The following is a 121896-nucleotide window of genomic DNA, read 5'->3' on the forward strand; positions in this document are numbered from 1 at the left end:
TCATTCAGGACTCATTTCGGGGTCTTCAAAGGAGAATCGGGAGCAAAGGGGGGGGGGGGGCCGGGGCCTTCCACTGCCAAGCAAGGCCAAGAAACAGAGGAAAAGGCTCTCAGTTGGCAAAGCAGGACAGCCTTGGCGGCTGATGACCTCTCCGCTGACCGCTCTGGCTTGTCATCCAGATCAATGTACATACGGGTATCGTTGGGACCCTGCCTGCCGACTTTCTCCCTTCTTCGGCTCTGAGAAGGCCTTCCTCACAAGGCCTTAATATGGCAACATTCTGGCAATTGGGGACGAGCTATTTCTTTCCTTTCTTCATTTGCCATGTGCACCTTCCCTTCTTTCCTTCCTTCCTCTTCCTCTTCTTCTTCTTCTTCCTTCCTTCCTTATTTCCTTCCTTCTTCTTCTTCTTCTTCTTCTTCTTCTTCTTCTTCTTTCCTTCCTCCTCCTCCTCCTCCTCCTACTTCTTCTTCTTCCTTTCTTTCTTCCTTCCTTCCTTATTTTCTTCCTCCCTCCCTCCTTCCCTCCCTTCTTTCCTCCTCCTCCTCCTTCTTCTTCTTCTTCTTCTTCTTCTTCTTCTTCTTCTTCTTCTTCTTCTTCTCCTCCTCCTTCCTTCCTTCCTTCCTTTCTTCCTTCCTTCCCTCCTTCCTCCCTCCCTCCCTTCTTCTTCTTTCCTTCCTTCCTTCCTTCCTTCCTTCCTTTCTTATTTCCTTCCTTCTTTCCTTCCTTCCTTATTTTCTTCCTTCGTTCCTCCCTCCCTCCCTTCTTTCCTCCTCCTCCTCCTCCTCCTCCTCCTTCTTCTTTCCTTCCTTCCTTCCTTCCTTCCTTTCTTATTTCCTTCCTTCTTTCCTTCCTTCCTTATTTTCTTCCTTCGTTCCTCCCTCCCTCCCTTCTTTCCTCCTCCTCCTCCTCCTCCTCCTCCTTCTTCTTTCCTTCCTTCCTTCCTTCCTTCCTTTCTTATTTCCTTCCTTCTTTCCTTCCTTCCTTATTTTCTTCCTTCGTTCCTCCCTCCCTCCCTCCCTTCTTTCCTCCTCCTCCTCCTCCTCCTCCTCCTCCTCCTCCTCCTTTCCTTCTTCTTTCCTTCCTTCCTTCCTTATTTCCTTCCTTCCTTCCTTCTTCCCTTCCTTTACTTTGAATAATAGACTCCTAGAGTTGGAAGAGACCTTGTTGGCCATCCAGAACTTAAGAACAAACCTCCAAGACCAGTGTGTTGTCGAAGGCTTTCATGGCCAGAATCACAGGGTTGTTGTATGTCTTTCGGGCTGTGTGGCCATGTTCCAGAAGCATTCTCTCCTGACGTTTCGCCCACATCTATGGCAGGCATCCTCAGAGGCATCCATACCTCACAACCTCTGAGGATGCCTGCCATAGATGTGGGCGAAACGTCAGGAGAGAATGCTTCTGGAACATGGCCACACAGCCCGAAAGACATACAACAACCCTCCAAGACCAGTCTTGCCTGTCCCTTGGGCATTGCCTCCTCTATACATGGCAATGGAGGAGCTGTCCAAGGTGCTGGTCCTCTTTGACAATCCATTCCAGCACCAGCGCTCTTAGTCTGGCCAGGCCTCACCTGGACTAACTCTGGTCCAGGCCTGGAAATCAAACCTTTATGAGGAGCAAACTGGACAGGAGACAACAGTGAGACATAACAGCTTAAAAAGCCCACGAGGAAGGTTTTGAAACCAGGAACAAACCAAGTTCATCTCAGTCCCCTTCAGTGTTACGTTCCTTCAACCTTAATGGAGCTGGCTGATGCCCTTCTTCCAAGGGTTGCCACTTGTTTTGGGCTTGGAGGGTGTTTCCTTTTGTACAGACTGAAGAGAAGGCCAAAGCGTCCCGGGCTGTGGCGCAGGCAGGAGAGCAAGCCACTGCAATTAACTGCAATGAATCACTCTGACCAGAAGGTCATGAGTTCGAGCCCCGCTCGGAGCCTATGTTTGTTTGTCTTTGTTCTATGTTTAAAGGCATTGAATGTTTGCCTATCTGTGTAATGTGATCCACCCTGAGTCCCCTTCGGGTTTTTTTAATACTAGTAGCCAGATTTTGTTCATTTTCATGGTTTCCTCCTTTCTGTTGAAGTTGTCCACATGCTTGTGGATTTCAATGGCTTCTCTGTGTTGTCTGACATGATAGTTGTTGGAATGGTCCAGCATTTCTGTGTTCTCAAATAATATACTGTGTCCAGATTACTGTGTCCAGGTTGAGTTAAAAAAAAAACTCAAAAATCAGAACAGTAAATAAAAAGCAACACTCTGAAAACAGAGGAGTTCCAGACATGAATCAACCAGGGGCAACTAACGACTCTGAACAAAGGATGCCCCCAGGCAGGAAGAAGCCAGGAGATGAAGCTATTCAATGCTAATTAAGGTGATTAACTACAACATACACACTGGCCTCCAACTGACAAGAGTTCTTCTCTCACCCTGGACTTTCCACAGATACAGTAGAGTCTCACTTATCCAAGCTAAGGGGGCCAGCAGAAGCTTGGATAAGCAAATATCTTGGATAATAAGGAGGGATTAAGGAAAAGCCTATTAAACATCAAATTAGGTTATGACTTTGCAAATTAAGCACCAAAACATCCTATTATACAACAAATTTGACAGAAAAAGTAGTTCAATACACAGTGATGTTATGTTGTAATTACTGTATTTACGAATTTAGCACCAAAATATCACGATATATTGAAAGCATTGACTACAAAAATGGCTTGGATAATCCAGAACCTTGGATAAGCGAGGCTTGGATAAGTGAGACTCTACTGTATATATAAACCTTCCTTGCTTGGTTTCTCCTTACCTCACAACCTCTGAGGATGCCTTCCATAGATGTGGGCGAAACGTCAGGAGAGAATGCTTCTGGAACATGGTCATACAGCCCGGAAAACATACAACAACCCTGTGATCCCAGCAATGAAAGCCTTTGACAACACGTGCTCTTTGTATTTTGCAATGCTTCTTGCGTCTTGAAATGCTTACAAGGACTATGCAAGTTTGTTATACTATAGCAGGGGTCCCCAAACTAAGGCCCGGGGGCCGGATGTGGCCCTCCAAGGTCATTTACCTGGCCCCTGCCCTCAGTTTTATAATATAATATTTTTATATCAGTTTTAATAATATAATCTATTGTATATACATATAGTATTGATACTAATATTATGTTACACAATATAATACTAATAATAATACCATATAATAATATTAATTATATGTTATATGTTACATATAATATTACAGTATAGTGGTATAGTTCAATATAGTAATATATAATGCTAATATTGTGCTATGCTAATAATATAATATATTGTATGTACATACAGCTGCTCTGAGTCCCCTTCGGGGTGAGAAGGGTGGGATATAAATGTAGTAAATAAATGCAGTAAATAAATAATTAATTTTAGACTTAGGCTCGACCAAAGTCTGAAATGACTTGAAGGCACACAACAACAACAATCCTAATTAACTTGACTATCTCATTGGCCAGAAGCAGGCCCACATTTTCCATTGAAATCCTGACAGGTTTATGTTGGTTAAAATTGTTTTCATTTTAAAATATTGTATTGTTCTTTCGTTCATTGTTGTTGTTGCTGTTTTGCACTACAAAAAATAAGACATGTGCAGTGTGCATAGGAATTGGTTCATTTTTTTTTTTCAAATGATAATTCGGCCCCTCAACAGTCTGAAGGATTGTGGACCGGACCTCTGCTTAAAAAGTTTGGGGACCCCTGTACTATAAGATTTATGTTTTGATGCAACACTGCACGTTTATGTTTGGAGTAAAGTTTTACTGTTTCTTCCTTTTGCAACTGTGCAAAGTAATTGTCTCTTTGTTGGACTAGACTGAATTCCACTTGAAGCGTAAGAAGAATATCATGGGGATGGAACCTTCCGCTCCAGCGAAATGCCAGCAGCAAAAAGCGCAATCTGCCCGGATCTCAAAGGTGCAATGAGCAAGGGTTGCCAATCCCAGATGTGTGCAAACCAGGCCTCTGAGGGTGATTCTGCATTGTCCTTCCCTGGATTTTTCTCTGGGAGCCCTTCCTCCTCCTCCTCCTCAGCCCCGCCAAGGGTCACTCATGCCTCGGACATCCTCTTAGCGGTCAGTCAGGATGTGGCCCTTCAGAGCAAAGCAATCAGGCCGGGGCACCCGCCACCTGCCCGCCGTTTTGTTTACACGGTGACCCTTTCTAAAAGTCAATCAATAGATAATAATGCTGGAATAATATAGAGAGCTAAGGACTCCATTCAGTGCCCAGGATTAGGGATATTGAAGGGCAATTGGCCCGAAAATCGCCCTCAATCCTGCGTTAGTGATGCGATGATTCACTCGCCAGATTACCCGGCATTCCTCTGAGCGGCTGCAAATGACCTGCTTCGGATGCAAGGCCCGCCACGGAGCCACGCCGGCCTCTGTTTGCACAGCAGACTGCAATTGTAGCCAAGATTAGGGGCCGGCCGGCAAATAAACAGTCCAAATCCCCAACTCGGGATTCCGAGGGCATCTCGCAGACACATTTGGCAATGACGTTCTGGACTGGACAGATGGACCCCTGCCCGGGACAGGCCCCGGAGGTGTTGCAGGACAAAGGGCAGGGAAGGGCATCGTTGGGCAAGGAGGAATGGGGCTCAGGGGGTGGCCGTGGGGCCACGGAGCACGTTTGGGGTGCGGCCCCAGAAGTGCTTTCCTTGCCCCCTGCACATCTGTTGGGTTCAACACCTGGCCTGGAAATGCGCACCTGGGCATCATTGTATTTGGATGCAAAGGGTTGGGATGTAAACCCAAACAAGAGTCAAAGAACATGAAAGGCACTGCAGACTCACTCAACCAGAGAAATCAGCCATAGCAGAGCATTTGATGAACCAGCCTGGACACAGGATATTATTTGAGAACACAGAAATGCTGGACCATTCCAACAACTATCATGTCAGACTACACAGAGAAGCCATTGAAATCCACAAGCATGTGGACAACTTCAACAGAAAGGAAGAAACCATGAAAATGCACAAAATCTGGCTACCAGTATTACAAAACTCCAAAATCAAAACAGTAGATGGGAACCAACACTTTGAGGGCTTGACTGAACAAAGGATGCCCCCAGGCAAGAGACAAAACCTTTCCAATGCTAATTAGGGTGATTAACTGAAACATTAATGCTGGCTTTCCAGTGACAAAGGACTCTTGCCATACCCTGGATTCTACACAGATATATATTCTTTCCATTCCTTACTTAGTTTATCCATACCTCACAACCTCTGAGGATGCTGCCATAGATGTGGGCGAAACGTCAGGAGAGAATACTTCTGGAACATGGCCACACAGCCCGAAAGACATACAACAACCCTAAAGGGGGGGGGAATTTGGAGAGGCAGGAACCCCCCCACCAAAGGAGTGTGTGTGTGTGTGTGTTTATGCCTCATAAATTGGAAAGATGGAGGGGCCTGGCTTGACCTTTTCTCCCAGACAGACACCCAGAAAGCTGGGAATTGGAATATCGGATACTTACTTAAGCTGAGGATGATGGTCCTCCGTTTCTGGTGTCTTGGCAGTGAGTCCGCAGGTGGCTGAAGAGACCTATTATTGACCCACATGTTCTCCCTTATTTATTTATTTATTTATTTATTTATTTATTTATTTACAGCATTTATATTCCGCCCTTCTTTCTCACCCCGAAGGGGACTCAGGGCGGATCACATGACACATATAGGCAAACATTCAATGCCTTTTAACATAGAACAAAGACAAACAAACATAGGCTCCGAGCGGGCCTCGAACTCATGACCTCCTGGTCAGAGTGATTCATTGCAGTTAATTGCAGCTGGCTTGCTCTCCCGCCTGCACCACAGCCCGGGAGAGCTGTGAAGGGAGAACCACACCTGGAATCACACTGAGTCCAATTCTGGGCACCGCAGTTGAAGGGAGATGTTGACAAGCTGGAATGTGTCCAGAGGAAGAGGGCAACTAAAATGATCAAGGATCTGGAGAACAAGCCCTATGAGGAGAGGCTTAGAGAACATGATAGCCATGTACAAACATGTGAGGGGAAGTCATAGGGAAGAGGGAGCAAGCTTGTTTTCTGCTGCCCTGCAGACTAGGACACAAGGGAACAATGGCTTCAAACTTCAGGAAAGGAGATTCCACCTGAACATCAGGAAGAACTTCCTCACTGTGAGAAGGCAGTTTGACAGTGGAACTCTCTGCCCCAGAATGTGGTGGAGGCTCCTTCTTTAGAGGCTTTGAAGCAGAGGCTGGATGGCCATCTGTCAGGGGTGCTTTGAATGAGGTTTCCCTGCTTCTTGGCAGAATGGGGTTGGACTGGATGGCCCATGAGGTCTCTCCAACTCTAGGATTCTATGATTCTATAAGCTGATCTGAGTCTGTAATACAGGGTGGCCAAGCGCTTGGGATGGCACCACCATATAGTCCTAGAATCCTAGAAGGTAGAAGGGCCCTCAGAGGCCATCAAGTCTACTCTCGGCTCAAGACAGGATATCCAGCTTGGCAGTGATTCCCAAACTCTGGTCCTCTGGGTGTTTTAGGCTTTACCTTCCGGAATCTCTAACCATTGAAGCCTAAAACACCCGAAGGACCTGACTTTGAGAAGCACTGAGCTTGAACATCCCTAGCAGCAGGGAGATGTCCAGGCTCTTTTTAGAGATGTCCAGAGAAGGAGACCCCAGGACCGCTCTGGGCAATTGGTCCAAGTGCCAAACATTCACTTAAAATTTACCGCCCTCCCAAGTTTACATGCTATGCAGTTAGCACTGTGGGTTAAACCACCAGCTACAGAAAAACTTGTCAACCGGAAGGTTGGCAGTTCAAGCTGCGGGCTGGGGTGAGCTCCTGCTGTCAGCCCTAGCTTCTGCTTACCTAGCAGTTCAAAAACAGCAACGTGAGTAGATAAATAGGTACCGCCTCGGCGGGGAGGTAAACGGCGCCCCAGAAAACATGCTGGCAATTTGATCAGGAAGGCATCCATGGACAGCAGGCTCCTCAGCATAGAAAAATAGAACAACAGCACCTCCCCATGGCCGAGTGGAGCACAGCCTCCAAATGCCAGAAATGAAAAAGAGGGAAGCCTTGCTTCTGTCTATGTACTGCCTGTCTTTGTTGTTAATTGTATAACAGCATTGAATGTTTGCCATAAACATATGTATTCTGTAATCTGCTCTGAGTCCCCTCAGGGAGATAGAATGAAATAGAAATAAAGTATATTATTATTATTATTATTATTATTATTATTATTATTATTATTATTACAGTAGAGTCTCACTTATCCAGCACTCGCTTATCCAACATTCTGGATTATCCAACGCATTTTTGTAGTCAATGTTTTCAATACATCGTGATATTTTGGTGCTAAATTCCTAAATACAGTAATTACTACATAGCATTACTGCGTATTGAACTACTTTTTCTGCCAAATTTGTTGTATAACCTGATGTTTTGGTGTTTAATTTGTAAAGTCATAACCTAATTTGATGTTTAATAGGCTTTTCCTTAATGCCTCCTTATTATCCAACATATTCGCTTATCCAACGTTCTACCATCCCGTTTATGTTGGATAAGTGAGACTCTACTGTATTATTATTATTAATCTGACCATCCAGGGCAATAAAAAACAGAAATCCCCGCTCCCCTTCACGACGAGTTATTTAGAGGAAAATCCTGGTCATCACCCCTCAAAAATCTCCTCTTCTCCAGGATGCCCATGTCCAGCTTCTTCAACCTCTCCTTGTACGTTTTTTTCTCTGTCCCTCTTTACCTTTCTCTGAACCTGGCTTCATACATTCCTAGAGTTGGAAGAGACCCCAAAGGCCATCCAGTCCAACCCTATTCTGCCACAAAGGAAGACACAATCTAATCCTTCCCAACAGATTGCTTAAAAACTATTGCGCCAAATTGCTATGTGTGTGTGTGTGTAAAGAAATCCTTGCAAAGTTGCTTGCAAAAGATCTCTGCAAAAAGGGAGCTGAGCTTTTGCAGAGGCAAGCCACGCCTCAAACAATGTATCAGTTTGCTGGCAGATGGTTGGTTTTGTCAGTTGGGAATCTGGGCTTGCAGGGAGAGCACAAAAAAGACAGGCTCTCTAGCTACGGTCAAGTAGCAGTTTAAATATGCCATGCTGGATATATTGAATGCTGATTGATTAGTTATTGATCCTATGCAACTACAAGGACATTGTACGATTGCTGAACTGTTTATTTGACTTTAACTCAACAAGTGAAGTTTTCTTTGTTCTTTTAATTCCTCTGCCTGGTCTGAGTCTTTTCCGCATGGTGTTAACTGGACGCTGCTGGTTCCGCTATACTCACTCACTAATAAAAACCTCCAGAGGAGATTTCTGGTTGTGTGGCCTGTGCCTTTAGCATGCTGTTCTAAAGCTGTCTCCATGAGCTAATACACTTCAAAACCCAGCACAGATTCTCCAATATATCCAAATCCAAGGCCTCACGGTGCCCCTCATTGCGCCATGTTATGGCAGCAGCAACAACATGACAAGGTCCTGGCACTTTGGGGCAAATCAGTTTGGCTTCTCTGGCATTCCTTGGGTTGTCTTTTGATTCTTCCCTGCAGCCTCCTGGCTCCGCTGGGATACATTTGCAGGCAAATTGCACCCTCTGCTGGCATCTGCTTAGGAGACATGGGCATTGGGCAAACCCCTTCCCCAGGTGGGAGAGAATGAGGGGCTTAACCTGTATCAAGAGCAGCAGAGGAAACCAATCGAACCTGAACTCCCCTTAGACATAATGGGGGTCAAAGAAGACAATAAGGCACAGTGTTGTGACTCAGCCTTTGTGTGACTCTGATGATCAGCCTTTGTGTGACTCTGATGAGGATTCTGGGATGCAAGTGCATGATGATGGGATTCAGGTTCAGGATGAGTTTCAAGATAACTCTGATGGGGATTATGGGATTCAGGTGCAGAGTGTTCCTGCTGTGGGAGATGGGGAGCAGGGAGGCTTTCCCGCGGGAAGAAATGATGTTGTTACTGATGATGGTTTTCAGGTGCACGAAGCAGAAAGGGAGGGTAGCTCCCAGCTTGATAACACTAACGAGCAGTTTGGCCTTGATGATGCAGCAATTCTGGACCGGGCCAGCTGCTTGGAATTAGGGGGGTTCGCAGAAGTCTTCAAATAGCAAATAAGAAAGAGGTCAAAGGGCAAAGGAATGCCTTCATGTTATGCTATTAAAACAGTTTGCTGAGAGAGGAATCTTTGTCAAAGCAACGTCTCTTTGAATCCAGAAGCAAGTTCTGTTTTTCTGGGTTGTCTTGAAGCCTTGATGTATTCTCGCTCATGGGACTTTGTCATGTACTGAAAGGACTTCTTTTCATGCCAAGTGTTTATTTGGATTATTTCTTACAGCCCTGTTTTGCAACTATCTTTTGGAACTGAACTTTTGCCTTTTAAGAACTATCTTTTCCCCTATTTCCAATAAACTACAAAAGACTATATCCTGTGTACTGCCTGGTGTATTTTACCAAGTGAAGCTAACCCCAGCCTCAGCCTGATAACATTAACAAGCCCTGTGGCCTTGAAAGCGATAATGAGGCCACTTCAGATCGGGCTAGTCGTTTGGAATTTCGGGGGTTGTGCAGAAGTCTCAGAATAGCAAATAAGAGGGAGCTCAAAGGGCAAAGAAATGCCTTCATGGTATGCTATTAAAACAGTCTGCTGAGAGGGAAATCTTTGTCAAAGCAATTCCTCGCTTGAATCAAGAACCAAGTCTGCTTTCCTGTATTATCTTGTAGCTTGGATGTATCCTCGTTTCTGGGACTTTGGCTTCGTTTTAAGGACCTTGCTTCATGCCTAATGTTTCCATGGATTTGTTCTTACAGCCTTGTTTTTGTAACTATCTTTTGGAACTGAACTTTTGCCTTTTATGAACTTTTCCTTATTTCCTAATAAACTACAATCTGTGTGCAGCCTGGTGTCTTTAGCAAGGTGAAGCTAACCTGAGGTGCGACACACAGTAGTAACATGTAAGGAAGAGCCGGCGTGGTGTCATGTTTTGGGGGTTGGACTATGACTCTGGAGACCCGGGTTCGAATCCATGCTCAGCCATGGAAACCATGTGGGTGACCTTGGGCAAGTCACACTCTCTCGTCCTCTGAGGAAGGCAAAGGGCAAACCCCATCTGGACACCTCTTGCCAAGACACCAAGCCTTCACCTGGAAATGCACACAATATCAACAACATGGAAAGCCCTGGGGAAAAATGAAGACCGCTCTACAAATGGATGGGCGGAGTTTGTTCCTTTGAGTTTGCAAGGCCAGAGCAAGGCCGTGGGTGACCAGGAGGATCCTGGAATGCTTTATTTCATTGAGGTGCAACAAGTTGAACCAACTTAATATACATAGCACATGTGTGTGCACATCCACTCAAAGGGAAGGTTCTGAAATGAGGAACTTGAGGGTGCATCTACACTGTGGAATGAATGCAGTTTGATGCCACTTTAACTGCCTTGGCTCTTTGCAATGGAATCCTGGGAAATGTAGTCTGATAAGCCACCGGCACTCTCTTGGCAGAGAAAGCAAAGGACCTTGAAAAACTACAGCACCCAGGACTCCATTGATCCATGGCAGTTAAAGTAATGCCATTCATTCTGCAATGTAGATGCACTTAACGTTTCACCCAACTAAAACTCCCATGTTTCTATAGCAGCGAAAGTGGGATCAAACTGAATTAATTCTGCAGTGTAGATGCACTTGAGATGCAACAAAACTCTTTTCTAGAGTGCTTAAGGGGGCTATCCCTGTTTTATTCTAGTGCTGTCCATAAAATCAGAGTTAGGTTGAGATTAGGTTGGCTCCCTCTCTATCCTCCTTCAAGAAACAACTGAAGACCTGGATGTTTAGGTTGGCCTTTGGTGAGACAGTCACTGGATGACCAGCCTCAGTTGGATTGGAGGAGGGCGAATGTGGTCCCTATCTTCAAGAAGGGAAAAAAGAACGATCCAAACAATTACCAATGTCTGGTCAGCCTCACATCGATACCAGGCAAGATTCTGGAAAAGATCATCAAGGAAGTGGTCTGCGAACACTTAGAAACAAATGCGGTCATTGCTAATAGTCAACACGGATTTACCAAAAACAAGTCATGCCAGACTAATCTGATCTCTTTTTTCGATAGAGTTACGAGTTGGGTCAATACAGGGAATGCCGTGGATGTAGCGTACCTGGATTTCAGTAAGGCCTTCGACAAAGTCCCCCACGACCTTCTGGCAAACAAACTAGTCAAATGTGGGCTAGACAAAACTACGGTTAGGTGGATCTGCAATTGGCTAAGCGAACGAACCCAAAGGGTGATTCTCACCAATGCGTCGTCTTCATCATGGAAAGAAGTGACAAGTGGAGTGCCGCAGGGCTCCGTCCTGGGCCCGGTTCTGTTCAACATCTTTATTAACGACTTAGACGAAGGGTTAGAAGGCACGATCATCAAGTTTGCAGACGGGACCAAACTGGGAGGGATAGCTAACACTCCAGAAGAAAGGAGCAGAATTCAAAACGATCTTGACAGACGAGAGAGATGGGCCGAAACTAACAAAATGAAGTTCAACAGGGACAAATGCAAGATACTTCACTTCGGCAGAAAAAATGGAAATCAAAGATACAGAATGGGGGACGATGCCTGGCTTGACAGCAGTGTGTGCGAAAAAGACCTTGGAGTCCTCGTGGGGAGGAAGGGGAACATGAGCCAACAATGTGATGCGGTGGCAAAAAAAGCCAATGGGATTCTGGTCTGCATCAAGAGGGGAATAGCGTCTAGATCCAGGGAAGTCCTGCTCCCCCTTATTCTCTTCTGCCTTGGTCAGACCACACCTGGAATCACACTGTGTCCAATTCTGGGCACCACAGTTGAAGGGAGATGTTGACAAGCTGGAAAGCGTCCAGAGGAGGGCGACTAAAATGATTAAGGGTCTGGAGAACAAGCCCTATGAGGAGCGGCTTAAAGAACTAGGCATGTTTAGCCTGCAAAAGAGAAGGCTGAGAGGAGACATGATAGCCATGTACAAATACATGAAGGGAAGTCACAGGGAGGAGGGAGCAAGCTTGTTTTCTGCTGCCCTGCAGACTAGGACACAAGGGAACAAGGGCTTCAAACTACAGGAAAGGAAGGAGATTCCACCTGAACCTCAGGAAGAACTTCCTCACTGTGAGAAGGGCTGTTCAGCAGTGGAACTCTCTCCCCCGGGCTGTGGTGGAGGCTCCTTCTTTGGAGGCTTTTAAGCAGAGGCTGGATGGCCATCTGTCGGGGGTGCTTTGAATGCGATTTCCTGCTTCTTTGCATGGGGTTGGACTGGATGGCCCATGAGGTCTCTTCCAACTCTACTATTCTATGATTCTATGTTGGCATTATAACTCTATCCTGAATTTTATTAGGTCCCTTTTATTCTGGTATTTTAACTGATGATGTTATTTTTATATTGCTGCTGCAGTCCCCCCACCAATGAAGTCGACTGAATTGTATTTGGTGGTTGATTGATACCGCAGTATCATTGTTTTATTGTATTACAGTGTTTTATTTTTTGTATATTGGGCAATGTATTTATGCTGTTGTTTTTGTAAATTATGCTGGTCGGGCCTTGCCCCATGTGAGCCGCCCTGAGTCCCCGTGGGGAGATGGTGGCGGGGTATAAATAATGTTTTATTATTATTATTATTATTATTATTCCACATTAGCGCAAAGAAAAATAGGAATAGTGGAGACTGGTGGGCATCTAGTCTGACCGAACCGAGGCAACTGGATCCTATCAGCAAAAGGGTCCAAGCAGTAGCCCCATCCTGGGTTTCCTGAGCCTTAGTGGGGCCGCGAAAGAGGAAACCGTCCCAGGAGCAAAACTGGGCCTCTCTTTGCAGAAATAAAGCAACACTCAGGAAAGAATTGCTGCAGATGTTTCTCAAATGGGAACCACAAACACAAACACAAACCACAAGCACAAGAAAGGTTCAACGGCGCCACCTGCTGGCTACTGAAGGCTCCAAACAAACCACCTCTGAAAATGCAAACCTGTAGTTCAGATTGTTTAGATTTTGGGATGCTTGCCTATAGATCAAAATATATCTTGGAGATGGGACCCAAGTCAAAACTTGAAATTATGGTTCATGCACGCCTTAAGCCCATAGCCAAAAGCCACTGGGGCTGGGTGGGACTTTTTCCAGAGACCAAAACCTGTGGCCTTTTGCTGAGGCAGAGGTTGGCTCAGAATGTCATTTTGATCTCTTCCGACTCTACTATGACTCTGGGATTAATTTAAATCCACATTAAATCCCCATTCACTAGATTGCAGTGGCCACAGATCCACCGGCTGAAACCAGTTACAAAATGATAGTTGTTGTCTTATTTTCTTACATTGTTGTAATGCATTTTAATGTAATTACATTTTAAACTGTGTCATTCGGGCTTGGCCCCATGTAAGCCGCCCCAAGTCCCTTTGGGGAGATGGAGGCGGGGTACAAAAATTAAGTTGTTGTTGTTGTTATAGTGGGAAGGAGAGCCAAAGGCCAAGTGCCAGTTTCCTTGCAAACAGTCACCCAAGTAATTGCTCAGGGACTGTCCCCATAGAGGTCCACCCCTCTCCCCAATCTAGGATGTGACCCCTTGCATTGAAATGCACAAATCACCACTGTCCTGTGACAGTAACGTTTGCCTGACTCATTGTATCAGACATTTCCCCGTCCTTTGGGATGAGTCCCTTCCCCAGCTCACTCCAATATACTTTATACCACAAGTGGCATCCCAGTCATGGGTTGTGTCATTCCAGACTGTTGTCAGTAGCAGCAACTGAAGCCTGGAAGTTCTGTGCTTGTAGTGTATAAAAGGCACTAGTCTCTGCTGTGATGTGTGGCCGGAGGCAGCTGGGACTTGTACTTATTGACAGGTATGGAGAATGAGAGGTAACTCCGCTCAGGACACTTTATTGCCCCACTTCAATGCTGTTGTGGGGTGATGGTGGGGAGGGAAACAGTGGGTGACAGGAACAGGATCACCTAGATGTATGTATGCTCATGTCTCCTTGCAGCCTCCACAACTCTTCTGCTCCAGGGCAGCGTGGCCTCAGTGGAGTTGTGCAAGGTGGAGGTTCCCTCCGGCACCGGCCACGGCAAGCGTGGTCCCTCCAGGAGCCGATGCCACCACATGGACCGGCTTACTGGGAAGAAGGATCTCCCCAGCCACCTATAGAGAGACAGAGGGACAAGATAGGCAACGTTTCCAGTTCAAGGACCACATAGTCTCCTCTTGTCAACAGTTATACCGAGATCCCACCTCTTCGCCCAGCGCAGGAGGGCTCACTTTCTCACCCAAGCCTCACAAGAGCCGTGCAAGGCAGGCCAGGCTAATATTGGTGGGTGGGCCACGGTTGCCCCGACTCACCTTCCCCGTGCCGGTGTGGATGACGCTGGCCCCGCTGGTGCCGCTGCCCCCGGCCACCACCATGTCCCTTGCGCAGAACCGGGCGCCGTAAAGAAACTCCCCTTGCGTGGGGCTCCCGGGGAAGGGAAGGTCCTGCCACAGGCACGCAGTGCGCAGGTCCCAGAGCTGCAGTGCGTTGTGCGGGATCCATGAGGCGGTCAGGACCAGGTCTCCCTGCAAGGGAAGGGGAGAGAGGGGGGGGGCTTCATCTCCAGGCCAGCCCTGGAGCCCAGCAAGACAGCTGTGGCCTCCCCCTTGCTGGTCCCATATCTAAGGAGGGCTCCAGTTCCGCATGCAAGTTCAGTACCTCGTCCTATCAGAACAAAGGCGATTCAGGCCAAGATCGAAAAATCAGCTGATGACCCAAAATGCAGACTGTGCAAGGAAACCGACAAAACCATTGATCATCTCCTCAGATGCTGTAAGAAAATCGCACAGACTGACTACAAACAGAGGCACAACTATGTGGCCCAAATGATTCATTGGAACTTATGCCTCAAGTACCACCTGCCAGCAGCAAAGAACTGGTGGGATCACAAACCTGCAAAAGTATTGGAAAATGAACATGCAAAGATACTGTGGGACTTCCGAATCCAGACTGACACAGTTTTGGAACGCAACACACCAGACCTCACGGTTGTGGAAAAGAAAAAGGTTTGGATCATTGATGTCGCCATCCCAGGTGACAGTCGCATTGATGAAAAATGACAGGAAAAACTCAGCTGCTATCAGGACCTCAAGATTGAACTGCAAAGACTCTGGCAGAAACCAGTGCAGGTGGTCCCGGTAGCAATTGGTGCCAAAAGATCTCAGCCGGCATTTGGAAACAATAGACATTAACAAAATTAGGATCTGTCAACTGCAAAAGGCCACCTGACTGGGATCTGCACGCATCATCCGAAAATACATCACACAGTCCTAAACGCTTAGGAAGTGTTCCACTTGTGATTTTGTGATACGAAATCCAGCATAGACATCTCATTTGCTGTGTCATACTCTGTCTTTGTGTCAATAATAATAATAATAATAATAATAATAATAATAATAATAATAATAATAATAATACTTTATTTATATCCCACCACCACCTCCCAGAGGGACTCGAGGCGGCTCACAGAACACTCAAGGTGTGACATACAAAATACAAATGCAAAACAAAACATAGACAATAAATAGTCAAACACAACATGATAAATTCACAGTACCCCCTGGTAAAAACAATAAAATACAGCAATTGCTGTAGATAAAACAGCAGTATTCGATCTCAGAATTGTAAACTGTAAATAAAGAATCGAAAGGTCCTCATATGTATTATTGGAGAGTCTAAACATGATTGAAGGCTTGTCGGAAAAGCTAGGTCTTTAATTGGGTGCAGAAGGTTTGGAGGGTGGGGGCTAGCCTGATCTCCCTTGGGAGGGCATTCCAGAGCCAGGGTGCCACCACCGAGAAGGCCCTCTCTCTCATTCCCACCAATCGCACTTAAGACGGAAGTGGGACTGAGAGAAGGGCCTCCCCGGTAGATCTTAAAGCCCGTGCGGGATGCGGTCTCGAAGATAGGCTGGACCCGAAGCGTATAGGGCTTTATAGGTAATAACCTGCACTTTGAATTGGGTCCGGAAACTCATCAGCAGCCAGTGGAGCTGCTTTAATAGGGGCATGGTTTGCTCCCTATAACCAGCTCCAGTTAGTAATCTGGCTGCCGACTTTTGCACTCACTGCAGTTTCCAAGCCGTCTTCAAAGGCATCCCCACGTAGAGTGCATTGCAGTAGTCCATACTGGTGTAGTTTCGGTGGAATTGATTCATGATGTTGGGAGTTGTAGTTCACCCACATGCTTATGCATATACTAATAGGAGCATTCATAAAACAAAAGCGAACAATGACTAATGTGTTGTTGAAGGCTTTAATGGCTGAAATCACAGGGTTGTTGTGTGTTTTCCAGGCTGTATGGCCATGTTCTAGAAGTATTCTCTCCTGACGTTTCGCCGACATCTATGGCAGGCATCCTCCGAGGTTGTGAGGTTGTTTGGCATATACTCTTTGGCATATACTTCACAACCTCTGAGGATGCCTGCCATAGATGTGGGCGAAACGTCAGGAGAGAATACTTCTGGAACATGGCCAAACACACAACAATCCAACAATGACTATTATAAATAGTGTTGCAAAACACTTAACCCAAGCATCACTGGGTACCTAAGTTAGTGCTCTTCCTTGCACCACTGCCCATTTCCTTTCCCAGGAATCCAAACCAGATGAATTGAATCCTCAGGGACTCAACGCTTGTCCCGCTCAGGTGCAGGGAGGGAAGAGCCTGAGCCCATTGCTGCTGCTGCTGCTGCTCAGTCGTTTAGTTGCCTCTGACTCTTGGTGACCTCCTGGACCAGTCCAAGCCAGAGCTCCCTGTCGGCTGTCATTGCCCCCAGTTCCTTCAAGGCCAAGCCAGTCCCTTCAAGGATACCGTCCATCCATCTCGCCCTTGGTCGGCCTCTCTTCCTCTTTCCTTCCATTTTCCCCAGCATCGTGATCTTCTCCAAGCTTTCCTGTCTCCTCAGGATGTGGCCAAAATACTTTAGGTTTGCCTCTCATCTCCTTCCGTCCAGTGAGCAGCCACTGGGCCTTATTTCCTGGAGGATGGACTGGGTGGATCTTCTTGCCAAGGTCCAAGGCACGCTCAGGATTTTTCTCCAGCTCCAGAGTTCAAAAACCTCTTCCTTCGCTCAGCCTTCCTTGTGGTCCAGCTCTCGCATCCATAGGTTACTATGGGGAATACCATGGCTTTGACTCTGCGGACCTTCATTGCCAGTGTGATGTCTCTGCTCTTCACTATTTTGTCCAGGTTGGCCATTGCTCTCCTCCCAAGAAGGAAACATCTTCTGATTTCCTGGCTGCCGTCTACATCTGCAGTGATCTTTGCGCCTAGAAATATAAAGTCTGTCACTGCCTCCATATTTTCTCCTTCTATTTGCCAGTTGTCAATCAGTCTGGTTGCCATGATCTTGGTTTTCTTGACGTTTAACTGCAACCCAGCTTTTGCCCTTTCTTCTTCCTTTCCCCTTGGTGATAAGGCTCCTCGGCTCTTCCTCACTTTCAGCCACCAGAGTGGTATCATCTGCATCCCTAAAGTTGTTAATGTTTCTTCCAGCAATTTTAACTCCGGCCTTGGATTCCTCAAGCCCTGCACATATGTCGCATGATGTGTTCTGCGTACAAGTTGAATAGGGAGGGTGAGAGGATGCAGCCCTGATGTCCGCACTCCTTTCCCAATCTGGAACCCGTCTCCTGTTCCGTGGTCTGTTCTGACTGTGGCTCCTTGGTCTTTATACAGATTTCTCAGGAGACAGACAAGGGGACTTGGTCTCCCCAGACCACCAAGAACATGCCATAGTTTATTATGATCCACACAGTCGAAGGCTTGAGAATAGTCAATGAAGCAGAAGTAGATGTTTTTCTGGAACTCCCTGCCTTCCTCCATTATCCAGCATCCGGATATTGGCAATTTGGTCTCTCGTTCCTCTGCCTTTTCTGAGCCCATTACTGGCGAACCGCAATTGCGGAAAGCCTAGATGTAGTAGGGCAAGGGCTGTGGGTTCTGTCTGGCTCTCTTTTGAGAGACTGTGGGCTCCTGAAGTTGGGTTTCCAGCCGCTCCCCCATCCCCACTCCACCCCCACACAGGTTTTGTGACACCCTGTGTGTGGGCATCCCATTTGAGGCAGTTGAAAGACCGTGGCCTGAGCTGTTTTCCTCCCACTGCCAGATCTTCCTCCTCCTCCTCCTCCTCACCTTGATGTCGATCCCAGGGCCACAGATGTGGGGCCCATTGATCACGCTCTGGGCCCCTTTTGCCACACGCTTGTCCCACACCTGCCACAAACAGAAAAGCAAGGGTGAGCTGGGCCCGGCACCTGCAAAGACCAAGTTGCAAAGACTCTCATAAAGCAGATACTCTTCCAAGATAATGTCATCATGGTTTGCAAGACTACACACAACGGTTACTAAGGCCCCTTCTACATTTCCATATAATCTGGATTATCAAAGTAAATACACATTAACTGCTTTGAACTGGATTATATGAGTCTACACTGCCATGCAATCCAGTTTAAAGCAGATAATCTACATTTTATATAGCACTAGCTTTGCCTGGCCACGCGTTGCTGTGGCTTATGGGAATCATTTGTTGGCCAGGTGGAATAGCAGTGAATAGCCTTGCAGCCTCAAAGCCTGGCCGTTTTCTGGAGTAGCTGGAGTAGCACCCTTAATCGAAGAGCCGATTTGAAGCCTGGCTACTTCCTTAGTAGGGGAATCCTTGTTTGGCCAGCTTGAACTGCACTGAATAGCCTTGCAGCTTAAAGGCCTGGCTGCTTTCTACATAGGGCATCCTTGCTAGGCCAGTTGAATGGGACAGAGTAGCCTCGTGGCTTCAAAGCCTGGGGGTGTTCCACCTAGGGGAAATCTTGGTTGGCCAGGTTGAATAGCACTGAATAGCCTTGCTGCTTGCAAGCCTGGCCGCTTTCTACCTTGCAGAATGCAGTTTGAATAGCAATTAATAGTCTCAGTGTGGCAGATATGAATGCTGCAATTAGCCACCTTGATTAGCATTTAATGGCCTTCAAAGCCTGGCTGCTTCTTTTGTTTGGTGTTAGCTGGCCCTGATTGTTTCCTTTCTGGAATTCCCTGCCTTCAGAGTGTTACTGGTTTTAAAGAATATATTGTTCTGTATTATTATGCCACAGTAATTATTACACATTATATTTATAAACATATGCTATCTGCTTAGAACTGGATTATAGGAGGCCCCTTCTACACAGCTGTATAAAATCCACACTAAACTGGATTATATGGCAGTGTGGACTCAAGATAATCCAGTTTGAAGCAGACCTTGACATTCTGGGTAATATAGCTATGTGGAAGGGTCTTGAGTCTACACTGCTATATAATCCAGTTCAAATCAGATAATCTGTATTGAGGAGGGGGCAGGAATGGAACCAATTAAATCATATTGCAAAAGAGATTCCACCTAAACATTAGGGAGAACTTTCTGACAATAAGAGCTGTTTGGCAGTGGAATATGCTGCCTGGGATGAAATCTCTTCTCTGGAGAGGTTTCTAAGCAGAGGCTGGATGGACATCTGTCAGGAGGGCCTTGATGGGGTTTTCCTGCCTGGCACCAGATGGTTAGATTGGATGGCCCTTAGGGTCTCCTTCAAGCACCATAATTCTATGACTCAGTGTCCCCAGCGGAAGGGGTGCTCCCCAGCCGGAGGTACCTTGACCGAGTTGTCCCAGCCGCCAGTCAAGAAGAGGTGCAGCTCCTCCGGGTGGAAGCGCAGCGCAAAGACCCTCCGCGAGTGGCCACTCAGCGGGGTGAACTCATCCCCAGCCATGAAGTCCGGCGCCTTGATGATCCGGAAGAGCTGCGGGCCAAGAGGAGAAGGAAGAGGAGTGAGGGAGGCACCCAAGGGATTGATTCATTGGGGTTTGATTCAACGGGCTGATAGGTTTATTGAAAGCTAGCAGATTTATCAGAGAGGCCACTCTCCCCTGCACTCATCCCTTCTTCCTCTTTCCCTCCCCTCTACCTTTTCCCCTTTTCTTTCTCTTCCTCCTGTCCCTTCTTTTTCTTTCTTCCCTCCTTCCCTTCCCCTTATTTATCTCTTTCTTTCTTTCCCTTCTTCTGTCCTTTCTTTCCCTTCCTCTTCTTTTTCTTTCTTCCCTCCTTTCCTTCTCCTTTCCCTTCTTTATCTCTTTTTCTTTCCCTTCTTCTGCCCTTTCTTTCCCTTCCTCTTCTTTTTTATTTCTTCCCTCCTTCCCTTCTCCTCTCCCTTCTTTACCTCTTTCTTTCTTTCCCTTCTTCTTTCCTTCCCTTCCCCTTTTCTTTCTTCCCTCCTTCCCTTCCCCTTCTTTATCTCTTTCTTTCTTTCCCTTCTTCTGTCCTTTCTTTAGTCAGTTCTTTAGAGTGTTGTCTCTTCTAATATCAAGAAGACTTAGGGCAAGCACAGTTCTTAGTCTTTGATAAATTCCCAAATCAAATAGCAGTCTTACTTCAGACAAAGAAACAGCAATAAATCCTTAGGAGCAGTTTCCCTGATGCAGACTTGAAGCAGGCACAAGGGGAGCGAAGAGTCAGTTTGTTACCAGCAAGAGCTGGCTGCACCTACGTCAGTTTTATAGCCCTGAGTCCCCTCACAGCTGCTAGGGCAGTTCCTAATTACTCAGCTGCATTTCTGGCAGCTGTTCTAGCTGAACAACATCTCTGCTGTTTCCTTTCGCCTCTCCTGAAATGTGGGTACTTGCAAAATCTCCTCCTGAGATTCCAACTGCCCCTCTGATTCATGAACACTTTCCTTCTCCCCTTTCTCTTCTGAACACCCTTTTACAACTAAATCAACTGCGCTTGGGTGCTTGCTTTCCCAGCACTGCCCTGAAATCCCACCCACCCTACACATGCTCACTTGGAGGGTGCGGGTGTCATAGAGGCGGAGGTGGCGGTCCTTGCCGGCGGTGGCAAAGGTGCTCCCATCACGGCAGACGTCCAGCGCGTGGGTCTCGTTCCCCTCCTCAGCCAGGGAAGCCACTGGAGAGCGGGCCGGTGGGAGGAAAGCAGTGACGGAACCCTCGGCCCCCGCGGCCAGCAGCAGTCCCGGCTGAGCCTTCAGGAAGCAGACGGCAGTCACGGGACCCGCGAGAGGCCCGGTCTGCAAGGAGGAGGAGGATTCCGGGAGGCCTATCTCGGTGTCCACCAGCTGAGAAGGAGGAAGAAGACAAATGTTCTCTTCAAAAAGGAGGGAGGGAGACAGGGAAGATGACCCAAACAATGTGATGAATGGAATGAATGAAATTGTAGGATTTCTGGCAAGGGGTTATTAAGGCTTGCCAGGGCTGAAGACACCCTCCTAAGACATTTGGAACCTGGAAAACTGCATTATGGAGAAACAAAGGAGGTGAGGATTAACATGTGATATAAACCGTGCTGATGGAGGAAACTGCTGAACTGCTGACATAACGGACCTGAGAACAGGACATGTTGATCTGGCCAGAGACAATAACTCCTTAAGTAATAAGGAAATAAAAAACAATGGCCGGGCTGTGGCACAGGCTGGTAAACAGCTGCTGCAATAAATCACCATGAGGTCATGAGTTCGAGGCCAGCCTGTGGCGGGGTGAGCACCCGTCAATTAAAAATAAAATATAGCCCCTGCTCGTTGCTGACCTATAATAATAATAATAATAATAATAATAATAATAATAGTAATAATAAATTTATTCTTATATCCCGCCCCATCTCCCCGAGGGGACTCGGGGCGGCTCACAACAATAATAAAAACAGTGACAAATTACACATTGTAAAATCAAACATGAAAAGCAGTCATACAATCAATACATACATCACATGTTAAAAACAAGGAGATAAAACAGTTCTAGGCCGAAATAGAGGGCTTCTGTAGCTTCGTGGCAGAAGTATTCAGCAAGGTATCAATAATCATGGCAGAACACTCTCTAATTAAATTAAATGGGCAGACAAATCAACCCCCAAAAATTAGTCGTCGAAGGCCCTCTGGAAAAGCCAGGTTTTAAGGCTTTTTCGAAAGGCAAGGAGGGTGGGGGCCTGTCTAATCTCCCTCGGGAGTGAGTTCCAGAGGCGGGGGGCCACAGCGGAGAAGGCCCTCTCTCTCGTCCCCACCAGCCGCAACTGCGAAGGTGGTGGGAGCGAGAGGAGGGCCTCCCCCGAAAAGTGAAGAGATCGTGCAGGTTCATAGGGGGAGATGCGGTCTCTAAGGTAGGTGGGTCCCAAACCGTTTAGGGCTTTGTAGGTGATAACCTGCACCTTGAATTGGGCCCAGAAAACAAACGGCAGCCAGTGGAGCTCCTTAAACAGAGGCGTAGAACGCGCCCTGTAGTTTGCTCCTGTTAGAAGCCTGGCTGCCGAGCGCTGAACTAATTGCAATTTCCGGGCCGTCTTCAAAGGCAGCCCCACATAGAGCGCATTGCAATAGTCCAGTCTAGAGGTAACTAAGGCGTGGACCACTGTAGTCATATCAGGCTTCTCGAGGTATGGTCACAGCTGGCGCACAAGTTTTAGTTGTGCAAAGGCCTTCCCGGCCACGGCCGACACCTGAGCCTCAAGCGTCAGCCCCGAATCCAGGAGGACCCCCAAGCTGCAGACCTGCGCCTTCAGGGGGAGTGCAACCCCGTCAAGCACAGGTTGCCACCCAATACCCCGATCGGACTTTCGACTGACCTGGAGGACCTCTGTCTTGTCAGGATTGAGCTTCAGCTTGTTCGCCCTCATCCAGGCCAATACAGCGGCCAGACACTGGTCCAGTATCCGAGGGGCTTCCTTGGATTTTGGTGGAAAAGAGTAGTAGAGTTGGGTGTCATCCGCATAGAGATGGCACCGAACTCCAAAACCCCGGATGACCTCGCCCAGCGGTTTCATGTAGATATTGAAAAGCATGGGGGACAGAATAGAACCTTGCGGGACCCCACAGGACAATGGCCAGGGGTCCGAGCAGGTGTCCCCCAGCTTCACCATCTGGGAACGCCCCTCTAGGAAGGACTGAAGCCACTGCAGAACAGTACCCCCAAGGCCCATCCCGGAGAAACGTCCCAGAAGGATACCATGGTCGATGGTATCGAAAGCCGCTGAGATATCCAAGAGAACCAGCAGGGTCACACTCCCCCTGTCCAGCTCCCTGTGGAGGTCATCCACCAAGGCGACCAAAGCCGTCTCGGTACTGAAACCAGGCCTGAAGCCAGACTGCGATTGGTCCAGAGAATCCGTATCATCCAAGAATCCCTGGAGCTGAGAGGCAACCACCCGCTCCAAGACCTTGCCCAAAAATGGAAGGTTGGAGATTGGTCTGTAGTTATGTAAGTTGGTCGAATCTAGGGAGGCCTTCTTTAAGATAGGTCTCACCACCGCTTGTTTTAGATTAGATGGAAATCTACCCTGCTCCAAAGAGGCATTAATTTTCTCACAAACCAATCAACCAACCCATCACTGGCCTGTTTTAAAAGCCAAGATGGGCAAGGGTCAAGGGCACAGGTGGTCGCCCTCACCGCTCCAAGAATCTTGTCCACATCATCAGGCTGCACAAGCTGAAACGAATCCCACAAGATCGAACAGACAGAAGCCTCGGTTACCTCACCTGGCATTGCAACAAGGCCAGCATCTAAGTCGGAACGAATCTGAGCGACTTTGTCTGCAAAATGGTGAGCAAACTCGCTACACCGAGTTGCCGGGATGTCAGGTGCCCCCCCAGCCTGAAGAGGGTGGAGGAGCTCCCCAACAACCCGAAATAGCTCTGAGGATCTAGTTGTTGCAGACGCGATGCGGGCAGTCGAGAAAGCCTTCCTGGCTGCTCGCAACGCCGTGGAATAGGCCCTAATAGCGGCTCTAGACCGTGCTTGGTCAGATGCATCACGAGTTGTCCGCCAGCGGCATTCTAGTCTCCTCCTCGCACGTTTCATCTCCGCCAGCTCCCCAGTAAACCAGGGGGCTGGGGCAACTCCACATAGCGAGAGTGGACGTTCGGGGGCGATCATGTCTATAGCCCTGGACAACTCACTGTTATAGCGAGCGACCAAGGCATCGACAGGATCGTCAGGCTCCATGGCAGACAGATCCCCAAGAGACCTCAGGAATCCCTCAGGATCCATAAGTCTCCTGGGGCGGACCATCTTAATGGGTCCACCACCCCTGCGGAGGTTTACAGGTGTGGTGAGTCTTAAACTGATCAGATTATGGTCGGACCATGACAATGGAAGGATAGTTTGCTCTTCCACTCCAACCAAACCGTCGCCCGCAACAAAAACCAGGTCGAGTGTATGTCCAGCTTGATGAGTGGGACCCGATATCACTTGGGACAGTCCCATGGTCGTCATGGCGGCCATGAATTCCTGAGCTGCACCTGTCAAGGTGGCCTCAGCGTGAATGTTGAAATCTCCCAGCACCACCAGGCGCTGGGAACCCAGCACCACGCTAGAGACCACCTCTGCTAGCTCAGGCAGGGAGACTGCTGTGTCACGGGGTGGACGGTACACCAGCAGAATCCCCAAACTGTCCCGGGTACCCACCCTCAGGTGGAGACACTCAAACCCGGCAGGTTGCAAAGCGGCGCATCTGACCAGGGCGATGGACTGCCGAAAGACCACCGCAACCCCACCTCCCCGCCCTCCCGGCCTGGCCTGCTGATGCACCCCGAAACCCGGAGGACAAAGCTGGGAAAGACTAACTCCACCCAGTTCATCCAGCCAGGTCTCGGTGATGCAAGCCAGATCCGCCTGCTCATCCAGGATTAAATCCTGGATAATAGATGATTTACCCTTGACGGATCTGGCATTGAGCAGCAGGACCTTCAGCCCGAAGGGGCTGCCATCGAGGCTACCACACCTATCCTTCTCCAGGGTCGCAAGAACTCTGTTGCGCTTCTCCCTGGGAATCCGTCGACCGCAATTCCTCCTCCCCCACACGACCTCGATGGAACCAAACCCCACCCGGTTCCCACCCCCCAGGGAATCTGGCTCAGTTGGAACATCATTTGGAGAGTCTAGTCAACTCCCCAAGTCCAAATGACTGCTGGAATTTCCAACTAGCCTAGCTTCCAAGAAAGGGGACAAGTGGGGCCTACCGGAAAATCTTCGAGGAGTAGGGGGAGGCAACGATTGCTGGTAAGGGACTGAGAAAGATTGGGCCAGAACATCTAGATGCGACTTTTCTGAGGGAGGGGACCTACAGTGAGGATTGAACATCCTATTATCATTGGGCCTAGTTAGTGCTTGTGTATATAAAGACAAGTTGGCCACAAGAGGACGAATCACGGGGTCTACTATTACTTTTCTGATGGTGATGCCCCATAATAGCAGCCAGGACCTAAGGGCCCATAACTCCTCTATAATAGACTTATCCTCAAAGGTGGAAATGAGGCGTATAGAGCGATCGTGCGATTGATAGTCCTTCTGGAGCCACGTAATGGTCTTAATCTTGACTGTAGTCAGGCTCCTTGATAAAATTTGGACCAAGGACCTCTGGATCGCTCTTTTCGAGGTCCATCTACCCCTATTCCATGTGGAGTCTCTAATTAGAAAGGCCAGTGGTTTCGTTTGCAAGGTATGGCCATGGCGGCACTCAACATGAGGAGGAGAGAAATCCCCCTCCAATGGAGCCTTCGTTGATGACTTCGCCACTCCCAAACCTATATCCATATCCATATCTTCCCTTCTCGGGCCAGTTTGTTCAGCACACATATCATCCATTCCCTCGATATTCCCATTATCCAATATTAACTCCTTGCTGCCCTTTTGAAACCCAGATATTCCCTCCCCCCCAAAATCTAAATGCCAACTGGATTCCCTCGAGTTATATCCAATATTATTCTCATCCTCAGGAACATCTTGATGTCTAGTGGCATTTGCCAGTTGCGAAATTCCCTTGATGAGATAATCTAGTTTCTCATTCACAGTTACAAGCTGTGAAAAAACGAGGTTAAAAGATCTGCCCATAAGGTGGCATAGCTGGGACAGTTCGCAGATCCCATGTGTATCCAGCTGATTCATTTTCCACTAAAATATCAAAACCGTAGAGAGAAAAAAAGAAAGAAAAAAAAGAATACTAATGGCCCAGAGCAATTAAAAAGTGTAGGTTGAGTGTACTCTATATACTTACACAGCTAAAATAAAATAACATAGAATTTTAAAAGGGACGGGAGAGAACAAAAAAGAGGAGAAAAGGCCAAGTGGCGGCAGCAACCGGTTCGTCTGATGAGGGAAACACTCATACAAGGACAACAGGTTCCATGACAAAGTCAGCAAAAAATAATCAATGGAAGGCCTCCGGACTGGCGAAGACTTTCCGAGTGGATCTTCTAGGGTGGTAAAAGTGCTGACTCCAATGGATGCAGCTTCTCCCTTGCCTTCTCTCACTGAGGCCCAGATGATATTCAGTCCAACAGGAGAAGGGAGGAGGGAGTGGGAAGGAGCTCTCACCTCCAGAAACGCTGTAACTTCTCCCTTACCTAGCAACCCGAAAGATAGTTGCATCTATCAAGTAGGAAATAAGGTATCACTTATAAAAGTGGGGAGGCAAGTTTAACTAATTTACAACGTTGGAATGAGGAAGTGAGGAAGTGCCATCAGAGTGGATGATGAAGCAGCTGCTCCCCCCTGTGGCCAGAATCGAACATCCCCTCAGGAGAAGGTTAAATTGCCTCTGCGTCTGTCTCTGTCTCGGTTCTACGTGTTTATGGGCATTGAATGTTTGCCCTGTATGTACATAATGTGATCCGCCCTGAGTCCCCTTCGGGGTGGGAAGGGCTGAATAGAAATACTGTAAATAAATAAATAAAATAAACTTCCCACGTGATGCGGCACTCCAATGTCCCTTACATTAAAGAAGTAAAACAACATCTGTATGGAACTGATGGAGTGTCAGCAAGTTTTACCTAAATAACATCAATCAAGAGAACAACAACAGGAAAACTTGCTACATAAAGAGACACTTTCCTCTTTGAAAAGTGTGTCAGATCTGCAGGGGAATGCAGGGCCTGGTCACCCACTGGCTTTTTTCCAAGATGGCCTGAATGCAGAAGGTGGTGAGTATGGAACAATGCATGTGCAATGAATGCTGAGTAAATGTGAATGTTCCTCCTTTGTCTGTGTAACCAATATAGCTATTATAAAACCAGTACCGGGTCTGTGAGTCTACTTCTTTCTCTAAAAGTACCCATTGCAACCTGTACACTGAAAATGGATAAAAGCACATGTTTAAGGTTCAGAAAGTATTCATGACACAATGCCTACCCAGTCAGAAAGATTCTGCAGATCATTAAAAATACTTAGAAAGGAATGCCAAAAGTCAGTATGGGTTCCCCAAAAAAATTAATGTCAGACAAATCATTTTTTTTATAGAGTTACAAGCTTGGCAGATGCAGGGAATGCTGTGGATGGAAATGATCTTGATATCACCAAGGCCTTCAACAAGGTCTCCCATGACCTTCTTGCAAACAAACTAGCCAAATGTGGGCTTGGCAATGCTACTGTTAGGTGGATTTGTAATTGGTTAAGCAGCCGAATCCAAAGAGTGCATCTCTGCAATGGTTTCTCTTTCTTCATCCTGGAGAAAAGTGACCACTGGGGGGCACAAAAGACATGTGGGATTTCAAACCATGGCTAATGGACAAAGTCTGGCCTGCCAATGCTTTTTTTTTTTTTTTTTTTGCAACTCCCAGCTGTAGGTTTGTATGATTCTATTCTATTATCATTATTTATTAAGTAGAGCTGGATGGTCATCTGTCTGGAGTGCTTTGACTGTGCCCAGTCCCGCAACAGTCTAAGGATCCACGAACTGGCCCTTTGCTTAAAACGTTTGAGGACCCCTACCCTAAGCCTTCTGGTGCTATTCAAGATCTTTATCAATGACTTGGATGACAGAAAAGAAGACATGCTGATGACATTTTTGCATAGGCTAATACACCAGAGGACAGGGTAAGGTAAGGATGGAATCCATCCCACAAGGTGGGAATCCAAAATTACTTCTACAGATGAGAGCCGATTGGCCAAAACAAACACAATGTATTTCAACAGGAAGATCATCTGGGATCAGATCCTGAGATACAGGGCAGTGTGGATCCAGCCTTAGTGGAGCACAAGCTGAACATGAACAGAGTGTGATGCGGCAGCTAAAAAAGAGGACAGTGTCCAGATTGAAGGAAGTTATGCTCCTATTCCCTTCTGCTTTGGCCAGACCTCTTTACCTGGAATAGTAGTTTCCAGTTCTGGGCAAAAGAAATTCAAGAATTTCACAGCTCAGGCTGTGGCGCAGGCTGGAGAGCAGCTGCAATGAATCACTGCAATGAATCATTCTGACCAGGAGGTCATGAGTTCGAGGCCCGCTCAGAGCCTATGTTTGTCTTGTCTTTGTTCTATGTTTAAAAGGCATTGAATGTTTGCCTATATGTGTGATGTGATCCACCCTGAGTCCCCTTCGGGGTGAGAAGGACGGAATATAAATGCTGTAAATAAATAAGTAAATAAATAAGAAAGTTATTGGGTCAAAGATGGGAGATGTCCAGAGAAGGACAAGCAATATGATCAAAGGTTTGGAAGCCAAGTCCCATGAGGAGCAGTCAAGGGAGCTCTATATGTTTTGCTTGGAGAAAAGGCGGCTGAGGCTGGATCTACACTGTCATATAATCCAGATTATCTGCTTTGAACTGGATTATATGACAGTGTAGATACATATAATCTAGTTCGTAGGAAATAATATGGATTATCTGCTTTTATAATATGGATTATATGGCAGAGTAGAAGGGTCCTATTTGGAATCTCTTTCCCCACCATTTGAATCCATGGCTCTATTGTGTCCCAGTGTCTGGAGCCACAGGAAACACACTACTCTTTTCATCAGCAGGACCCCCTTTCAAATATTTAAACATGGTCCTCCTGTCCCCCTTCTCTCAGACTTCTCTTCTCCAAGCTAAACATTTTCAGCTCCTTAAGCCACTCCTCAGACGGATTCACAGCTCCCAAACTTTTGTCCCTTTTGGTGACCCTTCTCAGAACACATTCCTTCTTGTCCAACTCGTTCTTTTATTTATTTTTATTTATTTACAGTATTTATATTCCGCCCTTCTTTCTCACCCCGAAGGGGACTCAGGGCGGATTACAATGAACACATATATGGCAAACATTCAATGCCAACAGACAAACAACATACATTAGACAGACTCAGAGGCATTTTTAACATTTTTCCAGCTTCACGATTCCGGCCACAGGGGGAGCTGTTGCTTCAACGTCTAGTAGTGGCTGTACTTCCTCATTCCTTTCCTCGTGTTTTGCTGGCAGTTTTATGGTGTTGTAAATTAGCCTCCCGCATAAAGCGTCCCTAAATTTCCCTAATTGACAGGTGCAACTGTCTTTCGGGGCTGCATAGGTCAACAGCAAGCCGGGGCTATTAATGGTCGGAGGCTTAACCCGACCCGGGCTTCGAACTCATGACCTCTCGGTCAGTAGTGATTTATAGCAGCTGGTTACTAGCCAGCTGCGCCACAGCCCGGCCTCGTTCTTGAATTGCTTTGCCAAGAACTGGACACGTGGTTCTTCTTTCAGGTGAGGTCTGCCCAAAACAGAAAAAAGTGGGATCCGGGCCCCTTCTTCTTCCTTCTAAGCGATTTTCCCATGAAGGGGTGAGCACCACAGTTTCCACCATTTCCTCAGTTTCCACCTGCAATCCAGGTCAAATCGCCTGTCTCATCCCATCCTGCACCTTAGGCTTTGCCGGCCAGCTACCGCATTTTGGCAGCTTCCACTATGGTTGCTTCCACTATTGCAGCTATCACTGCTATTGCAATGTAAATTGGTAGAAAGGTAGGTAATGACAGTGCAAATAATCAAAATGTGGTTGAGATAGTGCTTGTAGTTCTGGAGGGACTCTAATGTTTGCTTCTTATAGACTTGGCAGGATTTGGTTAACCAGTGAAAATTCAAGAATAAACCAGGTTTTCTTTGGGTTGCTGTGAGTGGCCATATTCTAAAAGCATTCTCTTCAGATGTTTTGCCCACATCTATGGCAGAGGTTGTGAGGTCTGTTGGAAACTAAGCAAGTGGGGTATATCTGTGAAATAATGTCCAGGGTGGGAGAAAGAACTCTTGCCTGTTGGAGGCAAGTGTGAATGTTGCAACTGATCACCTTGATTAGCTTTTAATGGTCTTGCAGATTCAAAGACTAGCTGCTTCCTGCCTGAGGGAATTCTTTGTTGGGACGTGTTAGCTGGCCCTGATTGTTTTGTTGTTGTTGTTGTTTATTCAGTGAGCAGCCGGGCATTATTTCCTGGAAAATGGACTGGTTGGATCTTCTTGCAGTCCAAGGGGACTCTCAGAATTTTCCTCCAACACCACAGTTCAAACGTTTCTCTCTTCCTTCGCTCAGCCTTCCTTATGGTCCAGTTCTCACATTCATAGGTTACTACGGAGAATACAATTGTTTTAACTATGTAGACCTTCGTTGCCAGTGTGATGTCTCTATTCTTCACTATTTTATCGAGGTTGGTCCTTGCTCTCCTCTCAAGACGTAAACATCTTCTGATTTTCTGGCTGATTGTTTTGCAGCACCATAAAAGAAAAAAGATCAGAAATGCCAGTGACAAAGAGCCAGTGCTCTTTGTCACAGAGAAAGGAGCAAAAGCACCCCCGTGTGCTGAATCCGAGCACAACCTCCAAGTCACTGAAGCTGGACTTCGACACAACATTCCTCCTTTCTGTCTGTTCTGTCCTGTCTGTCCAAACGGCACTGAATGTTTATTGTGTATGTGTACTGTGATCTGCTCTGAATTCCCTTGGGGAGATAGGGCAGAATATAAATAAAGTGTTGTTGTTGTTGTTACCATATGTTCCAGGCCTTCTCAGTGGTGGCCCCTCAGCTTTAGAACTCAGCTTTAGAACTCCCTCCCCAGTGAAATCAGATCAGCCCCCTCCCTCCTGACCTTCAATAAAAAGACTAAAGATGTGGATGTGGGACCAAGTATTCAATTAGTAACCCATCAGTGAAATAAGAAAATATTGAAAAGTGCAATGACAATTTGGAACTGCAGAATATAAATAAAGTGTGGTTGTTGTTGTTATTATGCTGGGAATTCTCCTGTTTTCAGAGTGTTGTTCTATATTTACTGTCCTGATTTTAGAGATTTTAAATGCATGTTCTTCTTTTTTTACCTTAAAATCTTCAGTGGTGGTTTGAACCCCTAAATCACCCATTTGGCTATGGGCTTGATACGAGGATCTGATCCAGATTATCTGGGAGTGTAGACTCACATAATCCAGTCCAGAGCAGATTAAATGGATTATCTGCTTTGACGATTTATTTATTATTTATTTAACACATTTATATCCCACCCTTCTCACCCCGAAGGAGACTCAGAGTGGCTTACAAATTAAATTTACATACAATATTATATTATTGTATTATAAATTACCATATTGTACTAGATCTATTCTATTATATTGTATTATATTATATTGTACTATATTCTATTCTATGTACAATATATATTCACTATTATAATTGTATATTTATATTTATATTATTGCAATATAGTTGTATAATATAATATATTGTATGTATATATACGGCGCTCCATGCAGTCATGCCTATGGCCACATGACCTTGGAGGTGTCTACGGACAACGCTGGCTCTTCAGCTTAGAAATGGAGATGAGCACCAACCCCCAGAGTCGGTCAGGGGAAAGCCTTTACCTTTACCTATGTATATATACAGTAGAGTCTCACTTATCCAAGCTAAAAGGGCCGGCAGAAGCTTGGATAAGCGAATATCTTGGATAATAAGGAGGGATTAAGGAAAAGCCTATGAAACATCAAATTAGGTTATGATTTTACAAATTAAGCACCAAAACATCATGTTTTACAACAAATTTGACAGAAAAAGCAGTTCAATACGCAGTCATGTTATGTTGTAATTACTGTATTTACAGAGATACAGTCATTAATTAATCAGCCCCAGAGGGTTTTTAATAATCTATCCTGTTTTTACTACGATTTTACCATTTATGTGTTTTAAATGCAATTTTTTATCCTGTATTTTTGTTTTAATTGATATATTGTATTACTGTTTTCTTTTTATAGTGTGATTCGTATTATGTTGTTTATGTTTTGTTCTATGTTGTTTGGGCCTCTGCCCCATGTAAGCCGCCCCGAGTCATAGAATCATAGAATCATAGAATCATAGAATAGTAGAGTTGGAAGAGACCACATGGGCCATCTAGTCCAACCCCCTGCTAAGAAGCAGGAAATCGCATTCAAAGCACCCCCGACAGATGGCCATCCAGCCTCTGCTTAAAAGCCTCCAAGGAAGGAGCCTCCACCACGGCCCCGGGGAGAGAGTTCCACTGTCGAACAGCCCTTCTCACAGTGAGGAAGTTCTTCCTGATGTTCAGGTGGAATCTCCTTTCCTGTAGTTTGAAGCCCTTGTTCCCTTGTGTCCTAGTCTGCAGGGCAGCAGAAAACAAGCTTGCTCCCTCTTCCCTATGACTTCCCTTCACGTATTTGTACATGGCTATCATGTCTCCTCTCAGCCTTCTCTTCTGCAGGCTAAACATGCCAAGCTCTTTAAGCCGCTCCTCATAGGGCTTGTTCTCCAGACCCTTAATCATTTTAGTCGCCCTCCTCTGGACACTTTCCAGCTTGTCAACATCTCCCTTCAACTGTGGTGCCCAAAATTGGACACAGTGTGATTCCAGGTGTGGTCTGACCAAGGCAGAATAGAATAAGGGGGAGCAGGACTTCCCTGGATCTAGACGCTATTCCCCTATTGATGCAGGACAGAATCCCATTGGCTTTATTAGCAGCCGCATCACATTGTTGGCTCATGTTTAACTTGTTCCCCACGAGGACTCCAAGGTCTTTTTCGCACACACTGCTGTCAAGCCAGACGTCCCCCATTCTGTATCTTTGATTTCCATTTTTTCTGCCGAAGTGAAGTATCTTGCATTTGTCCCTGTTGAACTTCATTTTGTTAGTTTCGGCCCATCTCTCTAGTCTGTCAAGATCGTTTTGAATTCTGCTCCTGTCTTCTGGAGTGTTAGCTCTCCCTCCCAGTTTTGTGTCGTCTGCAAACTTGATGATTGTGCCTTCTAACCCTTCGTCTAAGTCGTTAATAAAGATGTTGAACAGAACCGGGCCCAGGACGGAGCCCTGCTGATGGCACTCCACTTGTCACTTCTTTCCATGATGAAGACGACGCATTGGTGAGCACCCTTTGGGTTCGTTCGCTTAGCCAATTACAGATCCACCTAACCGTAGTTTTGTCTAGCCCACATTTTACTAGTTTGTTTGCCAGAAGGTCGTGGGGGACTTTGTCGCAGGCCTTACTGAAATCCAGGTACGCTACATCCACGGCATTCCCTGTATCGACCCAACTCGTAACTCTATCGAAAAAAGAGATCAGATTAGTCTGGCATGACTTGTTTTTGGTAAATCCGTGTTGACTATTAGCAATGACCGCATTTGTTTCTAAGTGTTCGCAGACCACTTCCTTAATGATCTTTTCCAGAATCTTGCCTGGTATTGATGTGAGGCTGACCGGACGGTAATTGTTTGGGTCGTTCTTTTTTCCCTTCTTGAAGATAGATCGGGACCACATTCGCCCTCCTCCAATCTGCTGGGACTTCTCCCGTTCTCCAAGAACTCTCGAAGATAATTGCCAGTGGTTCTGAAATAACTTCCGCTAGTTCCTTCAGTACTCTTGGGTGTAGCTGATCTGGCCCTGGGGACTTGAATTCGTTTAGAGAGGCCAAGTGTTCCTGGACAACTTGTTTCCCTATTTGGGGTTGGATTTCCCCCAATCCTTCGTCCATTCCATGTTGCTGAGGTTGAAGATGGCTTTCTTTTTGTGAAAAGACCGAGGCAAAGAAGGCATTAAGTAGTTCTGCCTTTTCCCTGTCCCCTGTCGCCATCACCCCATCTTCTCCTTGCAATGGCCCTATCGCCTCCTTTTTCTTCCTCCCCACGGGGAGATGGGGGCAGGGTATAAATAAAGTTTTATTATTATTATTATTAAAATATCACGATATATTGAAAACATTGACTACAAAAATGGCTTGGATAAGCGAGGCTTGGATAAGTGAGAATCTACTGTACTTGTAAACCGCCCTGAGTCCCCTTCGGGGTGAGAAGGGCGGGATATAAATGTCGCAAATAAATAAATAAATAAAATAAATATCTATATATTGTAATATTATTAATAATATTACATGTAATATATAATATATAATGATGTGGATTATATGGCAGTGTCGAAGGGACCTGAGAGAAGGGGGCGTAGGGGCTACGTTGGAATGTCTGAGGGCAAGCTTGGGATCTCAAGAGGCCATCTAGCCCAACCCTAATGTGCCAGGATGCCGGGAGAGCACGGCCCAAGCGACCCCGACAGAGGCCCAGGCAGGCCCTGCCTCCAGAGAGGCCTCTCCGCCCTCCGTCCCACCTGGAGGGCGCCATCGCCGAAGCCGACGGCCAGCTGCCTCCCCGCGGGGCCGAAGCCGAGGCTGAAGATGCCGTGGGGGTCGTGGGCGAGCGGGACCCTCCGCGGGGCCACATCCCTGCCTGCCTCCGCCGCCTCCTCCTCCAAGCGGGAGGCCTGCAGCGCCTCCTCCAGGCGGCGCCGGGCCATGCGGACGCTCCCTCGGCCCCTCGCGGCGTTTGCAAAACGGTTGCCGGGGCAACGGACGCGCAGCCGGCCCTCGCCGATGACGTCACACAGTTCTCATTGGCTTGCTAGAATGGGATAGTTCCCCGATTGGCCAAACAACGCCTTTAGTTCCGCCCTCAAAAGGAACCGCCCCCTATCTCTCATAAGTAAATATTCGCCTCATTTGCCACAACATTGCTGCATTCTCATTGGCTGGGTCACAATTTTTATGCATTCTCATTGGCTGGTTCACAACTTTGCTGCTTGCTCATTGGCTGCGTCTCTCTCCCTCTCTTTCGCAGCCAGAGATAAATAATATTCGCTCATTTGCCACAACATTGCTGCATTCTCATTGGCTAGGTCACAACTTTGCTGCACTCTCATTGGCTGGGTCACAATTTTTATGCATTCTCATTGGCTGGTTCACAACTTTGCTGCTTGCTCATTGGCTGCGTCTCTCTCCCTCTCTTTCGCAGCCAGAGATAAATAATATTCGCTCATTTGCCACAACTTTGCTGCATTCTCATTGGCTGGGCCACAACTTTGCTGCATTCTCATTGGATGATTCACAACTTTGCTGCTTGCTCATTGGCTGCGTCTCTGTTTCTCAGCTCCTTGGCTTAGATGCCAAAAGCCCAGACCGGATGTCGCTGGAACTTCCGGCCAGAGAGAACAGAAAGAGGGAATTCTTGGAGGAGCGTCACAACAGGCCGCGCCCAGGCTTCCGGTTGGAGTACCCCGGAAGTGAGAAATTAAGAAACGGCCTTTCACAAATGGAAGATAATCAGTTAGAAGGGACCCCTAAAGGCCATCTAGTCCAACCCTCTGCCATGCAGGGAGAGCACCATCAAAGCAGCCCCGATAGATGGCCATCCAGCCTCTGTTTGAAAGCCTCCCAGGAAGGAGCTTCCACTAGACTTGAAGGCAGGGAGTTCCAATGCTGAACAGCTCTTCTTACGGTCAGGAAGGTCTTCCTAATGTTCAGGTGGAATCTCCTCTCCCGTAACTTGAACCCGTGGCTCCATTGAGTCAATTGAAAACAATCCTGCTCCCTTTCCCTTATGACACCCTTTCAGATATTGATACATGGCTCTCATGTCTCCTCTCCACCTTCTCTTCTGCAGGCTAAACATGCCCAGTTCCTTAAAACGCTCCTCAGAGGGATTATTCATGGTCTTCAGACCTTTGATCCCTCTATTTCACTAAGATCATCTGGAGAGGCCCTGCTCTCAGTCCCACCTGCCTCACAGGCGCGGCTGGTGGGAACGAGAGACAGGGCCTTCTCGGTGGTGGCTCCCCGACTGTGGAACGCCCTCCCTGGAGATATCCGACAGGCTCCTACCCTGCTGGGATTCAGAAGGGCCGTGAAAACATGGTTATGTGCCCAAGCTTTTGATGAGTAAATGACAAAGTTGACATGGCCTGATTTAAGGATGAAGCATGAGGATCTTGGATGAATGGAATTAATTATATATATGTTTTTAAGGTTTTTATAATGTGTTTTAACAATGTTATTAACAGATCTGTTTATATTGTTTTGTTTTTATGATTGCAATTTGGGCATTAAATTTTGCCAATTTTTGTAAGCCGCCCTGAGTCCCCTCGGGTGAGAAGGGCGGGGTATAAATGTTGTAAATAAATAAATAAATAATAGTCGTTGTCTTTCTCTGGATACCTTCCAGCTTAAGAGTCAATATCTCTCTTAAATTATCGTGCCCAGAATTGGATACAAAGTTATTATTCCAGATAAGGAGCTCTGACCAAAGCAGACTAGGGAGGCACCAGGACTTCCCTCAACCTGGACACTAGACTCCTTCTGATGCAGCCCAAAATCACATTGGTTTTTTCAGCTGCTGCATCACACCTCTTGGAGTGGCACAATGAGTTAAATCCTTGTGCTGGCTGGACTGCTGAACTGAAGGTTGGGGGTTCAAATCCGAAAGACGGAGTGAGTTCCCATCTGTCACCTTTAGCTTTCCATACACTTCACTTCACTTCTTAATTAGTCGCTCTCCACCAGAGTGCTCCGAGCGACTTACAATTTAAAATATCATTCCACAATAGAAAACATTCATCATAAAAACATTCAACATAAAAACATTCAACCTAAAAACATTCAACAGTGACTATTTAGCAAATTAGATCTGATTTACTTAAATGCACAACCAAACAGCCAAGTCTTGAGCACTTTTCCAAAAGGTCGCAACTCAGACATTGCTCTAATATATGGAAACAATGAGTTCCACAGAATTGGGGCATAGATCGAAAAGCCTTGTAGCTTCCAGGTGTACCTCCCTAGGGCCCAGTACGTATAGGAGATTTTCCTGGGAGGATTGAGGTGACCACTGATGGGGAAAAGGAATGAGGCGGTCCCCAAGATATAATGGTCCTTGGCCATTTCGAGCTTTAAATGTCAGGACCAGTATCTTGTAAGATACTGGCTTCAATCATGTCCCATACAGGGACATGAGAGAAGCCCCCCGCAAGATGGTAACACATCCGGGCGTCCCCTGAGCAACGTTTTTGAAAACAGCCAATTTTCTCACACCAGAAGCGACTTGCCTCAATTCACTTCTGACATGATAAAAAAAATCACACTCTTGACTCATGGGTTGCTGTGAGTTTTCCAGGCTGTATGGCCATGTTACAGAAGCATTCTCTCCTGACATTTTGCCCACATCTATGGCAGGCATCCTCAGAGATTGTGCGGTCTGCTGGAAATTAGGCAAGTGAGGGTTCTATATCTGTGGATAACTAGGTAAGTGGGATTTAAATATCTGGATATTCTTTCTCCCACCCTGGACATTCCATATAAACCCCACTTGCCTAGTTTCCAACAGACCTCACCACCTCTGAGGATGTCTGAAACGTCAGGAGAGAATGCTTCCGGAACATGGTAATACAGCCCAGAAAATTCACAGCAACCCAGTGATTCCGGCCATGAAAGCCTTCAACATCAATCTTGACTCATGTTCATGCTGTTCTTCACGAAGGTCCTTTTTTTTTTTAACCAGGTGTCACCCATTCTATATCTTTGCATTTCATGTCTTCTTGCCTAAGTTTAGTATCTTTCATTTGTCCTTGTTGACATTCATTGTGTGAGTTTTAGCCGATCAGCTCTCTAATCTGTTAAGGTCCTTTTACATTCTGACCCTGTCCTCTGAAGTATTAGCTGTCCCTCCCCATTTGGTCCCATCTGCAAACTTGAGCAATACTGTATGCCCTCTAAACCTTCCTCCAAGTCGTTAATAAAGATATTGAACAGAACTGCGCCCTGGACCAAAACCTCTTAATGACACCCCAAATAGTCACTTCTTTCCAGAATGAAGAAGGGGAACCGTTGGAGAGAAGCACGCTTTGGGTTGTCACTTAACCAATTACAGATCCACCTAATAGTAGTATTTCCTAGCCCACATTTGACTAGTTTGCTTGCAAGGTCATGCGGGACTCTGTTGAAGGCCTTGCTGGAATCAAGATATGCTCCACCCACAGGATTCTCTGCATCTACCAAGCTTGTAACTCTTATCGAAAAAAAGAGAACAGATGAACCTGGCATGACTTGTTTTTTGAGGAATCCATTCTGACTTTTAGTGACCACAGCATTCCTCTCTAAGTGATTGCAGACTGCCTCCTTAATGATCTGCTCCAGAATCTTTCCTGGTATTGTTGTCAGGGTGACTGGACAGTAATTGTTTGGATTCTCTTTTTCCCTTCTTGAAGATCGGGACCACATTAGCCCTCCTCCAGTCTGCAGGGACTCCTCCTGTTCTCCCAAGAATTCTCAAAGGTTATTACCAGTGGTTCTGAAATGACTTCTGCTAGTTCCTTCACTACTCTTGTATGTAATTCATCTGGCCATGGAGCCAGTTCTTCGTGGATGAATTCTTTACCTATTTTGGGTTGCATTTCCCCTATTACCTCGTCCGCTCCGTATTGTTCAGGTTGAACCCCAATCTCCCTTTGGGAGAGAAGACTGAGGCAAAATCAACAAAGAGCCCCGCCTTCTCCAACAAGTCTCTTTAATACGTCACATGTTCCACAAGTGCAAAAAAAACAAAAACAGAAACACAACGAACACAACACCCGTTTCACAAAAGCCCTGCCCCAAGGCCAAGGAAGGGGCTGTGGGAGAGGGGGGACCCACAGCGGATGGAAGTGCCCAGAAAAAGGGGCCCTTCCGTCCAGAGCTCCTCAGTGCAGTTGCAGGGCTGAAATGGAGGCGGACGTATCATAGTAAACATTGCATGCTCCGCCCTTTGTTTGGCAAACCAACGTCAGACTCCCTTTGGTCACTTAACTACAAAGTCTCCTGGGAAACCCACCTCAGGACGGTGTCCAGTTCCAGGCAGAGCAGCAGCAGGAAGGGGTCACAACAGGCGGCCATGGGGCCCCTATTGTGGAGAGCAGCCATTCCGTATGGCCCACAAACCAGGTCCAGGGTCCACCAGTGCTGACCCCTCCTTTGGCAGGTTATTTGCAGCAAAGTCTTGCAGGAAACCCATGCTCGTCCTTTGCGGTTCCTCAGCATGGCTTTTCCCAGGTGCAGGAAGCGGCCAGCGCTCTCCAGGGGCCCATGGGGCCACAACAGCCAACCCTGAGACGTTTGGTGGTATTCCCTACGGCCACAAGAGACTAGCAAGGCCAGCCACAGGAAGCCTTCAGACCCGGGGCCGCACGGGAGCATCGGAGACCACGCGGAGAGAGACCCTGTTGTGAACAGGCCCTCTGCCAAGCTGCCCAAAACTGGCCCCTTGGACCTCTTTCTTCCAGAAACAATCAATCTCCCTCTAGATGGAGGTCTCATCGCACTTGGCCAGGGGAACCCCCGTCAAGTAGATGCGGGCCTGGTCGGCGGAGTCCATCTCGTTGACGTAGTGGGGGAAACCATTGAGGCCACTGCCACCATTCTTCTTGCCGGTGGCCAGTGGGTGCCGCTCATCCTCAGGGGAGCTGGGGGTCTGGGGCTCGTGGCTGCAGCTGGTGGCAGTCGAGGGCATGAGGTCTAGGCCGTTCCTCTCACGGCAGAGCAGCTCCCGCCGTAGCCGCTCCCTCCGCCGCCGTTCATATAGGAGCAGGCAGCCCCCACTGACCGCCACGCCCAGCACAAAGCACAGCAGGCCCACCAGCACGCCGTAGCTGCGCTCCGCTGACTTGACCGTGCTCAGGATGCCGGGGCTTCCGCTGACCAGATGGTAGGAGGCCACCACGCCGCCCACGCCGGACTCCACGCACCGGCACATGTACTCCCCCAGAGCGGTTGCTGCTCCTGCTGCAAAGAGCTCCAGGCCATCCCTGCGGATGACATAGGCTGAGGCGTCTTGGGAAGGCATTTGCCACTCACACCTTGACCAGGAGGACCGCGGGTTGCAGGGCAGGACCACCCGGGCAGATGGGAGCACTGGCACTTCAACCATCGAGGGCACCTCTGGAAGTTAAAAGAGGTTGTCACACCATCTTCTGTGCAGTTTAAATGGACACACATAAAGGAGGGAGGATCCCAACCAGCTACCTATAGAACACATGTTTCCAACCTCTGTGTCATTGTCTGTGGCTCTCTAGATGCTGGGCTACAACTCCCATATTCCTCATCATTAGACATCATAACTAGAGCTGATGGGAGTTGCAATACAGTGACATCTGGAAGGCTGCAGTTTGTTCTCTTCAGTCAGAATACTGGGGTTTGGATTAAGATCAGGCATGGGCAAACTTCAGCCCTCCCTCCAGGTGTTTTGGAATTGTGGGAATTAACGTCCAATACACCTGGAGGGAGGGCCAAAATTTTCCCATACCTGAGTTAGATGCAAGACCTTTGGGTATGATATTTAACTGTAAAATGTCCTTTCACTTTTCCTCAACCTCAGAGTCACATGTGCAGTTGGGTTGCAATTTCCATTTTCCCCAATCTGCATGGAAGATATAATCAAAAGTGATGGGACCTGTTGTTCAGTAACACCTGGGGCCCCAAATGGGTATAAACAAAAGAGCACCAATCACTATGTAATTTATATATATATATATATATATATATATATATATATATATATATATATATATTCCCTTGAATGGGAATTTATATATATATATATATATATATATATATATATATATATATATATATATATATATTCATATTCTCCCTTGAATGGAAACCATGAAGCGGATGTGGCCCGCCATGGAAATGAACATTTCGTAGGTTGCTGGCTAGTCTGACTTCTGAGGACAGGGAGTTCAACAGGTAGAACAAAAGGATGGGACCCATCCGTTGAGGACAGAAAAGGGAGTTAGAAGTGTACAATGGAGATTTGGGAGCAAAAGAGAGCAGGGTATTTGAGACAGCAACAGTTCTTGCCATTTATAAAAGATATCCTCAGTCCAGAAAGAAAAAAATATGTGCTGCGTTTTGGCACTCAGCAGAGGGGGGCATGGATGCCTCTCTTTAGCAAAAAATATCCAGAGGTCCAACTTCTGCTGTTGATATACAGTTATTACAAAAGAATGCCCAATTTCAAATATTCATGGTGAACATTCAAGTATGAAACCTACATCAATGTGAAGGGGAAGTCTTCAAGTTTTTTTCCACACTCATGTGTGCCACCCGGACGGGGTAACTGTACGACCACAAACAGGACTAGCCAGGAGATGGGGATACTTCAATCAATAGTGAGAAAGGTGCTCAGGAAGTGTCTCCGCATGCATATCACCTGCAGTTGGTGCAAGCTTTCATATGCAATGACCACATTGTGTGATGCGCCTTCTGCACTGCCATGCAAGAGTGGATGGAAGATGACGGCTTTGCTGCAAAGCTCATCCGGTTATGTTTCACCTTAGCAGTAAGGTGAATTGATGCGATTGACCACGACATTTTGCGCCATGTGTGCCAGGAGCTGGACTACTGTGTAACTGGCAGGAGGTATATTGAACATCTTTGAGTGTGGAAAAAAACAAGACTTCCCCTTCATGTTGATGTAGGTTTCATACATGTGCGTTCACTAAAACGTTTACCATGAATTTTTGAAATTGGGGCATCCTTTTGTAATAACCCTGTATTGGTAATGTGTATGTTGCAAGTATGTGAGGTGGAAGGTCCCAGGGCCGCACTGCCCATCCCTGGCATAGGGATGCCCCACTCTCCATCCAGTCCAGTCTTAAGCATAGCAACAGAGGAACAAAAGCGGTTCTCATCTCCAACCCCCACCCTCAACATGGTCATCCTGACTCCCCTCCACAGCCTCAGTGGGACAGAGGGAGCCCCCACAGCAGAACTTGCCTAATTCATCATGGGAAGGCTCAGCCCCCTTACCTTTCTTCCCTGTGGGACACAGTGTCAGCACATTCACTGCAGCCAGGTCTTGGATCAGCCTGAGGAGAAAATAATAAAATAAACAAAATTTTATCTTTTGCCTTATCTACTTCCCTAGGGGGACTTAGGGCAGATTCCAACACACATAAGGCAAACATGCAATGTCTTAATAAAAACAAACACGTAGCGGCAAAATAATCCAGAATAGCCTCACATTTAAATGTAAAATTAGAACCTAACATCAATAAATTAAGCAAAACTTAGGCAAACAAAACTATACAACGGCATAAAACCTACACATGAGACATCCACACTGATCAACAGGAACCAACCAAAGTTCACAAAGTCATGTGGGTTGATTATGTGGCCAGTGATGACCGCTGGGCCAACACGGACTAGCAGGGCCTGAGTACATACAATAGTTCTCAACCAGAGGTCTGGTACTGATCTGTCATTATCTAATCCTTCTCCTCTCTGTATGCTAATGAGCAAAAATGAGTCTTCTGTTATTTTTTGAAGGAGAGGAGGGAGGGGGGCATCTTTATTTCCTTCGGGAGAGTGTTCCAGAGGCGGGAAGTGCCCACGGGGAAGGCCCTCTCTGTCATTCCCACCAGCCTCACTTGAGATGGGGGTGGGACTGAGAGCTTCCTCCGCTGACTGCAGTGCTGAGCTGGTTTCTAAGAGAAGATTCGGTTTGCCAAATAGCCTGGGCCCGAGCCGTTTAGGGCTTTAAAGGTAATGACCAGCACTTTGTATTTAGCCCGGAAGCAGACCGGCAGCCAGTGGAGCTGCCGCAAAATGGGAATGGATCTCCTCCTATGTGGGGCTCCTGTGAGTAACCTGGCTGCCGATCTTTGAACCAGTTGAAGCTTCTAAACTATCTTCAAAGGCAGCTCCACATAGAGAGCGATGCAGTAGTCTGAGTGGGAAGTGACTAAAGCGTGGACCACTATGGCCAGATCTGGCATCTCAAGGTATGTGTGCAGCTGTCGCACAAGTATTAATTGTGGAAAGGCGCTCCTGGCCACCGCCGACACCTGGGGTTCCAGGGTAAACGATGAACCCAGGAGCACCACTAGACTGCACACCTGTGTTTTCAAGGAGAGTGTAACCCCATCCAACACAGACTGTAACCCCACACCCTGATCCGCCTTCCAACTGTCTTGTCTGGATTTAATTTCAGCCTATTAGCCCTCATCCAGTCCATCACTGACGAAAGAGGTGTGAATGGAGGGGCACCTGGGAAAGAAAGCCCCACTGCTCTCGGCAGGTGAGAGTGAGGACAATGCTCCTTCCTCAGAAGGGAAGCCTGCTTCACTGCCTTCCCTACCCTTTCCTGTCTGAACCAAGATCTGGACCAGTGTTCAAAGCCTTCCATCCCCAGAGCAGCACCACTTACCCCGCCTGTCCGTGGTGCTCCCGGCAGGCCCCCAGTTCCCGGCTCCAGGCACAAGCAGGGTCTCTGGAAAGGAGGCAGTCCTGGCAGGTCTTATATGCATGGCAGGTGGACGTGGGGATTTGGGTCACCTCTGTGTCGGACGCCACATAGAGCCAGTTCTGGAGAAGCCACCGAAAAGCAACAGGTCATTCAGGAGAAATAGCACAAGCAGAGATAGGAGAAATGCTGGCAGGCTCCTTCCTCCCCCCCCTCCCTCTTTTGAATGTGGAGGTGGCCTTTGAGCAAGGGCTTATCAAGGATGGCTGGAAAGGAGTTGCCACGGCCAACCTTGGAAAAGTGGGGGAGGATGGAGAAGCAGCCATCTGAGAACTGACATCCACTGAAACCTCCCCTGTCCTTGAGAAGCGGACGTGAGATCCATGTTTACATATTTCAAAGGAGGTCACATTGAGGAGTACACAAGCTTCTTTTCTGCTGCTCTGAAGACTAGGACACAACGGAGCCATGGATTAAAACACAGGAAAAGAGATTCCACTTAAACATTAGGAAGAACCTCCTGCCATGCAGGAAAATATACTCAAAGCATTCCTGACAGATGATAGTCTAGTCTCTGGGTTGTTGTGCATTTTCTGGGCTGTATGGCCATGTTCCAGAGCATTCTCTCCTGGCGTTTTGTAAACATTTATGGTAGGCATCCTCAGGGGTTGTGAGGTCTATTGGGAAAACTAAGCAAGGGAAGTTTATATATCTGTGGAAGGTCCAGGATGGGAGAAATAACTCTTGTCTGTTGGAAGCCAGTGTGAATGTTGTGATTAATCACATTGATTGGCATTAATGGCCTTGCATTCCAACAGACCTCACAACCTCTGCCATAGATGTGTGTGAAACGTCAGGAGAGAATGCTTCTGGAACATGGCCAGACAGACCAGAAAATGCACAACAACCCAGTGATTCCGGCCATGAAAGGCTTCGACCGCACAGTCTAGTCTCTGTTTAAAAACTTCAAAAGAAGAAGATTCTACCAGACTCCCAGGAAGCAGCATATTTCACTCCCAAATATCTCTCACTACCAGAAAGTTCTTCCTAATGTTTAGGTGGAATCTTTTTTTCTGAGATTTGAATCTATTGCTCCATTGGGTTCTAGTCTCCAGAGCAGCAGGAAAGAAGCTTAGCCCTTGCCGCAATGTGACATCTTTTCAAATATGTAAACAAGGCTCCCATGCCCCTTTCTTCCAGCCTTCTTTTTCCAAAGCTAAACATCCCCAGATCCTTCAGCTGCTTCTCAAAGGGTTTGGCTTCCTGCCGACATGCACTGTGGCTCAATAGCCTTTTGAGTGCTGGAATAAATATGACTGACAAACAGTAAATAAAACAGGGACAAGCAATGGGTTCACAATGGGTTCAAACTACAGGAAAGGAGATTCCACCTGAACATTAGGAAGAACTTCCTGACTACAAGCTGTTCAGCAGTGGAACTCTCTGCCTCGGAGTCTGATGGAAGATCCTTCCTTGGAGGCTTTTAAGCAGAGGCTGGATGGCCATCTGTTGGAAGGGCTTTGACTGTGCTTTTCTTGCATGGCAGAAGGGGGTTGGACTAGATGGCCCATGTGGTCTCTTCCAACTATTATGTTATGATTCTGAGTCACCCATCCCACCTGGTGGAGCTGCAGGTTCCGGACAGGCTGAGGCTCTGCAAAGAGATGGAGGTCCTCGAGGAGGGAGAGCCGGGGGCCGATCCTCACGGCCTTGTGGACGCGGCCGTCCTCTGGGTGGGGGGAGGGAGAAGGACCGTTAGAGTGGACAAGGAGCAGCCACGGTCTCCAACCCCACAGAGCCCCACAAGATTAATCCCCCGCTCCCGAGCCTCACCTGTCCCCAGGTAGAGGACGTGGTGCTCCTGGCCAGAGAGGGAAGCCACTCGGTGGATGGCCAGGCGCAGGTAGCGTGCCCCCGGCACGACCAGGACTGGCGCGTTGTCCAGGGGGAGGACCAGTTCGTCCATGAGGGGGTGGTCACGCACAAAGGTCAGGACACGGTCGGGGAGGGCCAGCGAGGACCCGATCCCCTCCGTGCTGCTGGTCACGCACTGAGACAGCAAGGGAAGAGAGGGTCAACAGGGCCTATCGCAAAGAGGCCTGCTCCCCCCCCCCATACACACACTTCCAGACCCTCCCTTTGTTGGAAATAGTAGCCTCCCAAGCCTTTCACTATTTATCGGTTTATGTATACATTTGCTATCCTGTATTGTATGGATATGTTGAGTTACCAGTTTGTACCAGTTTGACTGAGCATGTTCAGACTCAGGACTCCATTTTTATATTCAGTCTTCTTTACACCTCAGTGGAGGTGGATGCATGTGTTTGCATCAGACCTCAGTGGAAGTGGATGCAGGTTGCTGTTTGGATTTCAGTAGAGAAGAATGACTTATGGAGTTCAGTGAGTACAAATATACCTAAAAACTATGGACTATTGATTAAGAATGATACCCTGTGTACTCAACACACAGAGAGAACTACACCCTACCTATAACTGAACTTAAATAAGAAACGTGCCTGTATGGTGAATTAATACAAGATGTTTGTGAGTAAACAAGGTATGTTATTGTTAAAGAAAACTTTGTATTTATCTCTGAGTGAATATTTTAAACTAAGAGGTTTCAAAGGAGTGTATATCTTTGGGGCAACTTCAATTTCAAATATATTTTTGTCATGGCAGTGTTATGTCTTTGTCCTTGGCAGTTCAAAGACATGGTTCTTCAGTCTAACAGCCGAGTTCCCTGTGTGCCACTACATGAATGCTTGTGAATGTCACTTGTTCAAAGGGTTGACTTCTAACAAGGTCATGCTTTTCTTGACTAGCGGTTTCCAAAAGGTGCTCTCCACATGTTCGTGAAGATTCACATTTGCCGAAGAGATATGGCATCATTTTTCCTTTTCAATTAGGTTATGATTGCCATTTATTTCCAAAGGGATATGTGCCCAGAGACTGGGGGCAGTTATTTCCAATAACCTTACCGCTCCTGGGCGTGGATGGGGGACGTCGCTCGGCGTGAGGCGCGTCCACTTGTCACACTCCCTCCGGAACTCTTTGAAGTGTCCCTCCATGGCCCTCCGGACGGCCTCCATGCTGTAGGTGCAAACGGCCGAGCCACTCTCCTCTCTCCTGCAAAAGGGCAGGACACCATCATTGCTCAGCCCAGGTGTGAGAGCCCCCCCACCCCAGTGCGCTGCTCTTGAGGCTGAAGCTCAGAACCACCTTCGAAGGCAAGGACGGTCCAAAGCCCCCAACCCCTGAAGCTTGCCTCATGTGCAGATCTTCCTGTCATTTGGACCACAGGCAGGAAAGGAAAGAGCTGGACTGTAACTCCCATCCTCCCTCATGACTGCTCATGTGGGCTTGGGGAGTGTAGTCCCAAGAGCACAGCAGAGGACAAGTAAGGGGAAGCAGTCACAGCTGGCTACGAACCAAGGCAACTCAAATGTGTTGGAGATATGTGTGTATTAGGAAAAACATCCTCAGGCAAGTCTTGGCAAAAAGGCACCATGCCATTGAAGAGTTACGGAGATGCCTGAGCCTGGCCAGAGGGCACCTCTGGTCAAAAACATGTTGTGTCCAGAGGTGGGGAAACAGAGGAAAGGGTCATGCATAAAAGCTGGCAAAACATGGTCTTTCCTCCTGTTGTGACTATTCATGGAAGTTTTTGTACTGCCTGGCTGGGCTGAATGGCTGGAGTACAGTGTGCCTAAGTTGAAGGCCAGCAGGGAGAACAAAGAGTGAAACATATACTTATAAGCAGATGCTTTTAAGTTGCGGCATAGCTGTCCCACCAGGGTTTTGGGGACTCTTATTTACACTCACAAAATAGAGCCTCCATGTTCAGAAGCAGTGTACCCAGGGACAAGAGTGGGAAGGGCCTTTTGCTCTCCTTGCTTTTTCTTGGGGACTCTGGGGCACACTTTTGCCCCTGGGAAAACTGAAGCTCCTTCCCCATCACAAGACAGGAGGTCCCCCATGCTCCCCCTTTTCTCCTGCCAGCACAACTGATTGACATCTCTCTCATCTGCATTGAAGGGGCTTTCAGGATTGGGAAAAAATATTATCTATATATATATATATATTGATAATATTATGATGTAATACAATGTAATAATAAAAATAATACAGTATTATAATTGTATATTTATATTACATGTAATATTACTAATAATATTCCAATATAGTCGTATAGTACAATATAATAATATATAATGCTTATATTGTGCTATACTAGTAATATAATATATTGTATGTATATATAACTTGTAAGCCACCCTGAGTCCCCTTTGGAGTGAGAAGGGTGGGATATAAATGTCGCTAATAAATAAATAAATGAATAAAAAGGGGAGGAAGGGAAAGTGCACAAGCCCACCAAAAAAATACCCCTGGCTCTCACCCTTGGGCTGCAAAGACCCCGTAGAAGATGGTTGCATTCCAGGCACCGTCTAGAGCTGGCAGAGTGACCACGTCCCTCAGGATGTTGAAGACGGTGCCGCTCTTGGGGTCTGAGCAGTAGAGTTGTGCCTTCAGGAAGGTGGTCCATCGCTTCTGCAGAGTCTTCTGGCCCCCTAAGTCTCCCTGCGGGGACAACAGAAAGAGATGATAGCACTGTCAGAGTAATCCGCAGCGTAGCAGCAGTTGTTTGTTGTCAATGGAGCGCAGAACGAAGAGACGTCAGAAACGATGTTAAAAAGTATATACAAAGTTTTACTATACAAGACAAACAGAATTGCAGATGAACACAGGCTTGGCTTTCACTCTAGGCAGACACAAACTCAGAACACAGCAAGATCTCAACTGAAGCAATCAGTAATGTACAAACACACATGAGTCTGGATACTCCCCAGGTTCCAGCCACACATCAAGGTCAACACAGCTTCTCAGTCATTAACTCTTTACAGACTAGAGCATACTCTGGATGATGCAACCTGTATGCAATACATGCCAGACACAAATTTCATTTAAACACTACCAATACACAAATCCCACATTAACAGGCACTGCAATGTGGCCCATTGGGAGACGCGCAGGGAGATGGAAGGGTTCTGAAGGGGACATAGATGGCAGCCCTCCTTGCAGGTAGAAAAGCAGTAGCTCTAGAACACCAGCAATGGCCAGAAATCAGAAGGGCCCCCGGCTTCCTGCCCCGCGATGTGCCAACCCTTGCTCCCCAGGCCCACCTTGCAGACACGGGCCACACGGGCCACCTTGACCTTCTCATAAAAGTCGTACTCGCGCGCCGTCTCCGTGAAGAAGAAATAGATCTTGTCGTCTTCGCCGTCCTTTCCCTCTCGCACAAAGGCTGAGGCCACAAATTCTGGATCTGGACCAGGGAGGATGGGAGAGAGACCAGCAGAGGAAGCGTGAACTCAGTGGCACTGGGTCCAACCCATACCTTGTTGGAAATAGCAACCTCCCAAGCTTCTCACGATTTATTTGTTAATGTATATATTTGGTAACCTGTATTCTATGTGTATGTTGATTTGCCAGTTTAACTGTACCTCTTTGATGTGGCTGTAGTTATAGACATGAGATTGTACTCAGCATGTTCAGAATCAGGACTCCATTTTGTATTCAGTATGTGTTTGGCCTTCAATGAAAGCAGATGTATGTGTCCAGACCTCAGTGGAGGTGGATGCATGTATGTTGTTGTTTGGACTTCAATATAGAAGTATGCTTATGGACTTCAGTGAGTACGAGTATACTTAAAAGACTATGGACTATTGATTAAGAATGATACCCTTTATATTCAACACATAAGAGAAGCTACATCCTATCTGTAAGTGAACTTAAATAAGAAATGTGCCTGCATGGTGACTTAATACAAGATGTTTACTCATAAACATCTTTTTCAGAGATGTTTATGAGTAAACATCTTGTTATTTTTCAAAGAAGACTTTGTTATTTTTTTTTATCTCTGAGTGCATATTTTAAACTACTGGTAAGAGGTTTTTAAAGGGAATATGTATTTTTGGGCAATTACAATTGCAATTTCAACTTCAAAAAAACCACCATCCTTTGCTAACCAAATATATTTTGTAGTGGCATGTCTTTGTCCTTGGCAGTTCAAAGACATGGTTCTTCAATTTAACAGCTGAATTACCTGTGTGCCATTACATGAATGTCTGTGAATATCACTTGTTCAAAGAGTTGACTTCTAACAAGCTCATGCTTTTCTTGACTAGTGGTTTTCAAAAGGTGGTCTCCACATATTCATGGAGGTACACATTTACCAAAAGGATATGTGCCCAAAGACTGGGTGCTGTTATTTTCCAATATACCTCTATCGATCTAGACCACGTAAGGGCAAACTTGGGCCCTCCAGGTGTTTTGGACTTTAACTCTCACAACTCCTAACAGCCTACCAACTGTTAGGAATTGTGGGAGTTGAAGTCCAAAACACCTGGAGAGCCAAAGTTTGCCCATGCCTACTCTAGGGCTGCTTGGCATGGAGGGCAACCATTATACTTGGCTGCCTGTCTGGCTCACCATTCAGCCAAGTCATGGAGATGACCGTCCGGATGACCTCCGCGGGGTTCCTAGTGTCTCTGGAGATGAGGGGTTCCGTCCCCAGGAAGTTCCCGACTGTGGCCACGTAGAGGGCCCCATCTAAAGGGTGGGGGAGTAATGCATGACCGCTTGGTAGGGAAAGCATGAGGGGAAGCCCAAAGAGCCTCCTTGTGTTTCGCCCCTGAACCCCATCCTCTGACCACCCACCTTCCCGAGAGCATACCTGCCATGATAGCGGTGGAGGGCTGGAGGGGCTCAAAGGGGCAGCGCCCACGCCCGCTCTCCATGTGCTCCACGCTCCGGAAGTCGCTCAGCTTCTGCAAATAGACGGCAACATTGGAGGGAATGGTCACCTGCTGAAGGGAGGTGAACTGCCTTCCTTCTGGACCCCAGCCAAAAAAGGGTCTGCCCACACCCCCACCTCAGCACAGGGAAGAGGATTGGGAAAGGGCCACTCACAATGTAACCACAGCGAGGATCGAAGGCGAAGGTGCCACAGACTAAGAGGTGGCTCTGATTGACGAACTGCAAGATGCGGATGAAGTTCTGGCACTCGGCCTGCAGGCAAAGAAGGGAGAAAGGTGAGGGGGAAAGAAGGGTGTCTATCTGGCTGGTCAGGCAGAAGGAAGCGGGGGACTGCAAAGGTGAGGAAGGGTCCCCGTTGACGGATGGGTAAGTTAGGGGTCAAACAGTGTTGAGATTCTGGGATGCTCCCACTCTCCGCACCAGCAGCAGCACCTGAGCTACAATGCCCATTGGCTCTGTAGCTGAGATGTGGGGCATGGCATTCCTGGATATATGGGAACAGCATCTTTGCCCCTACCTCGTTTTAATATATTCATCAATGATCTGCAAGAAACCTTATCAGACCTCAATGGACATTTGCCCAAGCTTGGAACAAGGAGAATCCCCTTATTGCTCTATGCTGATGATGGCGCTATCATCTCACACTCCAGGGGAGGACTAAATTACCTATTAAGGACATTCCTAAATTATTGCTTACAGAATGACTTAAAAATCAATCATGGGTAATCTAAAATGGTGGGTTTTGAAAAAATATCCTCCCACACCAATGGTCCCTAGATGGGCATATTTTAGAACAGGTTAGAAGCTTTTGATATCTGGGGCTGCTTTTCCACCACACTCTGTCCTGGTTCACTCACATATCTTCTATTTCTCTGAAAGCACAAGTAAGCAGATCAGTCATTTTATCCTTCAGAATTACCAAAGGAGGTTGATATATATCATCGGCTATTGAAGTGTTCAATGTCAAGATAGCTACCCAGTCGCTGTGTGTGTCCAGCATCTGGATTGGTGGCTTAACACCAAAGATAGACCAGCACCAATCACAGTTCTTGAGGGACCTCTTCCAGTTCCCCAGATGTGTGCCATCTTGTATCTCGCTGTTATAATCCGGGGAAATCCTCCTATCAACAAGAGCTTAGTGGTGGGCCTTTAAATATTGGTTCAAGGTGTTTTCAGAGTGGGCTCAGGTCTGAATCACCATCTAGCAACTGGTTCAAGCTGAATTCTAAAAAAACCTCTTCTATTGGTCTCTCTTCATCCCTCTTATCTCATCTGGGTTATGACATGGCACTGAAATCTATTAAACAAAGACTGTGGGACATTGCAGTCTGTGAGCTGCGCTCTTACTCATATGTTTCTTGTTCCCCAAGCACCCTGAGCATACATTATGCCTGGCCTCTCCAAGAAGCAAATTATCTTACGAACTTGACTGTGGCCGAATATTGCTGCATATTCTTCAAGACAAGGTGCAATGTGCTTTGCGGCAGATTGCGGGTCTTTGCACATGTAGTAACCAGGATGTTGAATGTATGTATCACATCTTATTGTCCTGCAGTTTTTACAAACAGGCTTGGCTACATATGATTAATCTACTGAGCAACTTACCCTGTAGATCAGTCCAATTCCAAGTAAAGTTTTTACTAGGTGACAATTTCCAGCAGGTGACCTTGGCTGTTGCCAAGTTTCTCTCTGAGGTAGGCAGGATAAGATGACTTCCTGTATTAAACCCAGGTTGAAACTTGCCTTGTATATATTTGCAGTGTTTTTACCCATGTTCATATGCATTCAGCATTGCACTCATCCTGTTTTTAAGTGGTCTTATAAGTTTATGAATCTGCTGTGCACTTTTCCTGCTGAGTAAATTGGGTCTTTGAACCATAATAAAGACTGGATGAATGTGGGAACTGATGGTTCCCAAGAGACAGTTGCAGACCCCAACCCAGCTCCCAAAGAGAAGAGAACAACAGTGAGGTTGCCAGCCTTTGGGTCACTCAGGAATGAGGGTAGGAAATGGGGGGAATCAGGGACACGAAGCCCCTGTGCCTCTGGGAGGATAGTGGGCAATGGAGGCCTTTGGAAGGTCCCTCTCAGGCCTGGAGCAGGGAGCACTTTCCCTCTTCCCAAGGATACCCATTGCCCCATAGCATTCCTTGGGGCACAGAGGAGCTGGGGAGCAGGACTTGCCTCTTTCTTCCCTTTCTGGGTGCAGGAGTCCCGGTGATCCTTTAGCACCATCCAGGAGATCTGAAACAAGACAGGGAGCAAAGTCCAGGTGGGGCTTGTACTCAGCCCCATATCCACACAGTAACAACAACAACAACTTTATTTACTGTACATGGACCACCTGGGGAAATTATTTACATGGACCATCTGGGAAAAGGGGGGGGGATCACCTCTCCTGCTGGACCACAAACCCCCAGGCCTTGCAGAATTGACCTCAGCTTTCCCCCTCCTCCTGCTGCTGAAGCCCCCCTTCCCAACTCTCATAGGGCTGCCAGAAGGAAGACAGGTAAAGATTCATCAGATCTTTATGGCTGCCCAGAAGGGGAGGGACGTTGTCAGTGGGTGGTCAGCCAAGCAAACCACAAGCCATTGAAAAACACTAACAGCACAAAAGCCTTACTAGGTGTCCCAGTGGTGCCCAGAGACCCCCCCAACATAGTCAGGACCCCCAGCAAGGATGAGAGCCTCACCTTCTTTGGGCGCTGGCTGATGGAGCCCAGGGTCAGGGCATAGATGGCATCCCTGGCTCCCACGTAGAGTGTGTGCGCGTCCACCTGGAAGACGCTGAAGTTGGAAGCCCCTTCAGCAGAGAAGCGCTGAGCAGCACGGCTCACCTCTGCAAAGAGAGAAGAGGCCAGGGGTAAGTCTCCTCTTCACCTTGGCCGGGGAGGGGGGGATGCAGAGGTTGAGGGACCCCCTGGAATATGCTGCCAACCTCTCCCTGGCTCCCTTTTGGTTCACCCATTCAGTCCTCTGGCCTGGCACACCTCCAGCTCCAGGCGGTCTTGGATGATAAATACTTCCTTGACCCATTTCAAACCGACTTCAGAACAGGATACAGAGTTGAGACTACTATGGTCACCTTAGTGGATGATCTCTGTCTCAATACCGACAAGGAGTGTGTGTCCCTGTGGTAGTTCTAGACAAACAGGGATGTGTTATTGCCCCAACCGTATTTTCCATCTTCATCGCTATGATACGTCATCTTGTTGATGGGAAGTTTCCCACCAGAGTAGATATCATCTGTCGGGCAGGTGGCAAGCTATTTACCCTCAGCAGATTGAAAGCCAAAACCAAGGTCACAACAACATCTGTTATAAAACTTCAATATGACAATGATAACGTAGTCTGGTTGCATTCAGAAGAAGACCTACAAGCCACTCTAAAAACCTTTGCAGAAGCATGAGAAGCTCGGCCTCGCATTGAACATCAAAAAACCAAAGTGCTTTTCCAGCAGTCACAAGCCAATCCCTCTGCAATGCCAGAAATACAGCTCAATGGAGTAACATTAGAAAATGTTGACCCTTTCCACTACCCTTGGCAGCCACCTATCCACAAAAATCAACATTGATACTGAAATACAACACTGCCTGAGCTCTGCGAGAGCAGTGTTCTTCCAAATGAAGCCGAGAGTGTTTGAGGATTGGGACATCTGTAGGGACACCAAGGTGTTTATTTATAAATTCATGTCCTCCCAACCCTGCTCTATGCCTGCAAAACGTGGACCGTCTACAGACCTCACACTGAACTCATGGAAGGATTCCATCAGCATTGCCTCCAAAAAATCATGCAAATCTCTTGGGAAGACGGGCAGACAAATGTCAGTGTGCTGAAAGAAGCAAAGACTACCAGCACTGAAACTACCTGTCTTCACTCTGGCACCAGCTATGCCATCAACTCCGCTGAACTGGCCACGTTGTCCGAATGCCCGATCACCATCTCCCAAAGCAGTTACTCTACTCCCAACTCAAGAATGGAAAATGGAATGTTGGTGGACAGGAAAAGAGATTGAAAGATGGGCTTAAAGCCAACCTTAAAGACTGTGGCAGAGACACCGAAAACTGGGAAGCCCTGGCCCTTGAGCACTATAGCTGGAAGTCAGCTGTTGCCAACCGTGCTGTAGAATTCGAAGAGGCACGAATGGAGGGTGAAAGGGAGAAACGTGCCAAAAGGACTGGGACTGCCTTCCAACTGGAAACAGATGTCCTTACTATGAAAGAACATGCGGGTCAAGAATAGGGCTCCACAGTCACCTATGTATTCACCACCAAGACCGGCACTTGGAAGGCCATCATACTTGGAAAATGAGGGATCACCTAAGTAAGTGCTTCTAGACCTGGAGGGGATGGGAATCAGAGGCACTGTGCTCCAGTGGGTCCGGTCGTCCCACTGAGGAAGGTTCCAGGTGGTGGCGCTTGGGGATAAATAGCTGTTTCTCCAAAAAGGAGCTGTTATGTGGTGTCCCACAAGGTGCCATTCTATCCCCAATGCTGTTTAATATTTACATTAAGCCGCTGGGAGAGAACATCTGTAGGCATGGGACGAGGTGTTATCAGTATTTATTTATTTATTTATTTATTTACAGCATTTCTATTCCGCCCTTCTCACCCCGAAGGGGACTCAGGGCGAATCACATTACACATATAGGCAAACATTCAATGCCTTTTAACATAGAACAAAGACAGACAAACATAGGCTCCGAGCGGGCCTCGAACTCATGACCTCCTGGTCAGAGTGATTCATTGCAGTGATTCATTGCAGCTGCTCTCCAGCCTGCGCCACAGCCTGAGCCTGAGTATGCTGTTAACACCCAAATATATTTCTCCATGCCTTCAGATAAGGATAGCGTGTCTTCTTTGAATGAATGCCTGGAGGAAGAGGTCTTGGGCTGGATGAGGAAAAACACATTGAGACTGAATCCAGACAAGACAGAGGTGCTCGCATCAAGGGTCTTCATCTGGGGATGGAGGTGTATTAACCACTTCTGGATGGTGTTACATTCTCCCTAAAAGATTGTGTTCACAGCCTGGGAGTCTCCTATGTCCGTGTTTCCAAATGTCAGCCCAGGGAGTTGCGACAATGGTCAGGAGTGCTTACTATCAGCTTCGGCTGATATGCCAGCTGTGCCCCTTCCTAGATTTGGAGGACCTTAAGATGGTAGTGCACGCACTGGTATCCTCAAGGTTGGACTTCTGCAATGCGCTCTACATTGGGCTACCTTTGTACCAAGTTCAGAAACTCCCATTAGTTCAAAGCACGACAAACAGACTAGTTACAGCAACATCCAGGAGAGAGCACATCACACCTATCCTAAAGTCACTTCACTGGCTGCCAATTAGTTTCCGGGCAAAGTACAAAGTGTTGGTTTTGACCTTTAAAGCCTTATTTGGTTTGGGTACAGGTTACCTAAAGGATCGCCTTCTCCTGTACAATCCACCCCTTCAGATACTAGTGACCGTCACCCAGAGGACTTTTTCATCGGCCGCCCCAAGACTGTGGAACAACCTGCCGGAAAAGCTCAGACAACTAAATGAGCTGTCAAAATTCAAAAACCATGTAAAGACCTATCTCTTCCGGCAAGTATACCCAGCAAGTCTTTAAGCATGAATTTTAAATGCGTGTTCTTTGTTTAATCTGTTTTGTGTATTTTAATATGTATTTAATAGGTAGCTTTTATAGGAATACATTTTAATACTATATGAATATCTGTAGTGCTTTTGCAATGGTTATGTGTTTTAATTATCCTGTAACCTGCCTCGAGCCATGAGGAGAGGCAGGTAAGAAGAAAAATTATTTTTATAATTATTATTATTACCTGAGAGATACTAGCGCAGGCATGTGCAAACTTGGGCCCTCCAGGTGTTTTGGACTTCAACTCCCACAATTCCTAACAGCCTATCGGCTGTTAGGAATTGTGGGAGTTGAAGTCCAAAACACCTGGAGGGCCCAAGTTTGCCCATACCCGGCTCTAGATCTAGATCTAATGTTTAAGTGGAGTCTCTTTTCCCACAATTTGTATCTGAGTCTCTGGAGCAGCAGAAACCAAGCTGGCCTCCTCCTCGACATGACATCCTTAGTTTCAGATATTGAAACATGACTCTCAATCTCGTTTTTCTCCAAGCAAAACGTCAGGCACGGAAAGAGAGAGGCTGGCTCCCTTGTGCTGTGGGCTGTGTGGTTGTGGTGGCTGCTGCCAGGGCTAACCACAATGGCCTCCGCTTCCCATCGTGGTGGCTGCAGGAAGCAGAAATTTCTTGCCCATAGGGAATCCCCAGCGGCGTCCACTCCAAAGCCGGCACTGCCATAGTCACAGACCACAAGGGCCATGCAGTCCAGCCCTCTGCCAAGCAGAAAGGCCCAATCAAAGCACTCCTGACAGATGGCCATCCAGCCTCTGTTTCAAAACCTCCAGCGAAGGAGACACTACCAGACACTCAATCAGTCTATAACACTATGTAACACAATTTTTGTTCCTAGGTTATACATCTCATTTCTTAATTGGTTTTATCACGAAAACATGGAAAATGCTTATTAAACTGCAAAACTATGTTCTGCTCCTAGTTTGAAAGTATTACCCATAGATACTCGAGTATAAGCCGACCTGAATATAAGCCGAGGCCCCTAATTTTATCACAGAACTGGGAAAACCTATTGACTCGAGTATAAGACGAGGGTGGGAAATGCAGCAGCTACCAGTAAATTTCAAAAATAAAAATAGATACTAATAAAATTACATTATTTGAAATATCAGTAGGTTAAATGTTTTTGAATGTTTACATAAAATTGTAATTTATGATAATAATAAGACTAATAAGATAAGACTGTCTAAGTCTGATTACCTATATACTTGGGTATAAGCCGACCCAAACATAAGCCAGCCAGGATCCTCTCTCGAGTATAAGCTGAGAGGAGCTTTTTCAGCCCTAAAAAAGGGCTGAAAAACTAGGTTTATATTCGAGTACATACAGTATTTCTTGTGTTATCATCCGAAGACTTTCATGGCTGGAACCACTGCATTGATGTGAGTTTTCTGGGCTGTCTGGCCATGTTCCAGAAGCATTATTTCCTGATGTTTCACCCACATCGATGGCAGGCATCCTCAGAGGTTGTGAAGTATATTGGAAACTAGGCAAGGGAGGCTTATATATCTGTGGAAGGTCCACGTAGGAGAAAGAACTCTTGTCTGTTGGAGGCCAGTGTGAGTGTTGCAATTAACCTTGATTAGCATTGAAAAGCCTTGCAGCTTCAAGGCCTGTCTGATTCCTGTCTGGGGGAATCCTTTGTTGGGAGGTGTTATCTGGCCCTGATTGCTTCCAATATACCTCTCAACTTCTGGGGATGCTTGCCATAGATGTGAGCGAAACATCAGGAGAGAATGCTTCTGGAACATGGCCAGACAACCCAGAAAACTCACAGCAACCCACAGTTATTTCCTGTTTAATTGTGCGGTCCTAACTTTGTAAGCAGTTGTTCCACTCCAGAAACTTTGTCATTTTATGTCAAATTAGTTAAGACCCTAAGAGATATTCATTGAAAAACTATAGCACAATGTGCTACAGCAGGATGTGTTGTGTGGTTTCCTGGCTGTATGGCCAATATGTTCTAGCAGCATTTCTTCTGACATTTCACCTGCATCTGTGGCTGGCATCTTCTGCTGCTAGAACACCGCCATACAGTCCGGAAACCACACAACACATCCAGCTATAGCACATTTTGCTATCGTTTTTCAATTAATATCTCAGAGTCTTAACCAATTCAACGTAGCTAGCGGCAGCCACAAAAACAGCCAAGTTTCTGGAGTGGAACAACTTCTTTCAAAGTAAGGACCGCACAATTAAACAGGAAATAACACTTTCAAACCAGGAACGGAAGATTTTTCAGATAGATTTTTCAGATTCTGTTACATGGTGTAATCCACGGTCAAGCAGCTCTGTCCATCATGAAGTTCTTCCTAATGTTTAGGTGGAATCTCTTTTCCTGAATCCACTGGCAGCAAAAAATAAGCCTTGCTCCTTCCTCCTCAATGGGACATCCTTACAAACACCACTCAGAAACAGGAGAACTCCAGACAACAAGCAATCAAGGGCCAGTTAATGTCTTCCAAACAAAAGGTGCCTCCAGGCAACAGACGCCAGGCTACCTGTATGCAGATGCCCTCACTGTTAGCAATTTCATGGCTACACAATGCTATTCAACCTTACTAACTTGCTTCAAACAGACAAGGGTTCTTTCTTTCTCCCACCATGGACATTATTCCACAGGTATATATACACTCCACGTGCCTCACTGCCAACAGAACTTCTGAAGATGTCAGCCAAAGATGCAGGCAAAAACATCAGGAGCGAATGCTGCTGGAGCCTGAAAAACTCACAGCAACCTAGTGATTCTGGCCATGAAAGCCTTCAACAAGATCTCCTTTCAAATATTTAAACATGGCTCACATGTTTCTCTCAACTTTCTTTTTACTCAGGCTTCAGGTGGGCATGTTGGTAAGACCCCTCCCCAGCAACTGAGTCAAAGTTCTTCTGGCCAGGGCAACACATTCCCCACTTTATAGAGGAAGAGACCACATGGGCCATCTAGTCCAACCTCATTCCACCATGTAGCAAAAGCACAAAGGTAGCCCAATGTAAAGCACAATCAAAGAACCCACGGCAGATGTCCATCCAGCCTCTGTATAAAACCCCCATTGGTCCTGCCCTCCTAGAGTAAATGAGCAATGGATTGGTTCGGACTTGATCAAATATTCATAGAATCATAGAATAACAGAGTTGGAAGGTACCACATGCGCCATCGAGTCCAACCTCATTCTACTATGTAGGGCAGTTTCTCAAACTCTTCGCCTCCAGATGTTTTGGACTTCAGATCCCACAATTCCTAACAACTGGTAAACTGGCTGGGATTTCTGGGAACTGAAGTCTAAAACACCTGGAGAAGCAGTTTGAGAAACACTGATGTATGGAATGCACAATCAAAGCAACCGCAACAGATGGCCATCCAGCCTATGTTTAAAAGCCTTCAAGGAAACAGCTTCCACCACACTCCGAGGCTGCTAAACAGCTCTTCTTACAGTCAGGAAGTTCTTCCTCATGTGCAGGTGGAATCTCCTTTCCTGTCATTTGAACCCATTGCTCCTAATCCTCGTTTCAAGGGCAGCAGAAAACAAGTCTGCTCTCTCTTCCTTATGACATCCTTTCACATATTTATACATGGCTCTCATGTCTCCTTCTGCAAGTTGCTTCTGGTGCTTGAAATAATATCATACAAAAACTGGCTGGCACAGCCAGAGACAGTGAAGACATCTGCCCTTGCGTTTGTCTACCCTGCTGCTGAGTACACATGCCCAGTGTGGAATACATCTTACCACGTTAAAACAGTGGATGTGGTCCTTAAGGAGACATGACGCATTATCACAGGATGTTTATGCCCCATACCATTGGAGAAATTATACTGTTTAGCCGGTATTGCACCACCTAACATCCACTGGGAAGTAGCAGCCGACAATGAAAGGACCAAGGTAGTGACCTCTCTGGCCCATCCTCTGTTCGGATATCAGCCAGCATGTCAACGCCTTAAATCAAGAAATAGTTTTCTAAGATACTCGAAGGAACACCTCAGCAAGTGAGAGTCCAAAAGTGGCAGGCTAAAACCCAGAATCTCAACCCATGGCTGATACCAAATGAGAGGCTCCCTCCTAGGCACACAGAAGACAGGGCAATGAGATAGATGTCTCCCATTTGAAATCTATATGAATACAGACATTTATTCAGGATAGAGATAAGTTGTACCTTTATATTTTGTATATAAACAAATCGTACGATAACACAATTGATGTTTCAAAAATAACAATAACATAATACTTCACGTACCATGAGAAGCAGAGCCAACCTTAAGAAATGGGGACACAAAGTGGGGACCACGCCATGAGAATGTGGACAAGAGCAAACCACTTACTACAATTCAGCCTGAGCTCTGCCACGTGCACAATGGAGCACCTTCTAATAGCAACACCAGAGGCATTCCAAGTGGCCAGCTACTGGTCAAAGGATATTTAGTATAATGCCAAGTTTTCAACTTTGTGTTTTAAATACATTGCAACTGTACCCTCGGTTCGCTTCTGATACGATCAATAAATGGATATGTCTCCTTCTCTCAGCCTTCTCTTCTGCAGGCTAAACAGCTGTTTAAGACACTCAGAGGGCATGGAATAGCAAGCAGGAAGCGAGCAAGTCACGCTGCAAGCCATTTCTTCTGAGAAAGCACTCCAGAGCAAAGGGAAGCCTGGGACAATTAGTGCAACATGGAACCAGGCGCTAAAGGGTTTAAAGTGGGGGGCAGCCAGGCTGGAAGAGCTAAAGCAACCCTAGAAAAGAGCGCTATCGTCGGAGCGTTTCTCCGCTTACCAGAGTGACCTTAATCCATGGCAGGGACTGTCAATCACCCCAAGGAGGCTTTGCCCATTCCTGCCTGGTTCGAGACGTGACCCTGAAAGACTTGGCTCTCTCCTGCAAATGCAACCCCCCCCCCTCCAGCTCCACCTTTCCAGATAGACAATGATTTCAACTCACAATTATATGTTAATTGTTTAGATATTATGATTTGGTTTTTATACGTATGTTTGGCATTTAATTTTGCCATTATTATGATGTAAACCGCTTAGAGTCCCTGCAAGGGTGAGAAAAGTGGTATATAAATACAGTAAGTAAATAATAAACCCTCCCCAAAACAGGTAACTCCACCTGTGACCGCTCCCCACTCCTTCCACTCTCAACTGCCTCTCCTGACTCTGCAAATGTCCCTCTCTTGTTGCATAGACTCTTTTCTTGGGAGACCCCCAGGGCTCTGATCCAGTTCTCAAGTTTTCTGCTCTCTCCCCCCCTCCCCCCCCCCCCAAAAAAAACTCCACAGGACTGGGACATACTCATTTACTTTTATATAGCAAAGATTATTGTTTTTTTCTGATAGAGAAGTGTGTTATTAAAGCAAAAAGGTAGTAATAAAGTGATACTTAAAAGGGAGTAACAAATGAGAAGCCGAAATCAACAGGTTGCGAGAGGGAGGCTGGTAGATTAATTCAGCAGGTGTGCGTTTAGAATGCGTGTGGTAGTAGATAAAGGTGGGTGAGTTTATATAATACAGAAGTAAAATTGTTTTTGTTTTCTATGGGAGTGGCTTTTTCACCATCTTTCTTTATACTTTTAATTTCATTTGGTGGTGTTTGTTGGATTTTACAAGTACAGTAGAGTCTCACTTATCCAAGCTAAACGGGCCGGCAGAAGCTTGGATAAGCGAATATCTTGGATAATAAGGAGGGATTAAGGAAAAGCCTATTAAACATCAAATTAGGTCATGATTTTACAAATTAAGCACCAAAACATCATGTTTTACAACAAATTTGACAGAAAATGTAGTTCAATATGCAGTAATGTTATGTTGTAATTACTGTATTTACGAATTTAGCACCAAAATATCACGATATATTGAAAACATTGACTACAAAAATGGCTTGGATTATCCAGAAGCTTGGATAAGTGAGGCTTGGATAAGTGAGACTCTACTGTATGTTATATCTCTATATGTTTGGATATTTTCTATGGTGGTTTTTCTTCTTTCTTTGTACTTTTAATTTCATTAAAAATTAAAATTATTAAATTATTTATTATTATTATTTTAATAATCATTAAATTAAATTATTAAATTAATTATTATTAATTATTAATTTCATTAAAATTAAAGTTATTGTTGCATTTTACAAGTATGATATACTCCTTTTTGTTTGTATGTCTGCATATATTTTATTTAATATTTTAAAAAATATTTTAAAAATATTTAATATTTTTATTTAATATTTTTGTATATTTTATTTAATATACATTTTTTAAAAAGGACTTTGCTTGGGCTGCAAGTGAAGGGGGTGGGGTTAGGGTTGGTCACTCGTGGGTCTTTGCCTCTGGCCAGAGCATGGACTCAAGGGAAGCATTCAGGCGCCTGCAAACAATCCTGCCTTTGAAGGGAGGAATGTCATGGGAATAACAGCTCACTTGGGAGTGGGGTGGCCCTGGGCTCCACCACTGGAATAAAGTGGGACTACGACTTCCCTAGATTTAGAGCCAGGCCCTCCCTCCAGGTGTTTTGGACTTCAACTCCCACAATTCATAGAATCATAGAATAGTAGAGTTGGAAGAGACCTCATGGGCCATCCAGTCCAACCCCCTGCTAAGAAGCAGGAAATCGCATTCAAAGCACCCCCGACAGATGGCCATCCAGCCTCTGCTTAAAAGCCTCCAAGGAAGGAGCCTCCACCACAGCCCTGGGGCAGAGAGTTCCACTGTCGAACAGCTTTCTCACGTGATGAAGTTCTTCCTGATGTTCAGGTGGAATCTCCTTTCTTTCCTGTAGTTTGAAGCCATTGTTCCGTGTCCTAGTCTGCAGGGCACCAGAAAATAAGCTTGCTAACTCCTCCCTATGACTTCCCCTCACATATTTGTACATGGCTATCATGTCTCCTCTTAGCCTTCTCTTCTGCAGGCTAAACATGCCCAGTTCTTTAAGCCTCTCCTCATAGGGATTCTTGTTCTCCAGACCCTTGATCATTTTAGTTGCCCTCCTTTGGACGCTTTCCAGCTTGTCAACATCTCCCTTCAACTGTGGTGCCCAAAATTGGACACAGTATTCCAGGTGTGGTCTGACCAAGGCAGAATAGAATAGAGGGGGAGCAGGACTTCCCTGGATCTAGATGCTATTCCCCTATTGATGAGGCCAGAATCCCGTTGGCTTTTTTAGCAGCCGCATCACATTGCTGGCTCATGTTTAACTTGTTGTCCACGAGGACTCCAAGGTCTTTTTCGCACACACTGCTGTCAAGCCAGGCATCGTCCCCCATTCTGTATCTTTGATTTCCATTTTTTCTGCCGAAGTGAAGTATCTTGCATTTGTCCCTGTTGAACTTCATTTTGTTAGTTTCGGCCCATCTCTCTAGTCTGTCAAGATCGTTTTGACTTCTGCTCCTGTCTTCTGGAGTGTTAGCTATCCCTCCCAGTTTTGTGTCGTCTGCAAACTTGATGATCGTGCCTTCTAACCCTTCGTCTAAGTCGTTAATAAAGATGTTGAACAGAACCGGGCCCAGGACGGAGCCCTGCGGCACTCCACTCGTGACTTCTTTCCAAGATGAAGATGACACATTGGTGAGCACCCGTTGGGTTCGTTCGCTTAGCCAATTGCAGATCCACCTAACCGTAGTTTTGTCTAGCCCACATTTTACTAGTTTGTTTGCCAGAAGGTCGTGGGGGACTTTGTCGAAGGCCTTACTGAAATCCAGGTACGCTACATCCACGGCATACCCTGTATCGACCCAACTCGTAACTATCGAAAAAAGAGATCAAATTAGTCTGGCATGACTTGTTTTTGGTAAATCCGTGTTGACTATTAGCAATGACTGCATTTGTTTCTAAGTGTTTGCAGACCACTTCCTTAATGATCTTTTCCAGAATCTTGCCTGGTATTGATGTGAGGCTGACCGGACGGTAATTGTTTGGGTTGTTCTTTTTTCCCTTCTTGAAGATAGGGACCACATTCGCCCTCCTCCAATCTTCCGGGACTTCTCTTGTTCTCCAAGAACTCTCGAAGATAATTGCCAGTGGTTCTGAAATAACCTCAGCTAGTTCCTTCAATACTCTTGGATGTAGCTGATCTGGCCCTGGGGACTTGAATTCGTTTAGAGCGGCCAGGTGTTCCTGGACAACTTGCTAACAATTCCTAACAAGCCAGTAGACTGTTAGGAATGGTGGGAGTTGGAGTTCAAAATACCTGAAGGGCCCAGGTTGGCCCATGCCTGATATACATAACCTGCATATTACTTCAGCATTCCTTTTCAAACAGGGGCAGAGAACTGTTAGAAATATTAGGGCGGCATTAGCCTCCCAAAACACTGCAGTTCTACATGCCAAGCTGCTCCCTCTGAATGATGATGATGATGATGTTTTACTAACAAAATGAATGTCAACAAGGAAAAATGCAAGTTACAACACTTAGACAGAAAAAAATGAAATGCAAAGATACAGGATGGGAGACACGTGGCTCGACAACAGTCCATGTGAGAAAGATCTTGAGTCTTAGTGGACAACAAGCTGAACATGAGCCAAGAGTTTGATGCCACAGCTGAAAAAGCCAATGGGATTTTGGGCTGCATCCAAAGGAGTCTCTGCCTCGGAGTCTTGTGGAAGCTCCTTCCTTGGAGGTTTTTAAACAGAGGCTGGATGGTGATATGTCTGGGGTGCTTTGACTGTGTTTTTCCTGCACATAAGAAGGCAATTGGACTGGATGGCCCATGTGATTTCTTCTAATTCTATTTATTATTATTATTATTATTATTATTATTATTATTATTATTATTAATAATCATTAAGCAAAGGCTGGATGGCCATCTGTCAGGGGAGCTTTGATAGTGCTTTTCATGTATGGCAGACTGGGGTTGGACTAGATGACCCACGTGGTCTCTTCCAACTCTATTATTCTATGAATAATAACAATAGCAACCCTGGGCCTCTGCCTTTGGAGCTTCCACTTTGGGTCTCCTTGGGAGGAGCCGGTGCAGCCTTGCGACGGAGGCTCCCATGGCCGCATTCGGGGAGCTGCTGGCATTTTTGCGCCGCCACTGTTCCCACAGACACAGGGAATCCCTTGTCCATGTGCTGCTCCATGCGAAGCCCTCTGGCTATTCTCCTTCCCCCCTCCCACGAATACAGTGCTGCATTTGTCCAAGACTAAGGAAGAAGGGGGGCGGTGGTGGTGGGAGGTGCCAGGCCCCTTGGACCCATACTGAAGAATGCTGGCCTGAGACAGGGTCTGGTTTTGGTGATGGTGATGGCACGCGAGGAAAGGGTGGGGCCCAGGGATGGAATTTTTGAGGAGGGTCTGCACCTAGAGTTGGCCCATGCGTGCCCTGGGGTATAGAATCATAGATAGAATCATAGAATCGTAGAGTTGGAAGAGACCTCGTGGGCCATCGAGTCCAACCCCCTGCCAAGAAGCAGAAAAATATGAGCCCCAAAGGCAGAAACCCAGGGTTGTTGTTATTGTTATTATTATCATTATATTATTATTATTATTTTATAAATAGTTTTTATTAAAAAGAAAAATTTAACTACATAAAAAGTGGGAGAACACTTTAGGTAAAGAAAAGTAGGAAAAAAGAAAAAAAGGGGGGGTAAGATGGGGAAACAACTGGGAAGGGGGAACAAAAGGGAACAGTCTGTACTTCCATTCTTCTTCTTTGCAGTCTTTTGAAACTCATTTAGTTTTCTTCATTTTTCTTTATTAACCTGTCTTCACCCCTGTTCTTCATCTTTTCTATTGAATCTCCCTTTCTTAAATACATCTATACATTTGTGTGTGTGTATACATACATCTTTTTATTTCTTCTTCTACCAAATCTTTTCCTTTTCTTTATATTTTCATATATTCTTTAAAATAACTCCAGTCTGTAGCTCTAATGTAACCTCCTGTACTTTTTGCAGTAAAGAAGTTAATCTATCCATGTCCATAATTTGCACTATTTTGCCTAGTAAGTCATCCTTGGTTGGGACTTTTTCCTGTTTACATAATTTGGCGTAGACCATTCTTGCTGCAGTAGTCATATAAACAAATAAAATATCTTCTATTATTATTATTATTATTATTATTATTATTATTATTTTATTATGACACAGCAAACAAAATAGATATGCTGGATTTCATATCACAAAATCACAAGTCGAACACTTCCCAAGTGTCTAGGACTGTGTGATGTATTTTCGGATGATACGTGCAGATCCCAGCAGGGTGGCCTTTTGCAGTTGGCAGATCGTAATTTTGTCAATGTCTATTGTTTCCAAATGCCGGCTGAGATCTTTTGGCACGACACCCAGTGTGCCCATCACCACCGGAATCCACCTGCACTGGTTTCTGCCAGAGTCTTTGCAGTTCAATCTTGAGGTCCTGATAGCGGCTGAGTTTTTCCTGTTGTTTTTCGTCAATGCGACTGTCACCTGGGATGGCGACATCAATGATCCAAACCTTTTTCTTTTCCACAACTGTGATGTCTGGTGTGTTGTGTTCCAGAACATTATTATTATTATTTTATTTTTATTATTATTATTATTATTATTATTATTATTATTATTATTATGTTTATTATTATGTTTATTTACACCCTGCTTTATCTCTCCAGAAGGAGACTCCAAGAATTGGCTCAGAAAGGCACCACCTGGGAAGAGGGACACCCCCTTCTCCACCCCAAACTACCAGCTCCAGAGGTCAGAAGGGCTCTGGAGGAAGACAGTGTTGGCAGAATGGAGGAACTGGGAAGTCACGTTGGGAGCCCCACCCTGGGCAAGCACAAGCCTCCAGGGCAAGCAAGTGCAAACAGGAGCACGCCTCTTCTGCAAACAGCCAGCCAGAAGGAGAGGCGGAGGCCCTTAAGAGCGGCTCAGGTCTCCGAAAGGGTCGCTCTCGGCCGGCAGCTGCATCAACCGAGACAGACTCTGTTCTGGTCCACGGCCACCTGGCCCGGTGCCATGAGGAGGAACGCGCATGAGGCGCTGGCCGTTTCCTCCTGCTGTCACGCATGCGCTTACTAGCAAGGAAGACCCTCTTGAGTCCTCCTTGGCTGCTATGGTTCTGCCAGAGAGTCCACCAAGAAACCCTGTCTGCACTGACCATCATGCGCATTCTGTGGACACACACCTGGCACCTCTCTGCTTTAAGCACCACGAATCATTGCCATTAAACCTGGCCAACTCAATGCCAGAACACACCTTGGGTTTTTTTTTACCCTCAGAGCTAAATTCCATAGTGAAATCAACTTTTAAAAACTATATCAATTCAACATGCTGCTCTTTTACTTCCCAACAAAGGATTCCCCCAAGCAGGAAACATCCAGGCTTTGAAGCTGCAAGGCCATTCAATGCTAATCAAGCTGGCCAATTGCAACATTCCCACTTGCCTCTAACAGACAAGAGTTCTTTCTCCCACCCTGGACATCATTCCGCAGTTATATAAACCCCACTTGCCTAATTTCCAACAGACCTCACACCTCTGAGGATGCCTGCCATAGATGTGGGCGAAACGTCAGGAGAGAATGCTTCTGGAACATGGCCATGTAGCCCAGAAAACTCACAGCAACCCAGTGATTCCGGCCATGAAAGCCTTCGACAACATATTGAACACTATTTGCATCTTTTAATATTTGCACCAAAATGTGCAATGCAAGGCCAGAAAGTTTATTTGTTGTTTCTTTGCAATATGTTCTGTCTCCTCGATCTCTATGAAACAAATTGCATTTCTTTTCAAAGCAAAGGCCCAACTCTCGCTTCCTATTATGATGTGCTTTGCAATGTGCAGAGAGAGAGAAAGCTCAAAATGGGAGGCAGGTCGATCTCAGCAGGATCTCTTTACCAGGAAAGTCATTCCGCATTGCAAGCACAGCCCTTTGGGCATTAGCAAGCTGCAAGCCCCATCAGCCCCAGCACAATGTGACTTGTAGTCCAGACACTCCTGCATGACGGCATGGATACTGCATGGCCGAGAGGCTGAGATGCCCACACACCGTGCATGGAAATATCTTCTTGCAAACGCAGTATAATTTTGCTGTTGAACTGAATCCCATGTTTAAGGAAATGTAATCCTCTTGTTTGGGTTTTTTCTTTGGAAAGGTAAGAAACCAACAACAACTCACAAGTTCCTCAGTTTAAAAACATGAGTACCTCTTTCAAAATGAAGTGAGACCACGCGATGTGAACAGGAAAACAAATCCGATTGCAGCCCTGGTTTACTATCTGGCTTTGCCCTGGGGTCATGGGAGGCCACCTTTTCCCCAACAAGAAATGGCCTGGATTTATGAGTCACTTCCTGTTGGAAAAAGGGTTTCTCCCAGGCCCTTCCTTGCTTTTGGGGGGCGCGAAGGACCCTGGCCCTAAACAGGCCTTTTGCAGCATTTCAAAAGTAATATATATAGCATTTGGAGTGAATTTGAATGCCATGGCTTTTAACTTTGAACAAGTTTTGATGGTTTTTTGACTGGGAATATTTTGAAGACTGTTTATATTTAATCCTGTTTTAATGTTTGCATATATTTTTGTATATTTTAAATTTTATGCTGATGTTTTTATGTTAAGCTGCTTTGAGTCTCCTTCGGCAGAGATAAAGCAGGGTATAAATAAATATAATAATAATAATAATAATAAAAGGGAAAGAACGAAGGATTAGTAAATACCATTGTTTTCATTTGAAATCTAAATAAAACCAGCACGGACACCAGTTGGGCTTCCAAACAGAGGACTTAACACAATTGGGATGCAAAAGCTGAGAATAAGGTCCTCTTCTATGTCCTCACACATTATTTTGTATATATTATGTATATTACAGAATTATGATAGACTCATATCCATTATTTCTCTCCCATGCTTCATCCAGGCTCTTCTATTATTATTATTATTAGTATATATGGAATGTATAATATGCAATGTCTACTGGTATGGCCCGGACTATGATCGCGGAATGTATGGTTAATAGTGACTGTAATGTTTTAAAACGTTTTAATGTGTTTTAAATTCTATTTTAAAATGTTTATTTTAATTGTACATTGTTTTAAGGCATCGTATAGCTGCCTATGTGTAAAGCCGCCTTGAGTCCCCTTTGGGATTGAGAAGGGTGGGGTATAAATAGGGCAAACAAATAAATAAATAAATGTATATTACTTCTGTCCTGTGTTTCATCCAGACCCCTCCTCTTCTATTATTATTATTATTATTATTATTATTATTATTATTATTATTATTATTATTATTATTATATAGGCCCTCCTCTTCTATTACTACTATTATTATTAATTGTATATATATTATGTATATTACTTCTGTCCTATGCTTCATCCAGACCCTCCTCTTCTACTATTATTATTATTTGTGGATAATGTAGATGTTTCTACCAATTGTATGTTTTTAAGGCATTGAATTGTTGCTGATATGCAAGGCTGCCTTGAGTCCCCCTCGGGGTTAGGAAGGGCAGGGTAAAAATATGCTAAATAAACAAATAAATATTATATATATTATGCATATTACTTCTGTCTTATGTTTCATACAGACCCCTCCCCTTCAATTATTATGTGTGTGTGTGTGTGTGTGTGTGTGTGTGTATTACTTCTGTTCTATGATTCATCCAGGCCACTCCTCTTCTACTACTACTACTATTATTATTCGTATATATAATTGTGATTGTATATATAATTGAGATTGGATGCATACTTTTAAGGTGCTTTACTGTACTTCTATTTTAATTGTTCAAATTGATATGTCATATTTATTATGCTACGTGTAATGCGGCACTGAATTTGCCATGGTCTGTAAGCAGACCTGAGTCCCCTTCGGGGTGAGAAGGGCAGGGTATATAGTAATAATAATAATTTCTGCATATTACTTCTGTTCTATTCTTCATCCAGGCCCCTCCTATATTTGACTAATAATAATATAATATATTACGCATATTTGTTCTGTTCTATGCTTCATCCAGGCCCCTCCTTTCCTATATATATACACACACACACACACACATATATAATGTATATGACTAATAAAAATATAATATATTATGCATATTAATTCTGTTCTATGCTTTATCCAGGCCCCTTCCCTCCTATTATTACACACACACACACACACACACACATATATATATATAATGAATATAACTAATAATAATATAATGTATTATGCATATTAGATCTATTCTATGCTTCATCCAGGCCCCTCCTTTCCTATTATTATATACAGTATATATTGTATGACTAATAATAATACATTAAGCATATTAGTTCTGTTCTATGCTCCATCCAGGCCCCTCCTCTCCTATTATTATTCTTATTATATATTATATTACTTCTGTCATTATAACATTCAATGAGGTTTGCACATCATCATCATCATCATCATCGTCATCATCATCATCATCATGGCTTTAAGGCAGGCATGGGCCAACTTGAGCCCTCCCTCCAGGTGTTTTGGACTGCAACTCCCACCATTCCCTACCGGCTGTTAGGAATGGTGGGAGTTGCAGTCCAAAACACCTGGAGGGAGGGCCCAAGTTGGCCCATGCCTGCCTTAAAGCATCTTGGAAGCATCCCTCCCCATGGCTTCTTCCCTTAATGTTGGACTAGATGTTCTTTGAGGGGTCCCTTTCACTATTATTATTATTGAATGAACAAGATAAATATGCTGGATTTCGTATTATTATTATTATTATTATTATTATTATTATATGAGCAAGATAGATATGCTGGATTTCGTATTATTATTATTGTGTTGTCGAAGGCTTTCATGGCCGGGATCACAGGGTTGTTGTATGTCTTTCGGGCTGTGTGGCCATGTTCCAGAAGCATTCTCTCCTGACGTTTCGCCCACATCTATGGCAGGCATCCTCAGAGGTTGTGAGGTATGGATAAAAAAAAAAAAACACAACCTCACAACCTCTGAGGATGCCTGCCATAGATGTCGGCGAAACGTCAGGAGAGAATGTTTCTGGAACATGGCCACACAGCCCGAAAGACATACAACAACCCCATTATTATTATTATTATCAACACAACGACGTTGTATGGCACAGCAAACAAGATAGATATGCTGGATTTCGTTTTGCAAAACCACAAGTCGAACACTTCCCAAGTGTCTAGGACTGTGTGATGTATTTTCTGATGATGTGTGCAGATTCCAGTAGGGTGGCCTTTTGCAGTTGGCAGATGGTGATTTTGTCAATGTCTATTGTTTCCAAATGCCGACTGAGATCTTTTGGCACGGCACCCAGTGTGCCCATCACCACCGGGATCACCTGCACTGGTTTCTGCCAGAGTCTTTGAAGTTCAATCTTGAGGTCCTGATAGCGGCTGAGTTTTTCCTGTTGTTTTTCGTCAATGCGACTGTCACCTGGGATGGCAACATCAATGATCCAAACCTTGTTCTTTTCCACAACTGTGATGTCTGGTGTGTTGTGTTCCAGAACTTTGTCAGTCTGGATTCGGAAGTCCCACAGTATCTTTGCGTGCTCATTTTCCAAGACTTTTGCAGGTTTGTGATCCCACCAGTTCTTTGCTGCTGGGAGGTGGTACTTGAGGCATAAGTTCCAATGAATCATTTGGGCCACATAGTTGTGCCTCTGTTTGTAGTCTGTCTGTGCGATTTTCTTACAGCAGCTGAGGATATGATCAATGGTTTCGTCGGTTTCCTTGCATAGTCTGCATTTTGGGTCATCAGCTGATTTTTCGATCTTGGCCTTAATTGCCTTTGTCCTGATGGCTTGCTCCTGGGCTGCAAGGATCAGGCCTTCTGTCTCCTTCTTCAGGGTCCCATTCGTGAGCCAGAGCCAGGTCTTCTCCTTGTCAGCTTTTCCTTCAATTTTGTCAAGGAACTTTCCATGCAGTGTTTTGTTGTGCCAGCTGTCAGCTCTAGTTTGTAGTGCAGTTTTCTTGTACTGGTTTTTTGTCTGCTGTGCTTTGAGGAGTTTCTGATTTTTGACTTCAATCAAAGCAGGTTCTTCACTTTGCTTGACATATTCTGCCAGTGCATGTTCTTCTTCTTTGACTGCTTGTTTTACTTGTAAGTGTCCTCTGCCCCCTGATCTTCTAGGCAGATATAGCCAGTCAAAATCACTGCGAGGGTGCAGTTAGGGTGGCACCCCCCCGCAGGTGCCACCTTGACGTGGTGGGGGGGCTTAACTGTTCCAATGATCTGAGGGCTGTGCTGTCGGTAGTGTAACTACCGGCAGGTCCAACCAAGCCAGAGAGGCCTCAGCTGAGGAGCACAACCAAGAGCACCTAACCCATTAGCATATGGAGAATCAAATCCACACGAAGTCTATACTGGCTCGGTCGTCGCCCAGGATAAAAAGGACCGCGGTGGATGCTGCTGATTCTGGACATCCATCGACAAGTGGGCTACGGAATCATCAAAACCCAAATGAACAGTCACAGAAGCGGCAAAAATATACAATGCCAGAAAACCGCACAATTATTATTATTATTATTATTATTTGCAATGGAGTGAAATGCCTTTAATGCCTTCTTTCCCTTCTTTTGCAATCCAATGGGGAGTGGGATGCTGTAGGGATGCCTATGAAGGGAAGAGGAAGAGAAAGGGGAGGATGCCCCTAGTGTTGCCACCCACCCACCCACTCATCCACCACCGCCCTTCTTTCCTTGCTTGCTTCTCCTTACCGGGAAAGAGTCGCAGGATGCGGGGGGGCCACTCCAATGCCGCTGTGGGGGGAGATCCTAAGAGGAAGAGGAGGAGGAGGAAGGCGAGCTCCCCCATCTCTCTCATCCTAATAGAGAAAGGAAGGCAGAGAATTAGACCCAGCCTGCTGTTGCTGCTGCTGCTGCTGCTTCCTCCGTTGCTCCCTCTTCTCCTCCACCCACCACGCTCCAAGCCCCGCCCACAGCCAGGTGGGGCTGTGACGTCACTGGCTGCTCCTTCTCTCCCCCTCCCTCCCTTTCTCTCCCTCCCAAGCCCCGCCCCCTTTCCCCACACACAGGTATCCCTGGCCCCGCCCACTTGGAAAAAGGATTGAGATAGGACTCACTTTCCTGATGGGCAGGTGGAAAAGGGGAGGGGCTTCACATAGGGAAAGGGAGGGGGGATTAGAGGCAAATGGGGGAAATGGGGGGGGGGGAGAGGAAAGGGAGCAGCAGATGCTCAGCAGCTTAAGCCCATGCACGCGTTTCCGCTTATAATAATAATAATAATTATTATTATTTTATTGTATGACACAGCAAACAAGATACATATGCTGGATTTCGTATCACAAATCACAAGTCAAACACTTCCCAAGTGTCTAGGACTGTGTGATGTATTTTTTATATTATTATTATTATTATTATTATTATTGTATGACACAGCAAACAAGATAGACATGCTGGATTTCGTATCACAAAATCACAAGTCAAACACTTCCCAAGTGTCTAGGACTGTGTGATGTATTTTTTATATTATTATTATTATTATTATTATTATTATTGTATGACACAGCAAACAAGATAGACATGCTGGATTTCGTATCACAAATCACAAGTCAAACACTTCCTAAGTGTCTAGGACTATGATGTATTTTTTATATTATTATTATTATTATAATTATTATTATTGTATGACACAGCAAACAAGATAGACATGCTGGATTTCGTATCACAAAATCACAAGTCAAACACTTCCCAAGTGTCTAGGACTGTGTGATGTATTTTTTATATTATTATTATTATTATTATTATTGTATGACACAGCAAACAAGATAGACATGCTGGATTTCGTATCACGAATCACAAGTCAAACACTTCCCAAGTGTCTAGGACTATGATGTATTTTTTATATTATTATTATTATTATTATTATTATTATTATTATTATTGTATGACACAGCAAACAAGATACATATGCTGGATTTCGTATCACAAATCACAAGTCAAACACTTCCCAAGTGTCTAGGACTGTGTGATGTATTTTTTATATTATTATTATTATTATTATTATTATTGTATGACACAGCAAACAAGATAGACATGCTGGATTTCGTATCACAAATCACAAGTCAAACACTTCCCAAGTGTCTAGGACTGTGTGATGTATTTTTTATACTATTATTATTATTATTATTATTATTATTGTATGACACAGCAAACAAGATAGACATGCTGGATTTCGTATCACAAATCACAAGTCAAACACTTCCCAAGTGTCTAGGACTGTGATGTATTTTTTATGTTATTATTATTATTATTATTATTATTATTATTATTGTATGACACAGCAAACAAGATAGACATGCTGGATTTCGTATCACAAAATCACAAGTCAAACACTTCCCAAGTGTCTAGGACTGTGTGATGTATTTTTTATATTATTATTATTATTATTATTATTGTATGACACAGCAAACATTAGACATGCTGGATTTCGTATCACAAATCACAAGTCAAACACTTCCCAAGTGTCTAGGACTGTGTGATGTATTTTTTATGTTATTATTATTATTATTATTATTGTATGACACAGCAAACAAGATAGACATGCTGGATTTCGTATCACAAAATCACAAGTCAAACACTTCCCAAGTGTCTAGGACTGTGTGATGTATTTTTATGTTATTATTATTATTATTATTATTATTATTATTATTATTATTATTATTATTATTATTATTGTATGACACAGCAAACAAGATAGACATGCTGGATTTCGTATCACAAATCACAAGTCAAACACTTCCCAAGTGTCTAGGACTGTGTGATGTATTTTTTATATTATTATTATTATTATTATTATTGTATGACACAGCAAACAAGATAGACATGCTGGATTTCGTATCACAAATCACAAGTCAAACACTTCCCAAGTGTCTAGGACTGTGATGTATTTTTTATATTATTATTATTATTATTATTATTATTATTGTATGACACAGCAAACAAGATAGACATGCTGGATTTCGTATCACAAATCACAAGTCAAACACTTCCCAAGTGTCTAGGACTGTGTGATGTATTTTTTATGTTGTTATTATTATTATTATTATTATTATTATTATTATTATTATTATTATTGTATGACACAGCAAACAAGATAGACATGCTGGATTTCGTATCACAAAATCACAAGTCAAACACTTCCCAAGTGTCTAGGACTGTGTGATGTATTTTTTATGTTATTATTATTATTATTATTATTATTGTATGACACAGCAAACAAGATAGACATGCTGGATTTCGTATCACAAATCACAAGTCAAACACTTCCCAAGTGTCTAGGACTGTGATGTATTTTTTATATTATTATTATTATTATTATTATTATTATTATTATTATTATTGTATGACACAGCAAACAAGATAGACATGCTGGATTTCGTATCACAAAATCACAAGTCAAACACTTCCCAAGTGTCTAAGACTGTGTGATGTATTTTTTATGTTATTATTATTATTATTATTATTATTATTGTATGACACAGCAAACAAGATAGACATGCTGGATTTCGTATCACAAATCACAAGTCAAACACTTCCCAAGTGTCTAGGACTGTGATGTATTTTTTATATTATTATTATTATTATTATTATTATTATTATTATTATTATTATTATTATTGTATGACACAGCAAACAAGATAGACATGCTGGATTTCGTATCACAAAATCACAAGTCAAACACTTCCCAAGTGTCTAGGACTGTGTGATGTATTTTTTATGTTATTATTATTATTATTATTGTATGACACAGCAAACAAGATAGACATGCCGGATTTTGTATCACAAAATCACAAGTCAAACACTTCCCAAGTGTCTAGGACTGTGTGATGTATTTTCGGATGATGCGTGCAGATCCCAGTAGGGTGGCCTTTTGCAGTTATCTCTTGTTTCTTCCCTTTTTTCTTTTCCTTTTTCCCATGATTTTATACTCTTTTTATTTCTTGTTTTTAATGATGAAAACTTTAATAAAGATTATTATTTTTAAAAAATATTATTATGCTTCTGGAACATGGCCATATGCCCGGAAAACGCACAGCAGCCCAATACACATATTACAACATAGCTCTTTAAAATACACTAGCTGTGCCCGGCCACGCGTTGCTGTGGTGAAGTATGGTGGTATGGGAAATAAAGTACAGTAGAGTCTCACTTATCCAAGCTAAACGGGCCGGCAGAACGTTGGATAAGCGAGTATGTTGGATAATAAGGAGGGATTAAGGAAAAGCCTATTAAACATCAAACGAGGTTATGGTTTTACAAATTAAGCACCCAAACATCATGTTATACAACAAATTTGGCAGAAAAGGTAGTTCAATACGCAGTAATGCTATGTAGTCATTACTGTATTTACAAATTTAGCACCAAAATATCACGATGTTTTGAAAACATTGACTACAAAAATGTGTTGGATAATCCAGAATGTTGGATAAGCGAGACTCTACTGTAATTACTACATAGCATTGCTGCGTATTGAACTACCTTTTCTGTCAAATTTGTTGTATAACATGATGTTTGGGTGCTTAATTTGTAAAACCATAACCTCGTTTGATGTTTAATAGGCTTTTCCTTAATCCCTCCTTATTATCCAACATACTCGCTTATCCAACGTTCTGCCGGCCCGTTTATGTTGGATAAGTGAGACTCTACTGTAATAATAATAATACAGTAGAGTCTCACTTATCCAAGCTAAATGGGCCGGCAGAAGCTTGGATAAGCGAATATCTTGGATAATAAGGAGGGATTAAGCAAAAGCCTATTAAACATCAAATTAGGTTATGATTTTACAAATTAAGCACCAAAACATCATGTTAGACAACAAATTTGACAGAAAAAGTAGTTCAATACGTAGTAATGTTATGTTGTAATTGCTGTATTTACGAATTTAGCACCAAAATATCACGATATATTGAAAACATTGACACCAAAAATGGCTTGGATTATCCAGAAGCTTGGATAAGCGAGGCTTGGATAAGTGAGACTCTACTGTCATAACTTTATTTTTATACCCCGCATCCATCTCCCGGAAGGGACTCGGGCGGCTAACATGGGGCCACGCTCAGGTAATCACAATAACACAAAATAAAATGCATACATAATGCAAACCATCAACCAACAGAAATTAAAACCAGATAAAAACACATTTAAAAGTAACAAGGATTAAAAACTAAGGCGAACTGGGCTTACTGGATGGTAATTGTTTGTCTGTTTTTCCTTTTGGTCTGGTCTAGGCCTGGTCCAACGTCGGCCCTCCCTTCAGGTGTTTTGGACTCCAACTCCCAGAATTCCTCACAGCCTCAGGCCCCTTCCTTTTCCCCCTCAGCCGCTTAAGCGGAATGTGAGGAATTCTGGGAGTTGGAGTCCAAAACACCTGAAGGGAGGGCCGACGTTGGACCAGGCCTACACTAGGCCGAAGCCTTTCCTCACAGTGCCCCCTCAGAGGCCTAGTTGGCACTAGTCGGCCTGCCAACCACACATCTCCACGGCCAAAAGGCCTCAACAGGTGTGGATTGGTTTTGTGTTGGGAAACAACAAATGGGGTGAGTTTGGGGAAACAAATCTCACCTGCAGGAGCTGTGGCCACAGGTCCAAAGGGGCCTTCAAGGCCTTACTTACTGGGACTGCTTTGCAATTTGGCCTCAAACAACATGCACATTGCAATGGCTGCCAGCTTGGAATTCCTTCTTTAAAAACAAAAGTGTCAGGATACTTTCCAAAGCTTCCAGCCATGCAGAAGAAAAACCTTGGGGTGCATTGATGCCTACCCGTCCAGTTTTAAGCATGGATTTCAAACTTGTGTCTTGTTTTAATCTCTATTGTGTTTACTTAAATATGTATTTTAAAGAGCTATGCTGTAATACCGTGTTTCCCCGAAAATAAGACAGTGTCTTATATTAATTTTTGCTCCCAAAGATGGGCTAGATCTTATTTTCAGAGGATGCCTTATCTTTCCATGAAGAAAAATTCACATTTATTGAATTTATTTATTGAATTTATTTTTTTTATTTATTGAATTACATTTTATACTTTATATTATTATTATTATTATTATTATTATTATTATTAAACTTTATTTGTACCCCGCTAGCATCTCCCGAAGGACTCAATGCGGCTTACAAAGGCCAAGGCCTCAACACACAATATATATATATATATATTTTTTTCGTGTCAGGAGCAACCGGAGTTGCTTCTGGAGTGAGAGAATTGGCCGTCTGCAAGGACGTTGCCCAGGGGACGCCCGGATGTTTTGATGTTTTTACCATCCTTGTGGGAGGCTTCTCTCATGTCCCCGCATGGAGCTGGAGCTGATAGAGGGAGCTCATCCACACTCTCCCCAGGTGGGATTCGAACCTGGCAGCTTTCAGGTCAGCAACCCAACCTTCAAGTCACTTAGTCCACTATGCCATCTGGGGGCTCCAACACACAATATAACAAAACACACAATATAACAATACAAAACAAAAGGCAAATTAAAAACAATTAAAATATTGCTGCTGCAGTCCCCCCCCCCCCCCCCCCCCACCACCACCACCAATGAAGTCGATTGAATTGTACTTGGTGGTTGACTGATATTATTACTGCTGTATTAACTCTTGTTTTATTGTCTTGCTGTGTTTTATATTTTTTGTATATTGTTCAATGTATTTATGCTGTTGTTTTTGTAAATTGTGCTGGTCGGGTCTTGCCCCATGTGAGCCGCCCCGAGTCCCTGTGGGGAAATAAAGTTTTATTATTATTATGATTATTATTATTGTTGAACAAAAATGAACATTATATGTTGTACAGTAGTTGTCATCATAAACCAGCATAACCAGACAAACTGTGAATCCTATCAAGAATTTCTTGTTATTACCATTATTTCCATGTACAACACTCTATGGCAGGGGTCCCCAAACTTTTTAAGCAGAGGGCCGGTCCACTATCCTTCAGACTGTTGAGGGGCCGAATTATCATTTGAAAAAAAAAAATACAAATTCCTATGCATACTGCACATGTCTTATTTGTAGTGAAACAACAACAACAACAACGAAAGAATAATACAATATTTAAAAATGAAAACAATTTTAACCAACATAAACCTATCAGGATTTCAGTGGAAAGCGTGGGCCTGCTACTGGCCAATGAAATAGTCAAGTTAATTAGGATTGTTGTTGTTGTGTGACTTCAAGTCATTTCAGACTTTGGCCGAGCTTAAGTCTAAAATTAATTATTTATTTACTGCATTTATTTACTACATTTATATCCCACCCTTCTCACCCCTAAGGGGACTCAGAGCAGGTATGTGTACATATAATATATTATATTATTAGCATAGCACAATATTAGCATTATATAATTCTATATTGAACTATACCACTATACTATTATATGTTATGTAAAATATAGCATATAATTAATATTATTATATAGTATTATTATTTGTATTACATTGTATAACATAATATTATTATCAATATTATATGTATATACAATATATTATAACATTAAAACTAATACAAAAATATTATATTATAAAACTGAGGCCGGGGGCCAGGTAAATGACCTTGGAGGGCCGCATTCGGCCCCCGGGCCTTAGTTTGGGGACCCCTGGGCTAGATCTTATTTTCAGGGGATGCCTTATCTTTCCATGAAGAAAAATTCACATTTATTGAATTTATTTATTGAATTTATTTATTTTATTTATTGAATTACATTTTATACTTTATATTATTATTATTATTATTATTATTATTATTATTATTATTATTATTATTAAACTTTATTTGTACCCCGCTAGCATCTCCCGAAGGACTCAATGCGGCTTACAAAGGCCAAGGCCTCAACACACAATATATATATATATATTTTTTCGTGTCAGGAGCAACCGAAGTTGCTTCTGGAGTGAGAGAATTGGCCGTCTGCAAGGACGTTGCCCAGGGGACGCCAGGATGTTTTGATGTTTTTACCATCCTTGTGGGAGGCTTCTCTCATGTCCCCGCATGGAGCTGGAGCTGATAGAGGGAGCTCATCCACACTCTCCCCAGGTGGGATTCGAACCTGGCAGCTTTCAGGTCAGCAACCCAACCTTCAAGTCACTTAGTCCACTATGCCATCTGGGGGCTCCAACACACAATATAACAAAACACACAATATAACAATACAAAACAAAAGGCAAATTAAAAACAATTAAAATATTGCTGCTGCAGTCCCCCCCCCCCCCCCCCACCACCACCACCACCAATGAAGTCGATTGAATTGTACTTGGTGGTTGACTGATATTATTACTGCTGTATTAACTCTTGTTTTATTGTCTTGCTGTGTTTTATATTTTTTGTATATTGTTCAATGTATTTATGCTGTTGTTTTTGTAAATTGTGCTGGTCGGGTCTTGCCCCATGTGAGCCGCCCCGAGTCCCTGTGGGGAGATGGTGGCGGGGTATAAATAAAGTTTTATTATTATTATTATTGTTGTTGTTGAACAAAAATGAACATTATATGTTGTACAGTAGTTGTCATCATAAACCAGCATAACCAGACAAACTGTGAATCCTATCAAGAATTTCTTGTTATTACCATTATTTCCATGTACAACACTCTATGGTATGTACATTTACCAATCCCGCATACTCTGGTGTTCTGTTTGGCGGGCATGCTTCCAAACAAAAACTTTGCTAGGTCTTACTTTCGGGTGAGGCCTTATATTTAGCAATTCAGCAAAACCTCTACTAGGTCTTATTTTCCAGGGATGTCTTATTTTCGGGGAAACAGGGTTTGTGTATTGGGCTGCTGTGCGTTTTCCGGGCATATGGCCATGTTCCAGAAGCATAATAATATTTTTTTTAAATAATAATCTTTATTGAAGTTTTCATCATTAAAAACAAGAAATAAAAAGAGTATAAAATCATGGAAAAAAGAAAAAAAGGGAAGAAACAAGAGATAATAGGGGAAAATAGGGAAAGAAATTGAGGAGGGACGAGGAAGTGGGGCAATCATAGCAAGAAAAGGGCTGTACGAAGATGATTAAAATAAAAGTAAAAGAAAGGTGAGAAAAATCTAATTTTGTTTGATGTTGACTTCCTGGGATTCTTCTGAAAGGGTTTTGATCCTTTTCCTTCATTGGTTACCATTTCTTAATTTTTTCTTCTCCTGTCTTCTTCCTATAATCCAGATTCCTTGGTTTGTGTTTAATATGTTTCTCCCTATTTCTAACTAATTTTCCTCATGTACTGTATTACATTTTTTTGTTTTATGTATTTATTCTTATATCAGTGTCTTGTAGTTTTTTTTGTTTTTGTTTTAAGTATTCTATGCACCGTCAGTTTGTCCATCTTGGCTAATGCAGAAATCTTTGTCACCCATTCTTCTTGCTCCTGAGCCTTTCAAGTGCATAACACATGCACCTGCCTAAGCATGAATTTTAAATGCGTGTCCTATGTTTAATGTCTGTTTTGTGTCTTTTGATATGCATTTTATAAAGATACATTTTGGTGTGTAGCCTTTATAGAGGTACATTTTAATATGTGTATTTTAATTGTTCTGTAACCTGCCTCGAGCCATGATGAGCGGGGATAAGAAATAAAAACATTATTATTGCTGATGTTGTTATTAATCCGCTTCTCCTTGTCTCTTAGGTCTGTGCTGGAGTCCCAGCCTTCCTCATCACCAAAGAGGTGGCCCTCCATTGTCTGAAACTCACCCATTGAGGTAAAAGGTTTGAAGCCCAGGTAAAGCAATGCCCGCCACACCTAGGGAGCAGGTGCAGATACCCCGCTGAGTGGGAAGACCTCTTTCTCTGGATGAAAAATCTATTTCACTCAGACCTGGCCATGGGAAATATTCTCCTGCATTGATGGGTGCAAATTTATGGGGCCAAAAGAGCTTCACAACGAGGCCCAAACCCATTTGGGGTCAGTGCCATGCTTGGGGTTGTGGTCATTCATACTGGATTCCCCCCCCCCCCCCCAACACGGTATCTACTTATAACTCTTTTCCACTTGTCCCTGGATTACAATCCCCGGCATAGAATCAGAGAGTTGGGAGAGACTCCCAGGGGCCATCCAGTCCACACCCCTACCATGCAGGAAAAATACAGTCAAAGCATGCCCAAGAGATGCCTATCCAGCCTCTATTTAAAAGCCTCCACAGGACCTGCAATCAATGGGGTGCAGGGACAGGAATCACACCAGCACTGTAGGGTTCCCTTGGTCAGCAGCTCTCAATGATGTATCTGTTTGTTTGCCTTACTCCAAGATAAGTTCTTGGGTCTGGCATGTTGAACGCAACAGGCTACCCCTTTGTCTCCTTTGCATTGCAGATGTCTTCAGAATTGGGTCTCTTTGCCCCCAGAGTGATCCATTGACAAGAATTCCTTGCCCCACAGCCTCTCAGCTCTTATTGGCAGAGGGACTCACACTCAGCCGCTCCCTCTAGTCCCCCAAGACCTGATACCATTGGTTTTCCAGAAGTAAGGATGCCTAAATGCCACAGCAGTGTTTCCTTGCCAGCAGCTACTTGTCTCACCAGCCTCCTTCCTTAATTGTTTTCTGGCTGCCACAGCAGGAGTCATCTTCAGAAAGCTCCACGTGCCTCATTCCTCACAGAAGGCGTTCCCAGCCCAGAGGGCATCCCCTCCTGGTAGCTGTCAGCCTGATGAAGTTATGTTGTCTTTTCCTTCTTAACGGTTTAAGAGAAAAGACCGAGGAAAAATCGCAGGGAAACAGGACAGGCTCATAGCGGTGAATATGTTGGCAGAACCTATAGAATGACAACAACAACAACAACAACAATTTTATTTCTTAACTCCCACTCATTGTGGCTCGAGGCGGGTTACAACATAGCCAAAAATACATACTCGTCATAAGCATTGTAAAATACACATATTTGAATGTATTTCTACAAATACGTATACTGAAATACCCTGGAGTGGTGAGGAAGTGATATCCGATGCCTCTAAAGCACAGTTTTCCAATCATTTCATGCCGGTGATCCATTTTTTTTACACACATCATTTTGCAACACAGCAATTCAGTTTCACTAGCAAAACGGAGGTTAAACCAACTTCTTGTGAGAGATATGGACACATAGGTACATAAATGAACGAGGACACAACATATTTTGTGGATTTTTTTCATATATATATATATATATATATATATATATATATATATTTACATATATGATTTATTGCTTATTTCACAATAGACTCAGAGATTTGTCTTTACGTTTGCGCAACATGATGATACACAGTTTGGAATGCTCTGCTCTAAATACTGAATTCCCAGGCTAAACCTGAACTTAAGGACCTGACCATGAGATCTGCTCAGAAGTAGAACTCTGCCACGGAGTCCAGTGGAAGCTCCTTCCTTGGAGGCTTTGATTGTGTTTTTCCTGAATGGCAGAAGGAGGTTGGACTAGATGACCTCTGGGCTTTCTTCCAACTCTATGATCCATGGTCCCCCAACCAGCTTTTTGGTCTCAATCCATTTGTTTTTTCATCGTCTTTTGCTTCCGGCCCACCATGACCAACCTGCCCAGTCCCTCGTCTGCTTTTGAAAAGGATCGTTGGGCCTTCTCTGTACTCGAGTGTGCAACCCCCAAGGAGTCTCAGGGAGAGTAAGGAACGAAAGAGGGCCCAAAATAAAGAATGTTATTAGTACCCCCAAGATAATGCACAATTACAATTTTATCCCCCTCCCCAAGACTGAAGAGCAAAGTGCCATTATGTTGCTTTTGACCTCTGGCCACGCTTTATTGTGTGACTGTGTGTTTTTATAACTATGTATTAATTTATTATGATTGGATTGCATTTTATGTTGTTATATTTTATGGTATTTTATTGTATACTATTGGGCTTGGTCCCAATGTGAGCCGCCCCTAGTCCCCTCGGGGAGATGGGGTGGGATACAAGAATAAAGTTGTTGTTGTTATTATTATTATTATAAAAGCGTTGCCATGGCTGCTGTGGGTCCTGGGTTCAATATTCTCCCAATACTTGGCGTATTAGGTGTCCCCAGTTCAGCCCCATGCAGGTGGCCACCTTGCACTCTATGGCCTCAAGACAGTGCAGCAGCAGAGCATCCTGACATTATTATTATTATTATTATTATTATTATTATTATTATTATTATTATTATTGACACAACGACGTTGTATGACACAGCAAACAAGATCAATATGCTGGATTTCGTTTCACAAAATCACAAGTCGAACACTTCCCAAGTGTCTAGGACTGTGTGATGTATTTTCGGATGATGCGTGCAGATCCCAGTAAGGTGGCCTTTTGCAGTTGGCAGATCGTAATTTTGTCAATGTCTATTGTTTCCAAATGCCGGCTGAGATCTTTTGGCACGGCACCCAGTGTGCCCATCACCACCGGGACCACCTGCACTGGTTTCTGCCAGAGTCTTTGAAGTTCAATCTTGAGGTCCTGATAGCGGCTGAGTTTTTCCTGTTGTTTTTTTTCAATGCGACTGTCACCTGGGATGGCAACATCAGTGATCCAAACCTTGTTCTTTTCCACAACTGTGATGTCTGGTGTGTTGTGTTCCAGAACTTTGTCAGTCTGGATTCGGAAGTCCCACAGTATCTTTGCGTGTTCATTTTCCACAACCTTTGCAGGTTTGTGATCCCACCAGTTCTTAACTGTAGGGAGGTGATACTTGAGGCATAGGTTCCAATGAATCATTTGGGCCACATAGTTGTGCCTCTGTTTGTAGTCTGTCTGTGCAATTTTCTTACAGCAGCTGAGGATATGATCAATGGTTTCATCGGTTTCCTTGCACAGTCTGCACTTTGGGTCATCAGCTGATTTTTCGATCTTGGCCTTGATTGCATTTGTTCTGATGGCTTGCTCCTGGGCTGCAAGGATCAGGCCTTCTGTCTCCTTCTTCAGGGTCCCATTCGTGAGCCAGAGCCAGGTCTTCTCTTTATCAGCTTTTCCTTCAATTTTGTCAAGGAACTTTCCATGCAGTGTTTTGTTGTGCCAGCTGTCAGCTCTAGTTTGTAGTGCGGTTTTCTTGTACTGGTTTTTTGTCTGCTGTGCTTTGAGGAGTTTCTGATTTTTGACTTCAATCAAAGCAGGTTCTTCACTTTGTTTTACATATTCTGCCAGGGCATGTTCTTCTTCTTTGACTGCTTGTTTTACTTGCAAGAGTTCTCTGCCCCCTGATCTTCTAGGCAGATACAGCCGGTCAACATCACTGCGAGGGTGCAGGGAATGATGAATGGTCATGAGTTTTCTTGTTTTTCTGTCCAAATTGTCCAGTTCCGCCTGTGTCCAATTTATAATGCCAGCAGTATATCTTATGACAGGTATGGCCCAGGTGTTTATGGCCTTGATGGTGTTGCCTCCATTGAGCTTGCTTTTGAGAATTTTTCTGACATTATTATTATTATTATTATTATTATTATTATTAGTAATAATAATAATAATAATAATAATAATAATAATAATAATAATAATATAGTCAGGATGCTCTGCTGCTGCTCCTCTCTGGGCGATGGAAGGCTGGCCGTAGTGGGAAAGAGTCCCATTCCTCTGGATCACTCAGGCAGGAGAGGAGAACGCACCTGGAGATCTGCCAGCTCTCTGCTCTTCTAATGAAGCCACTTAGAACGAGCCTAATCCCACCCCCTCGCCTGCAGTATCACTCTCTCTCTTCCTCTCTCTTTCTTTGCTCCCCTTCCAAGCAGCACTCCATTGCGTCTGGGCACTCCCCCATCCCATTAGGGTCAGCCAGTCCATCGCTATTAGATCGGATAGGCCAGAACATCCTGTGGTTTCTTTCCCGCAACGCAGGCAGTTTTCCCCATGCAGATTGGAGCACCCGTCTCTCTCTCTCTCACACACACACACACACACACACTCCACTTCTGCTGCCCTGTGTCTGTCTGTGTGCATTTGCAGAGTGAGTGGAGAAGACAGCTCCCGTTCATGACAGGGCACTTATGGAGTGCTGAGGGGTTAAGTGCTGTGTGTGTTGATGTGGGCAAGAGGGAGCTGGTCCTGAGCCGCTGGCACACAGCTGACCAGAGATTGCTGTCAAGCCGAGTGATGAACTAACTGACCAAGGCAGGGGCCTCCAGCGACTGCGCACTGTCATGCATAGTGATTCCTGCTGACTCCCTACCAGCCGTGTGAGCCCTAGCCTTGCCACCTGAGCATGTGTGTGCATGTGCAAAGCCCTACTGCCCATTGACTCTCTATCCAGCTGTTAGTCGGAGGAAGGTGAGGCGGAGCTTGAGGACCACACTGCAGAAGTAGCAGGAAAAAGGGGTGTCACTGTGCTGCTGGAAGGGCCCCTTGTTGCTCCAGGACGCCTTGTGGGAAGGCAGAAGGGGCAAGTCATGCGTTCAAGCCCTCTTGCCTGCCTTTCTTCATCGAATCCTAGAGTTGGAAGAGACCCCAAGAGCTATCCAGTCCGGCCTCCTTCCCAAAGCCCTCCCAACAAACAACACTCCAGAGAAGGAGACTCCACCACACTCAGAGGCAGCATTTTCCACTGTTAAACAGCTCTTCGGACGATCAGGAAGTTCTTCCTAATGTTTAGATGGAATCTTTTTCCCTGCAGTTTGAATCCTTGGTTCCACTGTGCCCTAGGCCCCTTCCACACTGCCATATAATGCAGATTATCAAAGCAGATAATTCGCATTCTCTGCTTTGAGCTGGATTGTATAAATCTAAACTGCCATATAATCTAGCTCAAATTAGATAATCCGGATTTTATATGGCAGTGTAGAAGGGGCCCTAGTCTCCAGAGCAGCAGCAGCAGACAGACTTGCCCATTCTTCCTCAATGGGACATCCTTCCAAATATTTTGACATGGCTATCATGTCCCCTTCTCTTGACCTTTTCTCCAAGCAAAACATCCCCAGCTCTCTAAGGGCCCTTCTACACTGACAGATAATGTGGATTCTCTGCTTTGATAACCTAGATTATCTGATTTGTACTGAATTATCTTATTCTACATTGCCATATAATTCAGTTCAAAGCAGATAATGTGGATTTTATATGGCAGTGTAGAAGGGGCATGAGCAATTCTTCATAAGGCTTTTTTTTTCCAAACCTTTGACTCTGGGTAGCCTTTGTCTGGTCATGTTCCATCTTGTCAATATCTTCATGGAATGGCTTTGCCCAGAACTGTGCATATTATTATTCCTGTTTAACTTGCAGTCAGTTAAGACTTCTAAGTCTCTTTCGCAGGAACTGTTCTTCAATGCAGGTGTCTCCCATCCTATATCTGTGCATTCCATTTTTATTGCCTAAATATTTCTCACTGTTGACATTCACTTGGTGAGTTTGGGCTCAGCTCCCTTCTTTCCCTTCTTCCTTCCTTCTGCAGGCAACCCCATCCTCCATTGCGCCATGAGCTCAGGAGCCAGACGCACTGGGGACACTTCTGGTGGCAAACCAGCCCCCCACTCCCAGCCTCCGCAGCCGCCACGGATCCTCGTTGTGGACGCCCGGCCTCCCCATTGGGCCCAGATCCGACCCAAGCTCTCCAAAGCCCTGGAGCACGTCTTCTGCCTGGCCTGCAGCCTGGGGGGCCCTCCTCGCATCCCCCTCTTCAGCCTCTACGTGGCCCAGAACCGGCACGAGTGCCTCCTGCCCTTTGTGGTAAGTGGGAGTGCCTTTACTGGCCAGCAGAGCCGAGGAGACCCCACTGCCAAGGGGCTTGCTCCCAGGAGCCTCTGTTTCAGAGACCCTCCCTCGGTGTTGCTCCCTCCAGGGCTTTGGGATACAGGTGGGTCACTTTTGGAAATCTAAGAGCACCAGAAACATTAGGTGTTGCTGCAAGTTTTCCGGACTGTCTGGCCATGTTCCAGAAGCATTCTCTTCTGATGTTTCAACTGCATCTATGGCAGGCATCCTCAAAGGTTGTGAGGTATGTTGGAAACTAGGCAAGTGGGGTTTAGATATCTGTGGAAGGTCCAGGGTGGGAGAAAGAACTCTTGTCAGGAGAAAATGCTTCTAGAACACGGCCATACAGTTCAAAAAACTCTGGCCACGAAGGCCTTCGACAACACGCAGAAGCATGATGGTTTTGTTATGCCATGGCTTCTGAGGATCTGCTTCTCTTTGTCCTGTCTTCCACCCAGCCTTCTCCCCTCGTTCTCTGAGAAACACAAGCCACGGCGCACTGGTTGCCACGTGGCGGCTCTTCCTCCTGGTTGCCTAGAGACCAGCGAGATGGATGGGTGCCACAGGTAGGGCACAGAATGTGGGTCAGGAGGAGAGAGAAACCAGGTGGTTTCTGTGCTAAGTATTATGGGTTGTCCTGTTTTGGATGAGTATGCAAAGCTGCTCTGCGCCTTGCCTTACCTCCCTCATTTCCATGCTCCCACCCAGCCTGCCCATTCTCACGGAAGCAAAGTAGCCCCTGATCTCTTCCTGGAGGGGGGTGGGTTGCTGGGCCATTCTGCAAGAGAGGCCCGCCCCTCCTTAACTCGCTTTGAGGCGCAGTGTCCAGGTGTCGGTGCAGCCATGCATTGTTAATGACAGCGCCTGCCCAGCCCTCAGGCAGCAGATTTGGGCGGCCCTGAAAAATAATTTGTTCCTGGGTTATTTTTTCTGTTTCAAGGGCTATGGATGGGAGGATGGCTTTGCTGGCTTTTGTACCACCTGATGCACAGATCCCCTCTGGGCACTGCATTGGGGGCAGCAGGGTCTCCTAGGCAGGCCCTTATTCCAAGCCCATTGAGGTGGGTCCACACTTGAGGGTCTCCTGCAGGCTTTCCTTCACTTCAGCTGCCACAGTCTCCTCCCCAAACCCTGTGTTGTCGAATGTGACCCACCCTGTTTAAAAGAGAGTTTTTAATTAGGCAATGTATAGTTTTGCTAAGGACACCAAGCTGGAATGATATAAAAGGAGTTAAGTCTTGCAAAGGGACTAACAACAACAAGGATCCCTTTCTATGTTAGATCCGTGTACATTTATTCAAGGTTCTATACATATATTTATAACAGAATGTGACTAGATCAATAGGTACTCCTCTGGTGGGAGCCCTGGTGGTGCAGTGTGTTAAACCGCTGAGCTGCTGAACTTGTGGACTGAAAGGTTGCAGGTTCGAATCCGGGGAGCAGAGTGAGCACCCACTGTTAGCCCCAGCTTCTGCCAACCTAGCAGTTTGAAAACATGCAAATGTGAGTAGATCAATAAGTACTGCTCCAGCGGGAAGATAAGGGTGCGCCATGCAGTCATGCCAGCCACATGGTGTCAACGGACAACATGGAGATGAACACCAGCCCCCAGAATTGGACATGACTAGACTTAATGTCAGGGAAAACCTTTACCCTTACCAATTGCTTCCTACCCCAGTCAGTGACACAGAAACAAAGGGATTCCAATGTCTTTTTTGCCTAAAGCTGGAGTGAGGGACATTTACATATCTATGCTCTGGCCTGGGAAAGCTAAAAAGTTAGCAAAGGGAAAAGCCAAATAAACAATATATTTTATAATATTGCACCTATTTCTGAAATCTAAAATATACCCTTTCTGCCTATACTTGCCTCTCTGTGTCATCTTTGATTTACCTTTGCTGTTTCCTGCTGCCACAGCTGGGTTCTATTAAAACCATAATTCCTGGGTATTTCCTGACCCCGTACTCCCTAAACAAGCTCTTTTTTCCTGCTATTTTCCCTTCCTTCTTTCATCCCCAAATGTGTTCTCCTTTCTCCCCAACTAACCCGGAGTCACCTTTCACTCCCATGGATATCTCGCTATGATGTCTACTGATCCTCATGTGAGAGGAACTGGAATGCGGAAATGGGTGAAAACGAGAGACAGGGGGCAAAGGAGGAGGCAATCAGATAAGGGTAACCCTTTTATTGGGGGTTAGAAACAATAGATTGGGGGTCGTTGGGCTTCCAGTAGCTGCTGCTGGATGTCTCCAGGTCTTGAAATTAATCTAGTTGTAAAACTAAAAGCCACGTTAACTTGCGGAACACTCCGCTGTGGTACCAAGTTAATCAATTTAATATTTTTGATCAGAGAGGGGTTGATAACACCTGCAGCTGGGTCTTTGTCAGCCATTTACGGCTGAGCCACCAACGCAACGCTTTGCCAGAAGTGGCATCCCTGGAGCCAAAGCCTTGCCATCTCTTTTCAGAAACAAGGCAGCAGGAGGATACCTGGGCAAGTCCCAACGGAGATGGACATCATGGTCAAGGTAGCATCCCACCATGTCCAGAAAAGGGGAGCCCTTAGAATCATAGACTTATAGAGACCCCAGGGGGCATCTATTCCAACCCCTACTTCCAGACAGGAAGACACAAAGTCCTTCTGACAGATGGCCATCCAGCTTTTGCTTATAAACTTCCAGAGAAGGAGACTCTACTAGACTCCCAGGCAGCAGATTCCACTGCCAAACAGCACTTAGCATTTCTTCCTAAAGTTTAAGTGGAATCTTTTTACATGCAATTTGAATTCATGGCTCCATTGTGTCCAAGTCTCTCGAGCAGCAGAAAACAAGCTTTCTCCCCAGTGGGACATCCTTTCAAATATTTAAACATAGCTCTCATGGCCCCTTCTCTCATCCTTCTTTTCACCAAACTAAATATCCCCAGCCTTTCCTCAGAGGCTTGTTTTCCAAACCATCAACCATTTTGGTCACCTTTCTTATCCATATCTTTGAATAGCTTTGCCCAGAACAGGACACAAGGTTATTCCAGGTGAGGCCTGACCAAGGCAGAATAGAGTCCTTCAGTCTAGACACTAGACTTCTCTCGATGTAGCCTAGAATCGCATTGGCTGGGCTCCTGGTCCTCCTCTCCCACCAGGTGGGGATCCAGGCCCCCCTTGTGACCGCTCTCCCGTCTTCCTCTGCAGCTGGTGAAAGGAGGTTTTGCCCGTCTCCAGAGCTGCTTTGCGGAGCTGCGTGCCGTGGCGGCCGAGGGGGCTTTCCGTCCTGGGGAGGATGCCGCCATGGTGCAGGCCGTACGGGACGGGCTCCAGCAGTTCAAGCAGTACACAGGGCGAGGGATGGCCGGTGCCCCCCTCAGCAGCTGTGCCATCGAGGTAAGGGGGGCGGGGGTCTCTTGATACCTGCTTCCACTCACAAGGAGAAGAAAGTGGATCAAATATAAGGGACCTGGACAAAGACTAAAGCCTTCCTGGGACCCACCGGAGACTCCAGAGTGTGGGTACTTTGGTCTGTTTGCATTTTCAGTTTCCAGCCAGCGGTTCAGATTTGCTTGTCATCCACATAGAAAGAAGACAGCAGAGCAAAAGGGGGTGTCAGGATTCCAGAATTGTAATTGGCACAAAGATCACACCTGCTGCAACCTTCCTTAAGAGTGATAGCCACAACTGCTGTCCTGCTTTTCGTACAGTCAGCCTAGTCTCTCACAGGCCCCATCTAAAATTCAGATTATCTGCTTTGAACCAGATTATATTGCAGTGTAGACTCTCATAATCCACTTCAAAGCAAATATGTGAATTGAATTGATGACTCTGGCACTTTAAGACGGCTTGAAATTGACACTGCCCATTTTAACTCATAGCTATTGCTGCGTTTTATTGAGTTTTATTTAATTGATTGGGTTTTTTTTGTACATTTTTTGTCCAACTGTAAAATTTCCTTTTCCCATTTCGTATCACTCTGCACTTTGCCTGGGATCTACGAATTAGTCTCCTGTTTTTAACACTGTATCCTGCTTGTTGATTTTAATGATTGTTTTTATTGATGTTGATGTTTTTTACTGGGATAATTGTTTTATTGCTTTGTTACTGTTTTGTTTGTTTTATCGGGCCTGGCCCCATGTAAACCGCCCCGAGTCCCGTCGGGGAGATGGGGCGGGGTATAAAAATAAAGTTGTTGTTGTTGTTATTATTATTATTATTATTATTATTATTAAATTGTTTTATGTTAATTGATATTGTTACTGTCTTATAAATGTTTATGTATTTTATTCTGCAATGTCCTGCAGCACTATTATGTGCTTTTGTAAGCTGCCCCAAATCCCTTTTGGGAGATGGTGGTGGGATATCATTAAAGTTTATTTATATTATTATTTATTATTATCTGCTTTGATAATTTCAATTATATGGCAGTGTAGAAGGGCCCTAAAAGGTCAGGCCAAGAATGCTCAGGGGTGGGGAAGGATTTGAACCAGGGTCTCCTCTCTGTCCAGGCTGCCTTCTGTCCACTCCATGGCCAAATAGTGCTACTGATGGTTGGCAATAAGTCAAAGCAGGCTGGCCACTGATCAAGATGCCTGTCCCTTTGGCCACTGCCTGGCATAAATGGGAGCCCAGGCCCCACCAGTGTTGTTGGCCAGCACATACAAGACCTCTTCTTTTCTTCCAGATTACCATTCTAACCAGCCGACCCAGCACAGAAGTGGCCCGACAGCTGGAAGCTGGCCTCCGGGGCACTGACTTGGTCAATCTGCGCCAGCTGCAGGTGGTGGAGGTGGCCCCAGGAGGGCTGCAGGAGGAGCCCTGGCCGGGGACTGGAGGAGGAAGTAGTGACCCCAGCGAGAGCCCCTTGGAAGAGGGTGAGTTTGCCCAATCAGAAGGCGTATCCAATCCACCCAGCATTTTCCAGAGTCCTTCCTTGGAAGCAAAGGCTCCTGGATGCTTTTGTTTGGAGCAGTCAGAGGCCTTTGGTTGCTTGCAGGTCAGTTGAGCCCCCACCTTACCATTTAATGATTGAGAAAGGCCACTTTGATGGCCTTAGTTCCTCTTCCCTGTGCAGTAGGAAGGAACTTAATCACTGGTTTCCCCTCATTCCTGCGGAGCTAAATGTTTTAATCCAGGCATGGGCAAACTTTGGCCCTCCTCCAGGTGTTTTGGACTTCAACTCCCACAATTCCTAACAGGTTGTTAGGAATTGTGGGAGTTGAAGTCCAAAACACCTGGAGGAGGGCCAAAGTTTGCCCATGTCAGTTTGAACCCAGATTTTGAAAGCAGCTGTTTTCCCACCACATATGTATCTGGAGGAAAAGAGCACGGGATTGCCCTGGGACTATCAATGCCGTGCCACTCCCACTGGGCAAGCGGCCAGGGTTTTCTGCCTTATCTCCAGGCCTGTTGGGAGGGTGGCGAAGGCAGGGCTGGTGCCACCTGCTGGGCAGAGGAGCCACGGCAGTGACCACCCTTCTCTTCTCTTTGTTCTGGACCGTTTGAGCCAAGACAGATGGCAGCTCCTCGCTGCTCCTAATCCGGAGCCTCATGGGGGGCTCATCGGCACTTGATCCCTCCCACTGCTCATCCAGATTAGCCCCCCTCCTGCTCCTTCCAGGCCTGCGACTGGTGCACTTCTCTGTTGCTAGGCCCACAAGGCTGCCTGATTCCCCTTCCTTGCCCCCGCTCCCAAATTTAATCTAAGAGGTTTAGAAGAGCCTAATCCTCACTGATAGGCAGATGAGCCTGGGCTGGAGGGAGGGGTATGTATGCCATCCATACCCCTCCCTACTCCAACGTGGGGGAGGGGCATCGTAGCCTGTTCAGTGAACCAGATGTGTCACCTTCCTCTCTCTTAACTCCCTTACAGAAGCCACTACCCCCCTCCTGGGCCCAGAGGTGGACCTCCATGTGGTGGAGAACGAGGTGGTGGCGCTGGAGGGCGTCTTCAAGGCCTGGCTCCAAGGCCACGGCACTGACCAGGAGAATCTCCACCTCCTCCTGCCCACAGTACCCCTTGGCCACACTGCCGGCCCACGGGGCAGCCTAGGTAAGCGCCCTTCCTTGTTTGGAGGTGCCAGTTGCGAGGCAAAGATAGAGTCTCCTTGCCCACAGTCTTCTGGGAGCCCCATACTTGCCCAGATGGAGAGCACAGCAAGAGCCTGAAAAACACCCCCTTTAAACACAGGGGAGGGCTAAACCTATTGAGGAACCCACCCAGACCCAGGCTTGATTGAGCAAACTTGAAGGGGACAGGGGGCCTGATTTTATTTTATTAATAAACTGTGCCCGGCCACGCATTGCTGCAGCATAGTCCTAAGTGGGGTTTTCTTCCCGGCATTCAATATGGCCTAGAAAGGATTCCCCTAGGTATGAAACAGCCAGGCTTTGAAGCTGCAAGGTCACTCCTTAGAAAGTGATGAGTATTATAGCCAAATTTGGTGTGATTTGGCCCGGTGGTTTTGTTGTTAACTCAGTCCTAATTATGCACATTACATTTTTATGTATATAGATAGCAATAGTATGATTAAATAAATAGCCTTTATCTTTGGTTTTGGAGGAAATCAATTGAGGAAAGTGCTACAGGAGAACACAGGGCGACAGGGCAGCAATAAACAGCCATTGCCTTCTTTAAAGATGCAAAAGTGAATCAATTGAAGGTCTGGGAATGTCAAGCCAAAGAACTCTCCATAAAGGAAGGCGCAACAGTCTTAAGCCTTAAGATGTAAGATAGTTCAAACAAAGATGGTGTTTTGATTTTGACCAGATGGGTTCTTCAAAGTAAGAGAGAAGCATCAAATGGTGGAAATGGTGGGGAAATTGCTATTTTTTGATACACACCCATACACAACCATGTGCAGGATGAAACAAGATGAAAGAGAGAGGAGAGCATGAGAATGAGGATGTTGTTGTAAAGTCAACTGTCCCTGCAAAACCATAAGAATCCTATGGGAGACCTCATTCGGTGTGCCGCTCTCCTTCCACGCGGTCATCCGCAGATCTTCTATTTGCAAATAAAGGCTGTCGTACTTTTCATCTCCTCTGCATCCCTTCATCTCATTGGAAACCGGGCAATGAGACCAGGCCTTGGGAAGTTACAAGGTTTGCCTTCTTAACAAGGGGCATCACAACTGAGCCTTTTCAAGCTGGTCAGCCAGTTTGGGAAGGACTCTCTTCCATCTGTCGGGAGTGCTTCAGTTGTGTCTCCCTGCCTAGCAGAAGAGGGTTGGATTGGACAGCGCTTGTGGTCTCTAGGAGTCTGATTCCACACACACACAAATGAAACACACCTGTAGCTTCTGGACTAGCCCTGGGTGCAGCTCAAGAGGGGCATGGGCCCAGCTGAAAGAGAGGACTGCCCATTCCTTCTAAGATAGGCGTGGGAAAACTTTGGCCCTCCTCTAGGTGTTTGGGACTTCAACTCCCACAATTCCTAGCAACCTACCGGCTGTTAGGAATTGTGGGAGTTGGTCCAAAACACCTGGAGGAGGGCCCAAGTTTGCCCTCGCCTGGTGTAAGCATTCAAACAGGCAGTGTCTTCCTTCGTCCTCCATGGGCCCCTCGTTTCTCCCCCCACCTCTCCCCACAGCATGTCTGAAGTGTGACATCCAGGAGCGGCTCCTCAGCCCGGCTCTGCTTCCACCGCTGGGCCCAGGAGAAGACAAGGCCAAAGGCAGCAATGCCACTGCCAGCTGCTTCTGGATGGCCCCCAGACCAGACCTGGCTCCGCGACGACTCAGGGTCCTCAGGTACTTCTCTCTGGGGGCAGGTCCTCTCCAACAGAAGGGCAAGAGGTCAGCATAGGTGGCACCCACCTGAAGGGCAGGCTGGCCAACCTAGAAGCCCTGCCTCAAAGTGGAGGAACAGACACTTTGAAGGTTTGCTTTTCTGGACCCTTGTGGAAAGGGGCCAAGTCAAGGGAGTCCTTGGAGGCTAGGCCTGTGCCCACCATGACCATGACTCTGACTAGCTAGCTTCCATTGCCATACCTGGGGACAAGATCTGCCTGATGTACCAAAAGGCCATAGAGAGATGTGGGGAGGAGAGCATGCTATGTGGGGAGGAGAGCATGCAGGGGCAGACTACAAGTCTCTTCCTGATGTGGGCTCCTATAGAACAGACATGGGCAAACTTGGGCCCTCCCTCCAGGTGTTTTGGACTCCAACTCCAACTTGAAATCCAAAACACCTGGAGGGCGCAAGTTCGCCCATGTCTGTTCTAGACGTCTGACACAAGCCCCCCCCCCCCTTTGTGTCTCCAGGGCATTGAGAGCGGAGGGTCTGTGTGCCTCCGTCCTCTTCGGACTCCCTCTGGTCATCCGGCCTACAAGTTGCTGGAAGCTAAACTGGGACGAACTGGAGGCCAACCAGCACCGCTTCCAGGCCCTCTGCTGTGGCTTGCGGGTGAGGAGTCCAGGGGCATGAAAGAGAGATGTGCAAGGAGTCTATGGCAGGCATCCTCAAACTACGTCCCTCCAGCTGACCACTGAACAAACTGGCTAGACCAGGCATGGGCCAACTTGGGCCCTCCAGGTGTTTTGGACTTCAACTCCCACAATTCCTAACAGCCTACCGGCTGTTAGGAATTGTGGGAGTTGAAGTCCAAAACACCTGGAGGGCCCAAGTTGGTCTATGCCTGCCCTAGCAGCTGGAGGGCTGCAATTTGAGGGTGCCTGCCCTATAGGATTGAGTGGAGGGGGGCTTGCATGGGAGGTGCTGCTGTTTCACCCTTCCCATTTTCCTTCCAGAGCAGAGAATGGCTTCTTCTGGCCCAGTACGAACCGCAGGAGGGTCCCGTCCCACGCAGGGAGCCCCCTGCCACTGCCCCCGTGGCCTCCCTCTGGGTCCTGCTGCCTGCGGCCTCCTGCTCCTCCCTCCTCCTGCGCTCCGTGGCCCCCAGAGAGCTCCTCCTGCCAGGCTCCTTCCATGCTCCCCCGGCGGAGCCCCCAGACCCAGCACTCAGAGACATGGAGGCAAGTGCCAGGGCATAGGGTGGGAGGGGGTGTTCTTGGACCAGGGCTCCCCAAGGCACACACTCCCTTTGCCCTGAAATGTGGGGACACCAAAAGAGCTCCGAAGACAGTCTTTCTCAGCCAGGAGGGGGGTCGAGAGGGGGTGTCAGAGGGGTCGCCAAAGACCATCAGAAAACACGTATTTATGATAGTCTTAGGAACCACTTTGGCAGAGCAGGCTGAAGATTTCTCTGCCTATCCTTCCCTTCAAGGCCTATTTTCCCCAAACTCCACCAGTCTCCAATTTTGGGCATATTGACTATTCATGCCAAGTTTGGTCCAGATCCATCATTGTTTGTGGAGTCCTCAGTGCTTTCTGGATGTAGATGAACTACAACTCCCATACTCAAGGCGAATGCCCACCAAACCCTTCCAGTATAAATCCCAGCAACTACAACTCCAAAATGTCAAGGTCTATTTTCCCCAAACTCCACCAGTGTCCAATTTTGGGCATATTGAGTATTTGTGCCAAGTTTGGTCCAGATCCATCATTGTTTGAGTCCACAGTGCTCTCTGATGTAGGTGAACTACAACTCTCAAATTCAATGCTCACTGAACCCTTCCAGTATTTCCTGTTGGTCATGAGAGTGCTCTATGCCAAGATAGGTGTAATTGCCTCATTGGTGTAGTTCTGAATGCTCTTTGATTGTAGGTGAACTGTAAATTCCAGCAACTACAACTCCCAAATAACAAAACCAATCCGCCTCCAAATTTGGGTGTATGGGGTATTTGTGCCTAATTTGGTCCAGTGAATGAAGATACATCCTGCATATTGGATATTTACATTATGATTCATAACGGGAGCAAAATGACAGTTATGAGGCAGCAACGAAAATAATGTTATGGTTGGGTGGTCACCATAACATGAGGGACTGTATTAAGGGGTCGCAGCATTAGGAAGGTTGGGAACCACTGTCCTAAGAGGACTGCCGGAGCTCAGTCAGGGCTCCAAGGGCTACCTAAGCCTGGGAATCCAAGGCCTTTGCATTCAGTAGCTGTGAGTCCCATTTGGCCCTCCTCCTCTGTGATGAATTGTGCCCTTTTCTGCTTCTTGGGGGTCCAAAGGGATGCTGGCAGGAGGGCTGAGGTGCTCTCTACCCCCCCCCCACCCCACTTCCAAGAAAGCTTCTGCACTGGAGCAAACTAAGCCTTTTCTACCTGCCCCTTCCTCAGAGCATCCTGGAGGGCCTCGACGTGGAGCCGGCCTTCGACCCCCTGAGCCTTGAGACCCACCTGTACCAGGCACTGCGGGCCCACCTGGCCCAACCTCTGGCCCCCCGCCCGGCCCAACCTCTGGCCCCCCGTCCAGCTCCGCGCCCCGCTGAGCGGCACCTGCCCCGCCAGGTAGGATAGGGAAGTGGAGAGGGGGGGGGGACACACTGGCCTCGGCACCCAGTGGCTCATGGTGACTGCAACAGTAAGGGAGCCAAACTCACCCTGCATCCAACTGCAGCCCCTTCCTTTGCTTCCCGCAGCAAGCCGGCCAGAGGCACCCCAACAAGGCCCGAGCCACGGTGGCCCCTCTGCACCTGGCCCCGTCCCCCAGCACCAACCGGGCAGCGCTCTCCCTGTTCTCCAGCGAAGAGGATGAGTTCCCAGATGCCATTTGAGAGGAAGAGCGGCCAAGACTGGGAGGGCGGAGGTCCAAAAGTAGGCCCCTGAGCCCCTGGTTGCCTGAATCCGGCAAGGCGGGGGCAAGGTATGGGGGGCTTTCTTAGACCCTTGCCCAGTTAATAGCACTACTGCCACAAGTGCCTCAACACCCGCCCTCCCAAAAAAGAACTTACTCTTTTGGGTTGCTGTGCGTTTTCCTGGCTGTCTGGCCATGTTCTAGAAGCATTCTCTCCTGACGTTTCGCCCACATCTATGGCAGGCATCCTCAGAGGTTGTGAGGTCTGTTGGAAACTAGGCCAGTGGGATTTATAGATCTGTGGAATAATGTCCATGGTGGGAGAAAGAACTCTTGTCTGCTGGAGGCAAGTGTTAATGTAGCAATTGGCCACGTTGATTAGCATTTAATGGCCTTACAGATTCAGATTCAAGGACTAGCTGCTTCCTGCCTGGAGGAATCCTTTGTTGGGAGGTGTTAGCTGGCCCTGATTGTTTCCTGTTTGGAATTCCCCTGTTTTCTGAGTGTTGTTCTTTATTTACTGTCCTGATTTTAGAGGGTTTTTTTAATACTGGGAGCCAGATTGTGTTTATTTTCATGGTTCCTTCCTTTCTGCTGAAACTGGATTCCCCCAGACAGTAAGCAGCCAGTCCTTGAAGCTACGAGGCCATTAAATGCGAATCAACATGGCCAATTGCTACATTAACACTTGCCTCCAACAAACAAGAGTTCTTTCTCCCATCCTGGACATCATTCCACAGATCTATAAACCCCACTTGCCTAGTTTCCAACAGACCTCACAACCTCTGAGGATGCCTGCCATAGATGCGGGCGAAACATCATATAATAATAAATAATAAAACTTTATTTTTATTCCGCCCTATCTCCCCGAGGGGGACTCAGGGCGGATTCCAACATAAAATGGCAAACATTCAGTGTCTCCATAAACAAACAAATACTGACATAAAAACCCCACATATAAAAATAACATTAAAAAATCTGATTTATAGTGTATTGTACAATTTTTATGTGTGTGTTTTATTGTAAGCCGCCCTGAGTCCCCTGTTGGGTGAGAAGGGCAGGATATAAATGTTGTAATAAATAATAAATAAAAATAAACCTCGCCTCAATTTAAAGTCTAACATCAATAAATTAAACCCAACATAAATAAATTGAACTACGTGTAGTCCAACAAAATTATATAAAAATTATCTAAAAATCCAAACATCAGGAGAGAATGCTACTGGAACATGGCCAGACAGCCCTGAAAACTCGCAGCAACCTGGGTGGAGTGCGGGGAGGACTTTGGGGGGCTATTCCCAGTCTCACCCCCATACAGCCCCTCCCTCTACAACGTCTTTGCAGCAGCATCCAAAGGCTGTCATTGCCCCCCCCCCACTTCTCCCACACGGCTGTTGCAAGATCTCAAAGAGGAAGCAGCCCTCCCTCCCACCAGCCCCACTTCCTCTTCAGCTGACATGAGGAAGGAAGTGCTGAAGATGGCAAGGACTGGGAGGGAGGCATTTGCAGAGAGGGAGGGGGTTGCAGCCAGTTCTCGCCCGTCTCAAGAAGGAAGGGGCCTTTGCACTCCAAACACAAGCATCATTGCCCTGGCACAATCAGCATCAGATGGTAGCTCAAGCATGGGCAAACTTCGACCGTCCGGGTGTTTTGGACTTCAACTCCCACAATTCCTAACAGCCGGCAGGCTGTTAGGAATTGTGGGAGTTGCAAGTCCAAAACACCCGGAGGGCCGAAGTTTGACCATGCCTCTGGTAGATGGTAATATCAATCTATTTGCTCCCAAGGAACTGGGAAACCGATGCTTCTGTTGGATGTTTCATGCTTTGTATTATATCTGATATAACAGATTGCATTTTTAATTTAACTTTAGTTGTTAAGTAAAAAAATTTATTTTATGTTGGGTTGTCAATTTTCGTTATTATGTGACTGTATTGTGGTTACTTTCGGCCGCTGAATGTTTGCCTATTATGTTTGGAATCAGCCCTGGAGTCCCTCTGGGGAGACAGGGCAGAATATAAATAAAGTATTATTATTATTATTATTACCACCATCACCACCTTTTATGTTTGGAATCCACCCCGTATTCTCTCTGGGGAGATAAGCCAGAATATAAATAAAGTATTATTATTATTATATTATTATTGACACAACGATGTTGTATGACACAGCAAACAAGATAGACATGCTGGATTTCGTTTCACAAAACCACAAGTCGAACACTTCCCAAGTGTCTAGGACTGTGTGATTATTATTATTATTATTATTATTATTATTATTACCACCATCATCACCTTTTATGTTTGGAATCTACCCCGTATTCTCTCTGGGGAGATGGGCCAGAATATAAATAAAGTACAGTAGAGTCTCACTTATCCAACACTTGCTTATCCAACATTCTGGATTATCCAACGCTTTTTTGTAGTCAATGTTTTCAATACATCGTGATATTTTGGTGCCAAGTTCATAAATATAGTAATTTCTACATAGCATTACTGTGTATTGAACTACTTTTTCTGTCAAATTTGTGGTATAACATGATGTTTTGGTCCTTAATTTGTAAAAGCATAACCTAATTTGATGTTTAATAGACTTTTCCTTAATTCCTCCTTATTATCCAACATATTCGCTTATCCAACGTTCTGCTGGCACGTTTATGTTGGATAAGTGAGACTCTACTGTATTATTATTATTATTAATTATTATTATTATCACCATCATCACCTTTTATGTTTGGAATCCACCCCGGATTCCCTCCAGGGAGATAGGCCAGAATATAAATTATCATTATTATTATTATTATTATTATTATTATTATTATTATTATTATTATTATTATTATTATGACACAGCAAACAAGATAAGATATGCTGGATTTAATATTATTACCATCATCACCTTTTATGTTTGGAATCCACCCCGGATCCCCTCCAGGGAGATAGGGCAGAATATAAATAAATAAATAAATAAATAAATAATAATAATAATAATAATAATAATAATAATAATTATTATTATTATTATTACTATCATTACTTTTTATGTTTGGACTCCACCCTGGAGTCCCTTCAGGAAAATAGGGCAGAATATAAATAAAGTATTATCAATATTATTATCATCATCATCATCATTATCAATGAAATGGCAAAAACCTTTAATAGCAAAATAAAACTCTCTAGAAAAATAGCTTCGTGAGCCTTCTGTGAATGCACAGGAAACACAAGGCAGGGGGATACAAAAGGGGGGGGGATGGATAATGGGGCTCATATCTCCCCCAGGTCCTCGTATACGGCAGAGGCCGGGCGGCTCTTATCCACCGACTGCTCCTCCTGCCCAGGGAGCCGGGCCCCGCGGAGAGGCTTCCTCACCTGGCTATAGACCGGTTCGCCTCCGCCACTGTTGTTGCTGTTGTTATTGTGGTTCCCTTCCTTCTGTTTGCTGGGGCTCCTGTGGCCGCGGGGGGGCTTGGCCACGGGGCAGGGCTTGGGGGCCTTGGCGAGCCGGCCCTTCTGCTGGAAGGCGGGCACGGCGTAGTCCCCGTCGCCGGGCAGGTAGGGCAACTCGTATCCGGCGGGGCTCTCCAGGCCCTGGGTCCTCCAGGCCTCGCAGGGCAGCCGGGCCTCGTCGTAGATGGCCGTGGCCGTGCTGGGGGCGGGGAGCGGCTGGGGCCCCCGCCCCTCAGGTTCGTCGTAGATGTGGCCCTTGCGGCCCACCTGCTCGTAGAAGCGCCCCTCGGGGCTCGGGGGCCGGCCGGCGTCCTGGGCCCGGCTGTCCACGGGGTCAGCGTACAGGGGGTCCGGCCCGGGGAGGGAGCCCCTCACTGTGTCCAGGGGCTCCGAGTAGACGCTGGCGGCGGAGGACTCTTCCTGGGAGGGCGGCAGCCTGGGGAGCGGGCAACGGGCCGCAGAATCCCGCAAGGCATGTCCCTTAGGGGCGGCCCTGGGCCCCTCGCCGCCCTTCTCTGTGGCAACAGAGGCAGAACTGGTCACAGAGGCAGTGGCCACCAAGGCACTCCGTGGGAGCCCCCCCTCCCTCCGCTGGCCCTCCCCGTCCAGGCTCAGAGAGGAGGCCAGTGCGGAGTGGAGGTGGCCCAGTGCCGAGGGACCCTCAACCGAGGCCGAGTCCATGGAGGCCGCGCTGCGCCGGTTCTCCTCCGCCTGGGCCTTCTGCGACTGGATGGCGGCTTCCACCAGCCGGAAGATCTCGTTGCCCTGAGCCGTCTCGAAGGTGAAGTTGCCGGGCCCCGACTCACAGCGCCGGCCCGCCTCGAAGGAGAACATCACCTGCGCAGAAGGAAGGAGACACATAATTCTGTTGTGGTGAGGCCTCTTTACCTGGAATATTTATTTAGATTTACTGTATTTATATACCGCTTTTCTCACCTCTGGGGAGACTCAAAGCAATTTGCAATATAAAAGGGGCCAAATTAAATGCCATACATATGTGTGAAACCAAATCCTATATCTAAAACAGTAAACATACAACTATAGTAACTTTAAGTAACTTTATTTTTCTATCCCGCCACCATCTCCTGACAGGGACTCGGAGCGGCTAACACCGGACAAAAGCCCAAAAACAAAACAAATACAACAATTAAGACATATTACAATAAATAAAACACAATAAAATCAACATTACAAAAATAATACATTATATAAATCATAGAAACTCATTAAAAGCATAAAATGAGAAAACCAAATTACAGTGACATGAACCACCAGGTAAATGGAAGGAGACGGTGTGGCGGGGACGTTTGAACTAAAGTGCGGTAGTATAGTTATAAAGTGCTTTGTGGCAAACGACAAGATGGAAACATTTCCTAACCGTTTGATAGGGATGGCTGTCCGGTTAATTATAGAGAAGGGAACAGTGTGTGAGAAATGTATTAATTTAATTTTGGACATGGGGACTAAATTATTCAAATGCACAGCAAAAAAAAAATCAAGTTTTTAATTGCTTTTTAAAAGTTGCAAGGGTTGCATTAAATCAATAAGACTATTAAACATGAGAGAAGAACACTGTTAAAAAGAATTAAAACACTGAATCGTAGACCAGGGCCATTCCAATTGTCAATTGCATGTACAGTAGAGTCTCACTTATCCAACGTAAACGGGCCGGCAGAATGTTGGATAAGCGAATTTGTTGGTTAATAAGGAGAGATTAAGGAAAAGCCTATTAAACATCAAATTAGGTTATGATTTTACAAATTAAGCACCAAAACATCATGTTATACAATAAATTTGACAGAAAAAGTAGTTCAATACACAGTAATGTTATGTTGTAATTACTGTATTTACAAATTTAGCACCAAAATATCACGATATATTGAAAACATTGGTCACAAAAATGCGTTGGATAATCCAGAACGTTGGATAAGCGAGTGTTGGATAAGTGAGACTCTACTGTATTCCTATGTCTTGCATTGCATTACTTTACTAACCAAAAGCTTGGTCCACGGCCATGTCTTTGTCTTCTTTCTGAAGTCTAGGAGGGAGTTCCAGAGCCAAGGAGCCACCACTGAGAAGGCCCTGTCTCTCGTCCCCACCAGCCGCACTTGCGAGGAAAGGTGGGACCGAATGCTAGGCCTCCCCAGGAGATCTTAACCTCCTTGATGGTTCAGAGAGGAAGATACGTTCAGACAGGTAATCTGGGCTGGAACCATTTAGGGCTTTATAGGCTAAAGCCAGCACTTTGAATTGTGCTCGGTAGCGGACTGGCAGTCAGTGGAGCTGACACAACATTTGTATGCTCCCTGTACGCCGCTCCGGTGCAAAATCTTGCTGCCACCCATTGGACCCTTTGAAGCTTCCAAACAGTCTTCAAAGGCAACCCCACATAGAGCACATTGCAGTAGTCTATTCAAGATGTAACAAGAGCGTGGCCCACAAGTCTGGCTTCTCAAGGTACAGGAGCAACTGAATAATAATAACCCTGTGTCCAGTTCTGTGCAAAGCAATTCAAAGAGGAGCTGGACAAGGTGGAAGGTGTCCAAAGAAGGGCCACCAAAAATGGTCAGAGGTCTGGAAGCAAAGCCTTATGAAGGACAGCTTAGAGAAGTCTGGCAGCAAAGCCGGGCTGTGACGCAGGCTGGTTAGCAGCTAGCTGCAACAAATCACTCTGACCAAGATGTCATGAGTTTGAGGCCAGCCCGTGCCTGCGTCTGTCTCTGTTCTATATTATGGCATTGAATGTTTGCCTTATATGTGTGCAATGTGATCTGCCCTGAGTCCCCTTCGGGGTGAGAAAGAAGGGCGGAATATAAATACTGTAAATAAAGCTTAGAGAGCTGGCTATGCTTAGCTTGGAGGAGTTGAAGTTTGAGAGAAGGGGGCGTATTATGGAGAGCTTTCTGACAATAAGAGCTGTTTGGCAATGGAATCTGCTCTTTCCTGGGAGTCTGGTAGAGTATCCTTCCTTAGAGGAGTGCTTTGATTGTATTTTCCTTGTGTTTGGAAGAAGAAAATTGCACTGGGGGGCCCTTGGGGGTCTCTTCCAGCCACCTTTCCCCCTCCAGCCAGCCACCCAAAAAGTGGAAAGATATTCTTATATTTGCTTTGTCTTAAACCGTGATCAGATTGTGTGATTGTTAGCTGCCTTGAGTCCCAACAGGGAGAAAAGCAAGGTATGAAGAAAGTTAAATAATTACAGTGGTCGTCCAGCCCAGCCCCCTTCTGCCAGGCTGGAAGACATCATCCAAGCCTTCCCAGCGGATGACCATCCAAACCTCTGTTGAAAAACCTCAAGAGAAGGAGACTCCAGGCTGCAGTGGATTCAGCTGTCAAAACGTTCTGCCTGCCATGAAATTCCTAGTTAACGTTTGGCATCTAGAGGGGATACTGGATAGGAGATTTCCTTGGGAACCTTTGGGGAGTTGGTTTCCCTTCGCTGTGATTAGATCTAAGTTCCATAAAAGTGTCTTGCACTCTGAACAATTCGTGGTGTCAACGTAGCGACTTCTGAGAACACATCACCGTTTCCAGTTTCCTGATTTCACCAAGCCAAGTCTCCTGTTCCTGGCGGCCAAGCCGAGCCGCGACTCCCGATTTAATCCAGAGTAAATTCACGTCCTTGCCTTGTTCCTGAATCCAGATTGCTTTCAGCTTCATCCTCTGCCTGCCTTGAAATCCAAGACTTCCTAGTGACTTTGGACCTTGTTATTCACTCCTGCTTCCTTAGTTTCCCTGCTCAACAGTTTTGAGTGTGTTTCGGTTTCTGGACTTTGGACAATAATATTGGACATATCCCTTCAACTCTTTGGACTAATTCATACCATTTCTTAAAGGACTATTGCTCACTCATCCTTTCCATTTATTCTTTCCTGAATTTATTATTGTTTTAATAAAGATATTATATGATTATTGGTCTCTGTTTGGTTTCCAGTGCTCACGCTGCCTTGGGGTGCAACACCTAGTCTTTCTAGTAACAGGAAAGCAGCTTGCTCCCTCCTCAGTGCAACTTCACCTCAACTATTTAAGCACGGCTATCCTGGCCCCTCTCTGCTCTCTCGTCTCCCAAGGTAAACCTACCCACCCAGCCCCCTCACCTGCTCCTCCAAGGGGTTGGCTTCCAAACCTGTAATCATTTTGGCTGCCTTCTCTGGACATGTTCTTGCTTGCCAGTCTCCAACCTGGCCCCGTCTCCCTCCATGCACACATAAACACAGACACATGTCCATCCCCGCCAAGGAGCCCACCTTGTCCCGTCCGTATCTGCGGAGGAGGCGGTAGGGCCAGGAGTAGAGGGTCCGGCCGGAGCAGGGGTCAACCAGGAGGAGCCCGTCCGGGGGGGCCTTCAGCAGGTAGCGTCCTTGCAGCCCACAGCGTTCGGCCGCCTCCGTCTTCTGCACCGTCACCCAGAACTCGCTCACTGCAGGCACAGAAGAGAGTCACAGAAGGATAGAGCCACTTTCATCGGACCCAAAAGCACCCCATGGTGTAGACTCATTGTCACCTCAAGAAGCCCATTCCCACCTCGCAAGTTTTACGACTGCCCCCTCCCAGTCCCAAGAACCTCCTACCTTGGTCTTGGGAGTAATATATGGAGTTTGTAGCCATCTCCCAGGGCGGCTCTCCGGCCCGGTTGGCTGACAGCTGGGACCCTTGGCCTGGGTTCTGCTGCTGCAATGAAGGGAGGGGGTGAGTGCGGGATTTGAGGAGGGGTCATTTTCCAGGCAATGGGGCACCCACCTCTTTCGCTGATACTTTCCCAAGGCAAAGTCATAGTATCCTAGACTTGGGAGAGACCTTCTGTTATGTATCATGTTTCGCAGTTGATGGTGGTTGGTGGTGTCAGGACTAGCAGGTGGTGATGGAAGGGGTTAATGTAAGCCTTAGTTCTAAAGCAGGGGTCCTCAAACTTTTTAAGTGGAGGGCCAATTCACAGCCCCTCAGACTACTGGGGGGCCAGACTATGATGAAATAGTCCAAAATTAGGATTGTTTTTGTGTACCTTCAAGTCATTTCAGACTTAGGTCAACCCTAAGTCTAAAGTTTAGGACAGAGGCCAGGTAAGTGACCTTGGAGGGCCGCATCTGGCCCATGGGCCTTAGTTTGGGGACCCCTGATCTAGACAATCTCATAAGACCATAGGTAAGCAAAGAGACATCCAAAGACCATTGGTAAGGAAAGGGACCTTCAAAGGCCATCTAGATGATCTCATAAAGCCATCAGAAGACCATAGATAAGGAAAGGGACCCTCAAAGACCATCTAGATGGTTTTATAAGACCATCGGTAAGGAAAGGGACCCTCAAAGGCCATCTAGATGATCTCATCAGGCCATCAAAAGACCATAGATAAGGAAAGGGACCCTCAAAGACCATCCAGATGGTTTCATAAGACCATAGGTAAGGAAAGGGGTCCCCAAAGACCATCTAGACAATCTCATAAAACCATAGATAAGGAAAGGGACCTTCCAAAGCCATCTAGATGGTCTCATAGGACCATAGGTAAGGAAAGTGACCTCCAAAAGCCATCTAGATGGTCTCATATGCCTGTAGCTAAGCAAAGAGACCTTCAAAGACCATCTAGACGATCTCATGAGGCCATAAGTAAGCAAAGAGACCTCCAAAGACCAGGTAGACTTAGGTCAACCCTAAGTCTGAAGTTTAGGACAGGGGCCAGGTAAATGACCTTGGAGGGCCTTAGTTTGGGGACCCCTGTTCTAAAGGGATGAGTAATCTGTAAGTAAGAGTTACAGGTGAAAACAATGAAGGGTGGAGGCATGCAAGACATAGGTTGCAGCTGGGCAAGCCTGGAGACTGATCTTTGGGATAAAAATATTTGTCCTACTTTGGCTGCGGATGCTGATAGCTTTTCCTCCAGGTTTGTGGATTTTTGGTATCCTGACCTGTCTCCTGAACTATTGCACTTTATCAATGTCCCTCACTCTTGTTAATTTTAATCTTGTAATCTTCCCTTGATTGCCCTATATTATTATCCTCAAGTCTCACGTAGAGTCTGCACAAGCTCACCCTTACATATTTGTAGTATGCTCTAGGTGTGAAGGACCGGATATGTTTATGCTGTTTTATGTTGTTTTTATTGTTTTAAATTATAAATTATGACTGTGTTTTAATGTATGATGATACTGGGCTTGTCCCCATGTGAGCCACCACGAGTCCCCTTGGGGAGATGGGATTGGGATATAAAAATAAAGTTATTATTATTATTGACACAATGACATTGTCTGACACAGCAAAAAAGTTAGATATGCTGGATTTCATATCACAAAATCACAAATCGAACACTTCCCAAGCGTTTAGGACTGTATGATGTATTTTCGGATGATGCGTGCAGATCCCAGTCAGGTGGCCTTTTGCAGTTGGCAGATCATGATTTTGTCAATGCCTATTGTTTCCAAATGCCGGCTGAGATCTTTTGGCACGGCACCCAGTGTGCCCATCACCACCGGGACCACCTGCACTGGTTTCTGCCAGAGTCTTTGAAGTTCAATCTTGAGGTCCTGATAGCGGCCAAGGATTCAGGTTCAGGATGACTGATGGGAATTATGGGATTCAGGTTCAGAGTGTTCCTGCTGTAGAAGAGGAGGAGCAGGGAGGCTTTCCCATGGCAGAGAATGGTGTTGATGATTCTGAAGAAGATACTGAAGCTAGCCAGGTGCAAAGGGAGGACAGCTCCCAGTCTGATAGCTTGCAAACAGACGCTAATGCTAACAAGCTGTCTGGCCTTGACGAAACAGAATCTTTGGATCGAGCTGATTGTTTGGAATTCAGGGTTCGCAAGAGTGTTAGAATAGCAAACAAGAGGGAGGTCAGAGGCCAAAGAAATGCGTTCATGCTGTACAGAGGGTATTAAAAGAGTGTACTGAGAGAGGAACCTTTGTCAAAGCAACTTCTCGTTTGAGTCAAGAAGCCAGCTCTTGCTTTCCTGGATTATCTTATTTATTACAATTTATTACAATATTTATATCTTGCCCTTCTCACCCAAAAGGGGACTCAGGGCGGCTTACAATAAAACGCATATATAAAAATTATACAGTGCAATATAAATCAGTTAAAAATTATTAACTTACATCAGTATTCATAAAACACATTATCTTGCAGCCTTAGTGTATTCATGTTCATGGGACTTTGTCATCCATTAATGGAACCTTGTTTTATGCCTAATTTTTTTTAATTATTCTTATAGCCTTGTTTTGCAACAATCTTTTGGAAGTTTATTTTTGCTTTTTAAGAACTATTATTTTTCTATTTCCTAATAAACTACAAAAGACTTCAACCTGTGAACAGCCCGATTTATTTAGCAAGGTGAAGCTAACCTGAGGTGCAGCAGAAAGGAGGAAACCATGAAAAGTAACCAAATCTGGCTGCCAGAATCAAGACCGTAAATAATGACCACCGCTCAGAAACAGGGGACCAGTGAACACCTCCCAAACAGAGGGTGCCTCCAGGCAACAGAGGCAAGGCTACCTCTAGGCAGATATCCTCAATGATTGACTTTGCAGCTTTGTGGTAAATCAGTGTTACTCAAGCTTGCTCATTGCGACATTCACACTTGCTTCAAATAGACAAGCAAGTAGAGTGTATATATAAATAATTGTGGAATAATGTCCAGGGTGGGAGAAATAACCCATGTCTGTTTCAAACAAGTGTGAATGTTGCAATTAGCAAGCTTGATTTGCATAGGTTGGTGTGAGTTTTTTGGGCTGTTTGGCCATGTTCTTATAGAATTATATTCTAACGTTTTGCCTGCATCTGTGGCTGGCATCTTCAGAGGCTCTGTTGACAGTGAAGCAAGTGGACTGCAATAATGTCCAGGGTGGGAGAAAGAACCCTTGTCTGTTTAAGCAAGTGTGAATGTTGCAATTAACAAGCTTGATTTGCATAGATTGGTGTGAGTTTTTTGGGCTGTTTGGCCATGTGCTTGTTGGATTATCTTCTAACATTTTGCCTGCATCTGTGGCTGGCATCTTCAGAGGCTCTGTTGACAGTGAAACAAGTGGAGTGCAATAATGTCCAGGGTGGGAGAAAGAACCCTTGTCTGTTTAAGCAAGTGTGAATGTTGTAATTAGCAAGCTTGAATAGTATTGAATAGCCATTTAGCCATGAAGCTGCAAGGTCAATCAGGCCTCTGTTGCCTGAAATAGACAAGGGTTCTTTCTCCCACCCTGGACATAATTCCACAGGTATATATATACACTCCACTTGCCTCACTGCCAACAGAACCTCTGAAGAAGCCATTAGCCACAGATGTGGACGAAATGTCAGGAGGGAATGCTACAGACCGAAAAATTCACAGCAACAAGAACCTATCTTGGTCATAACTTGGAGTCTGGCTGTAATTGGAGAGGGGGGGTGGACTTACCGGGAAGGCAATCTCACAGAGGCGGGCCACCCACCCGGCGGCCTCCTGGGCCTCAGCAGCTAAGAGATAGACGCGCTGGCTGGTCTCCAGGCGGAAGGCGGCCAGGCCCTCCTTGGGGGCGCAGTCGGGGGCCGGGGCCACGCTCACACACTCGGCCAGCCGCAGGGTCTTCTTCTCGGGCCGCTTGGTGGCCGTCCGGGGGTCGGTCCCCATCCCCAGCGAGCCCTCCTTGCAGTCGAAGAGCTCCAGGCGGGCCACGCCGTGCGCACTGGCCGGGAAGAGGGCGCACCAGCTCTTCCTCCAGCGCTGAGGAACAAAACGAGTTTCAGAGGAGGATAAACTAGTGCTGCATTTAGGCATGGAATAAAAAGACATTCATAGTATACAGTAGAGCAGGGGTCCCCAAACTCAGGCCCGTGGGCCGGATGCGGCCCTCTAAGGTCCTTTACCTGGCCCCTGGCCCAAACTTTAGACTTAGGGTTGACCTAAGCCTACCTGGTCTTTGGAGGTCTCTTTGCTTAGCTACGGCCTTATGAGACCATCTAGATGGTCTTTGAAGGTCCCTTTGCTTAGCTACGGCCTTATGAGACCATCTAGATGGTCTTTGAAGGTCCCTTTGCTTAGCTATGGCCTTATGAGACCATCTAGATAGTCTTTGAAGGTCTCTTTGCTTAGCTACGGCCTTATGAGACCATCTAGATGGTCTTTGAAGGTCCCTCTGCTTAGCTATGGTCTTATGAGACCATCTAGATAGTCTTTGGAGGTCCCTTTGCTTAGCTACGGCCTTATGAGACCATCTAGATGGTCTTTGAAGGTCCCTTTGCTTAGCTATGGCCTTATGAGACCATCTAGATAGTCTTTGAAGGTCTCTTTGCTTAGCTACGGCCTTATGAGACCATCTAGATGGTTTTTGAAGGTCCCTCTGCTTAGCTATGGTCTTATGAGACCATCTAGATAGTCTTTGGAGGTCTCTTTGCTTAGCTACGGCCTTATGAAACCATATAGATGGTCTTTGAAGGTCCCTTTGCTTAGCTATGGCCTTATGAAGGTCCCTTTGCTTAGCTATGGCCTTATGAGACCATCTAGATGGCTTTTGGAGGTCACTTTCCTTATTTATGGTTTTATGAGATTGTCTAAATGGCCTTTGGGGCCCCTTTCCTTACCTATGGCCTTATGAGATCATCTAGATGGTCTTTGAAGGTCCCTTTGCTTAGCTATGGCCTTATGAGATCATCTAGATGGTCTTTGAAGGTCCCTTTGCTTAGCTATGGCCTTATGAGATCATCTAGATGGTCTTTGAAGGTCCCTTTGCTTAGCTATGGCCTTATGAGACCATCTAGATGGTCTTTGAAGGTCCCTTTGCTTAGCTATGGCTTTATGAGATCATCTAGATGGTCTTTGAAGGTCCCTTTGCTTAGCTATGGCCTTATGAGACCATCTAGATGGCTTTTGGAGGTCACTTTCCTTCTTTATGGTTTTATGAGATTGTCTAAATGGCCTTTGGGGCCCCTTTCCTTACCTATGGCCTTATGAGATCATCTAGATGGTCTTTGAGGGTCCCTTTCCTTGCCGATGGTCTTATGAGATCATCTAGATGGTCTTTGGAGGTCTCTTTGCTTACCTATGGTCTTATGAGATCGTCTAGATCAGGGGTCCCCAAACTAAGGTCCTCCAGGGTCATTGACCTGGCTTCTGTCCTAAACGTTAGACTTAGGGTTGACCTAAGTCTGAAACGTCTTGAAGGCACACAACAACGACAATCTTAATTTTGGACTATTTCATCCTAGTCTGGCCCCCCAGCAGTCTGAGGGACTGTGAATCGGCCCTCCCTCTGCTGGCAGGTTTATGTTGGATAAGTGAGACTCTACTGTACCTGTTTCTGTGCAAAAGGGACCTAGGAGACTTAGCAGACCACACACTGAACATGAGGCAGCAGTGTGATGCTGCGGCCCAAAGAGCCAATGCAATTCTAAGATGTCCCATTAATAATAAAGAATTCACAGATATAGGATGGGGGGGCACCTCGGTGAGATATAAGGGGCCTTTGTGGTGTTGACCCCTGAGGTTGTTCTGTATTTCTGGGAATCTAGGGAGACGGGGCTGCCACAGAAAAGGCCCCGAGCACAGCAGAGGAAGGAGAGGAAGAAGGAAACCCCACCAGAGAGAAGAGGCGCTTCCTGCACACAAACATACACACACACACACACACACACACACACACACACTCTGTGATAGGGCTCAGGAAGTGGGAGGGCCAGTGCCTTCTTCCTCCTCCTCTCCCCCAGCTTCTCCTCTCCTTCCTCTTTTTCCTCCTCCTCTTCCTCCTTTCCTTAAGTTTGGGGTAAATCTTCCTCAGCTCTTCTCCCCTTCCTCCTCTTATTATCATGTTTATTTATATTCCGCTTTCTCTCTCCATAAGGAGACTCGAAGTGGCTCACATTGCAATATGATTGAAAATACAACATCATTAAACATCATTAGTATTAAAAACAATTCAGGTTAAACCCATAAAAACATGCCAAATCCCAGCAGCCCTGACATGAACTTAAAACCCTTCCTCCTTTCAAAACCTGTCTGAATAAGAGCCAGTCTCTTCTTCCCCGCCTGCCTCATCCTCTTCCTACCTTCTGCAGAAAACTTCCCCAACTCTTCCTCCTCCTCTTCCTAATAACTTAGGGATAGAACTTCCTCTCCTCCTCCTCCTCTTCCTCCTCCTCTTCTTCCTAAATTCAACACAAAACTTGCCCAGCTTTTCCTCCTCTCCTTCTTCCTCCTCCTCCTCTTCTCTGTCTTCTCTCTCCTCTTCCTAACCTCCACAAAAAACTTCCACAGTTCTTCTTCTCCTCTTCTTCTTCCTCCTTCTCTTCCTAATTTCAGCATAAAACTTCCTCAACTCTTCCTCCCGCTTCCTCCTCCTCTCCTGAAGTTCGGCATCATACTTTCCCTGCATTTCCTCCTCTTCCACTTCTTCTCCCTCTTCCTCATCCTCTTCCTGACTTCAGCAGGAAACTTCCCCAACTCTTCCTCCCCTTCCTCCTTCTCTTCCTCCTCCTCTTCTTCACCCTAACTTCGGCAGAAAACTTTCCTCCCCTTCCTCCTCTCTCTCTCTCTCTCTCTCACTTCCTTCCTACTCCTCTTCCTAACTTTGGCAGCAAGCTTTCCCAACTTCCTCTTCCTCTCCCTAAGATTGAACTTTATCTCCTCGTCCCCTCTTCATCCCCTCCACCCTCCTCCTCCTCCTCTTCCTGACTTCAGCAGAAAACTTCCCCAACTCTTCCCCCTCCCCTTCCTCCTTCTCTTCTTCACCCTCACATCAGCATAAAACTTCCCCAGCTCTTACTCCTCTCCTTACTCCTCTCCCTAAGTTTGGCAGAAAAGACCTCCAGTTCTCCCTCTTCCTCCTCCTCTTCCTCCTCTTCACCCTCACTTCCGGGTAAAATTTCTCCAGCTCTTCCTCCTCTCCCTAAGTTTGGCAGAAAACACCTCCAGCTCTTCCTCTTCTTCCTCCTCTTTCACCTCTCCTTAACTTCAGCATAAAACTTCCCCAACTCTTCCTCCTCCTTTTCCTCCGTTTCTTCCTCCTCTTCTTCACCCTAATTTCGGCATAAAACTTCCCCAGCTCTTCCTCCTCCTCCTCCTCTTCCCAACTTCTCCAGCTCTTCCTCCTCCTCCTTCTCCTCACCCGAACTTCTGCAGAAAGTTTCCCCAACTCCTCCCCACCTCTTCCTCTTCCAAACTTCGGGGCACAACTTCCCCAGCTCTTCCTCCTCCTCCTCCTCCCAACTTCTCTAGCACTTCCTCCTCCTCTTCTTCCTCCTCCTCTTCCCAACTTCTCCAGCTCTTCCTCCTCCTCCTCCTCTTCCCAACTTCTCTAGCACTTCCTCCTCTTCTTCCTCCTCCTCTTCCCAACTTCTCCAGTTCTTCCTCCTCCTCCTCTTCTTCCCAACTTCTCTAGCACTTCCTCCTTCTCCTCTTCTTCCTCCTCCTCTTCCCAACTTCTCCAGCTCTTCCTCCTCCTCTTCCCAACTTCACTAGCACTTCCTCCTCTTCTTCCTCCTCCTCTTCCCAACTTCTCCAGTTCTTCCTCCTCCTCCTCTTCTTCCCAACTTCTCTAGCACTTCCTCCTTCTCCTCTTCTTCCTCCTCCTCTTCCCAACTTCTCCAGCTCTTCCTCCTCTTCTTCCCAACTTCTCTAGCACTTCCTCCTCTTCTTCCTCCTCCTCCTCTTCCCAACTTCTCTAGCACTTCCTCCTCTTCTTCCTCCTCCTCTTCCCAACTTCTCCAGTTCTTCCTCCTCCTCCTCTTCTTCCCAACTTCTCTAGCACTTCCTCCTTCTCCTCTTCTTCCTCCTCCTCTTCCCAACTTCTCCAGCTCTTCCTCCTCTTCTTCCCAACTTCTCTAGCACTTCCTCCTCTTCTTCCTCCTCCTCCTCTTCCCAACTTCTCTAGCACTTCCTCCTCTTCTTCCTCCTCCTCTTCCCAACTTCTCCAGTTCTTCCTCCTCCTCCTCTTCTTCCCAACTTCTCTAGCACTTCCTCCTTCTCCTCTTCTTCCTCCTCCTCTTCCCAACTTCTCCAGCTCTTCCTCCTCCTCCTCCTCTTCCCAACTTCTCCAGCTCTTCCTCCTCCTCCTTCTCCTCACCCGAACTTCTGCAGAAAGTTTCCCCAACTCCTCCCCACCTCTTCCTCTTCCAAACTTCGGGGCACAACTTCCCCAGCTCTTCCTCCTCCTCCTCCTCCCAACTTCTCTAGCACTTCCTCCTCCTCTTCTTCCTCCTCCTCTTCCCAACTTCTCCAGCTCTTCCTCCTCCTCCTCCTCTTCCCAACTTCTCTAGCACTTCCTCCTCTTCTTCCTCCTCCTCTTCCCAACTTCTCCAGTTCTTCCTCCTCCTCCTCTTCTTCCCAACTTCTCTAGCACTTCCTCCTTCTCCTCTTCTTCCTCCTCCTCTTCCCAACTTCTCCAGCTCTTCCTCCTCCTCTTCCCAACTTCACTAGCACTTCCTCCTCTTCTTCCTCCTCCTCTTCCCAACTTCTCCAGTTCTTCCTCCTCCTCCTCTTCTTCCCAACTTCTCTAGCACTTCCTCCTTCTCCTCTTCTTCCTCCTCCTCTTCCCAACTTCTCCAGCTCTTCCTCCTCTTCTTCCCAACTTCTCTAGCACTTCCTCCTCTTCTTCCTCCTCCTCCTCTTCCCAACTTCTCTAGCACTTCCTCCTCTTCTTCCTCCTCCTCTTCCCAACTTCTCCAGTTCTTCCTCCTCCTCCTCTTCTTCCCAACTTCTCTAGCACTTCCTCCTTCTCCTCTTCTTCCTCCTCCTCTTCCCAACTTCTCCAGCTCTTCCTCCTCTTCTTCCCAACTTCTCTAGCACTTCCTCCTCTTCTTCCTCCTCCTCCTCTTCCCAACTTCTCTAGCACTTCCTCCTCTTCTTCCTCCTCCTCTTCCCAACTTCTCCAGTTCTTCCTCCTCCTCCTCTTCTTCCCAACTTCTCTAGCACTTCCTCCTTCTCCTCTTCTTCCTCCTCCTCTTCCCAACTTCTCCAGCTCTTCCTCCTCCTCCTCCTCTTCCCAACTTCTCTAGCACTTCCTCCTCTTCTTCCTCCTCCTCCTCTTCCCAACTTCTCTAGCACTTCCTCCTCTTCCTCCTCCTCCTCCTCCTCCTCCTCCTCCTCCCAACTTCTCTAGCACTTCCTCCTCTTCTTCCTCCTCCTCTTCCCAACTTCTCCAGTTCTTCCTCCTCCTCCTCTTCTTCCCAACTTCTCTAGCACTTCCTCCTTCTCCTCTTCTTCCTCCTCCTCTTCCCAACTTCTCCAGCTCTTCCTCCTCTTCTTCCCAACTTCTCTAGCACTTCCTCCTCTTCTTCCTCCTCCTCCTCTTCCCAACTTCTCTAGCACTTCCTCCTCTTCTTCCTCCTCCTCTTCCCAACTTCTCCAGTTCTTCCTCCTCCTCCTCTTCTTCCCAACTTCTCTAGCACTTCCTCCTCTTCTTCCTCCTCCTCCTCTTCCCAACTTCTCTAGCACTTCCTCCTCTTCTTCCTCCTCCTCTTCCCAACTTCTCCAGCTCTTCCTCCTCCTCCTCCTCTTCCCAACTTCTCTAGCACTTCCTCCTCTTCTTCCTCCTCCTCCTCTTCCCAACTTCTCTAGCACTTCCTCCTCTTCCTCCTCTTCTTCCTCCTCCTCCTCTTCCCAACTTCTCTAGCACTTCCTCCTCCTCCTCTTCTTCCTCCTCCTCTTCCCAACTTCTCCAGCTCTTCCTCCTCCTCCTCCTCTTCCCAACTTCTCTAGCACTTCCTCCTCTTCTTCCTCCTCCTCTTCTTCCTCCTCCTCCTCTTCGCAACTTCTCCAGCACTTCCTCCTCCTCCTCCTCTTCTTCCTCCTCCTCCTCCTCCTCACCCTAACTTCGACAGGAAGCTTCCCCTGCTCCTCCCCCCCCTTCCTCTTCCTCTTCCAAACTTCGGGGCACATCTTCCCCAGCTCTTCCTCTGACCTTGGCGCCGAGGCGGAGCCCGGGCGTTTGCTGGACCAGGAGGGTCCCGGCCTTCACCGGGGGGTCCATGGTTCGGGAAGCCAGTCCGCGAGCGAGCCGAGAAGCGAGGCCACCGGGTAGCAGCTACTCCTACTTGTAGAATCGGAAGCCGCGGCGCCGCCCGACAGCGCCTCTCTCTCCCTTCGGAAGGGGCGGGCCTTCCTCCCCCCTCCCTCCCTGCAGGCGCGTCACCGGACACACACAGGGCGCCTCTGGGCATGTGCAGAGTGCAGGGAACGCTTTAGTGCCTGTGCTAAAAGACAGGGAAACCCACCTCCCCTGCCCTCCCCCTCCTCCCACCTCTTTAGGGGTAAAAAGGAAGGGGGAAGGGGGCGTGGAAGGTGAGGACAGGTGAGGGGGGGGGGGCTGTGGCGCATGCGCAGGAAGGACTTTTTGGAAGGAGCTTTGCAAGGCTGGCGATTGCCCACCAGGAGGCGATGGCCAGCCAGGGCTTCCTTCTATTGGGCAAGTTCCAGGCAAAAATGGCAAGGACCGAACAGAAGCCGAAGAGATCGAGAAAAGGAGGCGAGAATATACAGAAGATCTCTATAGGAAAGATAATAATATAGCTTTGACAGTGTGGTGAGTGAATTAGAACCAGACATCCAGAGGAGTGAGGTTGAATGGGCCTTAAGAAGCATTGCTAACAACAAGGCAGCAGGAAATGACGGGATCCCAGCTGAGCTGTTTAAAATCTTGGAAGATGATGCTGTCAAAGTGATGCAGGCCACATGCCAGCAAATATGGAAAACACAATGCATGGAAGTGGGAGAAGACAATAGAATAGGAAGGACAAGAGACCTCTTCCAGACAATCAGAAACATTGGAGGTAAATTTCAGGCAAAAATGGGCATGATCAAAAACAAAGATTGCAAGGACCTAACAGAAGCTGAAGAGATCAAGAAAAGGTGGCAAGAATATACAGAATATCTCTATAGGAAGGATAATAATGTAGAGGACAGCTTTGATGGTGTGGTGAGTGAATTAGAATCAGGCATCCAGAGGAGTGAGGTTGAATGGGCCTTAAGAAGCATTGCTAACAACAAGGCAGCAGGAAATGACGGGATCCCAGCTGAGCTGTTTAAAATCTTGGAAGATGATGCTGTCAAAGTGATGCACGCCACATGCCAGCAAATATGGAAAACACAATGCATGGAAGTGGGAGAAGACAATAGAATAGGAAGGACAAGAGACCTCTTCCAGAAAATCAGAAACATTGGAGGTAAATTTCAGGCAAATATGGGCATGATCAAGAACAAAGATTGCAATGACCTAACAGAAGCTGAAGAGATCAAGAAAAGGTGGCAAGAATATACAGAATATCTCTATAGGAAGGATAATAATGTAGAGGATAGCTTTGATGGTGTGGTGAGTGAATTAGAATCAGGCATCCAGAGGAGTGAGGTTGAATGGGCCTTAAGAAGCATTGCTAATAACAAGGCAGCAGGAGATGATGAAATCCCAGTTGAACTGTTTAAAATCTTGAAAGGTGATGCTGTCAAGGTGATGCATGCCATATCGAAGAGATAAACAACCACTATAAAGGTTCAAAACATGAAAAGATTCAAAACATAAAAAGAGATATGTATATTAGAGCATCCTGCAAAGGCCACAGAAATAGTCAGGCCTCTGAGTATAGAGCTATATTCCTTCTATGTAAAAAGGATAAGCGAATGCTATAAAGTTTCAAAACATGAGTTGCACTATGTAATTCAGAGCACCATATACATACAATATTATCTGAGAGTTAACAACAATAATGAAAATGATATATACAGTCAACTGTTATAATCCACAGTGGTATCTTCCAGACTGTAATAGTCTCCACTATTTAAACTTCAATTGAATTTAGCAACAAAAATAATAATATAAACACATTCAATCTTTGCAAAATAATTTCACAGGTATTGAAAAGCTTGACCAAAAGTCCTTTTGATTCTTTGAGATCCTGTGTTGCTGACATCAAATGTATAGCATGAAAGGTGATGCTGTCAAGGTGATGCATGCCATATGCCAGCAAATATGGAAAACTCAAGAATGGCCATCAGATTGGAAAAAATCAATTTATATCCCTATACCACTAAAGAATGTTCAAACTTCCGTAGAGTGGCCCTTATTTCCCATGCCAGGAAGGTAATGCTCAAGATCCTACAAGGCAGACTCCATCCAGACATGGAGCGAGAGCTGCCAGATGTCCAAGCTGGGTTCAGAAAAGGCAGAGGAACCAGAGACCCAATGGCCAATATCCGGATGCTGGATAATGGAGGAAGGCAGGGAGTTTCAGAAAAACATCTACTTCTGCTTTATTGACTATTCTCAAGCCTTCGACTGTGTGGATCATAATAAACTGTGGCCTGTTCTTGGTGGTCTGGGGAGACCAAGTCCCCTTGTCTGTCTCCTGAGGAATCTGTATCAAGACCAAGTGGCCACAGTCAGAACAGACCACGGAACAGGAGACGGGTTCAAGATTGGGAAAGGAGTGCGGACATCAGGGCTGCGTCCTCTCACCCTCCCTATTCAACTTGTACGCAGAACACATCATGCGACGTATGTGCGGGGCTTGACGAATCCAAGGCCGGAGTTAAAATTGCTGGAAGAAACATTCACAACCTTAGGTATGCAGATGATACCACTCTGATGAAAGCTGAAAGCGAGGAGCCGAGGAGCCTTATCACCAAGGGGAAAGAAAGAAGAAAGGGCAAAAGCTGGGCTGCAGTTAAACATCAAGAAAACCAAGATCATGGCAACGACACCTATTGACAACTGGCAAATAGAGGGAGAAAACATGGAGGCAGTGACACACTTTATATTTCTAGGCACGAAGATTCCTGCAGCCAGGAAATCAGAAGACATCTACTTCTTGGGAGGAGAGCAATGGCCAACCTTGATAAAATAATAAATATCACACTGGCAACGAAGGTCCACATAGTGAAAGCAATGGTATTCCCCATAGTAACCTATGGATGCGAGAGAGGGCTGGACCATAAGGAAGGCTGAGCGAAGGAAGAGAGATGCTTTTGGACTCTGGTCCTGGAGGAACATCCTGAGAGTGCCTTGGACCTTGGCAAGAAGATCCTCCAGGAAATGATGCCCAGTGGCTGCTCACTGGAGGGAAGGATATTAGAGGCAAAGCTGAAGTATTTTGGCCACATCATGAGAGACAGGAAAGCTTGGAAAAAATAGCAATGCTGGGGAAAATGGAAGGAAAAGGGGAGAGAGGCCGACCAAGGGCGAGATGGATGGACGGTATCCTTGAAGGGACTGGCTTGACCTTGAAGGAGCTGTGGGTGGACACAGCCAACAGGAAGCTCTGGCCTGGGATGGTCCAGGAGATCACCAAGAGTTGGAAGCGAATGAACAAATAAACAACAAAAAATATTTTTCATAGCATCCAAGAGCTGGAAGAATGAATGATTGACACTTTATTTCTCAAGTCAAGGAGGAGGGGTGTTATTATTGACTTATATATCCTTCCCCCGAAAGAAAGTGGGACTCCAAAGGTGCACCCATCAGCATTGGGATGGAGAAGTTCAAAAGCCAATGTCATTCTAGGCTTTTGAGCAGTTGCAGCATCTTGAGTGGATAAAACCTGTGGAAGGGACATCTGATTGTGCACACTTGCAAATGAAGTTGCTTTTGGACAACAGCCAAAGTAGGGGTGCTTTGCAGTTCTATCCAAATTGCCCAACAGATGTTAAACAGTGGGCTACGTCTTCAGTAAAATGAGGAGTGCTACACACCTTTAGGGAATTTTCAATGGTATATGTTGTAATTTATGAACTGTTTGGTAATGGGTTATTTGCTTTAGTTGTTATGATGTTTTGTTGAATGTGTATTTTATGTAATTTCTGTTTTTTAACCACTGTATGCCGCTTTGAATCCCACCCATGGGAGAAAAGCGGGAGAAAAATGAATAAATAACCATAATAATAATGCCACAAATACCATCTGCCTATGACAAAGAACTAGTGAGGTCACAAGGCTGAAGAAGTCGCAGAAAATGAACACATCAAACTACTCTGGGACCTCCGAATTCAGACTGACAGAGTTTTTGGAGCTCAAGTCTCCTGACTTCACCATGGTGTTAGGAAACGAAGTATGCATTGTCGATGTTGCAATCCCAGGCGACAGCAGAATCAACTAGAAGCAACTGGAAAAGCTGACGTGATACGAGGATTTGAAGATCGAACTGCAAAGACTCTGGCACAAGCCAGGAAAAGTGGTCCCAGTGGTGATCGGTACACTCGGTGCCAGGCCAGTTTAAGTGCAAAGCTTAGCCTGCACTTAAACACAATCGGCACTGACAAAATTACAATCTGTTGGCTGCAAAAGGCCACCCTACTCAGATATACAAGCATTCTTCACCAATACACCACATAGTCCTAGACACTTGGGAAGGGACTAACGTGTGATCCAATACAACAGCCAGCAGAGTGATCTTGTTTGGTGTGTACTAATCTTGTTGTGCATCACATAATAATACACTTTATTTATATTCCATTTTATCTCCCCGGAGGGACTCAGAGTGGATTATAGTACATATATAAGGCAAATATTCAATGGGGTTGTTGTATGTTTTCCGGGCTGTATGGCCATATTCTAGAAGTATTCTCTCCTGACGTTTCGCCCACATCTATGGCAGGTATCCTCAGAGGTTGTGAGGTATGGAGAAACTAAGCAAGGAATGTTTATATATATCCGTAAGGAAGGTGTGTGTGTGTGTGTGTGTGTGTGTATGTATGTGTATATGTATGTATGTATGTATGTATATATATATATATATATATATATATATATATATATATATATATATATATAAGCAAGGAAGGTTTATATATATTTATATATATCTGTATATATATAAATATTCAATGCCTTTTACACAGTGAACAACAACATACAATACACGTACCTAGACAAAGATAAAGGCCTCCCCTTTAATCTCCATCGTCTGGAGGTGCTCTTGCTCTATTTTTCCATGCCAAAGAGCCTGTTGTCTATATGCTTTCGAACTACTATGTTGGCAGAGGCTAGGGCTGACAGCGGGAGCTCACCCCAACTCACAGCTTCGACGTGCCAACCCTTTGGTCAGCAGATTTTGTGCAGCTAGTGGTTTAATCCACTGCACAACCGCTGCATCCAGAGGAGTCATAGAGACCCCCAAAGGTCATCTAGTCCAACCATGTTCTCCTAAGGCAGGCATGGGCCAACTTGGGCCCTCCCTCCGGGTGTTTTGGACTTCAACTCCCACCATTCCTGGCCCCAAGGCCAGGAATGGTGGGAGTTGAAGTCCAAAACACCCGGAGGGAGGGCCCAAGTTGGCCCATGCCTTGTTTGGAAGCTTTAATTCAACACATTTAATTCAACACATTGATCCATTAATGCAAAACATTCCCTTTCCCAGGATTTGTCCCTCTTTCCAAAGGGCCTTGGCAGCTCCTGGCTCTTGTTTTCGCTCCCCAGGCATCTGGCCATAAATCTCTGCAACAAGCTGTGAACCGTTCCTGGAAGGGGGGGATTGGGCCTCTCCCTTGACCACTGGAGAACAAAAACATCTGGAGCAATGGCTCTCTGCCTCTTGAACAGAAACCCTTTCCCAAAACCAGGGAA

At 45.9% G+C, this 121896-nt stretch overlaps 4 protein-coding genes across 7 annotated transcripts; 1 reads left to right on the forward strand and 3 right to left on the reverse strand.

Annotated features, from left to right (window-relative positions):
- Positions 1-13905: 13905 nt before the first annotated feature.
- LOC103281824 (probable serine/threonine-protein kinase PkwA) lies at positions 13906-34656 on the reverse strand. The gene is made up of 6 exons (XM_062981497.1): positions 34409-34656; positions 20871-21161; positions 19686-19832; positions 18202-18282; positions 14379-14591; positions 13906-14180 (listed from the first exon to the last, which is right to left on the reverse strand). Exons 1-6 carry the CDS (start codon positions 34592-34594, stop codon positions 14061-14063), a joined length of 1038 nt encoding a protein of 345 aa, XP_062837567.1. The 5' UTR covers positions 34595-34656; the 3' UTR covers positions 13906-14060.
- Positions 34657-38614: 3958 nt separating this feature from the next.
- Positions 38615-77021, reverse strand: sema4f (ssemaphorin 4F). Of its 2 annotated transcripts, none has more exons than XM_062980854.1 (15): positions 76892-77021; positions 72404-72510; positions 52857-53002; positions 52348-52407; positions 50317-50415; positions 50081-50174; positions 49837-49956; positions 48528-48670; positions 47744-47925; positions 46326-46473; positions 45181-45397; positions 44967-45076; positions 43312-43469; positions 41913-41971; positions 38615-40037 (listed from the first exon to the last, which is right to left on the reverse strand). In XM_062980854.1, the coding sequence occupies exons 2-15, from the start codon at positions 72507-72509 to the stop codon at positions 39400-39402; spliced, it is 2280 nt and encodes a 759-aa protein (XP_062836924.1). In that variant the 5' UTR covers position 72510; positions 76892-77021; the 3' UTR covers positions 38615-39399. The 2 variants fall into 2 exon arrangements, with proteins under 2 accessions (XP_062836924.1, XP_062836925.1); XM_062980855.1 differs by lacking the exon at positions 76892-77021 and adding an exon at positions 72605-72623.
- A 24-nt stretch (positions 77022-77045) lies between these two features.
- m1ap (meiosis 1 associated protein) lies at positions 77046-105307 on the forward strand. Of its 2 annotated transcripts, none has more exons than XM_062980858.1 (11): positions 77046-77244; positions 81316-81408; positions 87025-87299; positions 90511-90699; positions 91991-92180; positions 93179-93358; positions 94898-95057; positions 95570-95711; positions 96056-96280; positions 97493-97663; positions 97795-105307. In XM_062980858.1, the coding sequence occupies exons 3-11, from the start codon at positions 87048-87050 to the stop codon at positions 97927-97929; spliced, it is 1644 nt and encodes a 547-aa protein (XP_062836928.1). In that variant the 5' UTR covers positions 77046-77244; positions 81316-81408; positions 87025-87047; the 3' UTR covers positions 97930-105307. The 2 variants fall into 2 exon arrangements, with proteins under 2 accessions (XP_062836928.1, XP_062836929.1); XM_062980859.1 differs by having other exon boundaries at positions 81316-81388.
- On the reverse strand, positions 101080-120939 carry dok1 (docking protein 1). Of its 2 annotated transcripts, none has more exons than XM_062980857.1 (5): positions 116248-120939; positions 109773-110078; positions 105967-106063; positions 105643-105815; positions 101080-102232 (listed from the first exon to the last, which is right to left on the reverse strand). In XM_062980857.1, the coding sequence occupies exons 1-5, from the start codon at positions 116314-116316 to the stop codon at positions 101213-101215; spliced, it is 1665 nt and encodes a 554-aa protein (XP_062836927.1). In that variant the 5' UTR covers positions 116317-120939; the 3' UTR covers positions 101080-101212. The 2 variants fall into 2 exon arrangements, with proteins under 2 accessions (XP_062836927.1, XP_062836926.1); XM_062980856.1 differs by having other exon boundaries at positions 105967-106066; positions 116248-118616.
- Positions 120940-121896: the final 957 nt, after the last annotated feature.

Source organism: Anolis carolinensis, chromosome 5 (genome assembly GCF_035594765.1).
Source record: "Anolis carolinensis isolate JA03-04 chromosome 5, rAnoCar3.1.pri, whole genome shotgun sequence".
Taxonomy (NCBI): domain Eukaryota; kingdom Metazoa; phylum Chordata; class Lepidosauria; order Squamata; family Dactyloidae; genus Anolis; species Anolis carolinensis.

Bases quoted from the DNA above. Each gene is read 5' to 3' on its own strand.
- LOC103281824 (XM_062981497.1), bottom strand. From the start codon at position 34,594: ATGGCCCGGCGCCGCCTGGAGGAGGCGCTGCAGGCCTCCCGCTTGGAG. The intron at 19,833-20,870 runs GTGAGCATGTGT...CTTGGCCCGCAG, and splicing joins ATGACACCCGCACCCTCCAA to CTCTTCCGGATCATCAAGGC. The intron at 14,181-14,378 runs GTGAGTCGGGGC...GTCTCTCTATAG, and splicing joins TCCACACCGGCACGGGGAAG to GTGGCTGGGGAGATCCTTCT.
- sema4f (XM_062980854.1), bottom strand. From the start codon at position 72,509: ATGAGAGAGATGGGGGAGCTCGCCTTCCTCCTCCTCCTCTTCCTCTTA. The intron at 45,398-46,325 runs GTAAGGTTATTG...TTGCTGTCTCAG, and splicing joins CCCATCCACGCCCAGGAGCG to TGCGTGACCAGCAGCACGGA. The intron at 45,077-45,180 runs GTGAGGCTCGGG...CCCCCCACCCAG, and splicing joins CGTCCTCTACCTGGGGACAG to AGGACGGCCGCGTCCACAAG.
- m1ap (XM_062980858.1), top strand. From the start codon at position 87,048: ATGAGCTCAGGAGCCAGACGCACTGGGGACACTTCTGGTGGCAAACCA. The intron at 96,281-97,492 runs GCAAGTGCCAGG...CCCCTTCCTCAG, and splicing joins CAGCACTCAGAGACATGGAG to AGCATCCTGGAGGGCCTCGA. The intron at 97,664-97,794 runs GTAGGATAGGGA...TGCTTCCCGCAG, and splicing joins AGCGGCACCTGCCCCGCCAG to CAAGCCGGCCAGAGGCACCC.
- dok1 (XM_062980856.1), bottom strand. From the start codon at position 116,316: ATGGACCCCCCGGTGAAGGCCGGGACCCTCCTGGTCCAGCAAACGCCC. The intron at 105,816-105,966 runs GTAGGAGGTTCT...CTGTGCCTGCAG, and splicing joins ATATTACTCCCAAGACCAAG to TGAGCGAGTTCTGGGTGACG. The intron at 102,233-105,642 runs GTGGGCTCCTTG...CCTTCTGCGCAG, and splicing joins GCAGATACGGACGGGACAAG to GTGATGTTCTCCTTCGAGGC.